Source organism: Panthera tigris, chromosome B1 (genome assembly GCF_018350195.1).
Source record: "Panthera tigris isolate Pti1 chromosome B1, P.tigris_Pti1_mat1.1, whole genome shotgun sequence".
Classification (NCBI taxonomy): domain Eukaryota; kingdom Metazoa; phylum Chordata; class Mammalia; order Carnivora; family Felidae; genus Panthera; species Panthera tigris.
This window is the reverse complement of record NC_056663.1, coordinates 40,775,773-40,908,102: the sequence shown is the minus strand read 5'-3', so window position 1 is coordinate 40,908,102 and position 132,330 is coordinate 40,775,773. Positions and strand designations below refer to the sequence as shown.

The window sequence follows — 132,330 nt, the reverse complement described above, 5'->3', positions numbered from 1 at the left end:
AAGAGAGGGAGACACAGAATCTGAAGCAGGCTCCAGGCTCTGAGCTGTCAGCACAAAGCCCGATGTGGGGTTTGAACTCGGGAACTGTGAGATCATGACCTGAGCTGAAGTCAGATGCTTACACGACTGAGCTACCCAGGCACCCAAAAATTATATATATATATATGTATATATATATATATACATATATATATACATATATATATAATATATATATATAATATATATGTATATATATATGTATATATATATATAGTATAACACACTTAAATAATAGGAAATTCCTAGTATCATCAAATATGCAGTGTTTGAATTTTCATATGTTATAAATACATTTCTAAGTTAATTGCTTAGAATCAGGATTCAAACAAAGTCCACACATAGCATTTCATTTACATGTCTCTTAAATCTCTTAATCTGTAAATTACCACCACATTACTTTTTCCCTCACCTCCAGTCTTTTATTATTCCTTGCAATTTATCTGTTGAGAAAATTTGGGTCATTCATCCAGTAATGTTTCTCATATTCTAGGTTTTGTTGGTTGCATCCCTGTGGTGGTGTTTAACATGTTCTTCTATCCCTTACATTTTCTGTAAACTGACAGATTGAGGTTTATTTAGAATCAGGTCGATTTTTTGGTAAGAATATTTTCATAGGTAGTGTGAAAACATATGATGTCCTGGATGTCTCTCTTTTTGTGATGCTAGCAGCATTTGGTGATCTTTGTTTAGATCCTCTATTTCATATGGATTGCAAATAATTCAGCTCAAAATACTTTCTAACTTGGACCATGAATTTTATAAAAGCATTTCTTTTTTTAATAATCTTTTAATTTTCATTTAAAAAATTGTTAATGTTTATTTATTTTTGAGAGACAGAGCATGAATGGGGGAGGGGGAGAGAGAGAGGGAGACACAGAATCTGAATCAGACTTCAGGCTCTGAGCTGTCAGCACAGAACCCAATGTGGGGATCAAACTCATGAGCCATGAGATCATGACCTGAGCCAAAGTCGGACACAACCAACTGAGCCACCCAATAACTTTTTTAAGCTTATTTATTTATTTTGATAGAGAGAAAGCATGAGTGGGGAAGGGGCAAAGAGAGGGAGAGAGATAATCCCAAGCAGGCTCCACACTACCAGCATGGAGCCCGATGTGAGGCTTGAACCCACAAACTGTGAGACCATGACCTGGCCAAAGTCAGATGCTTAACCACTGAGCCACCCAGGTGCCCCTTTAATAAGTTATTGTTTTAATGTTGACTTATTTGTTTTGAGAGAGAGAGAGAGAGAAAGCTCAAGTGGGAGAGGGGCTTGAGAGAGAAAGGGAGAGAGAATCCCAAGCAGGCTCCATGTTCAGCACGAAACCCAAGTAGGGCTTGATCCCATGACCATGAGATCATGACCCGAGCTAAAATCAAGAGTTGGACACATGGAGCGCCTGGGTGGCTCATGGGTTGAGTGTCCAACTTCGGCTCAGGTCATGATCTCATGGTTCGTGGGTTTGAGCCCTGCATTGGGCTCTGTGCTGACAGCTCAGAGCCTGGAGCCTGTTTTGGATTCTGTGTCTCCTTCTCTCTCTGCCCCTTTCCCACTTCTTCTCTGTCTCTCAAAAATAAATAAATGTTAAAAAAATTTTTTTTTAAATAGAGTTGGACACTTAACTGACTGAGCCACCCAGAAGCTCCATATAAAAGCATATTTCTTAATATCTAAACATATGGGGATTTTCTATTTTGTTGTTGTTGTTACAGACTTCTAGCATAATCATATAGTAGTCAGAAGACTTCCTTGGTGTGATTTCAATTCTTTGGTATTTGTTGAACCATGCTTTATTGCTTAGTATGTGCAATTTAAAAAAAAATATATTCTGTTATTCTTGCCTGCTGTGTTTTATATGTGTTCATGAGGACAATTTGTTAATCTTGTTCAATTATTTTATATCACGCCTGGTTTCTACCTGCTAGTTACGTCATTGACTTTAAAAAGTCTTTTAAAATCTCCCACTCTGAGCTTTCCTATATTATCAACAATGAACAAGTAGAACTTAAAATTAAAGTTTTTTACACTACCATTTACATTAGCTGCCCCCAAATTAAATACCTATGTATAAATCCAACAAGATATGTAGATTTATATTAATAAAACTATAAAATTCTGATAAAAGATAGGAAGGACAACCAAATACATGAAGAGATATTCCATGTTCATAGATAAGTCTCAATACTTTAACGTGTCAGTTCTTCCCAACTTGATCCATAGAGTCAGTGCAATAAAAATCAAAATCTCAGCAAGTTATTTTGTGAGTTACAACAAAATCATTCTAAAGTTTATATGGAGAAGCAAAACAAAAACAAAAACAAACAAACAAAAAAACCAACGCAGAGAAGTCAACTCAATACTGAAGAACAAAATCAGAGGACTGACACTACCTAGCTTCAAGACTTACTATAAAACTAAAAAGTAATTAAGACAGCGTGCTACTGGCAAAAACAAAACCAAAAACAAACAAAAGTAAAAAAAATAGAGTAATGGAACAGAATAGAAAGTCCAGAAATAGTACCACATGAATATAGACAACTAATCTTTGACAAAGAAGCAAAGGCAATATAATGAAGAAAAGATTATCTTTTCAGTAAATGATGTTCCAACAATTGGATACTCACATTTCAAAAAGATGACTCTGGGCACAGATCTTAAACTTTTCACAAGGATTAACACAAAATGGATCATAAACCTAAATGTAAGATGCAAAACTAAAACTCCTAGAAGATACCATAAAAGAAATCTACGTGACTGTGGGTATAGCTATGACTTTTTAGATACAACCCTAAGGGCATAAAGCATGAAAGAAATAATTGATAAATTTATTTATTTTGAGAGAGACAGAGACAGCACAAGTAGGGGAGGGACAGAGAGAGAAGGGGACAGAAAATCCCACGCAGGCTCCGCACCATCAGCATGGAGCCCGATGAGGGGCTCAAACTCATGAAACCATGAGATTGTGACATGAGCCAAAACCAAGAGTTGGACGCTTAACTGACTGAGCTACCCAGGCACCCCAGAAAATAAATTTTTTAAAGTTAATATTTTTAATAGTTTCAAAAATAATAAACACCCAAGAATAAAGTAACAAAGCACAGAACCTCTGCAGAAATCAATAAAAATTTTGTTAGAAATTAAAGTCTTGCAATCCTTATCAAAATAACACCAGCATTCTTCACAGAGTTAGAACAAATGATCCTAAAATTTGTATGGAACCACAAAAGACCCCGAATAGTCAAAGCAATCCTGAAAAAGAAAAACAAAGCTGGAGGCATCACAATCCCGCACTTCAAGATGTATTACAAAGATTTAATCATCAAAACAGTATGGCACTGGCACAAATACAAACACTCAGATCAATGGAACAGAATAGAGAACCCAGAAATGGGCCCACAAACATATGGCAAAATAATCTTTGACAGAACAGGAAAGAATATCCAATGAAATAAAGACAGTCTCTTCAACAAATGGTGGTGGGAAAACTGGACAGCAACATGCAGAAGAATGCATTCTTACACCATACACAAAAATAAACTCAAAATGCATGAAAGACCTAAACATAAGACAGGAAGCCATCAAAATCCTCAAGGAGAAAGCAGGCAAAAACCTCTTTGACCTTGGCCACGGCAGCTTCTTACTGAACATGTCTCCAGAAGCAAGGGAAACAAAAGCATAAATGAACTATTGGAACCTCATCAAGATAAAAAGCTGCTGCACAGCAAAGGAAAAATCAGAAAAACTAAAAGGCAACCAATGGAATGGGAGAAGATATTTGCAAATGACATATCAGATAAAGGGTCAGTATCCAAAATCTATAAAGAACTTACCAACTCAACACCCAAAGAACAAATAATCCAGTGAAGAAATGGGCAAAAGACATGAATAGACACTTTTCCAAAGAAGACATCTAGGTGGCAAACCGACACATGAAAAAATGCTCACCATCACTCATCATCCAGGAAATACAGATTAAAACTACAATGAGATATCACCTCACACCAGTCAGAATGGCTAAAATTAACAATTCAGGCAACAACAGATGTTGGCAAAGATGCGGAGAAAGAGGATCTCTTCTGCACTGATGCAAACTGGTGCAGCCACTCTGGAAAACAGTACGGAGATTCCTCAAAAAATAAAATAAAATACAACTACCCTATGACCCAGAAATTGCACTACTAGGTATTTAACCAAGGGATACAGGTGTGCTGTTTCAAAGGGGGCACATGCACCCCATGTTTATAGCAGCACTATTGACAATAGCTAAAGTATGGAAAGAACCCAAAAGTCTGTCGACAGATGATAAAGAAGTGGTATATATATATACAATGGTGTATTACTCAGCAATCAAAAAGAATGAAATCTTGCTATTTGGAACTACATGGATGGAACTAGAGGGTCTTATGTTAAGTGAAATTAGTCAGAGAAAGACAAATATCATATGACTTCACTCGTATGTGGAATTTAAGATACAAAAGAGATGAGCACAAGGCAAGGGAAGAAAAAATAATATAAAAATGAGGGGGACAAAACATGAGACTCTTAAATACAGAGAACAAACTGAGGGTTGCTGGAGGGGTTGTGGGTGGGGGCATGGGCTAAATGGGTAAGGGGTATTAAGGAAAACACTTGCTGGAATGAGCACTGGGAGTTCTACATAGGGGATGAGTCACTGGAATCTACTCCTGAAAGCATTATTGCACTATATGCTAACTAACTTGGATGTAAATTAGAATAAATAATTTTTAATGTTTGTTTATTTTTGAGAGAGAGACAGAGTGCAAGCAAGGGAGGAGCAGAGACAGAGGGAGACACAGAATCCAAAGTGGGCTCCAGGCTCTAAGCTATCAGTACGGAGTCCGATGCGGGGCTCGAACTCACAAATCATGAGATCATGACCTGAGCCGAAGTTGGACTCAACCAACTGAACCACCCAGGTGCCCCAATAAATAAAATGTTTAAAAAAAGAAAAAAAAAAACCTGGGATTTTTCTGAGAAAAAAAGTAGCAGTCCTAACAAGAGAGAGAGAGAGAGAGAGAGAGAGAGAGAGAGAGAGAGAGAGAGAAAGAAAGAAAGAAAGAAAGAAAGAAAGAAAGAAAGAAAGAAAGAAAATATTAAAGTCTTACACAAATGTATCATGTTCAATGAGTGGGACTATTAATACTGTTAAGATGTCAATTTTTGCCAAAATGATTTTGAGGATCAGTGAAATCACAATCAAATGTCAGTAGGAACTTTTTAGGAATCTGGTAAACAAATTCTAAAAATATATGGACATACAAAAAATCTAGAAGGGGTTAATCACTCCGGAACAAGAAAAACAACTTAGGAGGACTTGCTTTACATACTGTCAAGACTTCTCATAAAGCTACAGTAATTAAGACAGGATGGATATACAGACCAATGAAACAATAAATAGACCTATGCATATAGACACTTGATGTAGAGCGGTGGTGAAGGGACAAGCAAGTGGTGCTGGAATTGTACATCTATATGGGAAGAAAGTGAAACTGTTCCCCTAACTCATGCTAAAAAACAAAAATCACTCTAGAGATATTAAAGAATTAACTTTGTAAGCAAAACAGTGAAGGTATTAGAAGTTACTCTACAGAGAATACTATTATAATCTTAGGGTAGGAAAAGACTTCTTAATCCAGGCAGAAAAAATAATTACCCATAAAGGAAGATATTATTGAACTGGATCACATTAAGAATTCAGTTCATCAAATGACACCATTAAGAAAGTGAGAGGCAAGTTACAGAATGGGAGAAGAGAATTGTAATACATGTACCTGGCAGAAAGACATCGACAATGCATAAACTACTCCTACAAGTCAATAAGAAAAAGACAACTCAATAGTATTACAGGGAAAAGACTTGAACAGACACTTCACAAAAGAGGGTTTTCAAATAGCCAATAAGCATATGAAAAGGTACTCAATCTAATTAATAATTCAGTAAAATGCAAAATATAACCACAAAGAGATTCCACTACATATCTCGTGGGTTGACAAAAATATAAAATAATTGAAAATATCAAATACTGGAGAGAATGTGTATAACAGGAGCTCTCACTCATATACTGCTGATGGGAGCAAAAAGAAATATTATGGCTATTTTTGAAAATTCTTTGGCAGTGTCTAGTACAGAAGTTACATCCTATCATCTAGCAATTCCCCTTCTAGGAGAATCCTAAGAGAAATGTCTGCAAATGTGTGCAGGAGACGTACACAGGATTAAACATAGCCATATCACAGTAATAACCCAGAACAGAAACAACCTAAATCTATGTCAACTTTAAAATGTATAAATACATTTTGTATAGTCCTATAATAGAATATTATACAGCCATGAAAATAAAAGAATTATAGTGACATGCAACATCAGGAACAAATCTCACAAATATTTTGAGGGAAACCAGATGCAAACTGCAGAATTCCATTTTTTGAAGATTTATTACATGCATTTTTAGGTTTGTAAAATTGTCAAATATTTTTAAACCATCTCAACTTCTAGTAAATTATTCCATTTCAGCGTTACAGGCTTTTTGAAAATTCATTATCCAGTTTTCTTTTTTTTTTAATGTTTACTTTTAGTTTTGAGAAAGTGCATTGCTGTGTGCATGCGCAAGAGAGGGGGAGAAAGAGAGGGAGACGAAGAATCTCACTCAGTGTGTGGAGCCAGATATGAGACTCAAGTCCTCAACCCCCCAGATCATGACCTGAGCTGAAATCAAGAGTCAGAGGCTTAACTGACTAAGCCACCCAGGGGCCCCCAATTTTATTTCTGAAACAGATTTTTGAACTTCAGGAGATGGGTATGATGTCTTAATTAAAATTTTAGGTACCATAAACTTAGAGTGAAAATGCGTTCTTTTAAAAAAAATTTTTTGGAACACCTGAGTGGCTCAAGTTGGTTCAACATCCTACTCTTGACTTTGGCTCAGGTCAATCCAATGGTTTATGAAACTGAGCCCCAGGTCGGGCTCTGCACTGACAGCTCAGAGCCTGCTTGAGGTTCTCTCTCTCTGCCTCTCCTCCTCTCATGTGCACCCTCTCTCTCTCAAAATACATAAACATTTTAAAAAATTCATTATCAAAGTATAGTTGACACACAATTTTACATTAGTTTTAGATGTACAACATAGTGATTTGACAATTCTATACATTATGCAGTGCTCACCATCATGAGTGTAGTCACTATGGGTCACCATACAAACAACATTGTTCCAATATTATTGACTATATTCCCTATGCTTTACATGATTCCATTTTTATAAAGTTCAAAACCAGGCAAAATGAAACTATGGTGTTTCAGAATGCATACCCAGGGGCACCTGGGTGGCTCAGTCAGTTAAGCGTCCAACTCTTGATTTCATCTCAGGTCATGATCTCACAGTTTGTGAGATGGAGTGGTGCATCTGGCTCTATGCTGACAGCTCAGAGCCTGCTTGGGATTGTCTCTCTCCCTCTCCCTCTGCCCTTCCCCCCCACACTCTCTCTCTCAAAATAAACATTAAAAAAAAGTGCACACCTAAGTTGCAAAATTTTTTTTTAAAATTAAAGACGTATTTACACATACGTCTGGTGCTTATCTTTGGTTGGGAGAGAAGATTACAATTAGACAAGGGCCCTCACATTTCTGGGCGGCTGTTCTACTTTTCGAACAGATTTAGTTGTACAAACCTATTCACTTTAAACAGACGCATGAAGCTGTGTTTAATGGACTCTGTGTAGACTCTATTTTCACAATAAAAACAGGCATAAGAAGACAGAACCACCAAGTCACTCTTCTTCTCTGGGCATATTCACCTTTTCATTGGACGCCTGGAACCGTGCAGGAGGCAGCTGGAGGACAGCTGAAGACCAAGTGGCTGCACTAAGGAGGATGCAGCAAATTGATGAACACCATTCCACAACCTGCGAGCCCCAGCAAAGTAACTCAGCAAAGATAGACTGTAGTGGCTGGTTTGGGTCTGCTTTGTTTTCCTTTGTAACTTTAACAGAATTACTTCCTTGGCCCTATAAAGTTGTTCTTTCAATATTCCACGTTCCTCACTTTTCGGATTTAAAACTTTCAATCAAGAGTCCTTTGAGGCTGTCAAGTTAGGAGTTCTGGTCAACTCTAGTTACTTTTCTTAAATAGGAGCTAGACAAACTTTTTTAAAAATGGTGTAATTATTCTATTTTCCAAGAGGTCATTGCGTTTAGTAAAGCCGCCCTTGCTGCCTCCCACTCAATATATTGCTGTTTTCATTTTCTCTGGAAAACTAGGATCAAATTCAATCATTTTGACATAATTGACTACAACTGCTTTTCTAACTTTCCTCTGAAGAAAATTGAGTCAGTCAACTTTATTAAATGTAATACACCAATTAAACAGTTTGAACTTGTACATGGGCAGAGCCTGAGTCCTAGCATAGAAGTTCTATGTATGAATGTTTTTCTTTACTTTGTTCACAAGAGACTTTAATCTTGGGAAACCAATTTAAATGTTTTATATGAAATTTCCCAAAAAAGAAGATTCTGGGGTTCAAAAAGCTAAGGCCAACTTAAATAACTTGAGAAGTGATCTGAACAGCTTGTGTCTTTCAACATGAACCAGATGTCAGTTTTTCAGTGTGTATTCACAGAAATGCCAATGAGCAGGCCCTCATTCCATGCTTTAAAGTACAGGTGACCAGTTGATGTCAGTTCATCCACTTGTCTTTGTTTGCTCATCTCTGTACACATATAAACTAAAAATGGCTGGTTAAAAAAATGTCATCTCAGAGAATGTTAAAAAAAATTTTTTTGAATGTCGCTTAAATGTGGCTTTCAGAGATGTCTGTGTAGTAGAGTTAAATGTTGGAATGTTTTTTTCTTGATGACAAGAATATATTATCTCACACTTAAAAGTTTATTCATGAAAAATCACCAGAAAACAATTCACTGAGAACGTCTCTGCCTAGTGTTTTAAAAGATCTCAAAACACCAAAGCCCATCATGATACCCCAGGGTTTTCCTTATTCCGGGCAGAAATTACATCTGCCACCTTTTTGAGGATTTATGTAATTGGTACCAATACTAATATTTAGTCTCATTAATACAGCAAGGAATCTCATTAAGCCCAATTTGTAGCTGTCACTTTGGGAAAAAAATCCATTGGTCTGTACTGCATTAGGTGACCACACCAGCTTACGTAACAAACCCACCCTGTCCCTTACCAGAAATTTATTAACAAACGAGTTGAGTTTTACTCTGGGGATTGTCAGCTTTGTTGGGATGACTGTGTTCAAGAATTCCAGACATTTGCCAACCTAAGAAATGTTAAGTCTATGTGGTTTCTGAGTTCATTTACAGAAATGGGCCACTTGAATTTTTAGATTTCTTTAAAGTCACATCGAGAATATGGAGTTTGTTTCCCCACCACCTGTCATAATGATCTTGCTTCTTCTGTTCTGCCAAGAAGGACAGTTCTTCCTTATTTCTTTTCACTATGCCTTTCCCTTTCCATCATCATTGATGTACGTCTTGCACATTAAGAGGAAGGACAAAACCCCACCATACACCGCCCCAGTTGTAACATGAAGAATCTGAAACAACAATTGTCACCTAAAGAGCTAGACTGGACTACCTGACAGGCCCCACAGTTGTCACTATGCTACAAAGGAAGCTAGGCACTACCTGAGATGCTCAGAGAGGCCCAAAAGGAATAGATTTCCTGGAACCCTAGTTACTGAATGCAAGGCCATAGAGTCTAACACTGGTAGGCCAAGGCTCTCAGCAATATACATGAATTAAATGCATTATCATTTTCCTCCCACATCTACCTTTTGATGTAGAGTGAAAAGGCCAGAAGGTGGACCATAAAGAAACAAGAGTACCTCCTAGTGAGATCATTCATGGGTTGGCTATAAATGAAATATTATTCAAGTTGTAATTTAAATGTAATTTAAATATAGTGGGAGTGTTAGCACTTTAAAAAATCTAGAATACATTCTGTGGTCACATCTCCTTTGTAAGAAAATCAGACTCGCTGTATTGTTGAATTCACTTACAACAGGTAGTCTGCAGGAACAAAGAAGCTTGTTTTGGAGACAATCCACTAATGATTGCATAGTACAAGTGCCAGCAATGGGTCCAAATTATAGTTACTTCAGCAAGCAAAGAAATCAAGGGAAACAAATCATTTCTTTTCTGGAGATGACAGAACTATAAACTTAAATGGCATTAAGATCAAGAACAAATGTCTGCTATAGGTACTGTTCATGGACACTTCATGAATTCCTCACTCAGCAAAGAGTGGCAGCTAAAACTTGCACCTGCCTTACCTCCCTACCCCCAGCTGTCAGTTTCTCAAAGCCAAATCCAAGTTTCTGGAGTCTGCCTTCTATCCAAAATTCTAAATGAAGAGAGGCAAGTACAACAGCTTGGAAAACATCAGAGAAGATCATAAATGTTAAAGACCCTGGCTTCTGGCAAAATCTTCCTCGATTATATCATAATCAGGTAAGCTGAGAAAAAACAGCTTTGTTCCAGTTCTAGGAGCTACTTATTATTGCGACCATATTTCCTCTCTTTGCTTAAATGAATTACAGTACCTATAGGTTTCAATGGAATTTCCCCTAAAAACTCCAAAGGGAGATTATAATACCATTTTCACCGGAAGAGGAAAAACCATCTATACTGTCTGCATTTAAACACACATAGGAATGAAGACTGGCATTTCAAAGTAAAGGCCATGAACTTATACTTGCTACATAAAGAGGAATGTGAAAAGGCTAATATTTATACTTGCTACATAAAGACGAATGTGAAAAAGGCTAATATTTCTAAGTCTCGGTGTGTAGAAAAGGAACCTGAGAGTTTGAAATATTTGGGAGAAAAATTCCACATGCAAGACAGACATCCAAAATGGCTCAACATAATTTATTTTTTTTTTATGTTAAAATGTACAGAGTTTTTTTGAAAGTACTTGCTAGAAAGGGGAAAAAAAAGTGATATTACATACAAGGAGAGGAAGGGAGACCGACTGGCCCAGGAGCGCATGACATGGAGAAATACAAAGGCATCTAGGCACCCCTTCCCCGTAGCTTACAAGTCACCATGAACAAAGTACAAAGAGGTTACAAAACAGGAAAAGCAAATATAAACAGACAGGAATAGACTTAGCTTCATTTGTACATGCGGCTTTTAGAGGCATCTGGAGCTCTATTCACACACTCTAGAGATCTCTTTAAAGAGAATTTTTATCTTTCTTAAAATAGTTTTTAATATTCTACAACAAAGATAAAAAATTTTAAAGATGGAATGAAATGAAAAAGCTCTTATTTTAAAAGGCATCAAAGTCACTAACAGTGAGTTTTTTAAATTTCTTTTTTAGAAGATTACCCAAGTTATCTTGCTAAAAATACATTTTTTTTTAAACAGAAGTGAAAAAATGACAGGTACCAATATTACTGTGTTGGATAATTTCTTTCATAATATAGAAAAGAACATTTTCTCTACAATAGTTCTACAGTCACAAAAAGGCTTGTGGAAAAGGGAGCTGCCCGATTGAATTTTTTTTTTTTTTTAAAGAAACAAATAAAACCAAACACAACCGCAAACCAACAGAAACTGAATTCACGGCCCTCATTTCAACAGCTTCTCCTTCTGCCTTGACCCACCCTCCTCCCAATATACCTCCCTCCCGACCCACCCCATCCCCACCCCAACCAGGAAGCAATGACATAGCTGAAGATGTAGGGAGAGGGCAGCACAGTGCACTTTCTACATAGATGATTGGGAACTGGAAGAGTATATACAGAGAAACTGGGTCCTACACAGCCTTGCACATGCTCAGAATTGATAGCGGTTAAGATGTGGAATTCTGCCTTTTTCTACCTAACACATTTAATTGAGAAAGTCAATTAAAGTGTATTTAAAAAAAAAAAAACCAACAAACCTGTGCATTTGAAAAAATTTAATGCCTAATTAGTACTTCAAAAATTTATCTATATAAAATGTACAAATAAAGGAGAGAATTTAATGCTTACAGGTATTTCTTTAAGCAGTACTTCCCCCTTTTGGATATTTGACTGCACATACCGAGTGGTATAATATTTTCCATCTTCTAATGATGGAACATATATATAGATATATATATATATATTTTTTTTTTTTTTTTTTTTTACCTATCCCTGGAGCAAGTAACAGGAAGAGAATGGGCGAACTGGCTGCACAAGAGAAAAGATAATGGAGTTGGGAGCAACAAAGGAACCTGCTAAAACCCTGCTGTCCAGATTTGCCCTACTATGCTGGTGGTTGGTTTATCCCTCTTCTCTTTTAACCACTCACAGGAGAGGGGCTGGTGCACTCTGATTCACAGGGAATGAACTCAGGATCTCAAGAAAATGAAAACTAGAGGTATGTATCATTTAAGTAGCTATAAAACTCACACCATGATCTCCCTTAAATCATCTCTTCCAACATAAAATAAACAGTGTCAAATGTCTGTCAGGTATTTTTCAAATCACTGAAATGTACAGTCATCCATCAACACTTTGTATAAGAATGTAAGAGGCTAAGCACTGGGGACTGTTGTTTGAGTTTAGTCAAAGTCAAAGGCTCAAGAATCAAGACCCTTAGCATCTCAAAGTACATACTAAAAACAAGAGGCTGCATGGAATATGTGTGTTATGGCTGATTCACCAGGTGGTAAAAAACAAAGAGGTTAATTTCCTCTTTTTGATTGTTAACTGACCATCTCTATTCCTCCAAGGCTGGATTAGGATTGCAAACAGCTTTCCTCTGAGATTCTGCTGTTAATTGAGACTTACAGTATTTTTGTGTCTCTGAGTGCTGAGTGGGAATAGTAAAAAACAACCCCCCCCCCAAAATTATATTACACTTGATTTAAGAAAAACAAACATTTCAGTGAAGTCCATCTATAAAGAAACATTCTTGGGGAAAGGTTTCAAGAGGTCAAGAGGGGTGTGTGTGTGTGTGTGTGTGTGTGTGTGTGTGTGTGTGTGTGTGTGTGTCTGTGTGTGTGAGTGTAGGGAGTGGAGGGGATTTTAAAAGGAGAAGCATTTTCCTGCCTCGCTTTATTAATAATAATAATAATAATATTAACAATAATAATAAGTTTAAGGAGCTTGGGTTGTTCTCCATGTCCCCATCCGAGTCTCCCCTAAGTGCCTCCTGCTGGAATGAAGTAGGAAATGAAAGGTTGGGTTTGGAGGAAGGGGTCTCGTTAACCCCCGAGATGTATATATAACATTTAAAAATGACAACATTGGGAGCTGCAAACAGTGAGGGGAAACATACATTTTAAAATAAAATAAAGATAATTCACTTTTACACAAATTCTGTCCATGTGGTATGTAAAGAAAGTAAGGCTCTTTTTAATTATGAAAAGATTTTTGTGCATGTTTCCCCTATCCCCAAATCCATTTTTAGATGAGTTCTATTGTAAAATGTTCAAGATTATGAAGAAAACCAAAACCCAGAACAAAATGAACCCAAAAAAAAAAAAAAAAAAAAGAGAGAGAAGACCAGGTTTTCTAAAAAATAAAATAAACCAAAGAAAAATTCCTCTAAATCTACAGCAATATTTTAACTGGAAAAAGGTCCATTTTTCTCTGGTTTGTCAGTATAAAAGGTTCCTTTATTTATATATATTTAAGTTTTTAATTGCAAGTTCATCTTGCTCATCTTCTCATGTAAGGTCCATTGAGTGACTGCTTGGGCACACCAGCAGCGTTCATGTAGCTGTGATGGGAGGGGCCAGTGTACATCATGTTTCCATGAGGGTTTGGCTGCATAGGCTGCTGGGTATAGGCCTGGCTCCCCATCATCCCCATCTGCATCTGCATAGGATACTGTGCTGTCTGGTTCATGTAGGCAGGGTTACTATGGTAACTGCTGTTCATCATGGGCTGCGTCATTCGATAGCTGTTCATGGCATTCAAGGTGTTCATATTCATGGAATTGACATTATAGGCAGGGGTCGGCATCAAATTAACCCCCATGTTCATGCCACGCTGAACAGCCAATGCACGAGGGCCAGCCTGCATGGCAACCGCTGGTGGGCTGCGGCCATACAGCTGCTGCTGGTGGGCAGCTGCAGAGGGCAGTGGCGCGGACTTGGAGCGGATGGAAATGTGCCCCTTCACTGGCATCTGCCCTTGCAACCTCTGAGTGTGAGGAATGCCGATGTTGGTGGCAGACATGTTGCACTGTAGCAGAGGTGACGTGAGGTTCATGGTGGTGGATGCCAAGTTTGGGGGCGGCGTCATGGTGGCTTGTGCTTGAGGGGTCCCAGCTAATGGATGAGACGGAGCTAGCTGAGCCAGTCCTGTATTAGACAAAGAAACACTGGTTGCATAGGAAGTTACAGCAGGAGAATGGCTATAAGGCATGGCATGAGGGTCCATAATGGTGTTAGTCAGCTGCTGCAACTTGGCTAGACTGAAGGTGGCTGATGGTTGAGAGTAGCTGCCGGCACCAAAGTCCCCTGGAATCCTCTCATAAATACTTATGTTCCCAGTGCTTCCAGATTCCGGTATCTCCATGATCATAGGCGCTGGAGTGAAACTGTTATTCATACTACACTGTGACAGGGGGGGCTGCTGCTGGGGCGGGGGCGGGGGCTGAGGCTGCTGGGGCTGAGGTGGTGGCGGCGCCGGTGGCTGTTGCTGCTGCTGCTGGGGCGGCGGAGGCTGTGGTGCTGGTTGCTGCTGCTGCTGCTGCTGCTGCTGCTGCTGCTGCTGCTGCTGCTGCTGTTGCTGCTGCTGTGGTGGTGGGGGCGGCGGCTGCTGGTTACTGGGAGGCCTCTCCACCACACAACTCTGAGGTGACTTGATGTTGCAGTTGGCAGCAGCAGGCTGGACGTTGTTCTGCTGCATCATGCTGCAGCTGTTGCCCATGTTTGCCATTTGCTGAGTGACAACACAACTGTTCTGGGTGAGGCTGCTGGAGGAGGACAACCCACCATAGGAGCAGCTGCTCTGGGAAGAGTTAGTCCCACAAATGCTGCCACCCATCGTAGAATCGTAACTGCTGGGGTTCTCATAGTTTTCTGTGGTGCTCTCAATGCTGCCCAGGTCACTGAAGCCACTGTCCACCACCTGCTGAGAGTGGTCTGATACGGAAGGCACATCCATCATGGGGCTGGTCTCCATGTTCTGCATAGAGGGTGCGGACAGGGATCCTTGCTCCGGGCTGATCTGGGTGTAACCACTTTCAAGGGCAGGCACGTTGGGACTACTGACTGAACGGACCGACTGGCTGGGATGAGACTGAACAGAAGATATCGGGCTATTATGTTCTGAAGCGTGGCAGTCTTCCACCATCGACATCTGAGGGTCTTCATCAGCCTGGGTGTAGCTCTGCAGGGTCTGACACGCGGCCAGAGTTTCTTCGCAGTCCTGGTAGGCTCCCTCATGCTCGTTGCTTTCTTCTTGAGTCAAAGACTGCACTGCTTGCACGGTTTCCAGATCCAGTTCACTGTGAGGAATCTCTTCCTCCTCTTTTAGCTCAATTAATTCTTCTTTAGAGTTTGAATCTTCTTCATGATCGTCCTCAGACCCTGGCATGTGCTCTGATACCATGGATGTTTCGTGGGAAGTCTGTTCCTCTTCAGAATCTGGTTCTGTTTCATCTTTATCCTTTATATTCTCCCTATTGCTCTGCATATTAGTATCTAAAAAAGACTCCTGGCCACCAGGCTCCTCTTTGACATCTTCTCTAACGGGCTGCTCCTCTAGCTCTTTTTTCTTGGTAGATTCCAGATGGCCGTCGTCTTCATCATCTGCATCATGGTCTTCATTCTGGTTTGTCTCTACAGCCACCTCATCCTCTTCCTCTTGCTCCTGTTCTTCCAGCTCTTGCTGCTCCTCCTCTGACTGCCGCTGCTCTTCTGAGACACGGGGCTTCTCTTCCTCCTCTTCTATTTCGGGTTCTTTCGTTTCAGTCTCGGGACTGTTGCTATCCACTGGAGATGCCGCTCTAACTTCACTGCTGGTTGTATCTTCTTCTTCTCCCTCTTCAACCTCTTCCGCTTCCACGTGCATCTCCTCCTCATCCTTCCTTTCTTCTGTTAAAGGCAAGTCTTCTTTTGGTTCAACAGTCTCTTCATTCTCTTGAAGTTTGGGTTTCCGTCCCGGTTTAGGAATGGGAATGGTGGGCTCAACAATGCATTCTTGGGTAGAAACGGGTAGGATTTCCCGATTCAACTTAAATCCTGGTTTGCGACCAGGTCTTTTCTTCCAGTGGATTGGTTTGCGGCTCTTGCCTTTGGGCCATCCCTTTTTCTTTTTCATAGGTGTGGATGTATCTGGCTCAAGCTGAGAATCCTTCACATCACATTTTCTCAAGAGAGATACTGGCTTTAGAACAGGAGTGTCTACACAGAGGGACAAAAAAAAAAAAAAAAAAAACACACACACACACGCACGTTAAAAAAGTTAAAAGATTTTGTATATTTTCTAGTACTTTTTTCTGAGACCACATGTGCAACGGGAATGATTTTATTAATCATCACAAACTCCTGATTACCTTCTCTTACAAGCTAAGAATCTAAAGGAGAAATCTAATTAATGACATCTTTTAAAGTCACGCAGTGAGCTGGCAGAACAATGAAAGAATCCGGGTCAACATTCTGTTACCAACCACCAGTTAAAGCCAGTTCAGGTTTATCATCACCAACTGCATGGTTTTGTAAGTTAGTCTAAAATACTCAGTTTTATCATCTAGAAAACAGAGATAAGCTGTGTAAAGATGCAAATACTCAATAGTTATTACAACTACTTTAGACAAGCTGTCTTTACTATGTAAGTTACAAATCAACTCATTTCTTCTTTTTTGTTTTACCCCTGTTTGCAATTTATATTATCTCTCTGGCTTTTTTTTTAGTTTCCATAAAATCATGACTTCAGGTAATATCATGAGTTAATTACTCCAGGCCATGACTAAGCAATCTGACATGCTCAGTCAATGTTGTGTTTGTATGGGAACAGCTGCAAGGCATTTAGTCCCAAATAAATACTGACCGGAAAAAAAACAAGTTAATGACAATGATTTATCAGAAATAAATTTGATATTGGTATTATTTTCTCCCCATTAATTTTTTTCTATTTTTAAAGATTGTAGTAAACTACGCATAGCATAAAATGTACCATTTTAACCATATTTAGGTGTGTGGTGCAGCATTAAGTACCTTCACATTTCCTATTAATTTCTAAAAGGAGGAACACCAAGCAAAAACAGGATCTGGAGAGGAGAACTAAGAAGGTACAGTTAGCAATAACTTGAAAATAAAGAATGGAAATGGTTGCATCAGAGAAAATTTGTCCAAGTCAATAAGAACTTAAACGGGGGATACTATTTGAGCTACAATGATCCAAGGCAGAAATTTTACTGAAGTGCCAAATTTATACAATAAATATTTAGTTTAATATATACATCACAATAAAAGAACTCAGTCATCTTATCACTATTTAAAACTATTTATTATATAAAAACAGGAGAATGGAGAAAACACAAGTTTCCACTAGATATGAAATTGAGTGGATTTATTTTTAAGAGAAGAATAAAAAAACTCAGTTAATAAAAGCTATACATCCACCAAGAGAGGACAACTAGATTTCTTCAAATTCACCCACCAAAGTAAAAAAAAAAACTCAGTCTGACCTTATGGTGAGGCAAACATTGCAGCTGCAGGCAGCATGAGGCACTGGCAGAAACTTTAGGGGAGGATGAACTAGTCTGTGACCTAGCACATTTCTGAGCCCATTTCTTTATCTCTAAATGACAAGGCTATTTCAAAAGTAAACCATTGGATTTTTAGCTATGCCATAAAAATTGAGCCTATTTTGAGGCACTGTCACCATTTTTATTAGAAATTTACTACTCGTAGAGAAAGGCACATTAGAGATATGATTCAGATATGATTCACATCCTGAACAGATGTGAGGCAAGTCCAATTTACATGAGTCGGATCTTAGAACCATTGTAGCATGTATTCTTTTAACAATATTTACTGAGTGTCTATTTTAAGCACTCAGCATACAACAATTAGCAAAACAGGTAAGTCCACAAGAGTGTACTTTCTGGTAAAGGGTTATTACTTCAAGATCTTCCTGAGGCTAACTCCAATCCACCAACTAACGGAAGATTCAGATAATGGCTGAGAAAGGAGGAGGCAAAAAAGAACAATTTCCTAACAGCAAGATATTTTCTCCAGTGGAAAAACTAGGTCCTCAGTTGAAGGGAAGACTAGAAAAAAACTTTTTAAAAGGACAGAGGACTAAAGGAGAAAATGGGGATGAATGTGCTTGACACAAATTTTTAGAGATTATCAAGCCGTCCTTTACTTGCTTAGTGGGGTGTGTCACTTTTCAGCTTTTTTGTTGAAGGGTTTGCAGTTATCACTTGAAGTGTGTTTCTTTAGAGACACTAAAACTACCATAAGCAGCGGGTTCTGTAAAACATACCATCAGCGTCATCGGACTCTTCTTCGTCATCTTCATCTTTAGACTTCCTCTTAGAAGAGGATCGACACCTGAGCACATCCTGTGAGGACAAACGATGGAAGTATCCTCTAGAAAAGAGTTCATTTTCATCCTCTTCCTCTTCTTCCTCATCAATCTCAAACGTGGGTTCTAATCGTGGCATTGGCCTCTCAGAGTCAGAGTCTTCAAAAGGTTCATCCAATACCTCTGTAGTCTCAGAAATCGTTTCTGTGACCACGCTGCTGTTGTGGTGTTTGCGCTTTCGGATTCTCCTTCTTCGGTGAAGAATTGGTTTCTATTTAGAAGAGAAAGAAAGTATTTACAGGAATTAATACTATCATTTCTATTAATAACAAGATTAATAGTTTTTAAACCTACTTGAATCAGCCAACAGACATTTTGAATATTATTTCAAAATACTGTACCATAAAGTATCACAGAAAGATGGTGGATAACTGAATAGAACTTTATAAAAGGCATAGAGAGCAGATATTGTAATTCCCTTTAATAGTTCAGTTAAATTTAACACCCTAGGGAATTGCCTATTTCAATACTGAAATGACACAGAAGCTAGTCCTTTAACTTCTCTTACTTCAAGAGGGGAAAAAAAAGGACTAGAACACTTTTTGTTCGTCTCATAGCTCTCTGAAGATCAACAGAACTATTAGTAAAGCTGTATGCCATCTTCATGAGCTACCCATAAGGAGTTATGGTGAAATGTAAAAACATGGAGCTGATGTGTAATTACCTGATACGAAGTATTTCAAAAGTAATAAATCTGTTACTGGAAAGTGGCACACTGGGCACAATTTTGTACTACGGTTGATCTAATAATACCTTAAATTACACAACAGATAAAACAAAACGATAGAGACGATGCACCAGAAATAATCTAATCCAATCTCCTTACTCCAGAGGTGAGACAGCTTACAGGACCTGTGTAAGGTCACATACCCAGTCAGTATGGAAACGGTTGTAAAAGACAGTCTCTGACTCCCAGTCTGGCGCATTTCTGTAAGAACTTCAGGTATTGTGTACATGATCTCACTGCCTGTTACGATATTCTCTTTTTTACACAGGGAAATAGCACAGTTTTAAAAATAGGCAATAGAAGCCTGGAATGGCAAAGATACAGTCTTCCTGATCACATAATGAATGGCAGAGTGAGCCAGGGTTCAATTTCTCTCCGCTTCAAATTTACTAGTCTGTTTAGTTGAAGTACAATTTTCAAAGTAGGTTAAACATGTCTGGCTCTGCTCTTTGGAAAAATGGCTGACTCTAGGACTGGGACATAAAATATACAAGATAAGCTTAGATCATCTCGCAGTACTAGGAAGTAAGGAAGTGCTCAAAAAAAAAAAAAACAAACCCAAAACATCTTCACAACGATGGGGGTACATATTAAGTTAAAGGGACACAGAAGTGAAGACTCCTATGGCCAAAGCTGGAAGAATCTGAGGAACAAATTAAATAAAGTAGTACTACTGGTTTATAACTCAAAGTGTAAAGTAAATATCTGGGTCCATGCTGACATAAAGAAATGCTTGAATAAATAAGCAGATGGGGAAAAATGGATAAATCTCCAAGCAGAACTCCTATGGAATACAGTGCAACTCTCCACATCTTAAGCGTGGCGTGTGGGCAGTGCTGCCTTCCAAAAAGTACAGTATGGGAGAGGGGAACAAAGGAGTAACTTTACAGTGGAGAAACCGACAAACACAACCTCAAACCCGGTGATCGAGACTAACCTCAACAGTGATAAGTCATATTGACAGTAATACTCTTGTGTTTGGTGTGTGCATGTGTATACATGTACACACGTATCACACACCCTTTATATGATAAGAATGACACTTTATCTCTGTGGTCTTCTTCCCCCAAACCTATTAGCCCATTCTAATATCATGAGGTAAATTCTAAAATACCTAGCCAGTACTTGTCAAACTGTCAAGGTTGTCAAAAACAAGGAGTCTGAGAAACTGTCACACCCAAGGGGGCCCAAAGAGACATGGCTACTAAATGTAATGTGGTATGCTAGATGAGATCCTGGAAAAGAAGAACATAAGGGAAAACTGAGGAAATCTAAATAAATATGGGCTCTAGTTAACAAAATATTGGCTATTTGTGACAAATGTACTATACCAACGTAAGAGGTTAATAATAGGGGAAACTGGGTGTAAGGAATACAGGAACTCTCTGTACTTTCTTTGCAATAATTGCATAAATCTCAAACTGTTCTAAAATTAAAACCTTGTATTTTTATATATAGCCCTTTTTTTTTTCATAAGGCTCTGCTTAAGGAAAGGAACAATTTCACTGCTTTGGGTGAAAGCTGTCACCCTGCTACTACACAGTGGTTCATCCAGGTTGCTGAGCTCAGTGTGGCTGGCTTGTGGAAATGCTTAAAGTTCACTCCACAGCCTGGGGTAGTTCTGGTATACAGTTAACCAGAACTTGTTTTCATCCTCTCATCGCATTTATAAACTGGTTTCATTCAAACTTTGCAAGATGACAAATAGAACTGAGAAAATATTTTCACAACCAGGTTAAGTCAAACCACTGGAAGAAAGGGGGGGGGGGACAGAAATGGGAGAAGAGACCACAGGGGGTAAGTCCCACTCAAGACGAATGGCCTCACTCAGAGCACCCCCGACACAGGGCACCACTGTCCATCAAACTGTCAAATATTTCTCTCCTTTTCTAACATAAACATTTCCGATCTATATATGCTTTTAAAATATTTTACAAATCCCTAAAAGTCATGATCAGAACATCAAATCAGCAAGCTAAAAAAGTTTGTCGGCTCTTAAATAAGCTCATGGTGTCTATGTTCATTTCCATGAACCAAAGAAGTCCTATACACATTTCAAATGTTCACAGGGAGGATCATAAGCTACAATACACCAAGGTATAAAGTCTAAAAAATACACACTAAGAATTTCTACATTTACTTTCTCAGAACTCTGGGATAGACAAATGTATATAGTAAGCTGCAACTGGGGAAAGAACAGACAAGTCGAAGAAACGAATCACAAGAAAAGCCTTACCTTTCTCTTCAGTGTGGGCTTTGTAAGAATTGGTGGGGAGCTGGACCGAGGACTTTCTGGCTCTTCTTCTTCCTCACTACTCTCACTGAAGCCTCTGAGGAGAGCCCTGTCACCGTCACTATAGCGACGGGGCAGCCTCTCATTGCCTTCTGGTAGTCTACACTTCAGTGCCTCGGGGCTCTTCTTTAGCTGTCCTCGCCAGAGCTCAACCCCCTCACTTAGTCTTCTTTTGGGAATGTCTGGCTTCCCATCCTGGCTGGGCTGCTCCTGAGAGGCTGCTGACTGCTCCTCACTTTCAGTGTATTGTTCTTGGGAGGTTTCTGATTTTTCCTCACATTCTCCATATTGTTCCTGAGGAGCTGATGTCTCTTCCAAGAGCAGTTTAGAATCTTTATCACCAAAACGTTCCTGGGTTTTTCTGTTCTTCCTTCCCCAGCGGCCTCTCCGAGATGGCTGATTGTTTGCAGGAAGACTATCACGAGGAAGGACTTGCTTGTTCAGGCGCATAGAACTAGCTGGTGCCATAACTTCTGGTTTCTTTTCACTTTCTACTGAAGAGTAAGAATCTTGCTCTTTGTTCTCCCGAGATGCAGACTTTCCCACCTGATTTTAGAAAATAAAACCATGCTGGTTAATCTTTCAGCCTTATTCAGTTATATCTCCTATTTGACCTCCTAAATACAGAGATAAGAAAACAAAGCTTTAAAAAAGAAAAGCATAATTTAGTAGCTATCATGAATATTTCTCATGTGTTTGACATTGCTTTAAATGCTTTATAGGATACATTAATCCTCACAACAATTGTATGAAGTGTTATTATTACATCCTCATTTTACAAAACGAGGTAACCGAGGCACAAAAAAATATAAGTAACTCGCCTTAGGACATGCAATAGCAAATATAGAAGCTGGGATATAAACCCAGGCAGTGAGACCCAAGAGTTAGTGCTCTTAACCACTATGTAATCCCACCTTCAATAAACAAAATGAACAGCATTGTTCTTATAAATGTTAAATGATATAATTTTAAAATTTATCAGAAATAAAAATTTATAAACAGAGAGAAGATGGGCTCTGGGGTATGGGCAAGAGAAAAGGGGTGTTTGAAAAAAATGAAAGAAAATTTCTGTAATTATTTTGATTTATTTTTATTCTGAATATTTAATTTCATTTTGAAAATTAAATTACATTAAACAGGGGCATGAAATTGTTTACGTTTATCAAAGGAGGACATAGATTTTTAAAGGAAGAAAGCACGGCTTTAAAAAAAAACAGAGAAAGGTAGGCATCAGGTGACAAAAAATACTGAAAACTATACAATGTCATACAGTCCCTCATTAACCCTTTAATGGCTAAAGACATCTGTGTACCCACTGAACTGTTTAGTGCTCTATTAGAACATACATGTTTACATTATTTCCTTAATGTTTTACTTTAAGGAAAAGGTATCTTAATTTGTTTTAACAATGGTCAGAATTAAATTCAGATTTGTCAGTTACTACACAGCTTAAGATTTAGCCGTTTATCAGCACTCTGGTAAGAAATATTTAGTTCTACATAACACATTATTACAAATTTGAAGGTCTCCTAATGACCTAAGGCTTAAAAAAATACAATTTAAGTAAACAAAACCCAGCTTTCTTGAAATCTCTATCACTGTAATCATCTCTGAAAATCTAATGTGAATTGACGGTGTTGGTTTAAGATATTGTAACACATATCACAAATAATCATGAAAACCAAAGATAGAGCCTTCTATTATCAAAAATAGAGACTACTCATGCCCTTACACTTGTCTCTAATTCTCTTTCCTGGCACTGCGGCTCTTCGTTTTCTCCTTCCTCAGCCTCCTCTTCTTCCTCCTCTGAGACCACAGAATTGGAGACTATGACAGGGGTCCAGCGCAAACATTCTGGATCTACATCTACAGGCCGCAAATTCAGCTGAAGCTTTGCCATGTGATCCTGGATAAGTTTTTCCCGGCGGATTATCACAAATCTGGAACCAGAGCAAAGTTTATAGCAATCAACAACGTATAAGAGTACCTAACAATGAATATGGAGCTATAACCCCTAGAAGACCTGGAGACGATGATAAATGCTTCAAAAATAGCCTGCCTGGGAAGATGAAATACAGAAGTATGCCACCATACAAGATAACTAATACAAAGTTGGACACATACTTCATACTCAACAACAGCAATGGATTTGGTTATTTTAACCATTCACTGTCTCATACTTCCCAGCTCTGGAATTTCTGCTACTCTCCTGTACACTATCTCCTATTCTCCATCTTTCTAGCCCAATGCTTCCTTCCTTTCTCTGTGATCTTTTCCCAATCACTCCAGATAAGAGTGAGCTGACTTTCCCTTGACCTATATTTTATTTTATACCACATATAATGGAAATAAATCATGGACATATATTTTATTAGGCATTATTTCTAGAGTTGTTCTCATTACGTGAAGAAGCTCCCAACATTAGAAAAGATTCAGTAGCTTATGTCCAAAAGTTAGAAGAAAGACCAGAAAAAACAATTTAAAAAAAGTTTAAGGTCAACGGTATCAAGGATCATAGAAAGGAAAATGTCGTCTCAGGATTACCAAATGTATTAGTTTATTATATTAGTTTATACCCTTTCATTGATATTTGGCTGCCTGATCCAAAAACTTCCACCTGATTATCTTTTGAAAGTATAATAAAGGGGGGCGCCTGGGTGGCTCAGTTGGTTAAGCGTCCGACTTCGGCTCAGGTCACGATCTTGCGGTCCATGAGTTTGAGCCCCGCGTCGGACTCTGGGCTGATGGCTCAGAGCCTGGAGCCTGCTTCCGATTCTGTGTCTCCCTCTCTCTCTGCCCCTCCCCCGTTCATGCTCTGTCTCTCTCTGTCCCAAAAATAAATAAACGTTAAAAAAAAAAAAAATTTAATAAAAAAAAAAAAAAGAAAGTATAACAAAGGGATGTGATACTCACTGATCACTACGGAAGTCCAGCATTCGTAGGTGGTGGAGTGTGGAAGTAATGTCTTGAGGACAGATACCTGTCAACTTGCTTAACTTCTTAATGCTGATTTGCTTGTCATTTTGGTGATAAAGGCACTCCAATATTACACTTTTCCAATAAGCCATGTAGGAAAGACGACCTAGATCGGATAATGGTTTCTCTGGAGACCCTGCTTGGCCTTCACGCTTTGATAACAAATAACCTAAAGAAACCACCAAATCACAAATATGTCAGCGAGCCTAAAATAGGCTAATTCACCAAAATAACAATCCCCTCTTCCACAACCAATCTAAGTAGTACAGGAAATAATAATTTCAAAAGCAAATTCCTCCAAGAAAAAAAAAATTAAAAAATTACTTCAACACAAATTTGCAGAAGATTATGTAATTTATATATACTGAGAGAACATGAGGTTAGCATTACTTTGTCTATACTTGCTATAAACCACATTGTTAAAATATTCAAACTTAAAAAAAAAAATCATACAACCTCATATTAACAGGCTACATAAGATTAAGGCAATAATGCTTTTTATTTTATAGGGGAACCACTCTTGCATGTTTTATCTGGACCACCAGATGGCAACAGCTATACCTGAACTATTGAACAGTACAAAAGGATGCCTTAGTTTTTAAATAATTCTATCTATTAGGATTATGATTCTTCTGCAAGTGAATTAGATGACAATTTCTCACTTCAGTCAAAGCTCTCTTTGCAATTACCCGTCACCCTAATTCTTGATAAGTAAGGATGTCAGCGTGGGGCTGTCACAGTGAGTGTATGGTGGCATTTGTCCTCCTGTCTAGAGCATGACTCTCAAGATCAGGAAAAGAAAGGCATAAGTTCTAAGAAGAAGTATCAAAAATGGAGATGGCAGAAGAAATGTAGTTTTTTTGTCATCAAAGGAAACTTTATTAAAGGCAATCTATAAATGGTAATGTGGGAAATTAGGTTACATTAGGAAAAGCAAATGAAAACAATTAGTATAATAATCCTAGACTATTGTTTATCTCAAATATATAACAAATTTTCCCCTAACTTTGCTGTGTAATGGAATAACACATCCAAACATGAGTTCTATTTCAACACAATATATTGATATTAAATAACCTAAGCTGCTCTCTCTACTACTAATCCAAAAAGGCCAAGAAAATATATAAAATAATCAGTGGCATATTTCCAATAAAATATGGTCAGAAGTGCAGTCTAAGGCCAAGTGGAATAAGCTGTGCTGGTCCATCTTGAGAATTAACTTCTTACCACTGGTGATATAACCATCTGATACTTAGAAGAAAAACCGTATCAAAATATTCCCTCAAAAATCACTATTTTATTAATCAATATAAAATTTATTGTAAACATATATTTACTTTCTAAGCAAGACTATCAACATGTTCCATGATGACTTTTTTCAGAACTGTTCCTTTCCATTTTTAAGTCAGATTAAATTATTTCCTATATTTCCTATAAATTATTTCCTAGATCATTTATTTTTAAGATTTTTAAAGGTGCACTGCATATTTTAACCACTAGGTAGAGTCTGTAAGTAAGAAATGATGTATACACTTTCCCAGATAATTGAATAACAAAAATAAGGCAAGTCCTGTACTTTACTGTATTAATTTAAGTAGTTATACATGTGTTTAGTATTGTTGTGAGTTAGAATTAGCATAAAACTAAGTTCCACTGTAAGTTAGCAGTTGAAAATTAAAACTATTTGCAAAAGATCACACAGAAGTTAGTATTCAGTATAAGCTATTTTATTTTATTTTTTTGAATGTTTGTTTATTTTTGTAGGAGAGAAAGAGCATGAGCAGGGGAGGAGCAGAGAGAAAGGATGACACAGAACCCGAAGTAGGTTCTAGGCTCCGAGCTGTCAGCACAGAGCCCGGCACAGGGCTTGAACTCACAAACCATGAGATCATGACTTGAGCTGAAGTAGGACGCTTAACTGACTGAGCCACCCAGGCACCTCCGGTATAGGCTATTTAAAAACATTTCATGTCCAATCCAAAAAAAAGAAAAAAGAAAAAATTCATGACTTTAGGTTTTAAAGTCCCATACAGCAGTACAACAGAAGATACTAGCAACCAATAAATCATCTGCAAATCTTTAAAAATATATACGGAAGGCCCACAAAAAGAGATAATGAGAAATGGTATTATTATAATCCTTACTGAAATCGATGAGAAACCTGCCATAGCCCTTACGCTGGTACTGGGGAAGAATCATTATGCAGGAAACGTTGTACTTCTGCTGGCAGTGCTTTTCCTGGTAAAGAAAGTTTTAAAACAACACGCTAGTAAGACTGAATAGTAATGCTAATTATTAAGAAACAAAGACTAACAGTCAAAACCACAGCCCTAGTCCTCTGAGAATAGCATATGCATCAAGGAAAAAATACCCCAGTGGGAGGAGACAGGACAACGTTAAGTCATTGTCACTACCCACAAAGCAACCATCCCAGGAGAATAAAAATATAAAATAAAATTATGCCATCCAACACCATCTGCAACTCAAAAACAGTATGTCATTGCCTAATATGAACAGAGGAATCTCAGTCCCAATCAATCTGCAAAGCTATAGATGATTGGTCAATGTGACACTCCAGAAATGGGAAAATTCATCAACTATTTCAGGGATTCTTTTGTTTCCTGCTCTGGTGCTACATAGGGCAGTCCTATCTCCCCATTAGTTGTACCTAACTTTACAAAAATAACCCCAAAATGTTGTGTACACTTTTAAAAATAAGGCAATATATATAAAATTATATTTAACTTCTGAAATAGCCAACAGAAAGCTGGTACTTTCCACTTAGCCATTTCATATACTTAGATTTTACCATAGGCCAGCTTAAATAAAAGTACATCTTTTACGTTGTTTGACTACAAAAAAACACCTTTTGTTCACCCCAAAAGAATGAAAGACTATAGGAAGGGAAGAAAACATCCGTTAATAAAAAGGGCTTATTCTTATTTCTGTGCTTCAAATTTAAAGTAGGAAGAGCAGACTTAAACTGAGAAAGAGCTCAAAGAGGTAATGACTGTGTTTATTTCACAAGTTCTATCTATTATTACCATGGGAATAGAAGTCATTTTAAAACTCTTCCTCTTGAGTATAACCGGCAGCTCATGTTCCTAGGAGACTACAGTCTGTTGAATGTTACTAGATACCTTCTAGCCTTTGGTAAGTTTCTGAATATTCCTTCTATTTTCCTTTCCAAAAGCTAGATGGTGCCCAGAAGGTGCTGCACTTTGTAGTGTTCTAGTGAGAACTGACAAAGTTTGCTTCAGATTTCCGTGTGAATTCAAACATATTTTAAGCTGATATACTTACTTTAGAAAAGTAGCCAACAAGGTGGCAGCCCTTGACATCATTCTGTGTTAGTACATAAAAAAGAAATGGCTCCACGTCATAATAGAGTGTTTTGTGGTCAAGAAACAACTTTGCCAAGAGACACAGGTTCTGACAATAAATGGTACTCACATTCCCATCAACCTAGAAAATAATAGAACAAAATGGTCAGTAAAGTCGCTCTTTAGTTCTAGAACAATAATACACATTACTTACAAATACCTGTGAGTATCCACAGTCCAGCCTAGGAGGGCTGTCAGTGATCAGAACCTGGAAGCTATCCTCTGAAACAGCAGAATTACGATACCTGCTGTTGTAAGACAACTAAATATATAAAATACTGCATCTCAACAAAGTATGAATAGCTAGACAAGGAGATGATGACCCTTTTAAAAACAGCACTTTTTGCTTTTATAACAAGATCGGTTGCAGTAATCCTTCAGACAGCAAGCTGATTTGATTCATTTTTTAAAGTAATTCAACAAAAGATCTAAAAGCAGCCTCTTCTAAAATACATTTGTTAAGTAAAACAAGGTATAACTATAGTCCACTCTATGCCAGCATCCAAAAGCAATGCAGTCTGGCTGCCACAATCAGATTTGCCCCGAAATAAAGCTATTTTCAGGAGTATTAACTATTGCCAGAGGCATCAACCAAGCAGGTTCCCTAGGTAGCAACCTGGCAAATGAGAGATTTCTTGGAATCAGGATGGCCAAGATCAGGAGCACCACTGTGTATTTCTCCTGACACACCCCTGGGTTGCTGGAGCTTCGAGAGCTTGCTCTTTTACACAAACGCCAACAGATACCCACATTAAACCCTAAGACATCAATATTTCAGGATAGAAACCTCAACAATTTAAGTAATCTCATATTACTTCTTTTAAAATATACACCAATATATGCTTAAGGCGAGAAGCACTTTGCTCTTGGGTATTGTAGACCACACCCTTATTCCTCCCCCCCGCCCCGAGGGTGAAGAGATCCACTACTTCTCACCTAAAATGAAGGCGCAGGGAAAATCAAGAAAGTTAGAGACTGAGTGATCCCCACAATCTGAAATTCTATCATCACAGTAATTAACAGAACTGAGCACATGGCAGGTGTTCAATTAATACCTGGCAGTAAAACCATGAACTGAGGATCTAGAAACTAAAACCCCATGACCAACAACACAAAATCACGGACATAGCCTAAGTCATATCATCATGATGAAGTAAGAAATATATATTTTTATAACTTTACAAAATACAACTTACTACAGTTATTAAATATCTCTACCAAATATTCCTTTAAGTGGGGCAACAGAAATTTTTCATTTAAATACCATTATTTCATAGATTCTAAGACACAATTTTATCACATCTAAACATAAAAAATCATTTGGTATTTTATAATCAAATGGAATCCTGAAATACAGAATAATTTATTCTGAGATCAAGATTGTGACCTCGGTACAATCTGGATTGGCCTAATTCTGCTTCTCCTATAAACTGGATTATCAGACTCAAGAGTGAGTACAACAGTAAAATAACATTGCAAAAAAGACAACTACAATTAGATACAGTATAGGTGGTACTGCATTTGAAATGATAGGAAGACAACTATAAAACATCTACTTTACCTCAAAGACAGAAATATTATTTTTTCTGTAAATCTCATTGGCAGGAGGATGGAACCAACCACATTTCTTCATGTGCTGCTGGAGAATAGTTCTACTTTTCATGTATTTTAGACAGAATTCACAAAGATATAATTTAGGCAGCCTGTAAATAATAATTAAACAAAGAAAGACAGGACTTTTTATAAGACTGTAAACTTTCACAACTATTGTTTTTTGACTCTCATTACTATTCAAGTAAAAAGGTGGAGACTGTCTTATCATCCCCATTAACCAAATGAAAGACAGAAAACAAACTAAAGACAAAATTAATTTGGTTAATAGCATCCAACTAATTAATAGCAGGAGGGCAAGGGTGAGAAGATACCCGAGATTCAGTGCTCTTCCTATCAGACTAGTAATTCCTAGTCTTCTTAAAAGCTACCCACCTGGCAGACAATGAAAATCTCATATTCTCCCCTCCTTGATAATCTCTAATAAGTAGAAAATAAAGTCTACCTTCAAAACACACCAATAAGAAGATTTTGTCAAGCTATATATTTTCTTTGGTTCTTTATTTGATCATTCTTTTTTTTTTTTTCAAGAAAATACACATTTGTTAAATACCACTGATCTCTGAACAACATGGGTTTGAACTGCATGGGTCCACTTATAAGTGGATTTTTCTTGGTAAATACAGTACAGTACTGTAAATGTATTTTATGATTTTCTTAACATTTTCTTCTGTCTAGCTTATTTTATTTTTATTGTAAGAATATAATATATGGGGCATTTAATACAAATTATGTGTCAATTGACTGTTTATACTATTGGTAAGGCTTCTGGTCAACAGGAAGCTATTAGTACTAGTTAAGTTTTGGGGGAGACAAAGGTTATACATGAATTTCAGACTGCACAGGTTGGGGCCCCTAACTGTAGTGCTGTTCAAGGGTCAACTATACTACAGTGTGTTAGGCCTTGTGCTAAATGCACTAGGGACAGAGTGCTGAGTAAAATGGATATAGGGTGGGTACTATAAAAGCAGATTTTATATTATCTTTTTAAGTATAAAATTATAATAATGAATATGTTTTTTCAAGTTAGGACATACTGCACTACCTCCTTCCTTATGAAACCCCTGAAATTCTGGCTTTTCCTCTGGTTAAATATCACATTACATCCTGTAACTTAAAAGTCTATTATTCAACAAGTGAAATAAAAGTTCAAATTAATCTTTCAGATATTCTAGTATTAATTTGTATTTATACAACAGTATTGCTATTTTAGCAATAATTTAACAGGACTTCTTCTTTACAATGTTCCTTTTATGAGGAGCTAGGCAAGAAAGTGACTGGATTAGTTCGTAAGAAGGAATATAACCTAATTAAAATTTATACCTGGTTTTAGTCTAATCCAGAAGACCACATGGCTCTTCTATTATAAAATACACACTTCATTTATCCTCAGCACAGAGACTTCCCTGCATCCTGAACTGTGTGTGTCCAGAACTGGTCATGCCTTGGTAATCGGAGATCTGATACTATCTTTAAAAACTACATACAGGGGCGCCTGGGTGGCTCAGTTGGTTAAGCGGCTGACTTCAGCTCGGGTCATGATCTCGCGGTCCGTGAGTTCAAGCCCCGCGTCGGGCACTGGGCTGACAGCTCAGAGCCTGGAGCCTGTTTCAGATTCTGTGTCTCCCTCTCTCTGACCCTCCCCTGTTCATGCTCTGTCTCTCTCTGTCTCAAAAATAAATAAACATTAAAAAAAAAAAAACAAAAAAAAACAAAAAACAAAAAAAACTACATACACAAAAATACTGGATATGATGACAAAATATATAATCCAAATAAATTTGTCTCTCAAATAAGTAAGTATTGAGGCTGAAGGAAATTTTAATAAACCTCATTAATTTAGTTGCTATCAGTTTGGACAGCTATGCTTTAAAAAGATTACAATGGAATTAAAGAAAAGATTAACACACAAAAGGTCTAACTTGTTAAAGTGTCAAGACCACACTACTTTTTCAAGTACCACTCTGGAAGCCACATTTTTTAACGTTTTTTTTTTTCATTCATTTTTTTGAGAGACAGACTTTTTTTTCCATTCATTTTTTGAGAGACAGAGAGAGCACGAGTTAGGGAGGGGCAGGGGGAGAGGGAGACACAGTATCTAAAGCAGGCTCCAGGCTCTGCACTGTCAGCACAGAGCCCGATGAGGGGCTTGAACCCACTAACTGTGACATCATGACCTGAGCTGAAGTTGGCCACTTAATGGACTGAGCCACCCAGGTGCCCCAGGAGGCCACTTTTAAAACTTAATTATACTTTATCTGAAAACATCTAACATTCAACCAAGGCCTTTGCCAAGGTGTATTTATGGAAACACTAGTCCTGTATGTAATAAGTGTTTCATGCTCAAATAAGGGTGAAAACTGCCAGTCAGTGCGCTAAAAGCTTCGAGGGAACTATTTCAGTATAATATTTCTAAGTGTCTACAATATCTAATACTGTTTTTCAACATCTCTCATATTAGACAGACCAATACAACTCGAAATTATATCATTAATACAAAAGTCATTCCAAAATAAGGTACTGAGTAAAACAAATAATAAATGACATCATAAACTGAAGTCAAGAAACAGGAACCAAGGGCATGAAAAAGAAAGGTTTCCTAGGCAACTGTGCTTATTTCCTTTGCATGTTGCTTCAAATTCCACTACTCAGAGAAGGAAGGGCAGTGAGATAGATGGCTTCCCCCTCCCCCCTTTTTTTAACGTTTATTTTGAGAGAAAGAGCAAGAGAGGGGAAGGGCAGAGAGAGAGGGAGTGATAGAATCCCAAGCAGGCTTCATGTTGTCAGCACAGAGCCCAATGCAGGACTCGATCTCACAAATCATGAGATCATGACCATGAGATCATCAAGAGTTGTTGCTTAACGGACTGAGGAACCCCGGCGCCCTGAGCTTTTTCCTTCCTTACCAACCAGAACTAAAAAAAAAAAAAAAAAAAAATCACAAAAGGAAATGGCCGCAATTATTAACTTCATCATTAATGTGGGCACTAGATATCCTGAGTCTCAGAGCTGACCCACAACTGCCAGATTGTTTTACTGAATATGTGGATTTTGAATAATTTCTTCTTAAAAAGGAAGGTGGAAGGTAATTCTCCCTATGTAATTAAAGGCATCCTCCTCCCTCCAACTACTCTACTGCTTACCTTTATTTACCTGTGCTAAATTCTCAATGAGCAATTTTAACTTGCTGCAACATGAAGACATAGAAGAATCCATGAACACAGTTTCACTTTGAGAGCTAAATATTACAACTAAATTTTCCCTACAATGTGAATCTGAGAAACATAGATAAAATCCTGGGAAAAAAGGAAGGGAGAGAGGAGTGACAGACAACTAAAATTTCTAGATTATGCTAAAGATAAATGCCAACTTTAAAAGCATCCAATTTAACTTTTACATCTTGGTACAAAGACATGAAAATAAAGTACAGCTTATTTCCTAAGGCCTATGAAGGAAGGTCTAATTTTTAAAGTTCTTGTAGTAAGCAAGTTGTTCAAGAAAACACAGGAAGCAATGAAACCTATAAGAAAATTACTGCCAAGTCTTATCTGGTGAATTTTAAGTTCATGCTATTTCCTTGGAATAGCAAGATGTATGACATTTTCTTGATTAAAAAAAAAAAAACTTTAGCAAATCTTAGTATTTGAAAAATAACAAAGTAAAAGCAAATATCATAATCTACTTTACTCCAATTCAGCTCTTGCTGAAAACATTTTAAAAGCCTCTTACTTTATTATAACCAAGCCCACTGGAATGACACTATTAGTCTAAAGGGAATCATCTGATAATAAAACATTTTGTTTTTCCAGGAGTTTTAACAGTACAAATGGCTGAAGTTTCCTTGTTGAAAAAATAGATCATATAGGAAGAACATGAGATCACATCAAATGAAGTATAGTCATAGAGTATGAATACTCTTAGCCCTAAAGATGGCTGCTGCTTTTTGTCATTGTCTTCCTGACAGCCCTAGTCCTTGACTATCAAATAGGTGTATGGTTGCCTAGATCAACTGCATCATGGGATGTAGCCTCCATACCTAAAGTTTATTCTAAATCAGCCACTCTGCTGACACCCTCACCTGTGAAGTCAGGACTAGGCTGCAGCTATGTGTGCTTTAGAAGCATTGCTTCCCTTACTTCTAAGATGATACAAATACTCTTCCCAGGAATTCCTACAGTATCTTCTTAGCTTCTGAACATTGCCCAAGATAGTAGCAATTTGTGTGACCATTATAAGAGGTCCACCTGTAGTAAAATTTTAATACAAATTCTATCAAATATTACTTAAATAAAAGATTATGGTACAAGCTATGTGAGATCAAGATAGACACACAGATGCTATATGGAGCAGGGCAAGCTCAGTGCTTAAAAGCTATGGCTATGTGGTAAGAGAAAAGTGAGATTAAATCCTGGTCCTGCTACTTGGAAACTGCATGGTCTTGAGTATGTTTACTGGGCCCTGGTCTGGAAAATGAAGAGAGTAATATCCACCTCTATACAGAATTATTCCAGAGATATTTAGTCCAGTACCATGCTCAATGATGATAACTAAAGATACTATTAATTTATGATTAAGACTATGAATAATTTTATTCTCCTTTCATTCATTTTACTTCATCATTTAACAGTCATCCAAAGACCCTAAGGATGTTGGTCTTTAGTAACTGAGGCTGTACATAATCTATGCATCAAATCAAGTCAGGAACAGGATCAAAAGGGAGAGGAAACTTCCTAAGCTACTCAGTTATATAGAACCCATCCTTTAGGATTTTAATGATCTTACTGTAAAAACGTTATTATAAAGTTAAGTTCTAAACAACTCGGGAGTAGAGGATATCCCATGATCACAGTTACTCTTGCCTTCAGCCCATCCATGTCATGTTTTATTGGCAGAGTGGGGCTCTCTATGAACCTGTCTGCCATGTATGAGCATCACACAGCCCTGTTGGAGAAACTTAGGGTTAAAACTCTGGTTTATACTATTCAATGTCTAAGACTTAATCATACTGCTCCACATAAAGTAGCATTACTGCTTCACTGTTGTTGATTTTGTTTTGTTTTGCTTTTTTTTAAGTCAGGGATGCAAGATTACTTCATATACAATGCACACACAAATATCTGGATATTATGGGAAATAACGCATAATCCCACTTCCCAAAAGAATATCCTTTTGGGATTCTTTTTTTTTAAGTTTATTTACTTATTTTGGGAGAGAAAGAGAGAGAGCAAGAGAGAGAGAGAACCCCAAGCAGGTTCCACACCATCAGCGCAGAGCCCGACGTGGGGCTCAAACCCACAAACTGTGAAAGCATGACCTGAGCTGAAACCAAGAGTCAGACGCTTAACCGACTGACCCACACAAGTACACTGAGATCTTTTCTTTTTCATTTGCCCCAATTGTTCTGTTTTTGCATGCTTTGGGATTTTGAATTTTAAAAAAAGTCCTTAAAACCTGTAACAACAAAAAAATAACTTCGAATTTGGCAAAGAATAGTAAATAGTCATTAACAAAGTAAGGATATAAGTTTATTATTTGGAAAACATTAAGAGTTCTAAACATTTTAGCCAACTCAATTTTAATAGAACTCAGAAGTAAAACAAGCCTAAACTCGTTTAAATTAGACATATGGTTTTTTCTTTTTTTTTTTTTTTTAAATGTTTTATTTATTTTTGAGACAGAAAGAGCATGAGCAGGGGAGGGACAGAAAGAGAGGGAGACACAGAATCCGAAGCAGGCTCTAGGCTCTGAGCTGTCAGCACAGAGCCCGACGCAGGGCTCGAACTCACAAACCACGAGATCATGACCTGAGCTGAAGTCAGACGCTTAACTGACTGAGCCACCCAGGCACCCCAATATATGAATTTTTTCAATGTAACTAAGATAATTATGAATAGAGAAAAAGTCATAATTACTAAAGAACCTATTAAACTACAGAATATTTTCTTGGAACACGGCACAAAGAATAAGGAAATGTACAGAAAATGTCTAAAATTTTATTTAAGAAAGTTGATAAATTTTACAGTTCTTATCACACTGCTGCCGTCTGCTATGATTCCTACTTAGTGGTTATTTATTTTTCTGCCTGCAATGCTTATTAAGAATAAGCTGATAAGCAATTCCCTCAAATCTCATTAAGAAATCAGGTTCTAGTGACAATCTAATCAGAATAAAAAGCAACATTTTTAATGAAACCTTTTCATATCTCAGAAGACAACAACTTCACGGTTACATTCTCATTATTCTCTTAAAAGTGTGTGCTGAGGCTGGCCCTCTAGTTCCATTTCTAAGTCAATTTCCTCTCCTCCCCTTGAGTACAAGAGTCAAGGTGCCAACGGTTTCAGTCTATCTATACCACAATCCGTGGAACAGTTGATATATGCACATGTTGAACAAACTTTGTTGCCTAAGTTGAGCATGCTTTTTTGATTTGAATAGCTTGCAAAGAGCTCACTAAATAAATTATAATAATAATTTACTTTAAACCTGATGAAGAAATTAATTCTTCAGCATATTTCTTATTGATCTTGTAATTCTCTGGCTATCCAGAACTCCTGAGGAACTGCCTTGAGTACCTGAGCTCTGTAGTTGAGGAATTTCCTGCCCTCTTTTAACATATATAAATATAAATACATAATCACCAATAAATATAATTTAATGTTCTTTTAACAAACTCATATTAATTGTTGTTATCCCAGGATATAAATAGAATGCTGCCTTAAAGATCTAACATAGTGTTTGGGGTTAACTGACCTTACGATAATTGGCTCTCAGTTGCTGTTTTATAAACTTGTGTGTTAGTTTCCTGAAGTTTTGCTTTCTCTTCTTTTTTTTTTTTTTTTTGTCACTGAGGTCTATGTCTATAGCAACATTCTCACTCATTTTTTTTCTACTTCTGCTTAGGTTTGGAAACCAACTATCAAATTACACGGACAGAAAAAGTAAAAACAATACTGAGTTTTAGTTTTTTAACAAATATACTGGCTTATTCCCAGCTTCTGGTAATAACCCATGTTAAAGATCTCTGTATACTGTAAAGTACTAAATAAATTAATGTCGTTATAATTATTTTTGCTAATGTCTTAGACTAGCAGTGTTACCAGACAGGTAAAAAGCCGAATAACGAGAGTACTCTGAACATATGTTTAACTCACAGAGCACTTATTATTCCTCACAACACTCTGCTAAATGAGAAACTTGAGATATAAGTAGTTTACAGATTAAAGAGAACATTAATGTAACTGTCACATGTCAAAGTTTAATTTTTTGACCAAATCTTACTTTCCAACTCTTTTAATTTCAACCCTAAAGGAAAAAAAAAATATCTGACATTTTTGAGCACTTAATCATTTTCTAAGCGATTTACATGTTTTAACTCAGTGCTCAAAATAAACTCTATGAGGTAAATACTATTTTTATCCCCATTCTGCAGATGAGGAAACTGAGGTACAGACTAGTTGGGTAACTTCTAAGGTTATACAGCTTATGAATGTCAGAACTCAGTCATGAAACCAATTTGGCTTCACTAAACATGCTGCCTCATCCCAAAAAGCTGGTGACTGATGACTTTTTAATGTCAAGAAACCCAAGCTAGTTACATGTAACATAACTGTATACCATTTATCCAAGTATTTCTGGGAAAACAAACCATTCACTAGATTTGTTAAATCATAAAAATTTAGATAAATGGCTACGCAGTGAAACTTGTAAGAATCTCTCTCCAATTCTTAGTGTGAAGTATGAAGGCAAATTTCTCTTAAAGAAAAAATGTTCCCCTTGTCATTGTGACCATGCGTCAGGTTTCCAACTTTAAATAAAAGCTTTGGACAGGTTACAGAAAAGAAAAAAGAAAATCTAAAGCCAACTGGGTTTAAGTGGCTGCCAAAATATCCTGTTACTATGGACATTTAAAAGCCACCAGTTTCCTCAAATATGTAAAGATGAGCCAGACTAAAATGTCCTCAAGATCTAGTGTTGGGAGTTCTATGAATCTAAAAACAAAAGGTAAAGGGTCTCTCAAAACATACCTTGAGTATTCTTGAGGATATGGGGAGGAGTACCAGGTGTGAATTTCATACTTCCCAAACTCAATGACAGAGGGACAGCGAACTTGTGGATCAGGGGGACCAGTCACTCCAACTTTCTGTGCAGTCAAAAAATACATCACAAAAGTTAGCTAAATTAAATACACTGAGATAGATACAAAAAAAAAAATTTGAAACTAAACATCTTCTTAGGATTCCACAGAAGAACAAAAAAAGCCAGAAATAAGCTAACAAGTTTTGAAATAAGCTGTCTTATTCTTTGTAAACAGGGTACTTTAATGAAGAACAAAAATGCTAATAAATCTTTTAGAACCAAATGCAGTTGGTCTCATTGCATATTCCATATTTAATAATACTGCTAATATTTTCTGCATTTAAATTTACTCCCTTAATGACTGAGTTATTAAAGAGAAACTGCTGGCATTTGGGGATAGAAGATAGAGCACAATTTTTAACAAGGAGGAAGAGGGAGCTCTGTACACTCGCCCACGTCATACATACAGTGCCTCCCTCACCTGACAACAGAAACGACCTACTAAACATGTATGCACACAGAGAAAAGAATGACTTTCTGGTTTGGGAAAGTAGATAGTATTAGAAGAATATGACAAAACAAGTATCAAAAGAGTCCATTCATTTTACACTAAAATTCCCTTCATTAGTAGCTCTTTATAGATTTAAACCAAAGGGAAAAAAATACTGTTATACACATACTGTTATCCCTTTTATCTGCCTTCTGTTTATAATGAAAACAATCTCGATGCCCCCCCATCCCTGCAATAACCTGAACTATACTATCTAAAAGAAGAGTAATTTGTAAAGCCTTTATGATGTCCACACCAGCAATTTAAATACATTACTGACAAGCACAAAGATCAAGTTTTAAAACCTTAAATTCAAGAGCAATTTGATTTGCTCTACAACCAATACAGGAATAGATTCATATATATATACACATAGGTGAGTGTATTAGGTATATAATATATATGCACTATATGTACATTTATCATGAATACTCTGTAAACACTCATTTTTAAGATTTAACATGAACACTGACTTAAGAAAAACAGTTAGAATTTAGCCTAATTCAGTATTAATAACTCTTCATCAAAAGAATAAACAATATTATCCTTCAATTTTATGCTTTAAAAACCAGAGATAATATAATAAGAGTCTCACTGAAGACCATAGACAGACAGACAGACACACACACACACACACACACACACACACACACACACACACACACACACTTTCTAACAAAATTAAAGAGACCAGGTATTTTCTATTTATGTAAATTCATTTAAGGAAGAAGCCTCTTCACTACAACTCATGAGAACTCTCCCTGGCCTTTCTAACCATTCCCTTTTATAAAAAGGCCAAGGGACTTATCTCCGGTTTCATACTGGAGTACAGCCAGGTGAGAAACCTCAACCTCTTCCTCAGACATCTCAAAACAAAGACAAACATCTATTAGTTGGATCAATTGTGTTATGATGCCAAGGAATACTGGGACTCTCCCAAATGCAAAAACCATTAAAACCAAATACAAGACAGGGTTAAAATTAGATTTTTTTCATTTCTCAAAACCAAAATAGAACTTTGTAAAAAGCCTTTAAAAACACTGTTCTTTAAACTACATTCCAGAATCAAGTATTATAATTCATAAAGTAGCAACTTTTAACCTATCTTCAAGGCTCAAAACAATAAGAACAATAGGATAGAACATATCAGAATGACCAAGTATCAGAAAACAAATCTAACTTCCTGATCAAATAGAAAGCACAAAAGTTGAAGAAGATGCACCTGCCACAGCACTGCCTGTTCTTTAAGGGCTTTCCCATCAGCTGCCCGTCGCTCCTCCAGGCGGATGCCCGATGTGAAAGTGGATATCCAGTTCCAGTATAACTGTTTGCACATCACCGCAACTAAGAGAGTCTGTGAAGAACTAGATTCACAGCAGATTTCCCCCACTGCCTTTACCTATCCTCACCTTTTTGCACTGCGAAATGTCTGGCACATGCGCTCATCCACCTCTGTCCTCCACCACCATCTCTAACTCCCTTGTGAAAGCCTCAAGAGCCAGTGTGTTGCTGTGTTTCCATTCACTAAGGTAAGTTAACAAAGGCTCTCTGCGGTGAGGAAGCAACAGGTGCATCCAAACCACTCGTTAACCCAGTCCTTGCCAAAATCAGACTGCCCGATCTAAATTACAACATCACTTCTCCTAGGTCATTTTATTTTTAAATTTCAGCCAAATACTCTCTCATTAAACATGAAGGTTTCCAAAGCAGTAGAGCACAAAAATAATATTTAAAACTTTTAACTAGAATTCTGCCACACTCTGTGCCTCCTTTTCATTTGAATATGCCAACATCTTGAAAGGATGACATACATTCCTGGCCAGAATGGAGCTTTCAATATAAGAAAGCAAGGGGCGGGGGGCACTGAATGCACTAATAATTGGGTTAAACCAAAAGATAACTTTACATATGCCTATTCTAGATAATAAAACTTTTATTAGTAGGAGTTTATAAGAAAAGTTGCTGTTCTGCAAAAACTCCACCTCCACTAAATGGCTGATCTAATTCCAATTTCCAATGTATAGAAGCAACTCTTCCAGAGTCCCCTCCAAGTCCAGATTGGTACAAACATGAAGATTACAACTGATCTACAACTGATCTAGACACAGTTCTGCTCCCTTCCTCTTGCCTTCCATTAGATAGCTCCCCCTTGGCCTACCCTTTCCATTCCTCACGGGAAAATGGCATTTTGAAGTGGGAATAGAGGGTAAAACTATACCCTTATTATTAGTATCAGAATATGAAGTGTAGAGAAAAGAGATGTCTTCTAGTATCTGAACATTTTCCTATAGAAACACTGTAATAAAAAATAATTCTGTTCATTAGGGATCAGAAGTTGCATGATGAAAGAGATATGTAAGGATGAGTTCACACGCTCCCAAATGGAGACAGCATGAAAAAAGAGAATAAAGAGAATCGGCATTTGTGGAGCAGATACTATGCCAGACTCTATGCCTTATATTGTTTATCTCATTTAATCCCCACAATCTGTTCCTCAAAGTCGAAAACAATATGTCCACTTCATAGATGGGGAAAAAGGCTCAGAGAAGTTAAGAGGCAAAAAACTTCAGGAAAGCAGCATCAACAGTGAAGAATAAAGACAGAAAAGAACAAAATGGGAGGGGTGAGATACAAAGGATGCACTACCCTCAATTAATTAATGTTCTGAATTCCAAAAGTTCTGTGTACGGTTTTTAGAACGGGAATTTAGTTTTCCAAAGAAGTGAAGCTACAAGTTCACAGACTCTTATCCAAAACCCTTGGCACAGAATGTGCTTTGGAATCTTGAATTTTTCCAATGTTAGAGAAGTATTACATATGTATCTGAAATCCCAGTAGGATTTGGGGCAACACTCCATAATCAGACAAACTAGTATTTCTTTTTTTTTTTTTTTTTTTTTTTAATTTTTTTTAATGTTTGTTTATTTTTGAGACAGAGAGAGACAGAGCATGAACAGGGGAGGGGCAGAGAGAGAGAGGGAGACACAGAATCTGAAACAGGCTCCAGGCTCTGAGCTGTCAGCACAGAGCCCGACGCGGGGCTCGAACTCACGGACCGTGAGATCATGACCTGAGCCGAAGTCGGACGCTTAACCAACCGAGCCACCCAGGCGCCCCCAAACTAGTATTTCTTTAGCAAAGCATAGGAAATATTCACATTAAATGGGGTAAGTAAAGAATATGTATAGTTTCATGTCAGTTAACACCACGTTTTGCCAACAGTTCTGTTTAGGTAAATGAGATCTTACTGCAAAATGAATTATAATTTTTTCCATTCTCCAAAGAAGATATACAGATGGCCAGTAAGCACATGAAAAGATGCTCAAAATCACTATCATTAGAGAAATGCAAATGCATTTGAGATATACCACTTCACACCTACTACAATGGATATTATCAAAAAAACAAAACAAAAACAAAATAACAAATGTTGGAGAGGGTGTGGAAAAACTAGAACTCTTGAGCAGTGCTGGTGGAAATGTAAAATGATGCAGGCACTGTGGAAAACAGTATGGCAGTTCCTCAAAAAAAATTAAACAGAATTTTTGTGTGAACCAGCAATATATAAAAGAATTGAAAGCAGAGACTCAACAGGTATTTGTCCACCCATGTTCACAGCAGCATTATTCACAACAGCCAAAAGGTAAAAGGAATTCAAGTGTCCATCAGATGAATGCATAAACGTTCATGGTATATACATATATCAAGTGATATATATATAAATTCTGGTAAGGGAATTTTGACACCTGCTACAACATGGATGAACCTTACAGAAGTTATGCGAAGTAAAATAAGCCAGAAAGGGACAAATATTTTATGATTCCACTGAGACCTACCTACAGTAAATTCAAAATCACAAAGTAGAATAGTGATTGCCAGAGGATGGGCAAAGGAGGAATGGGAAATTATGGTATATTGGGTACAGAGTTTCAGTCTGGGAAGACAAATTCTGGAGACTGATGATGGTGATGGTTGTACAACAATGTATTGCCACAGCAATTTTTTGTTAAGTTTTCAGGATTCCAGATCTCAGAATTGTAGATGTGATTCCAGGCTACTTCTGTCTCTTTCTTCTCCTATGTCTCTTTTGTTCGTCTACACTCAGACATCTCCTTTGCTTTACCATTAAATACTGATTAAAATCTAGGATTTTGTCTTTAACCCTCTTATCCTTTCTTTCCACAGGACCTATAATCCAATGATCTACCAGTTTTTCACTCTCCATATGCCCTCCTTCTCTTTATCCAGCTTAAATTCCAAGGTCTTTTACTATACTTCATCTTTGCCTACATATATCCTTAACTTCCCTGATAATTCTCCCAATTCAACAACAAAATCTCAACTCTCGTTAAATTCAGTTCTCCACATAATCCAACATCTGGATATGGTCAGAGAAAAACACAGAACCCATGCTGACTAGACTCAAATTGTAATTTAAACAAAAAAATTTTCTAATGTTTATTTACTTACGAAAGAGAAAGAGAGACAGAATCTGCGAGCGGGGAAGTGGCAGAGAGAGAGAGGAAAACAAAGAACAGGAAGCAGGCTCCAGGCTCTGAGCTGTCAGCATAGAACCTGATGCGGGGCTCGAACCCACGGACCACAAGATCATGATGTGGGCCTAAGCTGGACGCCTAACCAACTGAGCCACCCAGCCACCCCTGAATTTGTAATCCTTTTTTTTTTTTAATTTTTTTAATGTTTATTTTTGAAAGAGAGAGAGCACGAGTGGAGGAGGAGCTGAGAGACAGAGGGAGACACAAGAATCCGAAGCAGGCTCCAGGCTCTGAGCTGTCAGCACAGAGCCTGACTCAGGGCTCGAACTCACAAACTGGGAGATCATGACCCGAGCCAAAGTCGGTTGCTTAACTGACCGAGCCACCCAGGCGCCCCTTAACTTGTAATTTGTAATTCTTAACTACTGACCTCAAACGGGCCCTTGATGGTTCTCTAACTCCATTCACTCTCTCAATTCTCCTAAAAAATTCTTTTATACTTTCTCCTATCTCTTTAAGCCTCCAACACACCTCTTACCCCATTTTCACTGTCAATCAATGCCTTTGCTTTCTACTACACTAGAAAACTAAGAAGCAATCAAAAGAGAACTTCCAAAGCTTTCCAAGGCCACATCTGTATGTCTACCCTCTGTGCCCACATAGCCTACCTTTCCTTAATATTATGTCTAGATGGTCTATGCTCCCATCTAAAGCCAACGCTTTCACCTGTGCATTAGATGACATCCTCTCTTACATTCCAACAATCTTCCCTTCCCTCTTTTGCATCATCAGATTTCTATCCACTAGATCATTCCTATCAGCATAAAAACTACTGCTATTTCTCCCATATTAAAAAAAAAAATGGATACCTTCTTTTGCCCTCACATCTTCACCCAAATATTCTCCTCTGTTCCCCTCCATTGCAAACCACCTCAAAATAGTAGCCCCATATTACTTCTATAACCAATTTCTCTTTTCTTTCTCAAACCAGTTCCAATTATATTTTCATCTTCCCCTTCCCTCACTATGGAAACTTTCTCAAGATTACCTCCATGTTACTAAATCTGATGGTCAATTTTCAGTCCTCAGACCTATCCGCATAATTTTCCATTCCTTCCTTCTTGAAACATTTTGTTTCAATTGGCTTGTAAGGAACCAATATCTCCAAGTTTTTTCCTCCTTCCCTAGCCATTCACAGTTTCTCCAATCTCTAAAAAGGGACTTCTCAAAGGTCTCTCCTTTTCTTTGGTGACCTCATCTAGCCTCATTTCTTTAAGTACCACCAACTTGCTAACAAGTCCTGGATTTAAATTTTCAGTCCAGACCTGCACTTTGAGTTCCAGACATATACTATCCCACTGTCGACTTGATATCTCCTCTCCTGAATGTGCTCAAGTTTAATGCGCTCAAAATCAAACTCCCGATCTTTTTTCCCCCTCAAACCTGTTCCTCCGGTATTCTTCTACATTTCAGCAAACAGCAACTCCTTCCTCCAACTGTGCTCTAGCATCATCCTTGATTCCTGGTTTTCATAACCATCCAATCCATCAGCATATCTAATGGTCTACCACCTTCAAAACATAATCAGAATTCCAATTCTACCACTACCACTATGATACAAACCACTGTATCTCTTACTTGGATAATTCTAATAGCCTCCTAAGTTCTCACAGTCTGTATTTTCCCCTCATTCTACACAGAAGCCAGAGTAATCCTTTAAAACCTATGTCACTCTTCTTCTCAAAGTCCTCCAAGAGTTCCTACCTAACTCAAAATAAAAGCGATAGTCCTTACAATGGCTTACTTGGTTCTGCCCTCTCCTTCAACCCCAACTCCCAACACCATATTTTTCCCATTCTATCCTAAATCTTTCTCAAAATCTCTGCTACTGTATCTCCTCCACCTTCATTCAGTCCTAGTCACTTCTCGTTCTGACTACTGTAATCATCAGACTGGTAGATGTCCTTGTCCAGGTCTTCGTCAATCCAATGCTTACCGAATCACTAAAGTTGAGTTTCTAAAAGCAAATACAATCATGTCACTCTTTTTAAAAAGTCTTCAATTCAAGAGCTATTTAGCTACTTTAAAGAGCTACTGTAACTAAAAAAGAAAGTGCAAACTTTTTCACAAGGACCATGGGAACTTTGTGATCTGGTCTGTCCTTACCATTTCAATCTCATCTCTTACTTGAACTTCAGCCAAACAAGCTACATGCAGCTCCAAGGGTTCAATATGCTTTCTCACACTCAAATTGTTCTTTTTGAAATGCTTTCCTCCTTTTGCCCAATAGTAAATTCTTACTCATTCCCTCAACAGCCTGCTCAAATAGCACCTCTTCTATGAAGGCTGCCCTAACATCCCTAGACAGATGCCTTCCTGTTCATTCTCATTTCATCTTATGCCTATCTCTATGGTAGCAGACCATGAACTAGAAATTAAGAGTTATGGATCAGAAGTCAGACTGTGGGTTCAAATATTGACTCTGATACCAACAACTATATAATTCTAGGTAAGACAATCCTTCTAAAGCTTCAGTTCCTTCATCTGTAAAACAGGAACAAGTAACAAGGTTGAACTAAATGACAAAATTTATATATGACGTTGAATGTAGTACCTGACACACAGTAAAAGGATACTATTACTAACCACATGGCTTTATTTATAAAGGACTCTTCAACTGGAGAACAGGGACACATTTCCTATTTATCTAAGTATTTCTAGCACTTACCACTAAGATAACTAGCAGAAGCTCACATTTATTTAGTGCTCACTACGTGAATGGCATGCTAAGCACTTTGCAAATATCAACTCAATTAATCCTTTCAACAAACCTATTAAGTAACTTGTTTGACCAAGGCCACTTAGTAGAGGTAGGATTTGGATCTGTTCAGGCTATCTCTAAAATCCTAGGCTCTTAACCAGGATCTTAATAAATACTCAATAAAACCGTGCTAAACTGTCAAATGAATGAACTCAAAATACAATTAACTAGCCTTTAATATGTAACTTAACAAATGGCTTAAGACACTAAAACAATCTCCCACTCCTCATCTCTAATTTCACCAGTACCAAAGAGAAATCATTTCAACAACAAAAAAGCAGTCATGGGGTTACCTTAAAATCCTGGCATGCCAAGACAAATGTCCTCTTTCTAGCTTTTAAAGCCCTCCAAATTTCAGCCCTATACTACTAATTCAATATATTTCTTACCAATGCCCAACAAAAGTTCACTGTTTTACGTATTAAACTAAACCACAAGCAGTTCTTACTTTACACGGTGCCATGTTAACTGAAACATAAGAATACCTAAACTGAGATCAAATATCAGTCACCACAGCAATGTATAAAGAATGGACACGATTAGGGGCGCCTGGGTGGCGCAGTCGGTTAAGCGTCCGACTTTAGCCAGGTCACGATCTCGCGGTCCGTGAGTTCGAGCCCCGCGTCAGGCTCTGGGCTGATGGCTCGGAGCGTGGAGCCTGTTTCCGATTCTGTGTCTCCCTCTCTCTCTGCCCCTCCCCCGTTCATGCTCTGTCTCTCTGTCCCAAAAATAAATTTTAAAAAGTTGAAAAAAAATTTAAAAAAATAAAAATTTAAAAAAATGAAAAAAAAAAAGAATGGACACGATTCTAATAGGCACATGTTTCCATTAACACAGTGACGTGCAAAGCAAGGACTGCCTGTATTGTGACACCTTTATGAGCAGCTATTGTGTTTTCTACATCAACTCCACAATGTGAGTTGCACATATTAGGCCCACAAGTATTTGTTGATTTCATGGGACCAATAATCACAACATCTCTTGCATTTACAGTTGTCATTAATTCCTCAAAGCTCAACTTAATGCTGGTTACTCTACCTGGGAAGCCCTCATTCTCTCCATTTACCTAAATCTGAATCATCCTTTAAGCCTGTTTCTTCTGTAATCATCTCAGATCACACCAGCTCTTACTCATCTTAGTATATACTGTTGCCACATGGAACAATCTGTATCATTTAATACAGCAATGACTTACATGAACTGGTAATCTTATGTCACTGTTTGCTATTTGTCTTCCTATGTACTTTGCCCTACTTGCATAAATGCACATGCCTTATGATTTTGATGCCTCCATAACATTTTTTAACAGGGTAATATGGATATTATTATGATTAAGGGCATAAAATATGAAGCCATACAGGCCTGGGTTCAAATTCCACTTCTGCCATTACTAGTTACATAACTTCAGGAAAGTCACTCAACTAAAAGTCTTGGTTTCCTCATATGTAAAACGGTAATAACAATCCTTATGAGGTTAGGAGATTTGGTGAACCTAGTTTATTCGATTTCTAATAAATGTTCAATTCTTTATGCAAAGAAAAAAAATACTTTAATAGCCCACATAGATTTCAAAATTGCTCTGTTAACTTTCTACAACCACACACACACACAAATTCTTCAAAATTAGCATTAAAATTAACATGGAAATATAACATGTTCTTTGGTGACATTTTACGTAAAAATCATTGTATGTATTTCAGAAAGGTTGCTATGCTCCAATGAGATGAGCCAAATACAAATGCTTCTTTTTTGGTGGTGGAACTCAAAAAAACCATTTACTCCAAGTCCATAAGATTACTGTAAAAAAAATTCCATAACAAAAGCTTATACTGCTAATTTTTCATGCTTTTATTTTCAGAGGTGGCTCTTTTTTTTTTTTATGAACATATTCATTGTATAGCTAATGAAACACAGTACCAGGTAAATGATATTCTTACTTCTCCTGAAACTAAAACAAAACAAAACAAAAAACAATCAAAACCAATTAATAGGGCCCCCTTTTTATAAACATTTCAATAATTCTTGACTGACTTAGGTAATGCACCACACAAAACCTAATTACTCAATAAAATCACTCAAAAGCAAATACTGGATTTGCTTTTTGGGCACATTTCCTATGAGATGGTAAGCTCTATGAGAATAAAAAATATATAAAATAAAATTGGTTTCAACCCACTTTCTCTATTCCATGAAGTCAGAGAACATGGGAGTCAACCCTAGTGTTCTCTTGCTCCCTCAAACAACACAGCAAATCTATCACCAAGCTCTACTGATTCCATCTCCAGAATATATTCTAAATCCATCCACTTCTCTCCCATTTCCACTGCCATCTCTCTAGTCTAAGCTACTGTCTTCTTTCAGTTGAACCATTGAAAAAGCCAATAAATTGATTTCTAAATTGATTTCTGTGCCTTCTCTTGCCTAATTCCACTCCATTCTTCATATAGTGGCCAGGAAAAAAATTTTTTTTAAAAATTTATTTATTTATTTTGAGAGACAGAGAGAGAGAGAGAGAGAGAGAGAGAGAGAGAGAGAGAGAGAGAGAGAGAACAAGAACATGAGCAGGGTAAGGGCAGAGAAAGAGGGAGAGAGAGAATCCCAAGCAGGCTCCATACTGCCAGCACAGAGACCGATGCAGGGCTCAAACTGACAAACCGTGAGATGATAACCTGAGCCGAAATCAAGAGTCTGATGCTCAACTGACTGAGCCACCCAGGCACCCCAGGAAAAAACAAATTTTAATGTAAATATGATCCTGCTATTTCCTTGCTAGAAATCATTCAATGGTTTCCTACCACAATTACAATAAAAACCCAAATCCTAACTTACCTCTTCAATCTCTCTCTCCAGCTTCATTTTATATGGCTTTTTTATTCATCGTACTCAAACTATACTGGCCTTCTTACAGTTCCTCAAACTTACCAAGTGCTTAGGTACCTCAGAACATTTACACAAGCAGTACCCTTATGTCCGGAACATTTCTTCTTTCTAGCTCTTTGCCTTGCTGACCTTCTACTCATCTTTTAAGTGTCAGTCTCTGTGTAAATTATTACTTCCCTAAAAGAGGAATCCCAATATCCAGCAATCTAGATCAGGAAGCTCCTGTTATAATCTCTTGCTGCATTTTTATTTTCTTCCTATTAGCTATCAGTTTGTAATTACAGATTTATTTATATGATTGTCTATTGTCTTACTTATGCAACTGAAAGCTTTGTGAAAGCACAGTCTATGTCTTTTTGTTCACCCTACAGCTCTCATAGCATGCCAGGCACATGAATACTAAATGAATGAACCTCACGGACAAATACCACCATCCTAAGAATTTTAGTGCACTGCCAATGAAAATAAGGACCAATTAGAATTTAAATATCTAGCTGTTTATTTCCATGGTGCCGATATACACATGGACAATCACAAGTTTAATAAAATGTGCAAGAAACACACAGTTAGTTAAATTACTGTTGATACAAATTTATACTGTCTCCACTTGGCCTCAGCATCCCTTTTAACTCTTTCTATCAATCTTTCTTTCTGCAACCCTATTATTCCAACCCCTGCCAACTAGACATCTAGACTAGAGGAACAGCAATCCAGGCAGAGGGAACAGTAAGTACAAAAGGCTCCCAGGCAGGACAGTGCTTGGTGTGTCTAAGAAACAGGAGGCCTGTTGCTGGAGTAGAGTGAACAAGGGCCAGAACAAGGGGAGTAGCTAAAGAAACAGGCAGGCACAAGATGATACTGGGTCTAAAGAAAAAGGAAAAAAAAAAAAAAGGATAAAGACTTTGGTTTTAAAAATTCTAAGCAAGACTGAAAGACATTAAAGATTTTCTGTGCAAAGAAGTGGTATGATCCAACTGAAGTTTGAAAATATTTACTCTCGGCCCTGTATAAAGAATATGGACTACAGACTGGGGTGAGGGACAAAAGTAGAAGCAAGGAAATTAGTATAGAGATATTACACTAGCCCAATCAAGAGATAATGGTGGCTTTGACTAAGGTAGTAGATGTGGAAGTGGTAAGAAGTAGTCATAAGCTGTATATATTTTGAAGGTGGAAACTATCAGGATTTCCTGATGAATTAAATACGGAGTATGAGATAGAAAAAGAGAGAGAAAAAAATCAAGAATAATATCTCACTGGACCTGAGCAAGTGAAAGGGCAAAACTGCCATTTACTCACATTCTCCAGTAAAAGAAACCACGGATTCTTAGAGAAATGGCTAAATCGACAGCCAGAACAATAAGACCCTGGAACATATTGCTGTGGTCAAAGGTAAGTAAGAATGATTATATATATAAACAACGAATCATTATGTTGGGGCACCTGCGTGGCTCAGTTGGTTAAGTGTCCAACTTCAGCTCAGGTCATGATCTCATGGTTTGGGAGTTCGAGCCCTGCATTGGGCTTTCTGCTGTCAGCACAGAGACAGCTTCAGATCCTCTGTCCTCCTCACCCTCTGCCCCTGCCCCACTTGTGCACACACATTCTCTCTCTCTCTCAAAAATAAACATTAAAAAAAAAAATCAAATCATTATGTTGTACATCTGAAACTAGTATAATGTTATATATCAGTTATCTCAATTAAAAAAAAAGAGTTGAACAAACTGGACAAAGTAAAAAAAAAAAATGACAGAGCCATGTCAAAAGGACACAGGAGCAGGCTTGAAAAAGCTCCCCTACCCAAATGTGGAACAATTTTAAGCATCAAAACAAATATTGATAGCAACAAATTATAAGTCATAAGAATCTTCAAGTCTAAATGAAATGAATAAATGGAAAGAAAAAAGGACCTTCCTTACACTAGAATGCCAATTAATAGACATAAAAGGAATGATGAAATTAGAATATCATCTGTTTAATAACCAACAAAGCAACAATTTCAGGCAAAAATCACCACTGGATGCTAAATCTAGTGGATAAAAGTTTGATAAGAAATAGGGTACATTTACGTGGTTTCAAAGTGTATTGCTGCAAGATATTTATAGAAGGAAAATAATTTTACAGGGAAGCAACATGGCATAATACTACCTTAACCAAGTGATCAGAGTTAACATCATTCGTAATAGGACAAATTAATACTACATACCTCCTGATATCATGCAGAGAGGAGGACACATCGTCTCTATAGTATTTCTGCCAAAAGTAGATCACCTGAATCTAATCATGATGAATCATAAAACAAGCACAAACTAATGGACAGTCTACAAAATACATGATTTGCGCACTTCAAAACTGTCCAGATCATGAAAGATAAAGACTGAAGAGCTGTTCCAAGTTAAAGGAGACTAAGGAGACATGACAACTAAGTGAAACACATGATCCTAGACTAGATAAAACGAACCAGGGCAAGTTGTTTTCTTTTCCCCCTTTTGCTATAAAAGAACATTAGTGGTATAACTGCTAAAATTTGAATAAAACCTCCAGGTTGGATAATATACTTTATCTGTGTTAAATTCCTGATTTGATGATCGTACTGTGGTCATGTACAAGCACGTCCTTGTTTTTAGGAAATACACACAAATAAGTAAGAGTAAAAGGACATTAGCATTATGTCTGCAACTTAATCAGTAAAAAAAGTTCTTCAAAGGAACTACTAATTCCTTCTTTGAATTCCCACTGAACTCCATGTGAATTTCTACTATAGTACCTATAGCACTTTGTTTTACTTATTGGTAGGAAAAGAAATGTGCTTTCAGAGGTTAAACAACCTTCCCAAAGTAGAAGTTAGTAAATGACAAACTACAAATTGAATGAAGATCTATCTGACTCAAAGTTAACACTCTGTGAAATCACAAGATGGTAGAATGCTCAGTAAACGTTTGCTGACTATTCATATTGTTATTTTTAAAAAATACTCACAGAATGATCTACATAAACAATCTATGCACAAATAGGTTTCTTAATCCCAAGAATTTCACCTGCACAACAGGAATCCCCAGTGTCATGCTTATAAAACTATAAACTCTTACTTTCAAGACAAGAGATAGAACTCAACTTGGCTAACATAGTGAGTTGGTGGCAAAGAAAGAAAAAACACAAGATAAATGAACTTAACATAGAAGAGCCTTTATGATCTAGCCCTGTGCTTTTCCAATCTCATCCCTTGTCATTATCTACACCCAGTGTTCTTTATCCTATGTGGAAATTTATTCCCACAAGTTAGTGAAAACATGCTTTGTTTTCCCCCATTTTCAAGTCTTTGCATTTTTGGTCCTTTTGATTATATAGGACCCCATTCCTTGTCATCTGGATCAATTCCTACATATTCTTTGTAAGACCAGCTCAAATAGTATTTCCCATCAACGAATCCTCTGACCTCCCCAGGCTTAGACAAATGCTTGCTCCCTATTCTTCCAAAACACCATGTACCCTATAATTAAACTTTTTACATGAATGAAATTATTCATTTAGTCTCTCCAGGACTATACTTGAGAGAAGGAATCTTGTCATTCACATTGGCTTCTTCAGCATCTGAAGCCTAATCAGGTTCTTTGTCTATACATTTATATTTTGCTTCATGTCCCAAAGGATCAAGGCAAAAGCAGTTAATAAATATTTACTGAAGTAATGAAAATGGGTGTTTTATCACTTGAAAGGAGCTTGGTTTTTGTTTGTTGGTCAAATCCCAAACTCTTCTTCATACATAAGACAGAAAATAAATACACCAAACTCATTTAATACTGGTAGTCAGAAGCAACCTGTTTATCTGCAAAACCAAAGAAGTCACAATGTTTAAAAGGAATACCTTAACAAGCAGAACTACATATATGCACAAACCACATCTGTCTGCAGATCAGATGGATGAATAAATTGCTGTTACTTACTGCTCTATCCCAATACAATTAACCCTGTTTCTCATTCACGACCGAAGTATTTAATTGTCCACTCTGCATATCCAACTTTACCTGCAGTGCTTGTTCTTGGATATCACGAAATAATTCCATATCTTTCTCAGTCATGATTTCCTGGCTCCCAAAAAGCCGTTCCTCACTTTCTTGTTTGCCATCCCAGCCATCCTGATTGTCTGCACATAAAGAAAGGGCTCACATGTTATTAACTTTATCCTTAGTTTAATACATAATTAGGAAACATTTCAAAAGTGTTGATTTCAGTTTGAAGACCTTAATATTATAAAAGAAGAGGATACGAGTAAATGGACACCTAGAAAGATGTATCAGTAAATAATATGTACATATTCTATCTGCTTTATGATGGAAAATCTGAACTGTTCTAAAACTTCTTAAAATTATCACATAACTAAATTTCAACCTCATCAAGACATTAGATTTTAGTATAATATATATAAAAGTTTGATGAGCACCAAGTGGTGAAGTGCTGAAATACTATATTGTACATCTGAAACTAGTATTACACAATTTTATACTGTGTATGTTAACTAACTAGAATTTAAATAAAAACTTAATAATAATACAAAATCAGAATAGAGTAAAGGTCTAAGGAATAGGAAACCTACTTTGAAATAATCTGAATATAAAAGTTTTACTATGAATTTAACATATCAACATTCAAATATTGCTTATTCATACTTCAGTAGTATGGAAGAAGTTTATGTTTTACCAGGACATGATTTTCATCATATGGGACCAAAACAGGGAAAATTTGTTCCTTTTATAATTCTCAATGATTCCACAATCAATAGAAGGCCAGTACATTCTTATCTCAGCAAGAAGATAACCTTTGAAATAACTACCGTAACTCCCCACACATTCTGGGTGCCGTTTTAAATAAAGCAGAACTCCACAAATCTGAGGATCACAGATGATAATCCTCAGGGTAAGTATGAGAAATTATAATAAACATCCATAAATGACGCATCTTCCTCAGATGGGCAAGGAAATTCATGAAAGGAGTACTGGAGGGATTATGTAGATCGTTATCCTCTGCATTTGAATATGGCACTGTTGACGGACGAATTTCCTCTTTGTAGGAGTATGGCTGAAAAGACAGTTCTTTTCAAATTAAATAGACATATAGGCTGTCAACAGACACCTGTGCACTTAGTATAAGAAGAATAAGGACAAGAACTCACTGCTGAAAATATTCCCAAATTGAAAAATATGTATCTGAAGACCTTTGTGATTTTAATGCCCCCTAGTGCACGACACAGATGGATGCAGGCACCAATCTAGTACGGCATTCAGTAGCATTCTATCATATATATGGTGCAGATTGTTCCTTAAACTCTACAATTCATAAGAAACTTACAGAGCCAATTATAGCAAAAACTCACACCAATGCAGAAAAGTCAATATTGATTCTCCATATACTTTACACATTTGCTCTAATTATTTCTATTTCTAAAACTTTCCAGGAGATTCTTATAATAATCCATCTCCAAACAGTTTATTCAAAAATGGCTTTCATTAGAATCTGCTTTAGATTCTTTCTTCCTAAGCCCTAAAGGACTTGTATATTTTCTTAGATAAACATACTCAGACTGGAGCTACAGTGTACATGGCTGATAAAGACATGAAAAGTACCTGAATGCTCAAAGAGTAATTAGTTGATTGCCACTCTGGTGAAAAGCCAATCAATACAAGCATAAAAAGAGGGAACTGATAATGATGAGGATTTCCTCTCTTGTGCTGGACCAATCAACCATTTATATAAGCAGGAATGAAGAAGCAGTGAATACAACTACCAATGGGAAATTCAGAGGAAAGAAATCAAAGCTAAGAAATTCTCTTGCAGTATATTAGACACTCACTACACCTTTGGCCGTTGTGAACCAAGAATCCATTCTCATTCTTCTACTTTCCTGAGAGACTTTTCTATTTACTTCAGAGGGTCACATTCTCTAAACTCAAGGCACTAAATAGCAACGAGACCAGTTTAAGCTTTAATTATCAAGATAGATAATCAAAATTTTTCTCCTCTGATTTGAATTACCTGCTACACTATTAAGTCTTCTCTACAGATCTTTTCTACCTTGAAAACTAGGAACCTTAGCCTCATATTTAAGTATGAAATGAATAAAAGAGGGGATGTTACAACTGATACCATAGAAATACAAAAAAATCACAAGAGACTACTATGAACAATTATACACCAAAATGCTGGGCCTATTTGGAAGAAATGGATTAACTCCTAGAAACATATGACCTACCAAGGCTGAATCACGATGAAATAGAAAATCTGAACAGGCCGATTACTAGTAAGGAGACTTGAATGAATAATCAAAAATCTTCCAACAAATAAAAGCTTCACTGGTGAATTTCACCATTCAAAAAATACTTAATACCAATCCTTCTCAAACTCTTCCAAAAAACAAAATGGGGAACTCTATTTTATGAGACCAGTGTAACTTAACCAGACAAAGAGACCACAAGAAAAGAAAATTACAGGCCAATATCTCTGATGAACACAGATGTAAAAATCCTCAACAAAATACTAGCAAACCAATTTCAACAATACAATAAAAGGGTCACACACCATGACCAAGTAGGATTTATTCTAGAGATTCAAGGATGGTTCAATATCCCCAAATAAGTCAATACGGTACACCACATTAACAAAATGAAGGATATAAGTCAGGTGATCATTTTAACAGATGCAGAAAAAGCATTTGACAAAATTCAACCTTCATTTATGATAAAAATGCTCAAAAAAAGCAGGTATAGAGGGAATGTACCTCAACATAATAAAGGCCATATATGATGAGCCCACAATTAACATCAACCTCAATGGTGAAAAGCTGAGAGCTTTTCCTCTAAGATCAGGAGTAAGACAAGGATGCCTATTCTCACCACTTTTATTCAACATCAGATTGAAAGTCCTAGCAGAGCAATCAGGCAAGAAAAAAAAATAAAAGGTATCCAATTTGGAAAAGAAGTAAAACTTGTTATTTGCAGGTGACATATAGAGAAAACCCTAAAGACTCCATAAAAAAAAATGTAGAATAAATGAATTCAGTAAAGTTGAAGAATATAAAACCTGCTGTATTTCTATACATTAATAATGAACTACCAGAAAAAGAAATTATGAAAACAATTCCATTTACAACTGCATCAAAAAGAATAAAACACCTAGAAGTAAATTTAACCAAGCAGGTGAAAGACCTGTATGTTGAAGACAAAACACTGTTACAGATATACATAAGACATTAATGAAGGCAATTAATGAAAAAAACAAATAAATGGAAAGATATTCCATACTAACAGACTGGAAGAATATTGTTAACATGTCCACATTACACAAAGCCATCTATAGATTCAATGCAATTCCCATCAGAACGCCAATGAGGTTTTTCACAAAAACAGAAAAAACAATCCTAAAATTTGTATGGAACAACAAAAGACCCCTAATAGCCAAAGCAATCTCGAGAAAAAAAGCTCCCTGATTTCAAACTACATTACAAAGCTATAGTAATTAAAATAGTACAGTATTGGCAGAAAAACAGAGATCAATGCAACAGAATAGAGGACCCATAAATAAACCCATGCATACATGGTCAATTAATTTACAACAAACAAGGTGAGAATATACAATGGGGGAAAAGATAGCCTCTTCAATAATGTTGGGACAACTGGACAGCCACATGTGAAAGAAGGAAGCTATACAACTCTACTATACCGCACACAAAAAGTAACTCAAAATGGGTTAAAGACTTGAATTTAAGACCTGAAACTGTAAAACTCCTAAAAGAAAACATAGGTGGTAAAGTCCTCAACAGTTCTTAACAATTTTTTTTTAATCTGATACCAAAAAGCAAAAACAAAAGCAAAAAACAGTAAGTGGGACTATATCAAACTGAAAAGCTTTTGCACAACAAAATAAAAAGGCAACACACTGAGTAAGAAGATATCTGCAAATCACATATCCAAAAAAGAGTCAATATCCAAAATAATAAAGAACTCATCCAACTCAATAGCAAAAAACAATCTAGTTAAAAATGAGGAGATCTGAACATTTTTACCACCACAGACATAAAGATGGGCCACAGGTACACGAAAAGATGCTCTACATCAATAATCAACAGTGAAATGCAAATCTAAAACGCAAGAAGGTATCACCTCACACCTGTCAGAATGGCTATCATCAAAAAGAGTAGAAATTACAAGTGTTGGTGAAAATGTGGAGAAAAGGGAACTTCTGCACTGCTGGTAGGAATGTAAATTGGTGCAGCCACTATGGAAAATATTATGGAGGTTCCTCAAAACTTAAAAATAGAACTACCATAAAATCCAGCAATTCCACTTCTGGGTATATATCCAAAGAAAACAAAAACAATTTAAAAAGATATGTACAGGGGCGCCTGGGTGGCTCAGTCGGTTGGGCGGCCAACTTCGGCTCAGGTCATGATCTCGCGGTCCGTGAGTTCAAGCCCCGCGTCGGGCTCTGTGCTGACAGCTCAGAGCCTGGAGCCTGTTTCGGATTCTGTGTCTCCCTCTCTCTGACCCTCCCCCGTTCATGCTTTGTCTCTCTCTGTCTCAAAAATAAATAAACGTTAAAAAAAATTAAAAAAAAAAAAGATATGTACACCCCCATGTTCACTGCAGCATTACTTACAATAGCCAAGATATATAAGCAACCTAAGTGTCCATAAATAAAGAAACTGCAGTGTGTGTCTAAGTATATAATCTTATTCAGCCAAAACAAAAACAAAAACCTAGCAATTCCTAACCCAACCACCAGCTGTGCTGAAATGAAATAAAGTGGGTATGTTGCAAAACTAACCCCCCAAAAAAACCAAATCGTGCCGTTTCTGACAACATAGACAGACCTCATTATGTTAAGTGAAGTCAGACAGAGAAAAACAAACACCATGTATGCTGTTTGTATGTGGAATCTAGAGATAGATAGATAGATAGATAGATAGATAGATAGATAGATAGAACCAAACTCCTAGATACAGAGAACAGAACAAATTGGTGGTTGCCAGAAGAAGGGGGTAAGGTAGAGGGTAGGAGAAATGATGAATTTTTTTGTTTTTCAGTTTCAATAAATTGAATTTTAAGTAAATAAATGAAAAGTAGGAAACAGCCTGATACATAAGTAAATTATCTGAAGCTGTAGTTCTCTCTCTTTCTCTCTTTTAAAGTATAATTCATGAAAAATTACAAATCTATTTGCCAAGATTTGAAGTAGAAAAATTTTGGTCTTTTCTCTATACTTACTTGATCAACAGTATTTTATCTACCCACATTCTTTATAATTTCTTTCTGGAAATAAAGCAAGCATCATGATGCTCATCACATGATTTATTTTGTAATTTATGAAATGTAAAGATATTCTTGACTTAAGGTTATGCCTTAAATTTCTATAGGAAGATTCTTTGTGGTTCTACCAAAAAAGCACCATCTTTTTCCTACAAGCTCTTATTTGTCCATTCTTGCAACTTCATCTTCAGCCTCTCAATTTCTGCCATAGTTATTACCACCTTACTTTCATCTAAATAAGTATCTTTAATATCTTCTTCTATTCCATAACCAGTGTTTAATAATCAAATAAACCTATTCCAGATAACTAGTGTTATTTCAAATAATGCACTTGTGGAATACATTTTGCTTCTAAGTGAACTTTTACCTGTGGGCCAATCTGAAGTGCTTGATTTTCTGTTGCCCTTTTTCCTGATTCTATATTGCTCAGAGTAATCTACCACTTCCCCTCGAGGTTTCCGCCCATCAGGGGAAGGGGTGAAGAATTTGGTAAGGCCATCAATGAGCCCTTTGGTTTTCTTGTTGAACTTCAAGGGGTGACTGCTATCTCTGCAGAAGTCCAAGCCATCTATTCGCTCTAAATATCCTTCTTCTGATGACGATGCTGATTGGCTGGAGAGAGTGATTTTACGTTTACGACCCCTTCCAGGACCAGTTCGAACTTTGCTGAAGGGACCTTTTGATCTAAAGAATCAAACAGGGAAAAGGGTAACTATTAAAAAAGAAATTTTTAAATTTTTAAAAGGTTTCTATTTAATATATAACTTGTAATTGGTAAATAACCTGTGGCTTTATTAAAAAAAAAAACCACAGTTAAGAATATTCCATAAATCATAAATACTATAGGGAATGAGAAATAATACTGTTATTAGAAATATCTACTTCCAGGAAGCCTAATATTTTATAGCAAAATGAATCCTAGGTTGGGAGTCAGAAGCCATGTTTGACTCATAATTCTGCCACTTTCTAGCTATACCTCTTGGAGAAATCACATTGTCTAAACACCAGTGTCTTCATCTGTAAAATGAGAGTTGGACCAGATGACAACTAAGACCCTTCCAAGTATAAAGTCTCATGATCTCTGCACCAACTCAGAGTTACACTTTACCTTTAAACACAAGGATGTATTACCCTCTGAAAGTCAGAAATCAAAAGATTATCTCATAGGAATATTTTAAAGCTTAGATTTAAGATTTAAAATATGAACTACAATACTGGTGCTATATATTTCAAGCTGCTAATGCCCATTCCTTTCAGTTATTAAGACTGTCATCTTTAAGACACTCTTAAGTGTAGAAAAGGTGGGTAAAATTTTTAATAGAGGTTTATAGGCTTAAAGATATTTTGCATATTATCAAAGGGGAATTACTTATAGAAATACTCCATAAAAAAAAAAAAAAAAAAAAACTACTACTGAATCTTGCCCCACCTCCTCCAGACATAGCCCAGTTTCCTAGTCCACAAGGGATAATTATATACCTGATTTCTGCTAATAGATGAAAAACACATTATTTTATTTTACATCAGGACACAGAAATGCGACTCAGCTATGACCTCAACAGAAAAAGCTACGCAGTGATTTGTACATCTAATATAAACTACTGAGACTACATGAGAAATCTATGAAATGCTATAGCAACATAATTTTTTCTTTGTTTACATAAGAGGAACAATATAAGACAGTGGCTGAGTCAGACTTTGGTGCCAGGCTACTTGGGTTTTAATCCCAGTTCAACATTTATTATAAAATGTAGTTTCCTTATTTCCTTCTTATTTGAAAAATAAGAGTAACAATAGTATCTACTTCATTTGGTTGTTGGGAAAATTAAATGATTAACACACTGTAAGACACTCAGAACTTTAATAACTTTGTTCTAACTTTATTCTACTGAATAAAGAGCTCTTTATTAAGAGCTCAGTATTAGCCCTTTTTATTACATGAAAGTGCCAGTTGTAACAACTGAAAATTTTTTTCATAAAGCAAACAAGTGACTCCTACACTATAGACAAACCCTATTCTTTTCTCCCCTCACCTTGCCACAAGTACAACTTACACCGTGTTTTGTTTCTTTAACCTGTTTTTTGGACGTCCTATTGGGTTAGCATAGCGCCGTTTTATCTGCGCCGCCTTCTTCTGTAGAAGTTTTCGTCCTTTTTTCCTAGGTCGACATATTTGACATATCCACATACCTATAAAAAAATCAAATTCCACATAAAAGCACAATAGACACAGATACACTGAAAGAATTCAGATACTCTAAGCCAGTAGTTCTTAACCACTTTTAGGTCAAGAACGCTTTTAAAACACTGATGAAAGCCCCCTGAAAAAATAAACATGAAAACGTACACACACAAAATTCTACAAATGATTGGAAAAGACGCACAAGTATTCTGAAGCCCACATATGGTTGAAGTCCACTGATCCTCAGGTAAAAAAAAAACCATGGTCTATACCTGGCACCCAGATTCTACAAGAAAAGAAGCCAGGTTTCCTTAAGTAATAGATGATTCCAGGACTGAAGCAGGGAAAATACTGGATAACCTGAAGCATCTCATGGTGCCAGAAAATGGAAAAGTATTCAAAAGATGAGGAAGGCATGTCAAAAGGACCTACAAGCCAACTTGAAGGAGCTCCCAATAGCCAAATCTGGGTCATTCTGAACAAAAAAAAAAAAGAAATAATCATGTCAATGGATTATAACCCACTGAGTAAAATAAATACCCATCAGTCCATAAGAATATAAGTAATTGAATAAATAAATGGGAAAAGCGATAGCTCTTCTTTACAGCAGAATTCCAATTAGTAAATACAGAAGGGATGATGGAAGCTGAAAAATAATCAATATGCAAACACCAAAGTAAAACTGGTACAAACAAGAATCACTGATGGATGCTAAAGTCAGTGCAAAGAGGAAAAAGAATAACTTTAAGGTCAGGTTTCTTCTGTAATCAAGTGATCAAAGTTAACATTACCAGTAATAAAACATATTAGTATTATACACCTACACTACAATGCACTAAGAAGGGCACAGTATCAATTCTGTGGTGTTCTTGTCAAACTTCATAATCTTAATTTAATCATTATAAAGAAAGAGACAGACCCAAATTGAAGCACTTTCTACGAAATCGCTAATGAGTATTCTTCAAAAGTGTCAAGGTCAGGAAAGACAGTCTAGGGAATTAACAGACTGGAAGAGACCCATGATGATTAAATGCAGTATGAAATCCAGCACTGGATTTTGGACCACAAATTCAAATAAGGTGTATAGATTTACTAATCGTATCATATCAATGTTAGTTTCCTGGTTTCAGTAATTGTACTACAGTTTTATAAGATGTTGACATTAGAAGAAGCTGTGTAATGGGTACAGTAGGAAGTCTCTGTACTATTTTTGCCACTTGTCTGTCAGTCTGCAATTATTTCAAAATAAAATGATTCCTGCTTTAAGCTGCTATAAAACTTCTTTTGTAGGCATTAAATACAAACAAATGAAGTCCTAAGAAAATCTTTCTTATCTTGAAGGATTCTCAGAAGACCTGTTACCCAAACTTCCAAGTAAATGGAAAAGGTAGCAAAGGGGGTGACATAAGAGTGACATAAGAAGAGACTCAAGTTAAGATTCTAAGTGGAATAACTTAACTATACCTAAGGTTGAGTCCCTTTCCATCCACAGGAAAATTTTTTCTGAGCAGAAATTATAAAATACTCTATAAGCATTTTACTTAAGAAACCTGTTAAGTCACAAAAACAGAGTTAAAAATGGAATTTATGATAAGGCAAAGCAGGAGACACTAACTGTTTGTTTTTTTTTTTTTAAGAAACTATAAGCATATAATAGGATGGAAGTTCAACCAACAGGCAGTTACATCCCAACCAAATACTTGTCAAGGAATAGGAGTCAAAAGAATAGAATACACTAAGCTATATTCTTATGATTTAACACACAAAAATTATCTGTTTACAAATTATTTTATTAAAAAAAAAGGCTCTAGGCCTTTCAAAAGTGATGAACAGTGAAATAACCAATACTTATATAATCAACATGATCTAATACAATTTCATTTCTTCCTTTATAGAAAGAGGTATTTCAAAATTACATAAGGCATGTATTTTGTCCTCTAGCTATAGGACTGGCAAATACTCATAAATGAACCACTTCACTCTCCATGGATACTTAAACATTGAAAATAGAGGAAGATAATAATGAATCCATACACATAGGAATGTCAAGATGCCTAAACAGACTGTCCCCACCTTTAAGGTGCCAGCTCTCTTCCTACTTATACAACCCCAAATAGAAAGACGGAAATTATTCTTTCATTTTAACAAAGTAGACAAAAAGTGCTTTCACGGACATGCCCATTACAGTGCCAGTCTGACTTCAGGAAGTATTTCTCACCTTTTGGCATCCGGGTGAGTGGCGGATCACAACACTCCATGTGAAAACCTCGGTCACAGGAATCACAAAAGAGCATATTATCCTAAAAAAGAGAAGGGACAGTTCTGCTTAACCTTATGAAACAAAAACACATCAGGATCACGGCTTCATAAAACCTAGAAAGCTTCAATGATCTCACAAAGATGACGAGCTACTATAGTAGTAAAAGTTTCCTTAATTTGCATTAAACTGAGTAAATGGACACTCCAAGTTAGCAAAAAGTTTTGCTTCATCTAATCTTTAATAAAGAACTACAGTTTCATAACTTTCAGATATAAGCTAACTTTAGTTTGTTCTAATGGAAAAGAGAAAAGGATGATTTGTAGTTAATACACTGACCATTCCTAAATGAATGCGCCTCCATAATACTCAAACAAATTTCAGAAGTATTTCTTTAAAGTAGCTTAGTCTTTCTGCAAACATAGAATTAAGGTGTTTTAGAAACTACCTGGAATAGAAAGAATCCAAGTCTCAAATACCAAGTATTCTAAACTAACGATGTGTAATTGAATGGGACCAGTGTTTCAAATTCTGCTGGTCCAAGGGAATGAAAAATAATCAACAAAACTTTGAGGAAAATATTAGGTGTACACTCTACTTCTACATGAAATAGTCACATCAGAAAGCAAGGATACTCACTGCATTCTTGCCTTGATCTCGACAGGAGCTGCACGTTTTACACTCAATGCACTGCCACCGTAAGGCCTTCACTCTAACCGTTAATTCAGGGGAAAACTTTAAACAGGATGGATGACCTAACAGGAGGGGAAAATTCTCAAATGAAACAATCAAGAATCATTTTGTAATTGTATTAAAGGAATGATGAAGAAAAAGGCAATTACCTTAAATCAAAATATGTATCAAAGAAGAGATGCCCTTGGAAGCTTGCCATATGTGTCTCATCAGGATTTGGCATTCCAATTCAGTTGTACTGATGCTAAGTATAATTTAGTACACCACCTCCCCAATATGATTATAAAACACCTGACAAACTCCTAACTTGTAATAAGCCTGCATTAAAGCATCATGGGTATACACATGCTTATACGTATACCAATACATAATATGCTCAGGTCATTTCTGGAAGGACACAAAAACTGTTTGCAACTATAATGTCCTAAGATATGAAACTATAAACATCTTGATTTTTAAAATATTTTTTATAAATTTTATTTATTTATTTTGAGAGAGAGAGAGAGAGAGAGAGACCAACCCTTGAGTCGGGGAGAGGCAGAGAGAGGGAGAGAGAGATAATCCCAAACAGGCTCCTTACAGTCAGCGCAGAGCCCAACTCAGGGCTCAAACCCACGAACCATGAGATCATGACTGAGCCAAAGTTGGATGCTCAACTGACTCAGCCACCCAGGTGCCTCAAAACTATAAACATTATGAATAAGGATTTTACCTTTCACTTTATACCCTTCTGTGCTCTCAATTTTTTAGCAATAACGTATTACTTTTATAACTGAAAATCTATTTTTATTAAATCCCATCATTTAAAGTGAGCTACTTCCTCATATTTTAAGGCACTCAAGCTAAAAACTAATACCTAAACAATATTTCTATTGTGATCAAAATTAACAGCAACAGAAAAAATTTTCCTCTTCCAAAAGAGTATCGTTTGATTCTCAAAATTATAGAAAAGTAAATCTGCCTTCACTCTGGGAAGATTTGTCCTTTTCCTCTAAAAGTTGGTTATGTTTATTTTTCTTTGGTGAGAGAAAAGCCTGGTTATTTTTTCTCCTCTCTCTTCTATTCCTAAATTTCTCTTTTATGAGATGATATGAAGTTTATTATCAAAATATCACTGACATTAAAGGAAAATGGGAGAGGAAGTGTAAAAATCTCATTCATAATCTCCTCGTCCTAGATTAGCCATTTCCTGTTCTACTTTTCCTTTGTAGACTTCCTAAAGGTGCTTGCATGGTTTTAATTATAGAGTACATACAGTTTTGTTTTGCTTTTCTTCATCCTTTTAGTCAAGTAAACTTTATATTCTTTAAACTATAACCTATAACCTACCTGACACTACTTCCCTATTGTTAACTAATTAAACTACTACCTGTAATAGAATACTACAATGAATTATTTTATATCTACAGATTCTTCCCTTCTTTTATTTATTGACTTTGAGAGAGAGGGAGAGAATATGCAAATGTGAGCAAGGGAGGGGCAGAGAGAGAGAGAGAGAGAGAGAGAGAGAGAGAATATCCCAAGCAGGCTCTGAGCTGTCAGCATGGAGCCAGATGTGGGGCTCCATTTCATGAACCGTGAGATCATAACCTGAGCTGAAATCAAGAGTCAGATGCTTAACCAATTGAGGCACCCAGGTGCCCCATCCTTCTTTTAAATTAATTCCTTAAAATAAATTTCTGTAAGTGGGGCTGGTAAGTGAAATGAAAGAAACATACCAGCAAAGTACTAACGTTTTAATACAATTTCATCAACTCTAGGTTTGGGCTCTTTTATCTTTCAAATTTTATTATTATAAAAGTTATAAAATGGCTTTCACTGCTGCACTGGTGTGCATGCCTATAATTACTTGGGTAAAATGTTTTTTTAATATGTTCAACAATTAACTTTCGTTCATAGGCTCTGCCCTTTGACTTTATGCTAGAAATGTAAGCACGCTCTTCATAGCTTTTGGCCCTTTATCATATATAATGCAATTATTTTCCCCCAAAATTTTTTACTTTTTAAAATTTCGGGTATTTTAGTTCTCACTTTGGTAATATCAAATATCATATACTTAACTATGTTCATAGTTTTCTTCCTTGCCTACTGTAATAGGCTCCAAGCTGCCCTCCAAACGTTCTTGTCTTCTGGCAAGAATACCAATTGACACCTGTGTAGTTCCCTCCCACACAGAATAGGGCTGATTTGTGTGCTGCAATGACAGGCTAAGGCTAGGTAACAAAAGATATTGCCGATTCCACCTTGCTACCTCTATCAGATACCTGCTTAGGGGATGCTGTGGGCAATTCATTTTTTTTTTTAATATGAAGTTTATTGTCAAATTGGTTTCCATACAACACCTAGTGCTCATCCCAACAGGTGCCCTCCTCAATGTGCTGTGGGCAATTCATACAGCCCTATGAAGAGGTCCACATGGCAAAGAACTGAGGCTCCCTGTCAACAGGCAGCATTAACATGCCAGCCAAGTGAGTTATCATGGAATGGAAGCCTTCAGATAACTGAGTACCAGTTAAAATCTTGATTGCAACCTCATGAAAGATTCCAAGTAAAAATGACTTAGGCAGACCATTCCCAAATTCCTAACAGGAACAACATGAATTAAAAACTGTTGTTGCTTTTAGCTGCTATGTTTTGGGGTGGTTTGCTTCTATAGCAACACATAACCAATAGTTATTTATTCTACTAGTTCTTTAAAAGTTCCCTCTACTGTTTTCAAATTGCAAAGAACTCAGAGACCACCCCAAATATAATGCTTCTTAGAAGACAGGGGTATACCACAACTCTCCTTCCACCCCCATTTTATTCCCACCTCACCTGAGTAGATTTTTATCTGTTTTATGTATTTGGGCTCCCATACAATTTCTTAAGGGTGCTCCTACTAAAATAGTTTGGAAGTCAATGCATTATAGGACATGTCACTATATTTTTATCTAATATTTTATGATTTTATGGTTTATATTTAACTGTAAAATCCATCCCAAGTTCATTATGGTTTGTGATTATTATGCTGGAATATGGTCACCTACCACTCAAGATCCCTTCCCACCTTCTTTTAAAGCCTTCTATCAACAAAAACCAAAAAGCTAAAAACTGTACTTCCTAGACTCTTTTACAGCTTGGCTCTAGATATGAATTAACTCCTACCAACTGGATGTTTGAGTGACTTTTTGAAAGGGAGAAATGAAACAAAGACCACTTTTCTTCTGGTACTGCCAGTACCCAGCCACTTTTCACCTTCGTGGCCATCCAGAGGTAAATGTGGCGATGGCCAAATTCAGCCTTTCAATATCCAGCTACAGCCCAGTAGCCCCCTGCTTCCACCTCTTCCAGATGGAGACAGATATAGTGACTCCCCTGGTGGATCACTTCTGCGATATTCTAAGATCAGTCCCTAAAGCCCAGCCTAGAGCTCTCCTCTTCAGCATTTCTAATAATTTCACAAATATTTTGTTCTCGCATTAAATTTCTTTCCTCTTGAAGTATCTACAGTGATTTCTGGTTTCTTGACTAAATCATGGTTGTTATAGATATAAAACACTGAAAATTAAGCCAATGATCAGAGATAATGTTGATTTACTAAGGCCTTCCTACAAAAACTTTTAAGTTCTGAAAATATAGACCAAGAATATCTCTAGAATTGACAAACTAGAAGAGTCTTTGCAAAATCTTTTTTAGACCTCAGGATCTCACACAGCTCACTAAATTGCAGTGTCAACATTCCATTTCCCAATGTGACACATGTAAGTTTCTATCAAGAAGAACAAACGTGTTATCATCCCCGTTCTATTCATAAAGCCTGATGCATAAATCAAGAAAGATAAGTAGTGATTATTAAAGAAGCTAGCAATAATTTCAAACTGATTGCTGTGATTTGAACAGATGTTTGATAGTCAAATATAAAGATCAACAAGAAAAAATAAGTCTGTGGAAAGATTTTTATAAAAAACAAAAATCCGAAACTAAGACCTGATTGAAATTAACTGAATAAAACATGTCAACTATACATTTAAATCCCTCCCTCGCCTAGAAGATTCATCTCAGTTACCTAAAACCAGCATCAAAGTATTGTTTTATAAGGATCAAGGATACCATCTCAGTTAAATACACTTCCCTCCTGCCTGAGAGCATACATCAGAAGGAATAAAGGAGATTACATACCACTGTTGCCACAGTCGGCACAGGAGATGAGTTCTTCTGGCTTCTTTTCTCGGTTTTGTTCTTTTGTACCAAGACAGAAACTACAGATGGGGATTGGTTCAGCAACAGGCTACAAAGAAAAAAAAACAATTCACTCAGGTACGAGTACTTTATTTTCAGTATTATTTCAAAGACATTAAAATTACAGTTTTAAATTCCTATGAGAGTTACATGTAACCAAGACAACTGTATCACTCTCCTAAATTTCCAACTAAGTAAGGGAGTTTTAACAAAGCCTGCTTTGGCTGGGCCTTTACAACTAGTCCTTCTAGTGACAACTTTGGTCCAAAAAAATCACATACCAACCATCATTTTCACTCAGAAACTTAATGACACAATATGGACTGGACAAAGCAAATCCTTCACCTAAAACAAAAAATTCAACTGAATTAGGCATAAGAAATCATAGTATCAGACCTTAAAAGGTATGTGGTGTCAGAGAAGTGATAAAATGTGCAGAAATAAACACCATACAAGGCAGCAGACCTTAAGTGGTAGAAGAGACAACCAATAAGTACTCTGTACAAGTATAAAAGATAAATTTCAGTTGTGGTTTAGAGGAGAAGGGTTGAAAGAGGAAGATAACATGTATTAAGTACTAGTACTAGGCTATGGGATCTTGAGAAGTTTGTCCAAGGACAACAGACAAAACAATTGTTAAAACTGGGTTTAAACCTAGGCTTACATGTGGCTCTACAACGCTACCCCCTTCCCCTCCAGCCCAAAGGATGGAGAGAAAGGCAGTACAGGTAACATAAATAAGATAAATTTAGGTGTGCAGTCTGCTAAAGCCAGTGCTTAAAGGATATGGTTTCTGTCATAAGTGGTAGTAGAGAGGGTGGGTAGATCACTTCAGTTTGTGAAGACTGCCACTGAATGTCTTATAAAGTTGGATTTTACACTGCAGGAAGAAAACAATAGAAGGCTACTGAACCAAAAGAAAATCACCTGTATTTGAGCAAAACATCCAGTAGCAATATCAAAGATGAATGAGGAGAAACCTAAAGATGGATAGAACATTTAAACAATGACCACAATAGTCTGGTGAAGACAAGAACCTGAACCAAAGCTAAAAAAAATGGAACAGAAAAAACAGCTATGGACTTAGAAATAAACTAGTTGTGGAAGGTAATAGAAAAGGAAATGAGTTTAATAAGACTGACTTAATGAAAAGATGGTGTGAAAGGTAAGTCATTTTAAAGAAGAAAATCAGAAGAAAACCAAAGATGCTGAGTCTGATTTTAGATGTGTTTAGCTGGAGGCAATCTCAGTCAAATCTCAACCACTTATATGGGAGAGAGGCATAAAGAACTCAAGATTCTTTTAGACAACTGGTGAAAACAGATAAAATGTCTGTCAGTGCTATTACAGAAGTGTTACAATGAGAAACAACAGAGGAATCAAGCGGGGGAAATGGGTAGCAAGGAAAGGTTTCCCAGACTTAAGTTCTTCTGGAGGTACTTGACAGGGAAGGTGTTCAAAGAAAATATAGAATCAAGCTTGAGAGGAGGGGGATGAGCTTAGTTTGGGACTGACTCATGGAGCTTAAAATGCCTATGGAGCATCTATGTAGCAATGCCCATGGGCTTTGTGATACAGGAATCTGAAGTCCAGGAGAATGGTTAGTCTGGAAATAATCTAGAAATCATATACCTATAAAATGGCATTAAGATTCTCAAAATTGAGGGGCGCCTGGGTGGCGCAGTCGGTTAAGCGTCCGACTTCAGCCAGGTCACGATCTCGCGGTCCGTGAGTTCGAGCCCCGCGTCAGGCTCTGGGCTGATGGCTTGGAGCCTGGAGCCTGTTTCCGATTCTGTGTCTCCCTCTCTCTCTGCCCCTCCCCCGTTCATGCTCTGTCTCTCTCTGTCCCAAAAATAAATAAAAAACGTTGAAAAAAAAATTAAAAAAAAAAAAAAAAAAAGATTCTCAAAATTGAGGAGTTCTCTCATGGAGAACAGGTAGAAAGAAGAGACCTAAGGTCAGAATACCAAAATTTAAGTGGCTGTTAGAGGAAAAATCCTGAAAAGGAAGTGGATTAGTGAAAGAGTTGGATGGTACATCAATAATGTCCAACACAAGCAAATTAACAGTATTGCTCAGCCAAGAGACGAAATGAGAGATGAAAAGCTGGAAGTTGTCTTAATAATTGTGGCTGTGGTAAAGACTACCACATCCTTTCTTTAAAAAGGAATATAAAAAAGAACCAGGGAGTAAAGTTAGGAAAGACTTCACTGAGGAGTAGAAATTGGAAGTAAACACTAAGTGAGAAGACCAGCCACAGAATGGAAGATATTAACAACATATTTAACTAACAAATGGCTCACAGCCAGAATATATTAAGAACTCTTACCTGTCAGTATGTAAAAGACAGACAATTCAATAGAAAACTAGGCAAAAGTCTTCACCAGGCACTTGACAACAGCAGGTACGTAAATAATAAATGGCCAATAAACATAAGAAAAGATGCTCAACCCATTAGCCATCAAGGAGGTAGAGCTTCATGAACGGCTAACTAAAATTATAAAGACTGGCAATAGTTAAGTGCTGATAAGAAACTAGAACAACAGAACTCTTAACACTGCTGATAGGAATATAAATTGACAAAACTACTCTGAAAACGATTTGACAGTATTCACTAAAATTAAAGGCATATCATATGACTCAGCACTTCCATTCCTAGCAATATATCCACCAAATGAAGCACACACACATATGTACAATAAAACATACACAAAAATGGTAAGAACAGCATTATTCATAACAAAATTTACTCAAACAAAAAATTACCCAAATAACCAGCAATGGGTGTACAGATAAATTGTGCTATATCCATAGAGTATTAAACAGTAATGAAAATAACAGTTAACAACGTGGGTGACTATTACAAACAATGCTGAATGAGAGAAAAGACGCAGAAGACTACGTACTGTATCATTTTATTTATATAAAGTTCTAAAACAGTTCTATATAGTTATAAGTTGAGACAGCAGTTACCTTTAGAGAGAAAAGAAGAGGCAGTGAATTGGAAAGGGACTCTGAGGTGCTGATAATGTTCTTTTTCTTGACCTGGATGGTGGCTTCATGAAGGCAACACTGGAGTTTGGAAATTAGAATAGGCTAGAGAGATTTAAAAGGCAGCAACATGTAGGTGATAACTGACAGCACCTGGTGAGCAAGAGGAGGGAAGTTGTAGTAAAAATGAACAAGGAGAGGGGATTGGAGAAGTGAGACAAAGTCTAAGCAGAAGAGTATGGGGGCAGGGGAAGAGGGGGGACAAGAAAGGACCAGTCTGAGGGAAAACAGAACGAAGAGGAAGTCCTAACACAAGAATTTCAAGAAGCAGAGAGCAACCAACAATCAATTTGGGGAAGATAAAATATCTACTGGATTGCACAACTGAGAAATAGTTGGAGACCTCCCTAATAGTGAGCCTTTCTCAGGATAGGATTTGTCTTATCCTATGACAGGATAAGAGCTAAAGTCATAGGAACCAAGAAACTGCCATGAAGGGACAGAAAACAGACAAGATATGGCTTAAAAAAATGGCAAAAGGTTTTTATGTGTTCTAGGTATTTAAGATGCAAAAGACTAAACCTATTTAAATGTGGAGAAGACGACACACATGGTCAGAGAGATTCAAGAAACAAGAAATAACAGGAACATATTTTATGGTTAAGGTTTAGAGCTATACTATTCAACATGGTAGACCCTAAACCATGTGGCTATTTAAATCTGAAATAAAATAAATTTAATTCCTTGGTCACACTAGCTACATTTCTAGTGCTCAACATTCACATATGGCTAGTGATTATGGTACTGGACAATACAAATATAGAACAATTCCATCATTACAGAAAGTTCTACTGGATAATTAATACTGGTTTTGAAAAAAGGACGAATTTTAAAGCAGGGATAAAGGGACTGCCCTTCATAGTATAGGATGGTATCAATGCACACTATTTGTAGGTGGGATATGGTGGGAAAAGGGAAATGCTGAGGGTGCTCATTTCTGACAGATTCATTATTTCTGGAAAATAGGAAATAAAAATTGCCTGCCAAAAGTGGGACAGGAATTGGCTGGATAGAGCAGGAGAAAGTGAAAGCTGACTGAGAAAACTGACAAGTGAGACTGGCTGGGTCTAAGAGCAAAGATAGCAGAAAAAAAACCCTCCTATCAAAATGGAAAGTGGACACACATTTTTCAGGCAAGAAAGAATCAGAAAAATATGTTATTAACATAGAGAATAAATTCAAAATAGAAGAGAGAAAAGTTGATGGAGTTCCTACAAAATGGCCTCTATCTCTTCACTAAAATAGAAGACAATGTCACTTACTTAAACAGAAGTAGACCAGTATGAGTTTGGGCATTTACAAAAAGCAAAAAAAAAAAAAAAAAAAAAAAAAAAAAAAAGGCTGGAAGTCTCCGTGTGGAAGATGATAGAGAATCAATTAGTGATGGAAAATAAAACTGTCAATCAGCCCTAACCACACAGCTAAGATCAGAAAGTGTAATTTGTAGTGTTTCCAATCAGAATAGTTCTACATCTTTCCTTAACTCCTCTGCAGCCTTGGACTGATAAAATCAGAGAGCTGTAGACTGATGAGATAAGCCAAAGGGTAAAGTCTACTAGAATGCAAATGCAAACACAGCTGACCTTTGAACAACATGGTTTGAACAATCTGGGTCCACTTATAAGTGGGTTTTTTACAAGTGTATGTTGTTACCTTATGATTTTTACTTTTTACTTTTTTCTTGGTGGGAGGGACAGAGAAGGAGAGAAAATCCCAAGCAGGCTCCGCACTGTCAGTGCAAGGGGGGATCGATCTCTCGAACCATGACATCATGACCCAAGTCGAAATCAAGAATTGGATGCTTAACCTACTGAAACACCCAGGCGCCTCTATTTTATGATTTTGTTTTCTCTAACTTACTCTATTATAAGAATATAGTATATAATTATATAACATACAAAATATGTGCTAATTAACTATTTACATTATTGGTAAAGCTTCAGGTTAACAGCAGGCTATTTAGTTTTGTGGAGCCAAAAGTTATATATGAATTTTTGACTACACAGGGGTCAGAGTGCTGCGTTAAGAAGGGTCAACTAAAACGGTGGGACACAACGTTGAGGCTGGATCATAAGCAGGTGGGGGTTGATAAAAAGTGTCTGGAATTAAAGTACCATGGAAATCTGATGAAATGAAAACAAAGGTCCACAGGAAGAAAAAAGGATTGAAGACTGGGGTCCACAGGGAAACTTTAGAATTTGTGATTTCTAAGTCTAAAGTCCTAGCTAATAAAGGAAACCTCCAATGGCAAATGTGCATGAATTCTTTAATATTTAGTAAGCACTATTACAGACATTTGAGGGAACAATGGTGAAAAAGGCAGCCAAAGTCTCAACTTTCATAAAGTTAACACTCTAGCTGATGACAGAAAAAAGTATAATTAAAGACAAAGAAATTAAGAAGGCAAGGGGAGCCTGGATGGTTCAGTAAGTTAAGTGTTCAACTTCAGCTCAGGTCATGATCTCATGGTTCATGGGTTCAAGCCATGTGTTAGGCTCTCTGCAGTCAACACAGGGCCTGCTTCAAATCCTCTGTTCCTCTCTCTCTCTCTGTCTGCCCCTCTCCCCTTCTCTCTCAAAAATAAACAAACACTTAAAAAAAAATTAAGAAGTCAAGAAGCTGGGAATGCGTGATTTTAGAAGAATCGTATAAATGTGTTCAAGTCAGCAAAAATGATGATTGCACCCAAGAATAGGGAGGTTTTGCAAAAACTTTTCTGAAGTTTTAGAGAAAACTTTTTATTTTTATGTTTTTAACTTTTTCTTTTTAACGTTTATTTATTGAGAGGCAGAGAGAGACAGAACATGAGCAGGGGAGGGGCAGAGAGAGAGGGAGACACAGAATCTGAAGCAGGTTCCAGGCTCTGAGCTGTCAGCACAGAGCCCGATGCGGGGCTCGAACTCACAAACTGTGAGATCATGACCTGAGTTGAAGTCGGACGCTTAACCAACTGAGCCACCCAGGTGCCCCTAATGTTTGTTTATTTTTGAGAGAGAGAGAGAGAGCGCACACACGTGTGCACACGAGGTGGGGGGACGGGCAAAGAGAGAGGCAGACAACAGAATCCAAAGAAGGCTCCAGGCTCTGAGCTGTCAGCACAGAGCCCGATGCGGGGCTCGAACTCACAAACTGTGAGATCATGACCTGAGTTGAAGTCGGACGCTTAACCAACTGAGCCACCCAGGTGCCCCTAATGTTTGTTTATTTTTGAGAGAGAGAGAGAGCGCACACACGTGTGCACACGAGGTGGGGGGACGGGCAAAGAGAGAGGCAGACAACAGAATCCAAAGAAGGCTCCAGGCTCTGAGCTGTCAGCACAGAGCCCAATGCGACGCTCGAACCCAGGAACTACAAGATCATAACCTGGGTCAAAGTCAGATACTTAACTGAGCCACCCAGGTGCCCCCACTACACACTTTTTAAAAAGCAGATGGGAAGAACTTCACGTCAGAAGAATTTGTTCAATAAAGGAACAAAAATCATCTTAGAGGCTGTGAAGACCAATGTGTGACCAATGTGTCAATTCTTCTTCTTGGGTCTCTCCCCACCCCCACCCTCCTTTTACAATAGGGTAAGAGTATGAAAAAGTAGCTCTACTAGTGGCATATGGACATAAGGTTATAATTCAACGTAATGACCTACTAGTGCTAAACCGGTACCACTTTCACATATAAAGTATATTATATTACTTCAGCAGTCTGGTTACAAAAAGAACAACTTGGGTTCAGATAAAGAATCCTGTGTAACCTACAGTCATAGTGGAGAAGAAGTCTACATTATAAGAAGCTGTAGGGCAGAGTAGGAATAGTATTATGATTCAAACTCAGTTACCATAATTAATAACATTAGTAATAGCAAAGTACTTGGTTAATCTGCTGCTACTTTTAGGATTAGATTATATGTAAGGGAGATTATATCATACTTAAGGGAGCAAACATACAAGGATGAAGAAAAGAGAAAGTCTGAAAAACAAATTATTGTTATTCTTCAGCACAGGAAAACAGTTCGAAAATTAAAAGTGACAGAGCAATTTGTGTTTTTAAATATGTGTCTTTATCATCTAGAAAATACAGTTCCCAATGACAGAAAATGTTATTTAAAATCATACGTAAGAAATCCTTAGCAAAACTATCCCTATATATTCTTGTATAATCTCTGTAATATTACTGCTGTTAATATTTTTATATGTGATCAATCACTTCATATTACTAGATTTTATCTATCTCAAAACAAAATAACTGATGTCATTTAAGTGTTCATTAAAGTTGGTGAGGGGAGGAGGGGAGTGATTTAGACAAACTAGCTGCCTGGCTACTTAGAGCTGTGTAGATAGTTTAACTCAATTATTTTGATTCTTATCAAATGACCACAGTCTTAGACCTTGCCTACTTACTAGACAAAACAATTTGCTGATTGTTCTCAGTATGAAATCTTACCTAAGTTTAAACAATATTGATATTTTTAAAGTTTTTATTTAAATTTCAGTTAACATACTGTGTAATATTAGTTTCAGGTGTACAATTTAGTTATTCAGTATTGATATGCACAGTGTGAAAATAAGACATAAGCTGAAAAGATATCTGTTAAGTCAAATAAAGACAGTGGTCCAAACAGACTCAAATTACAAAGAGAGTTGTCAGTAATACAGAGGGTACAGCTATAATTTCCCTCACCTACACATTTCACATTGAAGATATTTACTCTTTGGCATCACAGAACCAAGCACAAATATGATAAATTTTTCAGCTACCAAAACAAAACTAAATCCACAGAGAAATACTATTACTAGCAATGACTGTATCTTAATTGGTAATTTCAGGATTTTAAATGCAATTTGGGAAAGATACTACTACTCTGAAGATTGGTCATTTTAGCTGATAAGAATACAAGCCAAAAAAGTGGTTTAAACATATTATCTAGGTTACAACATAAATCTATGAGTTTTTCTTTGATCAAACAGCACTGCTGATCAGTAATTGTGTGATTTGTTTTAGAATATGCCTAAATAGAACGTAAAAAATTACAACTCCAGATCATTCTCATTCCTAAAATATTAAGAAGCATGAAAATAAATAAGAAAGGGGCTAAAACTACATTGGGTTTACTATAAGATTTGAATCTGAAAATGTACTGGGGTGATTTTAGGACAGTGAAGAGATATTAATACCATTTTCCAAGTGAAACTCTACAAGCTGATTTCAATTATTCTGTATCACAAAGAATAACTGATAACCTATGAATACAGTTTTTAAAAACCTGTGCAGAGATATGCACCATGACATACAATTGCTGTTCCCAAATCTGTCCACACTAAGTCTTAAAGCCTACTGTTCTCATATCTATATAAAGTGAACCTGTTCCTACAGCTAATAAAACAAGAAAAAAAGTTTGTAGCAAATGACTTTACATACCATTAAACACAGCAGCCCGAGTGAACCTGTTAAAAGGTAAATCAGAGCACCTCACTCGGCTGCCCCAAACCCTCCATCCAGTCCAGAACCTTCCATCTCAGATTACATGCCAAATGAACTACAAGGCCTTATGTGACTTGTACCCCCACATATAAATACACAATTACACCCCTCTGACCTCATGTTCTATTGCCCTCTTCCTCTTACATTCTACTCCAGCTTCCTAGCTTGCAAGTCAGATGTCCCAATCACAGGGCCTTTGCATTTGCTTTCCTTCTATCTGCATGCTCTTCCCCAGATCTTTCCAATCTTTACTCAAAAGTCCCCTGCTTGGTAAGGCTTTCTTTGACCACTGCATCTAACATTTCAAAACAACTCACCAACCACAATAATTTGTATCCCCCTTTCTTGCTTTATTTCTTCTCCTTAACCCTTTTCATTAATTAACATATTATGCACATGCATGTGCGTGTGTATCTTATTATTTGTCCCCCACTAAATATAAATTCTATGAAAGTTCTGATTTCCATGTGTTTGTTCACGACTGTATTGCTAATACTGTCAACAGTACTATAGGATCCAGTAAGAACAGTGTCTAACAAACAGTATGCATCCAATAAGCATTCAATACCTTAAATTACCTTGTAGAAATAAAAATAAATAACAAAAATACTATCTTAGAACAATGAGTTGGCAAGAGCCTGATAAAGATATGTGCATCTTAATAATATATAAATGTTCTGTTTACAAAGTAATCTCACAAAGTAATCTCATGGCCTCAATAACCAAATTAAGATTTCTGCCACACAACCCACTTTTATTCAATTTCTCAAAAACGGGGAGATTTGTGGCAGAAAGCACTTAGATTGCACCTTGCATCTCTTAGGGTGCCTTAAGCACATGCTGCGATCTCCATAATAATCGCCAGATGGCAGCATTGAGGCAAAGTAGATGCTCTTGATAAGTAAACAGCCGGTTGAGCAGCCAGCATTCTGACATGAGCTTTTGGAAATAACTTTTAAAAACAAAAACAGCAAAAATTTTGCCCAATGAGCTCTGCTACATGAGGTTGATACCATGAAAGAAAAGAATTTTTAGATATAATCATTTAGAATATCTTCAATATTTCTGTATTATGAGATATTCCAATCTGAAAGTCGAATTTTCATTTCCCCCCAAAAACTTGTCTTTAATTTTTTTGAAGCCATTATCCACTTGTCATTGTCTCCATTTTCTAATATCTTCTGAGGAACTCAAAACATCTTGTCTTCGTTCTTAAACACTGACATAAAGAATAGTCAAGAATCTGTTTTGTTCTATGTAATTATTTCTAGTTCTTTCAAGACAGAACTGAATAAGTTCTAGAATTTATGACCACCAGAATTTTCAAGTAAAAAGACTGCACGTGTAAATTTAGACTTATGACTTCAGAAACCTCTAAGAGATCATTTCATAAGCTATCAGGCAATAAAGATGTGTGATTTCTTAAAAGCTACAAATTTTCTCAGGTTTTATGGACACTGGAAATTATTGAGACAAATTAACATAGCTAACATTAAGAATATGGAAGCACATAATTCATATAGGACTTGCTATAATACCCAAAGATGCACTAAAGCAATAATGGTCACATCATTCATTTAAATAAAAAAAATCTATAAAAAATTATAAATACCTCATTAAAAACAACGTTCATCTATAATTACTGCAACTCGTTTTTTAAAAAATCAAGTGGTATACCAAAAGAACAAATACTGTTTAATTCCACTTATGTGAGGAACCTAGAATAGTTAAAATCATACAGGCTGAATGTAGAAAAGAGGTTATCAGAAGCTGGAAAAAAGGAAGAAATGGGGAAGTTACTGTTTAATGAATACAGACTTTGAAATGATAAAAAAAAGTTCTAGAAATGGGCAGTATTAATGGTTTCAAAGAACTGTGAATATACTTCATGCCCCTCAATTATACACTAAAAATGTTTAAAATGGTAAATTTTACAATAAAAAATTGAACTAAAAACTTAAGTGGTATGTTTCAGTCTCACAGGTCACATGATTTAAGTAATAATAGGTCAAAACTCACACAGTGAGGGATGTCTGGGTGGCTTGGTTGGTTAAGCGTCCAATTCTTGATTTGGACTCAGGTCATGATCTCGTGGTGGTGAGATCAAGCCCTGTGTGGGACTCCACACGCAGCATGGAGCCTGCTTAAGATTCCTCTTCCTCTCCCTCCACCTCTCCTCCCCTGTCCTCCTGACCACCCTGCTCCTGTGCTCTTACTCTCTCAAAAACAAAACAAAAAAACAAAAAACCCTGTCACACAGAGAGGCAACTACTTATAATCTGTCTTCATTTTCAAAACCTGTTCTTTTAACTGTTCCCATGGAACCCCTTATTATGTTCATCTTGACTACAGTGATTAGACTTAGAAATACCACTTTAATCCCCCCCCCCAAAATTAATTACTAATAGTAAATTCTGGCTACTGAATTTAAAGGTCAGCCATTTTATTCTCACTATACGCACATCAAAGTTAGTTTCACCTTTTAATCCAACTAAATAAAAATAGGTCACCCTTACACCTTAATATTTTTCTTACAAGACAAGTCTAAGAATTAAAATCTATCTACGGGCACCTGGGTGACTCCGTTGGTGAAGTGTCCGACTTCAGCTCAGGTCATGATCTCACGGCTCATGAGTTGAAGCTCCACATTAGGCTCTGTACTGACAGCTCAGAGCCTGGTGCCTGCTTCAGATTCTGTCTCCCTCTCTCCCCCACACATGGTCTCTCTGTCTCTCTCTCAAATATAAGCAAACACTAAAAAAAATATTTTTTTTTAAGAATTAAAATCTATCATGCACTGCTAAATTACCAACTAAAACCTCTTTTTGACTGCTATGTATCTAATCCAGCCAGGTTACTCTGCATGAAACATCATAAGCCCCTCTCAAATCCACCCACCTAATTCAAAGCACTTATGTCAATAAATACAAAACAAAATCCACACAAAATAATTAGAAAACAGTTAAATACTACTCCCATTATCCACTTACATCCCAAAAAATTCAAAAGTAAGTCTTCTGAGAGGATATCTACACAATTACTTATTTCTGATACTGTAAGAGCACACAAAGCTCACGTTAGGAAATTAATGCTTTGTTGGAAGATACTTTGTTGAGAAAGCTGAACATTCTAATACAGCGTTCTCTTCTCCTCAGGCAAACCTTCCTCTCGGTTTTACCCAGTGCTTCATGTCTTCACTACTAATGGCCTTAGATGAACTCCTGCTCCTCCCAAATCCTTTATGATAGTTCAGAATTTAGCTTTCCTTGATCTTTTCCAGAAAGACAGCACTAGCTAAGCAGATATCACGCTAGACATCTTAATTCACCTCTTAAGTACCTTGCACACAGTTATGTACTAAATTCTGTGTGCTAAATTTCAAGAATTCAATGAAATTAAAATACAACAAAATCATGCTTAGCCCCAAATAAGTTTATCAATTCTTACTCAAAGCCTCTCCTCTAAGATTCAGTAATCTTCAGAGGAGCTGTACTTGGGTAGGATTTAATCTCTTTAAATTTGTCAGCACCCCATATACTATCAAGCACTCCATGGCAGGGACACCTAGGTGGCTCAGTTAGTTAAGTGTCCTAACTGACCTCAACTCAGGTCATGATCTCACAGTTTGTGGTTCAAGCCCCCCATCAGACTCTCCGTTCTCAGTCCAGAGCCCACTTCATGTCCTCTGTCTCCCCCTCTCTCTGTCCCTTCCCAGCTTGTGCTCTCTTCATCAAAAATACATAAACAGAAAAAAAAAAAAAAAAGAGTACTCCATGGCTGCTTATTAAACATTTTCCTCCAAAGTATACAGTTGCAAAATACATATAATAATAAAACAACATAAAAGGCCTGGAAAAGAGCCCATTTTTCATTATTAATAGTCTACAATAAGGTAATCTTGTATAATTTTAATCAGTTCCAACATAACCCATTAGCCATTACAAAGCTTTTAAGAGGAGTACTAAATTGAATTCATTCTTATTTTGATGAGTCCATTCAATGACTTGTACAATTAGACACAACAAGATTATTGGTAAAATAAGTTAATGATATAATTAGAATAGTAATAATCAATTTCAACCTACACTTTTACTACATATACACATTACCATAAATTTAGATGAGATAGCAATCATCTGTCAAGATACTATAACAATTTTCCCTTTCCTAATCAGAGGTGACATCAAAAATAACAATGTGCCAGGCACCTGGGTTTCAGTCAGTTAAGCGTCTGACTTCGGCTCAGGTCATAATCTCATGGCTCTTGAGTTTGAGCTCCAAGTCAGGCTCTGTGCTGACAGCTCAAAGCCCAGAGCCTGCTTTGGATTCTGTGTCTCCCTCTCTGCCCCTCGCCCACACTCACTCTCTCTCTCTCTGTCTCTCAAAATAAATAAAACATTTTAAAAAACTAAAAAATAACAATGTGCATATTTGCTGAACTTCAATTCTATGCTAAGAAATTGTAAAGAGTTATCTTTCTTTCCCATATTCATCAATTAAATTGAAAGTTCCACTTTCTGTTTGTCAGTAATAAATCATTCTCTTCATTCACCCAAATAAGATACTGCCAAATTATTACTGCTTCTCCTTCCCTTTGTGGTCCTTTACTTTCTATTTTAGTTTGTTTTATGTAAGTATGGCTCTTCCCTAATTCAGAGTCACATCACCATGTGCAATCTTCTACATGGACTGACTCTAGCCTTTCTTTGATTTTTCTTCTGCACACTGCTTCCAGATGAAGCCCCTTAAATACTATTTTTTAAAATACATATAGATTTTTAAGTTTATTTATTTTGAGAGAGAGAGAGAGAGAGAGAGAGAGAACGTGCACAGAAGCACACATGTGCGCATGGGAGAGGAGCACAGAGTAGCAAGGGAGAGAGAAAATCCCAAGCAGGCTCCACACTGTCAGCACAGAGCCTGATGTAGGGCTCAATCTCACAAACTGCGAAATCATGACCTGAGCTGAAACCAAGAGTAGGAAGCTTAACTGGCTGAGCCAGGCAGGCACCCCTAAAATACTATTTTTAAAATCTAGTTACCATGCTGGCTCAAAACTTATAAAACATATCCCAAATGCTAACTCCTATGGTTTGGTATTCAATTCCTTCCACCATATACCAAACTAGTTTTTTCATACTATCTTTCTCTTCTCCCAATCTATTCACTTGTCTTCAGAGATCACATTTTATGCTCTTTCTCCTGGTTATCTTACCATTCCCCTCAAAGTTCTTTGTATTCCTCCCACTAGGAATCAGCTCAGCAGAGCTTAGAGAAAGACTGAGTTCTGCCACTTACGGCATCACTTTGCCTATGTAAGTTAACCTCTTTGGTGTAAAATGGTACAATATACCTACCTTTCAAGTTACCGTAAAGATTAAATGGGATAAAGATATGGGAGTGTAACTCAAACATAAGAGGTATCTAATAAATGTGGATTTCCTATATCCCTTTCAAAACTGTATCTATCCTTCAAAGCTCATCTTTGTTAAGTAACCAGTTGCCACTTTTTAAGTCAGGACAAGATTTTGTTTTGTTTTAACATCCCAAAAAAGGCAAGGTGATGAAAATTTTGTGTGGACTAATATATTTTCTATATATGGTACTTATCTACATGATTGCATTAAGACACATTTACCATACTGTGCACTACCCACATTTAGAAAAGTCTTTAGTAGTACTTGAGATTAGGAGTATTAATATGGGAGTATTTTTTATGCTACAAATGTATGAAATAATGGTTTAGAAGGAACAAGATGTTCAACAAGACTTTCCTATTCGTTGCAATTTTAAGAAACTGAAACTGTAGGCATTTATTTTGGCCAAACTGACATCTAAAAGAAGTAATGGTTTGAATAAATTGGCAAATAGCATCATTTTCTTCAAGACCTACCAAAAATAATAACTGATACATAGTATTCTGCTACCATCAGAATCATGGTCTGTGGAAGTGGAAGGGAACTTCAAAAAACATTATACAGCTGACCCTTGAATACAGGGGTTAGAGGCATGGACCCTATACAAAAATCCATGTATAACTCTGGACTTCCCCAAAACTTAATTACTAAAAGCCTACTGCTGACTGAAAGCCTCACCAATAACATAAACAGTCATTTAATACATACTTTGTATGTTATATGTATTACATACTGTATTTTTACAATAAAATAAGCTAAAGAAAAGAAAACCTTATTAAGGAAATTATAAGGGGTCGGAGGGCCTGGCTGCCTCAGTCAATAGAGCATATGACTCTTGATCTCAGGGTTGTGAGTTCAAGCCCCATGTTGGATGTAGAGATTACTTAAAAATAAAACCAGGAAGGAAGGAAGGAAGGAAGGAAGGAAGGAAGGAAGGAAGGAAGGAAGGAAGGAAGGAAATCATAAGGAAGAGAAAATATGCTTTACACTACCATACTGTATTTATCAAAAAAACCTGCAAAAAAGTGGACCCGGACAGCTCAAACCTGTGTTGTTCAAGGGTCAACTGTATACTCATTTTACCAAAGATAAAAATCATTGCCAAAGGCTATACGTGACTAATAAAGTAAATAAAATTATTCAAAGTCAGGTACTCCAAGTCCAACTCACAAAAGAGTTTTAACTCACTCACCCAAGTAAACAACCTACAGATAAATTCATTTTTTGAAAAAGAGACTTTAGAGATGGTAAGTGTTGAGTTTCCATTACTGGCAATTAGTGATACTATTTATTAACAAAATGGTGTGGCAGGATTTAAACTTGTGTCTGTGTATATATATATACATATACATATACATATACATATACATATACATATACATATACATATACATATACATATACATATGACTGACCAGAGATTCTCCTGCCTTCTTCAAAGACTAGCATTATTCACAGCACTAAGTTTGGTTCTAAGCAGAGCTAAGAGAACTCACCCAAGGAACCAAGGCAAAAGTAAGACGGAGGCCTCAGGAACCTAGTCAGAAGCATCAAAATAATGCAAGTCCCTGAGCATTTGTAGGGACCTGAGAAAAGAATGAAGTTTTCCCATGAGGAATAAGGATCTTGTCAAAAGACAAGCCTCAGTTGTCAGATGCATCTAGGCTGCAGTGGGAAGTGCTATTCTACCCATAAAGCATGCGAGGTTAGTATCAGGACTTCCAAAAGTAATGAAATACTGAATGTGTCTTTGCCAGCTTCATCATTTTCAGTTATAACAGAAAAACTTTACTGTTTATTCTAATTACAAAATCATGATATTCTCACCTTAAAAATTAGATAATAAAGAAAGGGAGAGGGGCACCTGGGTGGCTCAGTCGGTTAAGTGTCCAACTTGATTTCGGCTCAGGTCATGATCCCTGGTTCATGAGATCGAGCTCCACATTGCACTCTGTGCTGACAGGGTGGAGCCTGCCTGGGATTCTCTCTCTCTCAAAATAAATAAATAAAATTTTAAAAATAAAATAAAAAAGAGGGGCACCTGGGTGGCTCAGTCAGCTAAGTGTCTGACTTCGGCTTGGGTCATGATCTCGCAGTTTGTGAATTCGAGCCCCACATCAGGCTCTGTGCTGACAGCTCAGAGCCTGGAGCCTGCTTCAGATTCTGTGTCTCCCTCTCTCTCTGCCTCTCCTCCACTCACAGCCTGTCTGTCTGTCTCTCAAAAATAAACATTAAAAAAAAAAAACTTTAAAAAAAAAAAGAAAAAACAGTAAACTTCTAATCTTTCTCTTCCTCCTCTATATATTATATATACCTAATGTTAATGAGCACTTGAAGCAGCTACATATGCTTTATAAATATTAACACTTTTAGACTTAACAACTACCCTATGGAGTATGTACTACTATCACCATCTTCCAGGTAAGAAAACAGACCCAGAAAGACTAATTTACCCAAGGTCATAAAAAGTGGCAGAGTCCACATACAAAGCCCAAGCTGCCTGGCTCCAAAGCCTGCACTCTTCAACTTGGCATTGTGCTCTCTTTTTTATGTATTTTTTCCTCAACTTTCCCTATATATTGAAAGAAAGAAAGAAAGAAAGAAAGAAAGAAAGAAAGAAAGAAAGAAAGAAAGAAGAAAGAAATCCATACTACATATAGCATATAATCTGTTTTGTTAAATTTACTTCCACATCAATCAATCCAAGTCAGCCTCATGTTTCTAATGGCTATATAACATTTCACTACATGTGTAAGATAATTTAACCAATCCCAAATAGATAAACATTTAACACTTCTAATGTTTTTTATCACGTTCAATACTGTAATCAAACACCCAAAGGGGCGCCTGGGTGGCTTAGTCAGTTAAGCTTCCGACTTCGGCTCAGGTCATGATCTCAAGGTTTGTGGGCTGGAGCCCCACGACGGGCTTGTTGCTGACAACTCAGACCCTGGAACCTGCTTCAGATTCTCCCTCTTTCTCTGTCCCTCCCCTGCTTATGTTCTGTCTCTCTCAAATGAATAAACATTTAAATTTTTTAAAAAATCCTTGTACATACATACATCTTTGTGCACTTTTTGGATTATTTTCCTTAAGATATATTTCTTGAACTACAATTGCTAGGTCAAAAGATTTACACATTTCTAAGATTTTTGATACATATTGCCAAATTGGATTTTACAGAGGCTGTACTCCCACCAATAATATCTGTGCCAGCTATGAAGCTGTTGTCTCTCAATTCCAAGCTCGCCCTTACTCTGCTTTGTGGTGCTAGGCTCAGAACGCATTATGTCATTTCTCCTCTGTCAGCCGCCTTCCATTAGGCTCCACCAATAGGGAACACTAGAGGGAGACAAGATGATGACAAAAGAATGGACTTGCTCCTTCCAGACACTTTCCTCTTCCTGCCAGTGTCACCCTAGCATGGGTCCTTTTTCCCAGCAGCAACAGTTGCTGGCAGTCTTCAGCTTCCTACAGAAGACTGATTTCTCATAAAACTAGCTTCATCATGTTCCCTCAGAAGTACCAGCCACAGCAGAGCAACATATCCTCTTGGGAGGCTTGCGTCCCAACCTTTGTGCAGGCCCTCTCTAAGGTTTTAAAAGCAACCAAGCAGTGAGACCTCTTCAAAGGTCTGAACCCCAGCTCCATGGGGCCCCTCCTCTAAACCTCTAGGTTCTAAGAACCCAAATCTCTTTCTTTTGTTCCTCCAGCCCTAGTAGTGGTGGCTGCTTAAGGAAGTTATTACCTCTGTGTCACTTCAATGTTCCCACTTTGTCACTTCAACATCTGCTTTATCAATTCCCTGTACTACAGTCACTCATGGTTTCTGTTTCCCTTACTGTAATTTTACTGACATGTTATCTAATAGCATAATAACCTGGCATATCTGTCTATCTTCAAGTGTTATGGACTGGACTGTATTCCCCACAGAATTCAGATGTTTAAGCCCAAACCCTTAAGAGAGATCGCTTCTAAGGAGTAATTAAGGTTAAGAGAGGTCACAAGGGTGGGGCCCTAATCCTATAAGCCTAGTGTATTGTAAGAGGTGGAAGAGACATGGGGGGCGGGGGGCAGATGTCTATACCCAGAGAAAAGGTCATGTCAAATGCAGCAAGAATGTGGCCATCTGCAAGACAAGGAGAGATGGCTCAGGAGAAACCAACTGTGCCAGCATCTTGATCTCGAACTTCTAGCTTCCAGAACTGTGAGAAAATAAATTCTTATTTTTTAAGCCATCCAGTCTATGGTATTCTGTTTGGGGAGCCTTAGATGACTAAGTCAGCTTGTGAAACGGCCTCACATTATTCTCATATTCAGTGTTACTTCCACATACCATTATCCATAGTATCTCTCATACATAAGGACACTGAGTTAGATGCTAGAGAAACAAGATATAACAAAACTGGTTCCCTACTGCTGGGTCTTACAATCTAATTGTAAAAATAAAACATGCATTAAAAATACATTACAATACAGAATAGCATGTGATAAGGAACAAATGCAACGAAAAATACTATAGTTAAAGGTATATTCAAAATTATACTTTACTAAATCATAATAAGACTAAAGGATTTAGAAAAAAAAGTAGGACCTTACTTTATTTTTTTAAGGACTATGTAATGCTTTAATAGCCAAAACCTTTTCTTTAGACATGGATTTAAGCAGTTTCACCAAACTGTGGAAAAGAATAAAAACTAATTTTTTTCTCTGAAATCACGGACACATTTTGCACAGTCTAGATCCTCAACTTTATGAGCAATCTTAAAACTAAGAACCCCAAATTTAAAGGTCTCATATTATCTTCTTTAATTCAACATACAGTAAATAAATTAAATCACTTCTATTCTAGAAATGTCTCCTTGCAATGCTGATCAACAGTTAAAAATCAATACCTCTCTAAGCTGTCTTCAAGGTCCTTTAAGAAAATGTCTCTCTTGCTGAAGAATTTTTGTTAAGCAATGTAATAATTTCAGGTGGTTACCAGTACCTTATCTTCTCTACACTATCATAATATTCCCCAGAAACACATGTGCGCACATGTACACATACATACCTAAGTCGATATTCATCAAATTAAAATTTCTCTTTCAGACTTAAATATGTTTCATCTTCAATATCACCACCATAATAGTATAAATAAAGCCTTAAGTGTTTAACAAGTTTGAAGCCTGAGGACAGTAGCTCTTCAAAAGAAAAGACAGGGTGGAGAACAGTGACGTAACGCTCAACAAGGAAAGCCCTGACAAGTGTAGACTGCACACACACAATAAGAGATCAGGAAAGCGAGGCTGAAGCAGCCAGTTTGGTTTCATGCTGCAAATTTTTGGCAGACATTCAATTCCTTCTGCTGCTTTCCTAGCCAGCACATTTATCTATGTAATGTCACCAGATCTAGGGAGGGAGTAAGGTTGAGAGAAGGGGGAAGAGGAGAAAAAACTGTTTTACAGGCTGCCAGCCCCTCTGCACATGCTGTTACTATACAAAGGATGTCTAGAAAGCCAACGTGCTGCACAGATCCAAATGCTACAAGCAGGCGTGCCTGCGCACGCGCCTGTGTGTGCGCGCGCGCGAACACACACACACACACACACACACACACACGTGCATGCACTCCACCCAAAGAACAACTGCAGAAAAAGGAAACTGTCTTTCAAAAGAAGAAAGCCTATAATTAAAGTCTTGATTCACAAGCCAAAGACTCCCTTCTGAAGCTGATTTCAGTTTTGGGAGAAAGGAGGAGGAAGGAAGGTATTCTAACCCTGTGAGGAAACAACCAGTATTCTGCAAAAAAAAAAAAAAGGCTGAGTTGGTCTGGTCCATGCCAACTACAAACATATGCTACTGCAGAAACAAACCAGTAACACTCCTACGAAGCAAAAGTATCCTGTCAAGTAACAATTACCTTATGAATACCTGATGACACTCTGTCAATGACTATAGGGAATAAAAATTAATTTTAAGAAACAGTTAAGATACCCCCGAAATGTAAATCTCGACTATACAGAGGATAGTTTGCTATTCTTAGCAGTCCTATGAGTGTGTATACACAATAGTAATATTGAAACTGAAACTGGAATATAAAAATAGAGATTAAAATTCATAGCTGGGAAACAGTCAAGACTAGTAGTTTCTATAAATGGACACTTCAATCCCATGACATATTATATAAATTACTATTACCAAATGCGATACATGAAAATACAAACCCTGAGCATTTATTTAACCTGAGAAACCACTCAATCTATTCGAGTCTAAAAACCAAAAATGCTTTTCAAGATCAAAATGCTGCATCTCCAAAAATAGCATACAATCTGCCCCTAAGAATGTGTCATAAGAAACAAACAGGAAATATCGTGTGTTGAAATCAGGAGTTATAAATAACTTTGTTCTACACTGATACTGTTTATACACACAAAATATAGTCTTCAAACAACAGTAGTGCTTAGGACTTCCCTGAGATTAAACTGAACAATCAACTAATTAAGGAGATGGCTTGATAGAAGGCTCTCTAGTCCTAGTTCTCCAAAGAAGGGCAAGGAACTTAACCTATCATGGTTCTTTATCAGTAAAATACCATGACTCTCTCTAAAGTCTCTTTTGTTCTTAGTATATACAACTACAGGTATTTGAAGTACAAAACAGGGTTTCCTACTTTCAAGGAGCTCATAAATCTAGTTAAGGGTAGTCTTAAATGAATTAGTAAACAATGTAACACATTGACAGGTCTAGAGTAGTTACTTAACAAGTGTGTAGACTGTTCCAGGAGGCACTAAACTTAGAGTCCTGACTTTAAGGGCTTAGAGTTTAAAGAAGGAGAGATGAAGTTGAGATAACTTCAAAATGGAGCAAAGAGTTCTGCTGGGACTAGATTCATTAGGATTTGACTTTTTAACTTCATTAACCCCAACCAATTAATCCAAATTCCATGTAGTTATTATCTCATTATCTTCATCCAACAGAATAAGGAAAACGATATTAAACATTAAGGCTTAAAAGATACTAAGCACTAACAACCTAAAACACGTATTTGCAAATTTTGTATTAGTCCAAATTACTCCTCAGGCCCAGTATGATTGATTTACACAGGGCCAGAGAGACTAATAAAATATTAGGTTGAGTTTGAACATGACAAGCTTGATCCACAGACAGTAAATCACAAAGTCCCTCTCATTAGGATATATAATCCAAAGCTAACATTTTAACTACAAAAGTCCTAAAGCCTAATAAACAAAAATAAAACAAGTCCTCAAATGATATTTTCTTTAACACTGTTCTTAAGAACAGCACTGTTTAACAGAACTTTCTGCAGTGATGAAAATATTCTGTATCTGTACAGATATTATGTAATGGTATGGTATGGTATGGTATGGTATGATAATATGGTAACCACTAGCTACATGTGGGCTACTGGGTACTTGAAATGTGGCTACTATGAATTTTTCTTAAAGTGTAATTAACTTAAATAGCTACATGTGGCTCATGGCAACTGTCCTGGTATAGTTCTAGAAAACTTAATAAAGGGAAGACAGTTTAAAGCTGATTAATAAGGTTTTAAAATTTTAAAGTTAATGAATAAAGCAATATGAAAAGTGAATACAGCAATGTCTACATAGCAATTTACCTTGAAAAACAATTTTTTTTATTTTATTTAATGTTTATTTATTTTTGAGACAGAGAGAGGCAGAGCATGAGCAGGGAAGGGGCAGAAGAGAGGGAGACACAGAATGTGAAGCAGGCTCCAGGCTCTGAGCTGTCAGCACAGAGCCCGATGCGGGGCTTGAACTAACGAACTGTGAGATCATGACCTGAGCTGAAGTCGGCCGCTCAACCGACTGAGCCACCCAGGCGCCCCGAAAAACAATTTTTAACATGAACTCTATAGTGTATGACTCTGCATGCACACTACCCCATGCAAGACTGCTTTCTATACCAAGTGCCTCATATTGTAGATCATCCCTCACCTTTAATATAATGTTCTCAGGCTTCATTTTAATTGGATGCTAAAAATATAGCTAGTTACCTATACTGGTTCTCTTTCCTCCTCCATAAAATGGAGATAACAGTAACTACATCTGTCTGACTTGATTAAATAAAATAAAACCAAAACCACATTCTGAATTGAAACATAAAAAAGCATTGCTATTACTTTACGTAGGAATAAAATTTTTAAATATTATTCTAAATGCTGTTATCTCAGGAAACTTCACAGTAACTGTGATTCTCACTGAACAACCATATATATAGCATTATTCTAGGTGTATATAACCTAGCAAGGGAATTAAAATAAAGAAAAGGCATAACAAAAGTGTGTTCATAAGAAAGGTAAATGAGGTGGCCCTAAGATGACTAACATGTGTGTATGTGTTTTACATCCTTTGCAAAACCTTTAAGGTTTTTTTCCTGGTTTTCCTCAAAATATTTGATATTAGCATCCTTTGTCAAAAGCACAAAAGTCCCATTAAAGAAAAATCATACCTTTACCTAACCAAAAAAATAATAAACCCAATTCTGGAGTAATAAGTTTACCTTTATGAAATCAGTCTTGCTATATATACTGTCACAGCGATTAATCTCAATTACAATGCTCCTATTAACAACCCCCAGACAGGACTTTTAAAAACAAGGATAAAATTCTACAGTATGTACTTGACTAAAAACTTCTGCTATCTCCCTAACTGAAGAATTCAAGTGTGCTTTAAGACTTAGAAATTAATCTTAAAGCCCATCTTTCCAACCTACTCTCAAATGTGTACTACAACTATCTATGGGACAAAATGGCAAGAGAGTGTCAATTTATCTGGGAAAATCTTTCAACACTAGTACAAAGAAACATTCAATAACCTTCTATTGACAGTAGGCCAGAAGCCTGCAGATCAGACAACCCATATATTCTTTGAGTGAACAGGACAGCTAAGCACAATACTAGTTTCCTATGGAAAGGAAAAGAGAATTAGGTTCCGATTCTAGAATTTTAACCTTATCCATAAAGCAATTACATTTACTAATTAGGACAGATCTATAGAACCTTTGGCTCTGTTTACATTCAGTTCTCAAAAGGATTTAGGAAAGCCTAGAGCTGTACCTGGCTTCCTCATATACACTTTTAGGCAAGTCTGCCCAATTCAAAAGCCCTCACACTCAGAGCATCCTATCCTGCAAAAACCAATTATCACCTCGTCAAAGGGATTCGTGAGGCAGTCCAAGTTTACACCTGTACCTGGCACACTCTTTCAAAAATGACCTGGTTTGGATGACAAATTACATAATCACTCTAACAACCTTCACTAACTCAGCAGTCAAACCCACCCTATAGCTTTTTATATTCTACTATGTATTCAAACATTCTGGACTCCAAACCCCTCTCTGTCTGGAATTTCCCACAGCTGCTTCAGAGTGTAACACATAAACAGTCAACAGGAAAGTGCTATAAAGGGACAATACAAGAAGCTGAACAGAAGCCCCCAAGGGTAAGTATAACAGAGCAACATGAAAATGAATGTCATTACTGATGTTTTAAACACCTGGTTGGCCCATACATATCACTCAGTCCACTGCATTAAGTAACTAGAAAAAAGAGCGCTAATCAGACTCTACTGATTATTGGGGGTTTTTTAAATTTTTTTTTAATGTTTATTTATTTTTGAGACAGACAGAGACAGAGCATGAACGGGGGAGGGTCAGAGAGAGGGAGACACAGAATCTGAAACAGGCTCCAGGCTCTGAGCTGTCAGCACAGAGCCCGACGCGGAGCTCGAACTCACGGACCGCGAGATCATGACCTGAGCCGAAGTCGGCCACTTAACTGACTGAGCCATCCAGGCACCCCGACTGATTATTGTTTTAAATAAGGATCTTAAACTTAGTTTGGACTTATGCCTACAGGTAACTTAGAGATTATTTCTATTCAAATAAAAATATTAACACACATGACGATTAATACCAGAATTGTTATTTCCAAAAAGTAAAAAAAGAAAAAAGGCATTAAGTGTGGCATCTTAATGTAGGTTCACTTGGAAACACAGTGGCAACTGTGTTTCTGTCTATCCACCAATCCCCACCCTACAAGGCCACTAAACCCAGATTGAGCCAATTGTAAAAACGCATTGATTTATTCATTCAAAAACCTTTACAGGCCTACCATATGCCCCATACTGTACTAGAACTATACATACAAAAGTAAACAAGACAATGTCCCTACATTAAAATAGTTTACATAGTCTAGTGATGAAAAGACAAAATCCAAGAGATGAATAAAATGACTCTTAGTTGTTTTAAGCAGTATTGTGAAGCAAATAAGTAAGCTTGTAAAAAGACGGGAATGAAGAAGAAGCTACCTGTTTTAGAAAAAGAACTGGGGCGCCTGGGTGGCTCAGTCAGTTAAGCATCCGACGTCAGCTCAGGTCATAATCTCATGGTCTGTGAAGTCAAGTCCTGCATCAGGCTCTGTGTCAACATCTCAGAGCCTGGAGCTTGCTTCAGATTCTGGGTCTCCCTCTCTCTCTGTCCCTCCCCTGCTTGTACTCAATCTCTCTCTCTCTCTCTCTCTCTCAAAAATAAATAAACATTAAAATAAAATAAAAAATAAAATAAAATAAAATAAAATAAAATAAAATAAAATAAAATAAAATAAAATAAGAAAAAGAACCTCTCGGAAGTGACAATGGAGCAGAGACATAACAAAAGAAAAGCTCTGCCCCTAGAAAGGTAAATCACTGCATGCAGAAGGAACAGCATGTGCAAAGGTCTCAAGAAGGGTGCCTGGGTGGCTCAGTTGGTTGAGTGTCAGACTCTTGATTTTGGCTCAGGTTCATGGGGTCGAGCCCCATGTCAGGCTCCACGCTGACAGCAAAGAGCTGCTTGGGATTTTCTCTCTCCCTCTCTCTCTACCCCTTCCCTGTTCATGCAGACTCGCTTGCTTTCTATCTCTCCAAATAAATAAACTTAAAAAAAAAAAAAAAAAAAGGTCTCGAAAAGACAAAGAACTTGATATATATTGAGAAACTAAAAAGAAGAAAGAAAGAAAGAGAAAAAGAAAGAAAGAGAAAAAGAAAGAAAGAAAGAAAGAAAGAAAGAAAGAAAGAAAGAAAGAAAGAAAAAGAAAGAAAGAAAGAAAGAAAGAAAGAAAGAAAGAAAGAAAGAAAGAAAAAAAGAAACTACGAGGGCACCTGGATGACTCAGCCAGTTAAGCAGCCCACTTCGGCTCAGGTCATGATCTCACAGTTTGTGGGTTCGAGCCCCACGTCAGGCTCTGTGCTGACAGCTCAGAGCCTGGAGGCTGCTTCAGATTTTGGGTCTCCCTCTCTCTCTGCCCCTCTCCCACTCACGCTCTCTCTCTCAAAAAAAAAAAAAAAAATTTTATATAAACACATGCGCACGTACGAGTGTGTGTGTGTGTGTGTGTGTGTGTGTGTGGTTTGGCAATATAATATTTAAAAAAAAGAAACAGAGAAGAACATTGTGGTTACAATATAGTAAGCAAGGGTGATGGTCTGGATATGGAAAAGGGCTGGCTATTCCTTAAATGGTATCAAGGAAGAATCAAAAAGGACCCCTTGTTTTCTGGCTTTGATAAGGTGTGAATTTACTGGTGTGGGGGGAAAAAAGGGAAAAGGAATCAAGAGTTTGTTTTGTTCACGTTGAATCTGAGTTAAGTAGGTCAGAGTGACTGCTTTAGTGACATGCATGTAACTTCAACTGAAAACTCCAGGGGCTTTTGAACAAAATTTGAAAAGATCCTTTTTTTCCTCTAGGGTCACAAAGGTGGAAGGATCTGAGTCGTAAGACACCTGCAACCATAATCCCAACCATTTGGAGAAAACCTGTCTGAAATAAGAGACACTGTAACCAATTCAAAGAGAGAAGGAGAAATGAGGAGAAACCAAGCAATAATCTTACCCTCTGTCCAGCTGTCCCTAAAGCCAACTCCATCCCTATCCTCCCTTACAGCTTGATAGCATGCAATATAAATAAATCACTCTTTTTACTCAAGGGTTTCAATCACTTGAACCCCAGACCTGACTAACCCACTACATGCTGATTTAGATTCTATTTCCTTTACTGAGTAAATATATTAAGAGCCAGAAAGGAATTCAAGTCTAATTTATTTAGCTTTAGAAATTCCAAAAGGAAACAAGTTTGCACCAAGTAAATATGAGAAGCAACAAGAATTACAAAAGAACCAACATCTTCCTAATTCCCTAAGGCCCTGGACTAACTTTGGGCAGAACAGAGGTGTTAAAAAAACAAGCAAACTCAACAGAGAAAACAACCCAATTTTTAAAATGAGAAAGATACATGAACAGACATTGCACCAAAGAAGATATAAGCACATGAAAAGATGTTCAACATGACTAATCATTAGGGAAATGCAAATTAAATCATAATTAGATACCACTATATACCTATTAGAATAACTTTAAAATGACAATACCAAGTGCTAGTAAGGATGTAGTGCAAATGAAATTCACATACGTTGCTGGTAAGAATGCAAAAGAGTATAGCCACTATGGAAACGGTTTGGCACTTTCTTATAAAATTAAATATACCCTTACCATATGCAACCCAGCAATCCCCCTCCTGGGTGTTTAAGTGAAATGAAAGCCTGTTGTGGTAGGCTAAATGATGGCCCTCAAAGGTATCAGCTCCTAATCCTTCGAACATGTACATATTAATTTATTTGGGAAAAGGCCTCTGTAGATTTGATTAAGGATCTTGAGATTAGAGATCACCCTCTATTATCAGGTGGGCCCTAAATGCCATTTCAGTGTCCATATAAGGCAAAGACAAAGGGAGATTTGACACAGACACAGAGGAGAAGGCATGATGGGAAGATAGAGGCAGAGATTAACATGATGCAGCAACAAGTCAAGGAATGCCAGGAGCCACCAGAAGCTGGAAGAGCTCCTGGAAGAGTGAGTCCTGCCAACACCTTGATTTCAGCTTAGGAATACTGATTTTGGACTTCTGGCCTTCAGCAGAAGTATAAACGTCTGTTATTTTAAGGCACCTAGTTTGGCAATTTATTACAGCAGCCACAAGAAAAGTAACACATTATGTTCACAAAAAAACCTGGAAATGAATGCTTAAGCATTCACATGAATAAATAAGCAGCCTTATTCATAACTGCCAAAAACTGAAATCAACCCAAATATCCCTCAATAGAGGAACGGATAAATTCTGGTTCATTCATACAATGGAATACTACTCAGCAATAAAAAGGAACAAAATATTGATATACACAACAAGGATGAATCTCAAGGGCATTATGCTAAATGAAAGAAATTAGACTCAAAGGCTATGTATGATTTTATTTATATGATAATCTGGAAAATGCAAAACTATACGGACAAAAACAGCTCAACAGTTTTCCTGCTTGGGCGGGGGGTGGGGGGGGGAGAGCAGGGAGTGGGATTTGACTACAAAAGGGTAGCATGAGGGAAGTTTTTGGGAAGAGATAATGGAACCTTTCTGTATCTTAACAGTGGTGGTTATATAACCCTATGCACTTGTCAAAACTCATTATACTACACATCAAAAAGAATGCATGATTGGGACACCTAGCTGGCTTAGTCAGTAGAGCGTTTGGTCTTGATCTCGGGGCTTGAGTCTGAGCCCCATGATAGGTACAGAAGTTGCTTAAATAAACAAAACAAAACAAAATGGAATGCATCACTGTATGTAAATTTATAAATAAATAAATACAGGAGCGCCTGGGTTAAGTTGGTTAAGTGTCTGACTTTGATTTTGGCTCAGGTCATGATCTTATGGTTCATCAGTTCAAGCCCGGCATTGGCTCCGTGCTGACAGTGTGGATGGAGCCTGCTTAGGATTCTTACTCTCCCTCTCTCTGCCCCTCTCCCATTCTGTCTAAATAAACATTTTAAAAATTTTAATAAATAAATATAACATCATAAAGAGAAGTAAACTGCCATTTGCTGGGTTTTTTTAATGCTCATATACACACATGTGTAATCACTCTTTTATTTAATAAACATTTAAACAACAGATATGTGATCTTTTGCTCCTATCTTAACCAAGGGTGCTAGTCTTTTTGTGACTTTCTTTCAAAACTGTCCTTGATATTAATTTACTAACCCTATTTCATCTAGACAGAAGCTGAGAGGGGAGACAGTTGAAACACTATAATGGCCTTCCCAATCTAATATACCTACCCCTCACAGACTAGGTAAACATTGAAAACAGCACTAATCCATACATAAATGACATTCTGAACAATTTAATAACTGCCAAGCATTTTTGTCAACATGCCCTAGAAATAAGACTGGCCTGGAATACTATACTGAATTCCCAGAGGTGCCCCATTTCCTGCCCTCCATCTTTCCCTTTTAGCTTCCTCACAAATTCAGTCACTACAAACACATAGAACAAAATGACCAAAAATCTCTTCTGCCTAACCTTTTTAGGAAAGTAATCTTCAATCTGCAACCCAATTTTGTTCAAAAGTCTGTTTGTAAATCAATTGTTTACAATTTGGAACAAAATATCCCATTTTAACGATGCTCTAAAAACTAGTTAAGCCCAAAAAAAATCAATGAAATACAATGTTACTGAAATAGATCTCTAACTACTTTTCAAAACACAAAGGAGGTCTGAATTAAAATCCTAGATGACAGAAACACATTCCTTCCCTGACCCTATCCCTTAAAATATACTGGGGCAGGGAGTGATTCCTAGGCACCAGAAATCTGTTAACTACACCTTTACAAAACAGAGCTATGTTCTGTTAGGTATTTTTAACTATATACTCATACCTTATATGTATTAGTTCATTTAGCCATTACAAAAACCCTATACCATCGATTTGTTTTACAGATGAAAAAAAATAAGGCTTAGAAAAGATAGTTTGCCTAAGATGTCACAGAAGAGGGAATACCACTCATTACTGCTATGAAAAAAAGGTACATAAAAAATAATGAACTAGAGGGCACCTGGGTGGCTCAGTGGTTAAGCGTGGGACTCCTGATTTCGGCTCAGGTCATGATCTCATGGTTCATGAGATCAAAACCCACATAGGGCTGCACTGAAAGCACAGAACCTGCTTGGGATTCCCCCTCTATCTTTTCCCTCCCTCCTCCCACCTTCTCTCTCAAAATAAATAAACTTAAAAAATAATAATAATGGGCTAGAGACTCTATACCTAGAAAGCTGTGTGACCCCAAAAAGCTGATGTAGCTTTCTAGTCTCAATGCAATCTATAAAATAAGTGAGATGGATTGCATGTTCCAATTGTGAAGTTCCATTATTTAGGAAGACCACAGCAGAAAAGTATCTTTCTACCCTGGAAGCAACCAAGAAGGTGCCTGTAAGTCAGAGACTGACAAACCGTTTCTGTAGAAGGTCAAAAGGAAATGTTTTAGGTTTTGCAGACCACATCAGATCCATATCATCCAGAGCATATTATCTATTTTGTTTTTGTTTTTGAAATATAAAACTGGCTGAAGGTCCATATAAAAATAGGTCTCAGGTGTGATTTGGACCACAGGATGGGTCAGGTGTGCTGAGCCCTGCTCTAAATCAATTGTTTAAAGGATATTTTGAATTGGGAAACAGAACAGTGACAGATGAAGGAAGAAACATTTGGGTAGACTCCCTTATAGCAAAAGAAGTTGGAGATCCATGTCACTAACTAAATTTGTATTTGAGTACAGCCTATGTTTCTCTTCTCTCCCGTTCAATCACTTCCCAACATCACTTTTCTTCATGGCTATCTTCCTCAATATAAGGTTAAGTATCCATTTGGTCTGAAAAGAAACAAAATCATTTTGAAGAGTTCTTAGTGATGCTAAATTCCTCCTTTGCTTCCAAATGTATTACCCAGTAACCTATTTCTTATTAAGAAGCAATAAACACATGTGATGATAAGCATGCTATAAATACACTGGTTATGAGTAAATCTAGGGATTATCAGTTCCCCTAGATTGATTCATTTCATAAATACTTACTGAACACTACGTGTCAGACACTAAGGTAAAAACGCCACGCAAATATTTACTTTGGAGATACCCAACCCCCAGGTCTTTGCATACATGTTATTTTACCCATGAGGTCTCTCTGAGCACACTCTATTTTTTCCACTGCACATATATCATAAAATAATGTATCTTCTATTTTTTTATGTTTGCTAATTTTTTTCACTGTTTTCATAAACACACAAAGGAATGCTGACTACATACAATGTGGGATTTAGGTTTTGCTCACAGATATATTCCAAGAGTTGAGGACAGCACCTCATATATAGCAGGTACTCAACAGATACAGACTATCTGGGGGAAGAGTGTTCCAAGTAGAAGGAACAGCAAATGCAAAATGCTGTGAGGCAGGGATGTACCTATAAATCAATGTAGCTGGTAGATAGTAGGGGAGAGACAGAAGTAAAACCAGGAAGTATATATACATGGAAAGGTAAGGGTTTGGGAGGATTTCATACTATCTAGAGCAGAAGTCAAAAAACTACAACCTCTAGGACAAATCTGACCTACCACCTGTGTTTATAAGTAAAGTTTTACTGAAACACAGCCATCCATGTCCACTTGTTTTCATATTCCTATGTCTGCTTTCACACAACAGTGAAGTTGCATTGTTGCAACAAAGAAACTTTATATTCCCAACCCCTGATCTAGAGCTTTGTAGGCCATTATAAATAGTCTTTTACTTTTCACACTTACTTTGAACAAGACATCAAACTTTAAATAGTTTTGAGCAAAGCAATGACAAGATCTGGCTTACCTATTATGAAGATCATTCCTCTGGCTATACAGGTGTAGGGGGACACAGACAAAAAGCAAGGAGATAATTAGAAGGCAATAGCAATAGTTCAGCCAAGAAGTCCAAACCAGATAGCAGCAGCAGAGGAAATGAGAAGTGGATGGATTCTGCATTTCCTCTAAAGCAGGATTTGACAAACTTTTTCTGCAGAGGGTCAGGCAGTAAATATTTTAGGCTTTACAGGCCATAAAGCTTCTGTTGCAACTACTCAACTCTGCTGTAAAGTATGAAAGAAGCCATGAACAAGTGTGGCTGTACTCCAATAAAACTTCACATGGACATTGAAATTTAAATTACATATAATTTGCACATATGAAATATTCTTCTTTTGATTTTTTTCAATCATTTAAAAAGGTGAAAAACATTCTTAGCTCACAGTCTGTACCAAAAAAGGTGAGGGGCCAGATTTGGCCATAAATTGCCAACCCCTGCTCTAAGGGCAGAGCCCTAAGTATTTGCTAATGGACTGCATGTAAGGTGTGCAAAGAGGAGATGTCAGATATGCTAATACAGTCTCTTTGCTATCGTTAGTTTTCCTACCTAACTGTCCCATATACAATACTGGACTTTAACTGGGTAATCAGCTAATACAAACTATTAACAATCACGTATACCCAGGCTATAGAGATCAAATCCCATAGAAAAATCAATTGAAGGCAATACATTAGTAAAAGAACCACATTTAGGGGCTATGCTCCTTCTTAAAATACAGAGAGAAGTCTCAAGCTACCAGTTTTTTTTTTTAAGAAATACAAAGTTAGGGGCGCCTGGGTGGCTCAGTCAGTTGAGCGTCCGACTTCGGCTCAGGTCATGATCTCGCAGTTCGTGAGTTCAAGCCCCACGTTGGGCTCTGTGCTGACAGCTCAGAGCCTGGATCCTGTTTCAGATTCTGTGTCTCCCTCTCTCTCTCTCTCTCTCTCTGACCCTCCCCCGTTCATGCTCTGTCTCTCTCTGTCTCAAAAATAAATAAACGTTAAAAAAAAAAAAATTAAAAAAAAAAAGAAATACAAAGTTACATCAACAAATATACGTCGAATCCACAGCATGATCAGTTTTTATTTTTTGTTTTTATTTAGGGTGGGGCAGAAATCACAGCAATAAGACAAAGACAAAAGGGAGGACAAGAGAAGTAAAGAAAGAAAGAAGAAAAGGATAAAGTGGGACAGGGAAGACAACAGATTTATCTAGCTATCTATACACATTTTTTTAAAAAAGCAATCTAGGGGCGCCTGAGTGGCCCAGTCACTTAAGCATACGGCTTTGACTGTGGCTCAGGTCATGATCTCATGGCCCATGGGTCTGAGCCCTACATCAGGCTCTGTGCTGACAGCTCAGAGCCTGGAGCATGCTTCGAATTCTGTGTCTCCCCCCACCCCACCTCAAAAATAAACATTAAAAAAAATTTTAAGCGATCTAAAGATATTTTAGGATGAGCAATTTCATACATAAGATACAAACATACTTTGGTGCATTCAGTGATTCACTTGTATTTACCAGTTCAGGATTAGGTCAGACTGTAAGATCAGGTCTCTTTAATTAGCTGAGGAATCACTGTTCATAATTCTTCCACTACTCCTCATCCTTAAGTCTCAAGATTCTATTTCAAATGGTTTAACTACTATATGAGTGAAGACATTAAGGCAATGAGAACATACTAGACTAAGCTAGAAGATGTCAAGTCAAAGTTAGAGGTGCTCCACCAATGTCATCCACAAAGACATATCAAAACCTACTGAGTCATCACCGACATATCAAAATCCATAACAATCTGTCCAACGAGGTCAGGACCATGGCCTGTGTCTCTGCTGTACCAATGAGAATCTTGACTCTCAAGCTGGCAGCCTACACTATGGTAAGCAGGAATGTAATACACAGCCCCTAGGTGCTGGGGGAAAGCAGAGCTGGGAAGCAAAAGAGGACAGATGAATCAGAAGGCAAATATATAAACAACTTTCCAGATACCACAATAGCATTTAATGGCCAATTACAGGTGATTAACAATGTCAGACACATAGGAGGCACTTTGTAAGTGAATATAAAGTCATTCTGCCTTAAATTCAGACACAGATTACTGTCATTCATAAAACGGTATTTGCCTGTCAGCAATAAGAAGACAAACACTTTACCTTCAAGGTGCTTACAAATTAGTAGATCTAGAAAGCCTCCAATGCCAATTCACAACTTCCTACACAGTTTTATAGACATATTTCAATTCCTAGAATATCTATTATCCTATCCTCTCAGCAGAGAAACAGGTAATTTATTACCTGAACAAAACAATGCTCAAGGGTAATTTACTTCATTTGAAAGTTTTTCTTAAAAAAAAAAAAAAGGCATTTTAATTTAATCATAATTTTGTTTTAACCATCTTGTCCCTTCCAATGCAATGAACAATTGATGTGAACATCACTGTATTTATTCCTACTCCAACCATCCAAACAGCCCAACAAGTCTGATGTTCAAATAGGAATTAAAAGACAATAAAGAAGTTTGCTCATGGATATACACAGACCCTAAGGACAGGCTTTTCCAACTGAAACATACTGGCTCCTTTCCCTCCTTGAAGTAACTCCCGCAGATTATTTTACTGCAAATGCAGAAAAGCACAAAGATTCTAACTGCCATTGGTGACCAAATAGCTAAGTTCCGAAATATTAGAACCCCAGAAAAAGCAAAACAGCAGTGTTTCCTAAACAGGTCTTAAGGGTGGTAAGAGGTGGGACAAAGGGGTGAGGGTCTTCCCTTATACAAATAAATTCGGTTAGCAAAACTAAAGAGGTATAGAGCTGGGGACTCCACAATTCTTTTAATATGTTTACGTGAACTATGAATATGCACTGTTTCCTTAATTTACTGTAACAGGGATTCCCTCTGTTCTTCAAATGTATATTCAGGAACTGATGTACCAAAGAAGCAATTCAGGAAACAACTCTCTCCTACTTATTGTCTTAAAATCAATATTAAAAGTGAGCAGTAAAAATTAACATCAAGGATCATTAGTCAAAGATTAAACTTTTTCCTTTTAACAAATATACATAACGTGGTATAGTTTAACAATCCTTTTTACGTATGCATATCCTTGAATTTAAAAAACATCAGCATGAATACACAAAACACTTTTAACATCCCTGTAAACACAACAGATTGACAGATTAATGGTTACAAATACAATTTTAAAGAATAACATCCATAAAATAAGACTCAAAGAGAACTGCAATATGAAAATGACTTATCTACGATTTCAAAAAAGAGGAATGATGGTGAAATAGGAGGTCTATGAGTAGACAGCTCTACTATAAAAGTGAGAGTGGGGAAACAAAAAATTTTCTCCAAGAGTAGCATTAAAAGGTCAAAACTTTACTATTAACTGGAAAAAAGAAAACATTTACAAGCCTTCACATTTTTTGTGTGTGAACATTTTTTTAAGTTTTTATTTAAATTCCAGTTAGTTAACATACAGTGTAATATTAGTTTCAAGTGTACAATATAGTAATTCAGCACTTCCATATATAAGCCTTCACATTTTTAAAGACAAGCAATACAATAATGAGCAAACACAGTTGTTTAAAACATATTTTGTATGTAACTAAACCATCCAAATGACTACGGACCTCTGGGATGTGCAAAAAATATTACCATTGCCTATACTCCCATTTTCCCCAGCTTTTACCCCCAACTCTTTTATTACTTAAAATTTTAAAGTAAACTTACCGAGGGGCACCTGGGTGGCTCAGTCAGTTAAGTGTCCAACTCTTGGTTTTGGCTCAGGTTTTGAGCCCTGCACCAGGCTCTGTGCTAACAGTGTGGAGCCTGCTTGGAGTTCTGTCCCCCTCTTTCTCTGCCCCTCCCCTGCTCATGCCCTCTCTCAAAATAAACTTAAAAAAATTAGTTTTAAAAAATAATAAACTTACTGAAAGTGCTGACATATTTTTATCATATATCTTGTGCATACAAAAAAGAAAAATGTAAATATAAATAAAATTAAGTACCCACAAACCTTTTTTGAATTCAGAATTAATCTCTTCTAATCACTTTCTATTCAAAGTTGTCAGTGCTCATTTTTTGTTGTTGTTCTTACTTATTTTTACAGTGTCATTCTTTGAACCACCCAGGGTATCAGTGATGTGGTAATTTTTAAAGACTATTTCCCTCTGGTCTCCAGAATTTTCTTCCAAGCTACTGACCCTATTCTGCAAGTTAGATGCTGACACTTTCTTGATCTACCAGAAGGTAGATCTACAGAAGGTTTTCTGACAAACCAGGATTCATATTCCTTGTTCATATGATCCTAAAATGGTTTGCAGATCCCCAGATTTTTAGGTCTCTTTTCAACCGTTTATTTTTTTTAATATTTATTTATTTATTTATTTATTTATTTATTTATTTTTGAGAGAGACACACAGCGCAAGTGGGGGAGAGGTAGAGAGAGAGGGAGACACAGAATCTGAAGAAGGCTCCAGGCCCTGAGCGGTCAGCACAGAGCCTGACGCGGGGCTCGAACCCACGAACCGCGAGATCATGACCTCAGCTGAGACCCTTAACTGACTGAACCACCCAGGCGCCCCTTTCTTCAACAGTTTAAAACACTGCTTCATTAAAAAGACAACATCAGGGGCGTCTGGGTGGCTCAGTCAGCTGAGCGTCCGACTTTGGCTCAGGTCATGATCTCATGGCTTGGGAGTTCAAGCCCCGCATCAGGCTCTGTGCTGACAGTTCAGAGCCTGAAATCTGCTTGACATTCTGTGTTTCCCTCTCTCTCTGCTCTTCCCCCACTCACTGTTTCTCTTTCTCTCAAAAATAAATAAAAGCATTTAAAAAAAAAAGATAACACAATGGGGCACCTGGGTGGCTCCGTCAGTTAAGCATCCGACTTCATCTCAGGTGATGATCTTATGGTTCACAAGTTCAAGCCCTGTGCCAGGCTCTATGGTGATAGCTCAGAGCCTAGAGCCTGCTTCAGATTCTGTGTCTCCCTCTCTCTCTGCCCCTCTCCGCTCGTGCTCTGTGTGTCTCTCTCTCCCTCTCTCAAAAATAAGTAAAAACATTAAAAAAAGATAACATCAGCACTGTCTGGATACTTGACTAAGACTTATTAGTAACATGTGTGCACACACTTGTGTGTATGTGTGTCTAATAAAAAAGATAGTCTGCTGTGAAAATAAGTTGTCAGCCTTTCTTTTGACTCATCCCAGAACAAATTATCTATTTATCTCCATTATCTGGCACAAAGTAAACACTCCACAAATTCAAAAGTTTATTGAATGAACCCCCCAATATTCTTCAGTCAGCTTGAGAGACTGAAGTTCAGGCATTTCATTCATTTGTTCAATGAATATTTCAAACTATGAGCCAGGCCCCTTGACAGACACTGAGAAAGAAATATAAAGCAGCCCTTGCCTTTAATGCCACTAGGAGAGGCAGATAAATAGACTATCATAATACAGAGGGAAAAAAATGTCATAGCATCAGCATGCCTAACATGCCACGAGAATGTTTGTTATGTTCATAAAGAAAGTCATCTCACCAAGCCAGTAATGGTAGTGGAGGCTTAAAAGAGGAGCATCAGCTATTTTTCTGTTTGTTTGTAGGAGCGTCTAAAAGAATGACACTCCAAGCAGAGATACATTTATATAAAAACTGAAAGGCACAAGAGTGTAGTGCCTGCAAGGAACTGCAAAATGTTGGAAGGCAGAGGGTTAAGCAGAGTGTAGCAACAGATGACAATGCATAACGGCTGAGGAACCTGAACTTCACCCAAAAGGCAACAGAACTCCACTAGACTTGAGGATTCTAAACAAAGGGAGGATTCTAAACAAAGGGAGGACTTTAGAGAGAGTAATAAGACAAAAGTATAGAGAAGTCTAGACTGCAGTTAGCTAGATAATCTAAGCTCCATGAGGACAGAGATTTTTATCCATTTGGTTCACTGCTAAATCCCCAGCACTTACAATGGTACTTACCACATGTCAGCTATCCTTAAATATTTATTGGATGAATGAAGGGAAACCAGCCTAAAAACAACAACGCAGTAGCCGAAAAAAAGAACTGAACTAATAAGTAAGGAAATGGGAGACAGACTTAGGTGGCACAACTAAAGCTGCTAGACAGCCATTGCTCTCTATATATATGTAAAGACTACTTTTTTATGTAATCTCTACACCGAACGTGGGGCTCAAATCCACAACCTCAAGATCAAGAATCACATGCTCTACCAATTGAGCCAGCCAGGCACCCCTACTTTTTATATGCATATATAAATATGTATTTTTTGTAGCTATACATAGCCTGTCAGTAGCGAATGTCACCTTTCCCTTCTACTAATACAGCTCAAAGAGACTAACAATGTTGTAAATTTAAATTCTAGGCTCTGTAAAAAATCCAACTTTACTACAGAGCTACAAAAATGTCATAGAATACTGTTCCTAGTGGCAATTTTAAGGAAATCAAAATTAATTTACAGTCAGGACTATAGTTACTCTCTATCTCTGTGGAGGTCAGAAACCTGAGTCTACATTTACCAAGTGTACACAATAAACTGCTCTGCAAGCAGGTCAGAAGGGAAGGAAGTGACATCTACTGTGGGCTTACTATGTACCAGTGCTGTACTAGGTGCTATCAAATACAGAGTTTCTTATCATCTCCAAAACTGTGTGCAGGATCATGATCTCATGAAGAAACAGAGGGGCAAAGAGGTTAAATAATCTGCCCAAGACAATACAACTAATTAAGTGGTGAAACCAGAAAGCAAACTACAGAGCTCAAATTCTGTTTATTACCCTAAATGATGGTAATTGATTTCAATATCCAAGGAGGTCTCTCCTCTTCTGGTCCTGTATTATATATATTTTTCAATACTGACCAGAAAAGGCAATTTACAAAATACTTCACTGCATAACTATGTGAGATTCCCTAACTCTTCTACCTGTCATGGCTCCTTTCCCCACACAATAAAAGGAGAAAAGTCATTTGTGCTGCTCTTTAGGAGTGCGACCTAAAATTCTAGAGCAGTAGTTTTTTTAAAGGTCAAGTGGGACTCAGTTGTCCACGCTTTTTAATTTTTTTTAATGTATATTTATTTTTGAGACAGAGAGAGACAGACTATGAGCCAGGGAGGTGCAGAGAGAGGGAGACACAGAATCCAAAGCAGACTCCTCTGAGCTGTCAGCACAGAGCCTGACGCGAGGCTCGAACTCACAAACTGTGAGATCATGACCTGAGCTGAAGTTGGATGCTTAACTGCCTGATCCACCAAGGCGCCCCTAGAGCAGTTTTTTACCCTTCTTTTCCCAGCGATACACAAGACAAATGACAATCACATGTACAATATATTCCCCAGTATATACACATGACAAATGACAATCTCATGTACAATATATTCCCCCGGTATATATACATGACAAATGACAATCTCGTGTACAACATATTCCCCCAGTATATACACATGAGACAAATGACAATCACAGGTAAAATATATTCCCCCAGTATACGGCATTACTGTTTTATTGGGCTTTTGCTTTGTGTGCTTTGCAGATACTGCATTTTTTACAAATTGAAAGTCTGTAGCAACCCTGCATCAAGCAAGTCTATTGGTGCCATCTTTCCAATAGAATCTGCTCACTTCATTTCTCTGTGTCACATTTTGGTAACTCACAATATTTCAAACTTATTCTTTCATTATTATATTTGTTATAATGATCTGTGATCAATGATTACAACTCACTGACAGCTCAGATGACAGCATTTTTTTTTTTTACCAATAAACTACTTTTTAGTTAAGTACACTGTTTTTTTTTAGACATAATACAATCGCACACTTAATAGACTACAGTATAGCATAAACATAACTTTTATATGCGCTGGGAAACCAAAAAATTCACTTGACCCATTTCATTGCAATTACGGCAATGGTCTGTATGGTCTGCAACTGAACCCGCAATATCTCCAACATATGACTGTATAAACAATTCATATTCCCAGACAGTATATTTGAATGCAAATAAATCAGTGATGTTATTATAGAGATAACCACCTTAATTTTTTAAATAAATCACTTCTCACTTTAAATTATTTTCAACATGTTTCACAACTGAATGTAAAACACTGCTGTTCTAGAGCAGGGGTGGGCAAACCATGGGCCTACAACCAAATTCAGGCCACCACCTGTTAGGTAAGTAAAGTCTATTCTCTATTGAAACACACTCTCATTCATTTACATATTGTCTACAGTTGCTCTGCACAGAGTTAAGAAGTGAGATGAGAGACTCTATGACCCACAGAGCCTAAAATATTTATCCTCTGACACTTTACAGAAAAAGTCTGCCAACATCTATCTGAGACCGACAATCATTCAAAGCTCCACTGTATTGGGAACTTACATGTCGATACATCAGACAAATCAGTTTCCTTCTCTTCCTGTTTTGTTTTTTTTTTTTTTTTTTTTAAAGCAGTTTTTGTACTTAGATTCTCAGAGCTCCCTGGACTTAGGCATCACCACTTCATGTAATTTATTGTTATTTCCTTGGTAAGGGCAGAGTATCTATGTAGTATCCCTGTTATATAATAATCCCAGTACCTAGCATAGCAGCTGGAACACAGAGATTCTGTGGATATCTGCTGAATGCATGTCTGAAAATAAGCATATGACTTAACACAATTAGTCAAGAGTACAGGAGAGATTCGATCCTACAGAAACGTGTTACTCAAAGTGTATCCTGCTCAGCAATGGAATACTTGGGACCTTGTTAGAAATGCAAAATCTCAGGCCTCACCAAAGACCTAAAATCGAATTTTAACAAGATTCCCATATGAAAATTTGAGAAACCATACTATACGATGTGGTGCTTAATTATATTAAACTCATTAGTTTGATTCCTAATATGAGCTAGGTCACTTTGCATGGGGAAAAACAGCAGCTCCAGGACTTCATCCTTACCCTAATCCTGAGCTTCAAGACATAAAATAAAGACTTATTTTGATGACTTTGACAAAGGGGGTTGTTATTTTGTTCTTTTATGGGGGTAGGGGGAGAAACACTGTTACTAAAAAAAATAGGTCCAAATGGGGGGACTATTCAAATATTTTGCCTATTCCAAAGGAGTATGACCAGAGAATGTCCATCCTAATTTAAATGGATTATAAAGTATATGAACAATTTTAACCTATCAAGATGTCTGTTTCTATGTCCTCTTAAAATTGAGAGGTGTTCATAAAGACTTCAAATAGTTTTCAAAATACAATGGCAATATTTTGCGGGTTAATAAACTGATTTGTTTTGTTGTTTCACTGAAGAAAAGAAAGGGAAGTCAGCACTACTTCCTGATATTTGTTTCTGAAAACAAACGCTAAAAAACCATAGCAGCTATGACCTGCCTAGACTAAAAATAATCTTCAAAAAGGCTGTTGCTCGATGAGTTTGGTAATTTAGATACTATTACTATCCCTTTTGCAGAAAAGAAACTGACACTTGAGGATAAACTTAAAGATTAAACAATAAGTTAAGTGATGAGGCTGAGATGTATGGCCCTTAAATACTCTTATATAAGCCCCCAAATAATCAGAATTAGAGTTGTAATAATTTGCGAAGTACTTTAAACTACTGGACCAATTTACCAGAATCTTAGTTTATCTCAACTCTGAATTCATAGTGTTTTTTTTCTTTTGACCATTCCACTAGCCTCTACATTCTAAGCACGTATATTTTGCTATATAATCTTGGGCAAATCACTTGACCTCTATGAGCCTTTAGTTCATCTAAAAATAGACAATCTTCCTTAAACATCTAGTACATAATATTTATTCAAAATTATGTAAGTTTTCAAATGCAAGTATTATATAACATGCACTTAAAAAGACTGACAAACATGAACATAATCAATCAAACAAGGTTTCCCCACCATCAGTAGAAAAGCAACAAAGCTAAGATGGTGGGGCAAGGGAGCGGGTGGATGCGTGGAGGGTGATTCTACAGGACAGAAATCTAACAGTACAGGCCACTACAAGAGAGAAGTTGTTACAGGCTTACAAAAGACCATGCAAAACGACCTACATATTTCTCAAAGCAACACCATATAACAGTTATAAAAAAAAAACTAAACAAATTTCTGATTACCTCTAAGTATGTATGTTTGTATGTTTTTAAGTAATCAGGCTTAAGACATACTAGTAGTAGAAATACAGATCAGAGGCTGTCTCTGGGCACTAGGTTGGAAGAACAAACTCCAATAAGAGTCAAAGAATGCAGTCAAAAATGGATTGGGGCGCCTGTGTGGCTGAGGCAGTTGACTTCAGCTCACGTCATGATCTCATGGTTTGTGAGTTTGAGCCCCACATCCAGCTCACTGCTGTCAGCACAGAGCCTGCTTTGGATCCTCTCTTCCTCACCCTCCCCTGCTCCCGCGCGCGCGCTCTCTCTCGCTCTCTCTTTCTCAAAAATAAACATTAAAAAATGGATAGGGGCACCTGGGTGGCTCAGTCAGTTAAGCATCTGACTTCAGCTCAGGTCATGATCTTGCAGCTCGTGGGTTCGAGCCTGAAGCTTGCTGCGGATTTTGTGTCTCCCTCTCTCTCTGCCCCTTCCCAGCTCTCTCTCTCTCTCTCAAAAATAAACAAACATTAAAGAAAATTTTCTTTAAGTAGATAATGATTTTTCACTTACTATAAGACTGCCAAAAATCAAAAAGTTTGATAACACTGTGTTGTGAAGGATGTAGGCAAAAAGTACTCTGATACACTGTTGGGTAATCTCTATGGAGAGAAATTTAGAAATACCAAACTTACAAAGTCATACATATTCTTTGACCCAATTGTTCCATTTCTAGCAACCTACAAGTCTAAAATAATGCGCAATGGAGGTTACTGAGTACTGTTTGTAATAAAAAAAAATTGGAAAGAAATGTCCATCAGTGAGGAACTAGTTACGTAAATTATGGTACATCCATAAAACAGAATACCACCAAATCTTACATAATGACATGGAACACACTTTTAAGATACATTGTTAAGCGGGAAGAAAAACAAAGCAAGATGTAGAAAAGTGTATTAAGGTATGCTCTAAGGTATGCTCTATATGGGAGAAAAAAACATATATATAAGTGACTGCTTATATACACAGAGAATCTCTTTGGAGGGTAGAAACCAAACTCATTGACTACATCCCAGGAGGGGAACTGGTTGCTTGCGGAACTGGAGTTAAAAGAATACTTTTAATGGAACTCTTTTGTACTTTTTTAATTTTATGCACTAATGAATTATTATTACCTACTAGGAAAACACAATTTCTTAAACTTTTTAAAATACTTTATGGGTAATAGAGAACAAATATCTTGAAGGAAGTAGCAAATGATACTTTACAGCTGATGTATCAAACATTTGCAGAAAACATCTGAAACTCTATCTCCCCTTTTAAATCTACAGAGGCTATAAATTTTGAGAGGATAAATGGTTTAGCTTCTAAGTTTACTAAGAGAGTTAATAGTTGTTGTTTTTTTTTAAGTCAACCTGATTTCTATCATTCCTCCTTCCAGTTTAAACCTGACAGTTTCAATTCAACATTTTCTGAGCATCTTACAAAGTGAATACAAAGATTAATAACATGTATGACCTGATAAATGGTTTGACAGATGTATGTAATAAACGGTAAAAGACACCACTTTTTTTTTAACGCTTGTCATTTTCATGAACAAGAAGCAGCCTGATGTTGCTGAGAAGTACTGGGATTGAAAGAGACCAGGACTATAGTTCCATTTCTTCCCTTAATGAACCATATAACTCTCCATACACAAAATCTAGCAATCATAACACCTGGATGGCCTACCGTACTACGAAAGTGTTAGAGCAAAAGAAGATATATGTGAAACCAAAATCTTTTATCATCTGTGAAACACTTCAGAAACATAATTATACCACCCATATGAAGTTTTAGGGAGAAATACTTTATTTCACTTTTTCTTTCTCTAGCTTTCTTTGCTGAAGAGTTCTCTGCTTAGCTGAAGTTATTAGAAACAAAACTTTATTTTTATTGTTCTTTCAAAGTTAATAGATGACAAAGCCAACCCACTTGTAAAGCATTCAAAGAAAAAGGTACATTTTTACTCAAAGTTACATATGTAAAATCCCAAACAGAGGAAAGCAGGTATTCAACTGCAACTCAAAGTTGGAGCTTACACAGCACATTAACCAAGGCCTTGATGCTCTTACAATGGAGGGTTAATGAGACCAACAGGAAACCTAGGGTGGCAGCAATAAGGGCAAAAAGGGCCAATACAGAGTGGAGCTACAAAAGTACCAACAGCTGTGGCTGTCATGCTGGTAGCCTTTCAGCCTTCTTAATGATATGCTTTGTCAGTGCTCTTAAGTTTCAAGTTGCTTGTTTAAAATCTTGCTCTATTCTTTTTTTTTTTGTTTTAATTTTTATTTAGTTTTGTGAGACAGAACGAAAGTGGGGAAGGGGCAGAGAGGGGGAGACAAAGAATCTGAAGCAGGCTCCAGGCTCTGAGCTGTCAGCACAGAGCCCAACGTGGGCTCCAACTCACAAACCGTGAGATCATGACCTGAGCCAAGTCAGACACTTAACTGAGTCACCCAGGCGCCCCAAATCTTGGTCTATTCTTAAGCAATGAGAGCAATGCGTTTACCTCAGCCACCACTGATGTATACTCACGCTGCAGAATAATTCAGATGAAACAAATCCTATCTTCTACCGCTAAAAGGCTAGCAAACACACGCGCGCGCGCGCACACACACACACACACACACACACACACACACACATATATGTATCCTGCTGGCTTGGAGGTTACCCTATCACACCTTACCATCATCTCAAAGAAAGCAGTATATCAAGAATAAATGCTAACTAATGTTTGCTGGGGAGGGTAGTGACTCCAAAACTAAGATCTAAAAGTTAGATGTGTGATTTGGTTCTTTATTCATATTCAATTAAACATTTATAAAGAGCCTACAATGTTTTGCTTCTAGGCCTTTGTACATGCTGTTCCCTCTGCAGGAACCACTCTTTCCCACCCCACCCATTTGCTTCCCCACCTCACTAACCTCTCACATGTGACTTCCTCTGAGAAGACTTCCCTAGTTTTCTCCACCCCTTCCTGTGTTTCCACAGCACTCGGTTTTACCCCATCAGAGCCCTTATCACTGTGTTAATTACACAGACAGTATGTCCTTTACCCAGGACTTAATCACTGTGCTGGCACCTGAAAATGTTCCATACATACTTACAAAGCATACCAGACATTGTGCCAGATAGGGATACAAAGACAAAAAAACAAGATCCTAAATTCCCTGTCTAGTAGGAGACAAGCTAAAGCAACAATACAATATAAAATGGGCTACGATGGAGGCATGTACAGGATCTCAGAGGCATAAAGAGCACTAAGTCACCCTGGAAGCAGGATGAGTAATAATGAAGAAAGAAATGGAAAGAGGATATGCCTAAATTAAGCCTGCAAGATTAAATAAGAGCTAATCAGTGAAGAAAAGAGAAAGGATAATCATTCCAGACAGGAGAAAAACAAGAGCAATAGAAAACAAGGTGGATCTGAGGAACTACAAGTAGTTTGGGATGTACAGTGGTTCTCAAACCTTAGCATGCATCATAATCACCTGGAGGGCTTATTAACATACAAGTTGCTAGACCCCACCCCCCAGTTTGTGATTCAGTATGCCTGGAATATGGCCCAAGAATCTGCATTTCAAACATTTTCAGGTGACACTACTACTTCTAACCCCTGGGACAACACTTTGAAAACCACTAGAATAGTGGAACACAGAGGGCATAAGAAATAGCAGTAGACAAGTTCAGAGCAATGCGATGGGGTGAAGGGGGTTAAAAACTATATACTCTATACCAAAGAATTTGGCACTAAAGAATTTTAACCAGAGAAGTAAGTTTAACTTCAGAAAGATGGTAATAACAGCTAGTATTTATAGAGCACTGGATTTTATGTATTCTGTACTGTCCAGTAACTATTAGACATATGGCTATTTCAGTTAAATTAAATTAAATTAAAGTTCTTTAGTCAAACAACCACATTTCAAGAGCCACATATGGCCAGTGGCTACTGTAGTGAGCACAGACATAGAACATTCATTCCATCATCACACAAAGCACTATTAGACAACACTGATACATATTAACTCATTAAATCTTCAAAACTTCATTTTGAGATAGGTACTGTATTATCTCCATTTTATAGAAAGAAATGTGGCAAAGAAAAATTAAGCAAATTACCCAAGGCCATAAAGCAAGTGCTGCCAATATGGGATGCAAACCCAGATGGTCTGGTTCTTGGGCCTGTGTTCTTAATCACTTCTTAACAAGATCATTCTTGGCAATAATGTGGACTGGAGGGAAAGGATACTGGAGGAAGGAACACCAATGAGGAAACTACTGAGGTAAATCAGGAGAGAAATGACAAGGACCTGCACTGAGAGAGTAGCAGCTGGAATAGCAGTTAATTAAAAGACGTTAAAGAAGCAGAAAAGACTGGGGGCAGACTAGAGCTGAATCCAAAAGAAGTGCAAGTGAAGTGTAGAAGATAATACCAAAGTTTCTTTTAGGAATCAGAGTCAATATCAATGTCTTGTACCACAGTAAGAAATCAAAAGAACAAGTTGAAGGTGATAAATTCCATCTGGGTCATCACTGAATTTGAAATGGCTGAGAAAAGACACTACACTGTGGGATATACAAGTCTACAGCTCAAAAGAGAGGTCTGGATTATGAATTTAGTCATTAGTATAGTGAAGGTTAAGTCTAGACAGAACTCAAATGGTTGAAACAACAAGTAGGCACAGATCAGGACCTTAGGGAGTCCAATATATAAGATTCAGGCAAAAGATAAGGAGCCAGTAAACTGAAAATAATCAGAAAGATGCAGAAACAGACACCTAGCAAAAAATTATCCCAGAGGTCAAGGGAGGAGAGAATGGTTAACAACCATAAATGCTGCAGAGAAGTCAGGTAACATAAAGACTGAAAACTGTCCGTAAGAGCTGTTTCCAATGGTGCTCTAGGCCAAAGGGCAGATTGCAACAGATATGGAATGAATACAGACTTTTTCTCAAGGAGTTTCAAAATGAAGGGAAGACAATAGAGTGTAGATGTAGAGAAGGATTTGGAGCAGTGTTTTTGTTTGCTTTTACTCTAATTTGATGGGAGAGACTTCCCCATGTTAAGGGGAAGACTGGGAATATTATTGATGGAACAAAGCCCCCGAGACAGGAGAGAACAGATTCCTATACACAGAGAGATGAGCTCTAGACAAGACACTTCTTTTATAACCTCTGAAAAGGTAGCAAAGGGGGTAAAATACATACAGACGTATGTAGGTTTGTGTGGGAGGGGTATAAACTGAATGAGCTCATATGGCCAGAGAGATTCCATTCTGTGAAGGAGAATACAGGAGGGTCAGCTGACAATGAGAAAAGCGAAAGGGCTGGAGGAAATACTGAACTGCTGCAGAGAGAACAGACTAAAGACACAGACATACATCCCAAAACAGAACTGATTAGATGTTACAAATTTGTAAGTGGCATCCCACCACATGGTTCGTGTAATTTTCTTCAAAATGATAAACAGTCCCATAAGAAGCAGGGAGAGAAAAATGATTGGCTTAATGTCAAGTCTGGGGTTTGCCAATTGGAGGAGTAAAGCGAGTAACTGAGGTGATAAACCATAAGGCCAAGCAATTAGAAGAAAAGCATTAGAGTGGTGGGAGGGGGGCACCCATCAAACTCACACATGGAACCTTCTCCAGAATATGCACCAAATGAGACCCTGGCGGGAAAAAAAGAGCAGGTGCGTAGGAGAGAAAGGTGAAACATTAGGGCACTTATGGTCAGGAAGTAGGATAAAACAAAATTTAGGTTTCCATAAGTACACTGTCCTGGTTCAAAGTGTGTTCATGAGAGTGGGGGTGAAGTATGTTGTTTCATGAATTTGTCTGAATTTCGATGATTAGGTAAAAAGCATCTGCTTCTGTCCTAACCCCCTCAGCAAGTTCAAATAGAGGGTTTTCAACCCTGGCTGTACTGAAGATGCACATGGCGACCTCAAAACAAAACAAAATTTAAAAAATCTCATATCTGGGCCCCACTGCTAAATTTAACTGCCCTGGTGTCTATTTTTTGAGGCTCCTTGGGTCAAAAATGGATTTAGTATCACTGCTTTAGATTTAAGTTACAAATTTAAGTAAGAATTTACTGGCATGAGAAGAAATTAAATAACTAAAGCAGGAAAATGGTAAAAGAGGATCTAAACCCTAAGTCAGATATTTAAAGATATGCTCAACAGAAAAGTTGGGAAACCACCCTAAAGCACAGCATCACACTCAACACACAAAAAAATTTAATAATGTTTCTAAGGGTTCTGTTACAGGTTCTAGAAAACTCAGGAGTTAAATGCTTCACTGTAGCCAATGAAAGAAAAAGAAAAACCTGCAGTCTACTAAGCAGAAAGAATTGAAAACCAACTTAACAGCACCTCTCCAGGTCAACTACAGTTCACAATTCCCTGGAGGAAAAAGCAGCCTATAATATAAGCATGATAACACCACCCCCCACCCCTTGCCACACACACACGGAATCTCTACCTTCTGCACGAAAGGTAAATGGCAAAGGAATCAGCTGTCTTCTTTCACACATACAAAAATTTTAAGTTTTTTAGCTGACAGATTTTCTTTCCACGTCATTTTCTCCCTAATCAGTTTTACCAATAATCTTAAAACCACCCAGTTATTGTATAAATAACTGTCTCCAATCTCAATCTTTATTTGCCATTACTGTAACGCACTGCAAAATTTTACCACAAAGTAAAATAATGCAGAGATGAACTGTTAGTCAAAACGACCAAAAAAGACAAACATAATCTGTTTGCTGCCTTCTCTTTTAAGGTTTGTTTCCTATTACAAATCATCACCCAGAATTAAGATTCTATGTATACATAACAATGCATGGTAGACTCTACATTTGTTTTCCCCATATTTAATGACTTTAATAAGAATTACTTCATTAATAGAAAAGCTTGTACCTTTCTATCTCAGTCCTAAACATTTTAAGTTCTAACCAATTATCCAAGTCACTCCAAAGATCTATGTTGTCAACTTTCTGAAAATCAGACTTAACTATAAGCAGACCTTTTTTTTTTTTCTTTCAAAATTCAAGTACTTTCTCTTCCAGCATTATGGTAGCTCAACATGTTCTTCTGATACATACCTAAAAACAGAGGACCACTTTCTAATTCCTCTAATGTGGACCATAAGAAAGCAGTCTTTTACAAAACGATAAAATATTGCTTCAACTTTCAAGAATGTACAGCTATCTTCAAACACTGAAACAAGCTGATTTACATATTTGTGGTTTATAAAAACCACCAAAACTCTCTAGACCAGAGTTTATTCTATGGTTTCCATTAAGAAATACATTATTTTATACTTGTTGCTCTCTAACACTTTAAAGCAGTACTACAGCCTAATGAAAAAAAAAGCAAAGAACTGAGAAGGGTCTGACCACTTTCTCCCAGATTAACCTGCTGCATGGCACTGAACTAGACACTTAAATCTCTTTGACCCTCAATTTCTCTATTCATGAAATAAGATTAGAAATACTGTTATCCAAGACTGTTACTGGCTCAAAATTCTACAAAATGCAAAAGATTCTTTTTTTCAAAGAATTTATCTGTACTTTGTAAGCATAATATAATCCAAGTATAAAATATACCTAACACCATAGCTAGACTTATTTTTCCTTAGGTCTTTTTTTTTTTTTTTTAATTGCCAGCAGTTAAAAACTATTTTGACCCAGAATGGCATTCTGCAAATCGAAATACTACACCACTATAATCCCTATGCTTAATTTCAACCCTTAACCAAATAATACCATATTACAAACAGTTTCTTTGCCTGTTCCCTAATGAAGTTGAGAGTAGTTCTTTGGACTTGAATTTACAGAGTTATGTACAGTGCTGATGAAAGCCATCTGTCGGGAACTATGACTTTCCTGTCAAAGGAAAACACCAGAAGAAGCAGTCTAGATTTTCCTGGGAACCAGCTGCAGCTGAATGAGTCCTAATCCTGCTCCAGCTGGGAAAAGCAGAAGGGTGAAGTCGCTACAGGTCTAATTCATCTGCTGCAGGTCCTTTGTGAACTGACTCCACCCATAAGTAGCCAATTGGTAAACAACTTTACCAGAAGGAGGCTCTTAATTCCTATGCGTAACAATCATTTGTTTCTTTAAAAATGTTTAAATCAGAACATGAAAAGTATTCATTATTCTAATTTTAACACTTCCCAGTTCACTTTTAAAAAATCTTCTTAATTCTACTTTAACCAGCCAACATGGCAGCCAGATTCAGTCCTCTTATATAGCTAAGATCCAAGTCAGTATAGAAAATATACTTTCTCCAATACTGTAAATAGAAAGAAAAAAAATCCTATTATCTATTTGCTTTCATAATATTAAAGATAAGTGTAATATAAAAAAACACTGGCTCATATGTCAGGATGAACTAAATAAAAAACAGGCAGCAAAGACAAGAAGATAATGTATTTTGCATACATTTTCCATTTGGTGTTTTATGAGAAGCCATAATGAAAACCTGTATTATTAAATGTTATTAAATGGCTATTATATATATTACACCTATAAAATTTAACCATCTCAAATTCTTCTGAGCCTTCAATAAGAAAACATGTCAAAGCACTCAGAACAGTACTCAATGCATTGTTAGCCCTTTAACAAATGTTAGCTATTAATAGGTTTCTATAAGCAACTGCTTACATTCCCTTGGCCTACTGATACAGGGCAAAGAAAGGTCAAAATGGTTAGATCCTCTAGGTCCTATTCCTGAAGCACTTTGTAGTATCTGATGTCTTCATTAATTTCTTCCCTTTATTTCATCAATTTGTTAGAAATTAGTCCAAAAAAAAGTAGAGTGCTAGTAACTGTTAAGTGTAAGAAAAATGTTTAGGTTGTGTGCATTGGCTAGGTATAGAAGTTTTGATTAGCAATGGCTAAACCAAAGGTTGCTTTAGTAGCTCAAATTTTCTTTCAGGGTGTGTCATGGACTGAAAATTACCAAAACACACAGAGCTCACAAGCTAACTAGAAGACCAAAAATTACCTGTAAAGTTGATTGAATTTAAATAAATACTGCATTATAAATATATCTCTGCCTGAATTATTTTTAAATTTCTGGGTTGTTTTTTTTTTTTTAAATAAGAACAAGTCTGCTGAGACAAAGTCAATTCCTAACCCCATTTATATTTAATCTACCTCGATAAATTGTTAGTAACAAATTTTTATTTTTTATTTCTAGCCAGCTTTTCCTCACAGTCCAATTAGAGTCACCGAAAATTGATGTAGCATCAATCTTACTATAAAGGCCATTTCCAAATAGCTAAATCAAAGCTTTATTATTCTTAACTCAGTGTTTTCAAATATGAAAACATATTTGCATCCCTACATCAAAAATCTAAGTTCCTGTCAAAGTCCCATTTATTCTACAAATTTAAAATGTCAAATTCCACTAAGAAAAATAATTTGGATTCAGTATACTAAGAGTTTACTGTACTGACGTAACTTAGAAGGTTTTAAATGTATCACTTGATCTTTCTACTCTAAGTTACCTAAATATGGTAATAACTAAACAATAACATTAGTTGACAATACTTTCTCTTCCCTTTCCAATTGTAATGCTTCCGCAAATTATAACTCTGTTCCACAATACTACTCCACAAAATAACATTTCAATGACGTGGTTAATTATCATTAAGAGTACAGTTTTCTGGACTAGTAAGAAGGAACATAAGCTAGATTTTTCTGTGTGTAAAATGAACCCAGAAATTTGATATCAAGGTGAAAATTATTCCTGAAAAGGTTCCTTCCAAGACTCACTGTCTAAAGATAATTTTTTTTGGTGTTTATTTTTTTAGAGGGGTGGAGGGGCAGAAAAAGAGGGAAAGAGAAAGAATCCTAAGCAGGGGGACTCGGGGACTCGATCTCATGAACCAACAGTGAGATCATGCCCTGAACCAAAATCAAGAATCAGATGTTTAACCAACTGAGCCACCCAGGCGCCCCTAAAGATAATTTTTTAATTAAATTTTTTTTTTAACATTTATTTATTTTTGAGACAGAGAGAGATAGAGCATGAATGGGGGAGGGGCAGAGAGAGAGGGAGACACAGAATCAGAAGCTGGCTCCAGGCTCTGAGCCATCAGCCCAGAGCCTGACGCGGGGCTCGAACTCACGGACCGCGAGATCGTGACCTGAGCTGAAGTCGGACGCTCAACCGACTGAGCCACCCAGGCGCCCCAAGATAATTTTTTAAATAGACCATCACAACCTCAAATAATACAGCCCCACCCAAGAAACATCTCATTATTTCTGAGATTCACAATGCTTAATTGATATGACAAAAAAGAATGTATAAACTAAAAGCTGTATTTCATAAACTAAAAAATAATTCCAAAAATATTTATTTCACATCTCTCTACCTTAATCCTCAACAAGACCTAAATCCTAAATTCATTGTTCACGGTAGGCATCTAAATGTTTGTTATATGAATAAATGAAATAAATGAACAAATTATCTTACAGTAAAATCTTTCAAAAGCAAATAAATTTTCAAAAAGCAAGTTGTTATTTAAGCCAGTGTCACACTATCACTCTCACCTATATGCCACAATTCAAGGGAAAGCAACATTTGGTCCAAAATGAAAGCACTCTACTTACAACCATGCAACAAATCCCAAAGTGCAAATCAGAAAATTTCAGTGACAAATAAAATGAAAATTAATAAGCACAGAAATTATCTTTAAGAGAAATAAAATGTCATGTAAACAAAATTATTTTTTTATAGATCTCAGGCACACAAAACTAGATTTTTCATAATCTTTGGTTTCTGATACATTCTTATCACTGATTCAAAGTCAGTTTTAGAATTCATTCTATGATAGAAAGAGAAAAAAAGGACACAAACCAAGAAGGGGTAGGGGGTAGAAGGACATATGGCCTTTCATAATTAGAGAATGTGCTATGGAATTAACACCAAAAATATTCACAACTGTGTACCTGAGTGCAGTGTCAGGCACTGTATGTAACAACTCCCAAGAGGCAGGAGGTAGCTAAAGCTGTTACAAAGACTGGAGCCAGACTGCCCAAGTTCAAATCCCAGCTTTGCCACTTAATATCTCTGCGACTTAGAGAAATTAGTAAACCTCTTTTATGCCTCAGTTTCTTCACTTGTAACATAACAGTACCTACTTCATGGATATGTATGAGAATTAAATGAGTTAATAGATGTATAGCTTTAAAGTAATGCGTGGCACATAGTAAACACATCAAGTTAAATACACTTACCATAAACTACCACAACCCTAAAGCTAGCTCAGAAATTTCCCTTACAACATAGATTAAACTTTTAGATCATAGTATCCCATGGATTTTCCTATTTATCAGTGTGAAAACACACTTAAGTTCAAGTGTGTTCACAAAAACTCTTAAAAAAAAAAAAGAACTACTTCTACACAGCTGATCCCACAAAAAGCAGCAAACACTACTCAGTTGCTGAAAATCTAACATACAATTCTACGGTTCCTTCCAAAGGCTGGTATCTCCAAGCAATAAAAGTTAAAAATTGATACAGAAAAAAATAAAGAGGAACTTGAGATAATGCCAATTCAGTTCCAGAGTGCCTGGCCCACAATAGGTACTCACTCAATAACCATTTGCTGAATTAATTAAGGCCTAAATGTGAAAGTACTTCTGGCCTATCTTTTCCTTTCTCCATCACTGTCAAATACACTCTGTATAATTTTTTTGAGAATATCTAGGTTCATAACAGCAAACCAATCAATTTTTAAAAGAGAAAGGAAAGTACATAAAATACAATAAAAAGAACAAACATATAATCTGTTCAGAGGAGTAATTCCTCACCATATTATGATTTTGAATGTGAGCTTTTCTTATCTTTGGGGGAAGTCACTCAGGAAATTCACTACTTAAAATAAAACTATTTAAAAATATATAGCAGATCTCATCAACTCTAACTCCATAGATATCATAAAATTAGTTTTTAATTCAGACCCATACACATATATAGAAGTCTATTCAACAAAACTCAAAATACATTCTTAAATGTATACTCCAAATTTAGTTACTTCAGTTAACAACACTATATATTACAGTTATGTAACCTAAAAGATATTTCTAACTAAAGTCAACCAACAAATCTCTACTGGATTAAGCTTTTTTTTTTTTTTTTTTTTTTAATATAGAGGTCTCAGCCCAACTGCAAAATAAGATGGTTCTCAAGGTCCCCTTTCAAAAGTAAAATCCCAGGGTGACAAAACTTACATTTGTCCCATAGTGCACTATACTGGCTACCTTTTAAAAATACATACACAATTGATACTTTATATATGGCTAATATTTTCAAAAATTAAAATATCTAATTCAAGCAAGGGAAATTATAGTAAAAGCAAGCACCCAGGTGTTCTGGCAAAAAATTTATAATACCTAATTCACTGATATAACACTGAATTCATTCTAAACTATAAATTGTTTCCCGTTTCCATGCAGTTAACCTGTAAATCATTTGGTAACAATTTTTGGAATCAATCATTACATTTCACTTAACTTCAGCCATATGTGATCAGAAACAGCTCTTACAGTAAGAGTTCTTACAGCACTGGACTACAGAGTAAAGCATTTCAGTTATTTGTCCACCTTGAAATTTTAATACCACACTTTTAAATAAAATGCTCAAATGACACACAACTATTCTAACAGAATAATTTCAAGAGTAATAATGGTTAAGATAATGTTTCCATTTCAAAGTTCACAGGGAAAATTGAACCTTAAAATAGATCTCTAAAACTTCATCAAAGAAAAATACTGTTATTTTTCGTTGCTATTTAAACAAAAATCTATAGCTGGGTTACTAACTGCAATAAATTTAGACTGAACCTCAAGTATTTTTAAACACATTCAGTGTTAACTTTACAATCTTCTCATCCTAGCTTCCATGATCTTAGGCAAAATAAAGATTATTTTACTATTGTATACTAAAATGTGCATTAAGTACTACCACTCTCCCCACAACTACAATTCAGAACACTTGAAATAAATTCACAGCTAAGACACTAGGTCAATGTAAAAAAACTGCTACTGACAAAATTCTCTTCATCTCCTAGTATCTATTGAAAGGCCAAAATTTGCTGTTTCTTAGCATACTTTTTTAACTGCACAAAATAACAGCATAAAACACAGCACATTACCACTGTGTACCAAAACTCCCACAGAACTTTAGGAATATAGGATACTTTTTCCTGACCCATGTAGTTACACCACTCATAAATAACACTTAGGACTTCATCACATGCAAAGAATACATGACAAAAAGTTAGAATACGACAAAAATAAGAATTGATAAATTTGCTTAGCTACAATTACGGATGGGTCAGGAGACTCAGTCTCACTCCTTCCTAATGGTAATGTGCAAGAAAAAAGAAAAAAAGGAAAAAGGTTCTTAGAGTCACCTGCTTGTTTCAAATCCAAGCCTCGAACATTTAGGAGTGCACATCAACTTCCAGCAGTAAGATATTCTAAGAACTTATAACAGCCTTAAAGTTGAATGCTACTTTTAAACTCTAAATCTGTTCTTTTCGGTACATCAATACACTCTGAATGTCAGGTGTCAAATATTTCAAAGTATCAGGGCAACTGGTATCTACTGAATTCCAACAACTTACCAATAAAAAACCAAAGATGATCATTCCCTAAGTCCCCAAACGCAAAACTTGAACATAACTTCTACATACTTCCTAGAAACATGACTTTGTAGCATGCTATATCTTCAGCTCTATGAACACTGATGCGTATACCACTCTTACCTTATCCTTTTCATGTGGAAGGAGTGACACTGGAGGTAAAGAGGAAAGAGACTCACAACTCTCTTTCCCATCCACACTGGTTGCTTTAGTGTTGAGCCGATAAAGAGGTCCATCTTTAAGGAGTCTGCCGTGGCCAACGGCTCGTTTAATAGCCAATCGTAACTGCTGGTGAAAGCCAGAGGCAGCGCTGCCTCCAAATAATGCAGACACATCCTTCTGACCTTTCAAAAAACGTTCAATGCTTTTCAAAGTTGAGCCACTGGACTCTGCCAAGCCCTCAACTGCCCGCTTGATCAGTTTATTCCAATCTACGTTTTGTTTATTATCCAATTTTCCATGGTTTCGGGGTTTAGGAAGTGCTATTCGCCCAGGATTATCAGGATCTTTATAGGAATTGAGTCCTTTATTTGAGACTTTTAAAATTGTTCCATCTTTAACACTCAACTCCAATTGTTCTAAAACAGTTTTACGATCCAAGCCATGGGATGAAGACACTGCATTGCATATCCTTTCTTCTGAAGGACGCTGTTTTTGCTTCTTCACTTTTTTGATGGCCTCCAAAATCCACTCCGTATACAGCGGGTTAGCGAGTTTTACCATGGTGAAGGATTCTGTATATCCATAGAGTCGTTATCCCTTATCCTGATGCTGAGTAAGTTTTATACCATGGAAAACAACATTCTCGGAAGCTGGGAACCAGTTAACCATAGCATACAAGTTTTCTGGCCTGAGTCCTTCCTCCTTGCACAAAACAGAGTGCCTCCTCACTTTTACTTTAGAAACCAAAACAACCTGTTATTTGAAATGTCTTCAAATTTCCCAATAAATTTCTCAATAGCACCACACATGGGTCTCTTCATGAACTTGTAAGAACTCAAGAACATCTCATTCCCAGCAGAAAAATGTGCATCTTATGCCTGAAAAACAATTAAAACAAGATCAGTTTCCTATCAAGTCCCACTTTGTAAATAAGCTATAAATGAAACATCCTAATCTTTAAAAACAATCAAATAGCAAATGTTTATTGAGCACCTGTAGAGTTTTAACAAGTTTCTATCAACATTCTCAAACAATTATGTATGTAAGTATGTAAAGGATTGGAATAAAAATGAAAAAAAGATGAATAATTAGGATACAACAGGTATACAAGATGAGATATACTATGAATGACCTTAGGCTACAACTAACCAGAGGGGTGCTGACTATTCTGTACTCCACAATCTCTGCTCACCAGTCTATGAATTCAAACTCTTCCTTGTCATCTTTCCCCAAGAAACTATTCAGCACTTCAACAAGTATCTGGATTAGTAGAAAGAATCCTGCAATGAAAGTAAGAGTGAATCTTTCATCTTTCAAAATTCCAGACATTCAGACTGCATAAAAACAGTCAATAAAATAAGGAAGAAAACCGTTGAGAAAATTTTAACTATTTTATATAAAAAAAATACTATTTACACAGATCAAGTTCATATTTTAAGTAAACACTGCAAATGGAAACAAAAATATTGAAAATCATCAAGTGTCAGAAGTGCTTAAAGAATTTTAAAATAATCCAATTTCATTCAAATTTCAAGAATAACATGCTGATAGCTTCTCCTAAACCAAACTAAAACACTAATATTCAATATAACGGCAGGAATAACAACTGTCAAAATGTTCATAACCGAGCTACAGATATAGCAACTAGAAATGAGAAAGGCCCAGAATCACAGGGTTCAAATGCACACACATGTCAAATGCACAATATTGCCTGTCGGCAGGTCTAAAGAGAAGATCTCATAGATTCAAGATTTCTGTCCTGAAATGAACGTGAAAGAGTAAAACACAAACACATAAATACATTGCCTCTCCAGGATCAAAGTCAATATTCTTCTTTCATACAAAAGAATCTGGCAGATACAGATCTTTTTAAAAATCACCAAAATAACGAATTCTGAAACCAATTAACTTCTTTGCTTCCAAAAATAAATGTAACTTACGTGATTTTTAGGACGTCTGCTCTTATTCTGAGAAGCATTTACATTACACCCTAAAAAATTGTATGAAAAATGGCTCCCGCAGCAATTATTCTTAAAATTAATATTAAAACCAAAAGCAAAACAGATATTAGAAAAGCTACAGTGCTATAAACTCTGATAGGAACGAAAAAGGCTGAAGTAAACACTCAAACTTGAGCCAAGATTTATTTTTAAATTAGCTGGCTAAAAAGAAGCCCCCTGAGAGAGCTATGCTTCATTCTGGTGAGAGTCTCCAGAGGATAGAAATCATAGTATTATTACTCCAAGAACGTTCATTACGTAGGCATTAACGCTAAACTGAAGGAGAAGCTACAATCTGAGTTTAAGAAGCCGAGAACGTCCTAATTGATTATGCTCGCAGGTGAAAGAATGAATGACAGCTACTCATTGTCTCTCAGGCCAGGGTTTTCGGTCTTCAGACAGTAAAGAGCCTGCAGACTTGAACTTTAACTCTCTGAAAGTACACCAGCGGCTAGAGAAAAACTACTCCCTGCTTCCGACAGTCCTTCCCCGGCCTGGATTCCCCACCCCCAAACACATCTTCGCGCTCTCTTTTTAAAGAGCGAGAAACTTTAAAAACTTCAAACTGCACAACCCTGCAGCTTGCCAACGGGTAGCTTCGCCGTACCCATCAGATGGAAACAGAACCCAAAGACTAAGTTAACAATGAAATCACGTGAAAGAGTTAAGAGCAATGTATCTCCCATTCCCGGTTCCTCCAAATCCTAAGCCCCACAGAGGCCGATTCAAAGGAGGCGTTTGGGGCACGCAGGCTGCCCAAGAAGCCTGACAGGTCCGGCAGCTCCCGTCCAAACCGGCCGAAGGTTGACAGGCAGCCCGCCGCTTCCCCTCCCAGCGCAGGGGCTGACAGCCCGACAGACACAACACCACACGTGCTGCCTCCTCCGCACCACAACACCCGCCAGCCTGTCACCCCCACTTGCAGCCTCAGCCCCGCTCGGATCTCCGCGCACCCCGCCGGAGCCGGAGAGCGAGCACCCGGGAGCGCGGGCAGCAGGGGCCGCGCCCGGCCTGGGGCAGCGAGCGGCCGGGCGCAGGTGGGGCCGGGGCGGTGGGCGCGCCCCCGAGGGAGAGCGGGCTCGCCGGCACAGCCCAGCCCGAGGCTCCGCGGCCTGGGCCGCTCTCCGCCCGCCCACCCGCCGGCTCCCCGGGGCTGGGCCCGGCCGGCGGGCGGGCGGCGGGGGCGTTGGGCCCGCGAGCGCCGGGCCGGCGGGCGGCGCGCGGGCCGCAAGGCGGGGGGAGCCGGGCGCCGGCCGGGCGCGAGGGGGCGGCCTCGGCGCCCCAGCCCGAGGCCTGGCGCAGAGCAGCGGGAGGCGGCGCAGGCCGCGGCGGGGCCTGCAGCGGCCCGCCGACCCCGCGAGGCGGCGGAGCCGGCTCCGGAGCGGCTCGGCCTCGGGCTCGACGGGCAGGGGCAGTCGCCGGTGGCTCCTCGGCTACTTACCGGGGGAGAAGAGAGCCGGGATCCCGGAGCCCCGGGCCGGACCGCGGAGATGCCCCAAACTGACACGGCCGCCATCTTGGAGACAGTGAGCTCCGGCCGGGGGGAGGGGAGGCGAGGCGGCGGAACAGCCGCGGGGGGAGGGGAAGCGTCGCGAGGGAACGGCTGCCTGGGGGAGGGAGCGGTAACAGCCTGGGAGGGAGGCGTGGGGGAAGGAGAAGGGGGAGCACGAGAGGGGGGCGGGCGAGGAGCGGGAAGAGCTGCGCCGAGAGCCGGGAAAGGCCGGAGGGCGGGGCGGGACAGGAGGGAAGAGCCGGCCGGGCAGGTCACGTGGGGCCGGTACAAAAGGCCAAAGCCAAAGTGGAAGGAGGACCTGATGGGGCTGGAGGCCAAGAACTGGGGGTTCCTTCTTGTCTTTCTCACGCGGTTAGGTCAGGCAGATAGCGGGAAAAGGAAATGGTGTATCCCCATTACACAGCTGGGGAAACTGAGGGCAGGCGCATGGGTGGGGTGGCTTCAGTATGGCACGGAAATCCGGTAGCCAGACTATCTGAACTCCTGATGATGTCTGTTTACAGTTAGCAGATCCTCCCTCCCCACTTCTGTGCTCACACCCCACTTCCACAGTAACTCTCCCGGAACCCGAGGTCAAGAGCTGGCGGAGCAGGGAGGGGACAAAGAGCGGGGAGGAAGTTGCCTCCCTTTATCATTCCCTTTTGGCTCCCATCGCACCCCACACATGTCACCCTACTGTAGGAAAAAGAGTAGGTGCAATGAGGAGGGAGGAGAGGGTGGAAACTTAGACACCCGTGTGAAGCCCTTTCACCACAATGACTTCATCCTCCCCACATCCGAGAGGCTTGTTGGACCTTACCAAGTCGTTTTTAAAAGAAACAGCAAAGACTCAGGTCCAGTGACTTACACAAGGTCACACAGCTCTTTTGTGGCACACATCTGAGTTTCAAGGCTTGATCTCTTTTGTTCCAGTGCTTGTCTTCTACCCATTCCCTATGCAGAATTTCTCTTTTCCAAATTGAAAGCTGAACCACGAACTGGCATCTTTCATGGCCTGTCTTCTGGTGGTATGTATGTTTCTTTGTCTTATCTCTCATCTAGTAAACTCCTTGAGGCAGAGATTGAGTCATATGTTGTTGTTGTTTTTTTTCTGCAGTAAATGACAAAAAGACATACTAAATGCTTAATAATTCTTAGTGGAAGTGTATTCCTGCTACTGGACTTTTAACTGCTGTGTACCCCTCTGTAAAAACTGTCCTCCCCATACCTCATGTTATCTCAGCGTTCCCTTGTAAAACCACCCTCTCACTCACTGCCTTAGTTTTAATGTGTATCTCCTTTCTGAACTCTTATAGTATTCACCATTTGCCCTATTCCTTTGGCACTTGATACATTGCTCTTGCGTACATTTAATGACTCTATTCCCAAACATATGCTCTTCTGCGATGCCTCTTTGCATCTCCAGCAGCATAGTCTTGTACAAGCAGTACAGACTAAAAAAAAAAAAAAAAAAAAAAAAAAAAAAAAAATTAGAGGCGCCTGGGTGGCTCAGTTAAGCCTCCAACTCTTGATTTTGGCTCCGGTCATGATCTCACGTTCCTGGGATGGGGCTCTGCACTGACACCACGGAAACTGCTTGGGATTCTATTCTCTCTCTCTCTCTCTCTCTCTTCCTCCCTACCCCGCACTCACTAGCTGTCTCAAAATAAATACACATTTAAAAAAATGTTGCTAGTGAATGAAAATTTTTTCAGCCACTAAAAAAAGATGGAATTTTTACCCCCAACACAAGCCCTGCCTTGTTTATTCCTGGACCTCTACTTTCCTTTCTCTATAGCTTTTCTCCATTCCAATCCTTAGCCTTATTGTTCTACACTACAGACTGTCTAGATCATTCAGTAATAACATAACATATATCTTCAGATGATAGCCCAGCCAACTCAATATCCAATACCGACACTGATAACTAAGTGTGGTGTGGTGAGATTTACTGAATCACCATTCATCACTTATATCCAAGCCATATCCCCAAATGAGGAGAGAAATTTGGGGACACAAGATAATCTATAGAAAGGATATTTTCCATCTTGGATGAATCAGACAGATGTACTCTCAGGTAAAATGGGAGCCATTATAAAGGAAATACATCCAGGAAAAAAAAAAAAAAAAAGTAGTGTTGGGTGGAGGGGAAAAATGAGTTCTTCATTTGAAACTGGTATGTGGTCTTCACAAGAAAAACAATACAGAGATGAGTTGTGTTTGCTTTGGACAATTTGAAAGAAAACTAACTCATAGCCAATCCTGTGAAAAGACCAAACTGGAGTTTAGGCACACAGTAGCAAAAATTTAAAACTATTTGCAACAACAAAACACAGTTTAGCATTTCAAAAAGCTTCCATAGAGAATCTTTGCTTTTACATTTGCATAATGTAATGGTGCATTCAGGTCTTCTCAAAATAAAAGTTTTGCAACAAATATTAAAGTCCTCATCTTTTGCATGTTAAACAACAACCCCAGACTTGAAAGGACAGTTTGTCTCTTTTGCTTTTTTTTTTTTTAACATTTATTTATTTTTGAAAGAGAGAGAGACAGAGCACTAGTGGGGAAAGGGCAGAGAGAAGGAGACACAGATTCCAAAGCAGCCTCCAGCCTCTGAACTGTCCTACGGAGCCTGACACGGGGCTCGAACCCACGAACCGTGAGATCATGACCTGAGCTTAAGTCAGATGCTTAACTGACTGTGCCACCCAAGTGCCCCCAGTTTTTCTTGGTTAAACTTTATGCAGAATTCAGCCTTGTGGCATTGGCAGCTGAAAGTTACTTACCTCTTCCACATTTTGCTCTAGGAGTTCTGACTTTTCAGTTGTATTTGTTAACTACATTTTACGCAGAGTTAAGCCAAACCTAAAATTGGAGAGCTGTTCTATCCTTGTTTCAACAGGAAAAGCTTTAGTCCATTTATATTTAATATAATTACTGCTGTATTTGGATTTATACATGCCATCTTACTAGGTATTTCCTTTTGCCCACTTATTTACATTCCTTATTCTGTTCTTTCTTGCCTTCTTTTGAATTAAAATATTTTCAATATGCCATTAATCTCCTCTATTAACTTCTTAATTACACATTCTCCTATTTTTTTTAAATAACTATTTTTTTTAATGTTTATTTATTTTGGCAGGGGAGGGCAGGGACAGGGAGAGAGGGAGACAGAGGATCCAGGGCAGGCTCTGCACTGACAGCAGAGAGCCTGATGCAGGGCTCGAACTCACAAACTGTTACATCATGACCTGAGCTGAAGTAGGACATTTAACAGACTGAGTCACCCAGATGTCCCTTAATTACACATTCTCTTAGAAGTCTTACATTACAACATGCCTGTTTTACTTATTACACTATATTATAAATGACTACTTTTACCACTTCCCCAAGAATGCTAAAACCTTAGAATACTGTGCTCCCACTTACCCCTTCCTCTTTTTTGTTTATTGTTGTTATGGATTTTAATTGCACATATATTTTAAGCCATGCAAGATTTTATAATCAGTGTTCTGTACAGTCAGTACTCATTATGCTTACCTACACATTTACCCATTATTTACACCTTGTTCCAATATGCATTTATGTGATTCTGAATGGAATTTTTGCCTTGTGTTTGAATAATTCTTGTGTTCAGAGCAGGTCTGCTGGTGACAAGTTCTCTCCATTTTTGTTTGCCTACAAACTTCATTTTATCCTTAATATATTTACTGAGTATAGTAATTCTAGTTTAGCATTCTGATTTAGCAAGTTTTTCCCCCCAGCACTTTGAAGATGTCCTCTGGTTTTCATCATTCCTTTGTCACTCCTTTGAAAAATAACATCTTTTGGGGTGCCTGAGTGGCTCCTTGGTTAAGCATCAGACTTTGGTTCAGGTCATGATCTCACAGTCACAACACTGAGCCCTGCATTGGGTGAGCTCCAGCCCCACTTCAGGTAAACCCCACTTCTCTCTCTCTGTCTCTCCCTCCCTCTGTCTCCCTCTCTGTCCCCTGTGGGATTCTCTCTCTCTCTGCCCCTCCCTCACTTGCACCCTCTTTTTCTCTCAAAAAGAAAGAAAGAAAGAAAGAAAGAAAGAAATGTCTTTTTTCCTCTAGCTCCTTTTAGTATTTTTTTTTCTTCAGTTTTCAACAGTTTTCCTGTGATATGTCTAGATGTGGTTTTCTTTGTATGTATCTCACTTGGGTTCTTGAGTGGGATGAGTACCTCTCATGGCATTCCTTGAATCTATGGCATAATATCTTTTACCTGTTTTGGAAAATTCTTGGTCACTATCTTCCTATCTCTCTTTTCCTTTTAGGATTTCAGTTATACATATGTCAAAATTTTTCACTCTTTACCATCTGTATTGCCTCTCATCTTTTTTGCCTCTTTTTGCATGAGTCTGTATATGATGTACCTATCTATCTAAATTTTCTCTTCAATCTGTTGAGTTCTTAATATTGGTCATTGTATTTTTAAGTTCTAGAATTTTCATATTTTTTTTAATAAAATCAATGCATTTGGAGAAATTCTCCATCTTTTTATTTATGTTCTCCACTTTTGCCTATACTTTCTTGATATATCAATCCTAGCAATTTTCAACCTCATTCTGATCATTACAATAGCTAGATCTTCTGTGGGTCTATTTCTATTGTATATACTTTCCGTTTGTTTTTGGTCATTTTGTTTTTACTGGCTCTTGGCCTGCCTGGTACTTTTTAATAGAATGCCACACATTAAGTATGAAAAATCACAGAAGCTCTGGATAGTATTACCTTTATTTAGAGAGGGTTCACTCTGTCCCTTACAAAGTAGTTGGAGTGAGACCTGAACACCCTAATCAGAAACTGAACTAACTTGAGGTTGGGTTTTGGCAAGGCTTAGTCCACCTCTGTTTTGCTGCTTTTCCTGTAGCACAACTCTGCAGGTGTTCAACTGAGAGTCCTGTGTGTTCCCTGGGGTCCTTGGCCCCAGTGAACACTCAAGTCTAATCCTTGTTTTCTCAGAACAAAAAACTACACTCTGCTTTTCAGAGGTTTTCTGCCTGGTAGCTTAGCTTTCTTTCTCATGCATCTTCAGAATTTGGCAAGTCCCCTGTGGGAAACTAGCAGAGTATTAGGCTCGTTCACTCTCCTTTCTCACTGGGAATCTGGCCCTTCTGGTCTTTAAGTTTTGTATCTCCATCCTTGCTTAATGGCCCAAATCCCTGCCTGTGTCTTTGCCTCCTGGGGCCTTTTTCTTTGCTCTGTTCCAAAACTCAGGTGGTCTGATACCCAGAATTTTCCTGAGGGACAAAGGTGCTAAAGAATATCATATCACCTCTAGGTTTAGATTCCCTTCTTTAAGATTGTGTCCTCTTGAGTCCTGGTTGCCTCAGCTGCTTGCTGATGCCTCCAAATAGATGTTTTATATTGTATCTGCTCACTTAATTATTTTAAGTTGGATCATTATTGGTTGGCTGTAATTACTCCATCATACTCAGAATGAGGAAAAGTTTTAAAAATGAAAAACGTCTGTCCTTCCTTTTAATTAGAAGAATGTCTGAACAAGCCTTTCCTAAAGTATCAAGATACAGTTTCCAACTGTGTGTATATCAGAATCACGTGAGTACTTTTTAATAAGTAAAGACTCCAGGATTCCATACCAGACCTATTGAATCAGAGTTTTTGAGAGTGAGATGAATTTGGCCCTCTATTTTTAAAAACTCTCCAGGTAAGAACTTCTGTTCTAACCATGATTGAATAATGGGGACTGGATTCATCCTCCCCTCAAAAACAACTAGAAAACCTGGCAAAATAAATGAAACAATGGTTTTCAGATATTGGATAACAGACAGCATAAGACAGTGATCACTAAAACATAGAGAAGTAAACAATTGAGCCATATAATTGTTCCAGCCAACTCCTTTGAGAAGGTTTCTAGGCCATAGCACAGAGAGTGGGGACCCAAGAGCTCACAACAGTGCTGAGTTGAGGAGGCTAATATCAGAACTGAGGGAGACCAAGACAGCTAACATTTGCAAGACAGACAAACAGAAAGGAAGAAGATGCATGGATACAGAATTCAGTATCTACAGAGGAGTCCTTTTGATTCTTTGGATGAATACTGATTTGTACCTTTTTGAGGAGAAACTAATTGAGGAAAAGAATCACCAAAAAAGGGTGGTGAATTACCAAAAGAATCACCAAAAAAGGTAAAACAATTCCCAGAATACCCATATGGATGGAAAGAGTACCTGTTTCCAAAAGCCAGGATAGAAAAACCTTTAAACATTTATGGCCTTAGGTACAGTCCTCAGGAGGACTTAATATTATCCCTCAGTATGAATTTTTCCTATATTAAGGGCTGGTGGACAGATTTGAAGAAATAATGGCTGTAATATTCCCAAATTGAATAAAAACTATCAACCCACAAATCCAAGGAGTTCAATGAACACCAAACAGAATAAACAAAGTCACAACCACTCCAAGGCATATTTTAGTAAAATTGCTGAAAACCAATGATAAAGAGAAAAATCTTAACAATTGCCAGGGGAAAAAAAAAAGACATGATATATATAAAGCAACAAAGAATTATACCCGGCTTCTCATTAGAAACTATACAACCAAGAAGAAAATTTTTAAAATATCTTGGGGCACCTGGGTGGCTCAGTCGGTAGAGTATCCGACTTCGGCTCAGGTCATGATCTCGCAGTTCAAGGGTTCAAGCCCCATGTCAGGCTCTGTGCTGACAGCTCAGACCCTGGAACCTGCTTTAGATTCTGTGTCTTCCTCTCTCTGCCCCTTCCCCACTCATGCTCTGTCTCTCAAAGATGAATAAACATTAAAAAAAAATTTTTTTAATACCTTTAGGTTTCAGAAAGATAAAAAAAACAAACTATAATTCTTTATTCGGTAAAAATATCTTTCAGAAATGAAGGGAAAATAGAGATTTTCAGACCAAAAAAACTGCTAAGACAGCTTATCACTAGCTGACTTCAACTGCCAGAAATGTTGGAAAATTTTCTTCAGAAAGAAGAGAAAAGGATATATCTTTTATTAGATGGAAATTTGGATTTATGGAAAAGTATTAAGTGTCCTGGAAATGAGAAATGTGTGGATAAGTATAT

At 37.4% G+C, this 132,330-nt stretch overlaps 1 protein-coding gene across 4 annotated transcripts; it reads right to left on the bottom strand.

The window, feature by feature from the left end:
• Positions 1-11,381: 11,381 nt before the first annotated feature.
• Positions 11,382-125,276, bottom strand: KAT6A (lysine acetyltransferase 6A). Of its 4 annotated transcripts, XM_042983380.1 has the most exons (18): positions 123,689-124,683; positions 122,941-123,028; positions 121,710-122,626; positions 67,011-67,119; positions 62,796-62,911; positions 62,118-62,199; positions 59,772-59,907; positions 58,085-58,401; positions 52,444-52,562; positions 37,620-37,735; positions 29,546-29,687; positions 27,905-28,066; positions 26,746-26,839; positions 24,539-24,770; positions 23,358-23,565; positions 21,569-22,171; positions 18,504-18,816; positions 11,382-16,414 (listed from the first exon to the last, which is right to left on the bottom strand). In XM_042983380.1, the coding sequence occupies exons 3-18, from the start codon at positions 122,307-122,309 to the stop codon at positions 13,719-13,721; spliced, it is 6,045 nt and encodes a 2,014-aa protein (XP_042839314.1). In that variant the 5' UTR covers positions 122,310-122,626; positions 122,941-123,028; positions 123,689-124,683; the 3' UTR covers positions 11,382-13,718. The 4 variants fall into 4 exon arrangements, with proteins under 4 accessions (XP_042839314.1, XP_042839312.1, XP_042839315.1 ...); XM_042983378.1 differs by lacking the exons at positions 122,941-123,028; positions 123,689-124,683 and adding an exon at positions 125,190-125,276; XM_042983381.1 differs by lacking the exons at positions 122,941-123,028; positions 123,689-124,683 and adding an exon at positions 125,190-125,276 and having other exon boundaries at positions 59,793-59,907.
• Positions 125,277-132,330: the final 7,054 nt, after the last annotated feature.

Coding starts and splice junctions, on each gene's coding strand:
- KAT6A (XM_042983378.1), bottom strand. CDS start 122,309: ATGGTAAAACTCGCTAACCCGCTGTATACGGAGTGGATTTTGGAGGCC. Junction 28,067..29,545: donor ATAATATTTCTGTCTTTGAG/GTAAAGTAGATG, acceptor ATTATTTTCTAG/GTTGATGGGAATGTGAGTAC. Junction 22,172..23,357: donor AAAGAGAATTAGAGACAAGT/GTAAGGGCATGA, acceptor TTCTAAAATCAG/GTGGGAAAGTCTGCATCTCG.